This window comes from Humulus lupulus, chromosome X (assembly GCF_963169125.1).
Source record: "Humulus lupulus chromosome X, drHumLupu1.1, whole genome shotgun sequence".
Taxonomy (NCBI): Eukaryota; Viridiplantae; Streptophyta; class Magnoliopsida; order Rosales; family Cannabaceae; genus Humulus; species Humulus lupulus.
Genome location: NC_084802.1, coordinates 204,267,120 through 204,411,298, shown reverse-complemented (window position 1 = coordinate 204,411,298; position 144,179 = coordinate 204,267,120). Strand labels below are relative to the sequence as shown.

Sequence of the window (144,179 nt, the reverse complement as noted above, 5' to 3'; positions counted from 1 at the left end):
ATAGTGGAAAATATTTTTCAAGCTTGCATAAAGTTTCAACTATTTCATCATGCAATGCATTCAACTTCTTCATTTCCAATTCTATTCTACATAGTTGATTGAAGAAGATGCACACACTTGTCACACTATCTCGAACTCGTTTTGGTAAAACTGACCGAATGGCAATTGGAAGTAATTGTTGCATTAATATATGACAATCATGTGATTTCATTCCAATTAACTTCAAATCTTCCATAAACACCAAGTTTCGAACATTCGATGAATAACCATCAGGCACTTTCATCCCTGCCAATGATTGAATACGGCTTGCTTCTCTTCTTTAGACAATGTAAAACAAGCAGGAGGCAAATATGTGCGAGCCCCTTTTTCTTCAGGTGCCAAGCGGTGTCTTATACCCATCTCAACAAGATCTAAATGACTAGACAAACCATCTTTGGTTTTACCTAGGATATCAAGTAATGTACCGATTATACTTTCACATACATTTTTTTCTATGTGCATGACATCAAAGCAATGTCTAACGAGTAAATCTTTCCAGTAAGGAAGTTGAAAGAAAATTGATTTTCTTTGAAAACATCCATTGACTTTTTTGTTTTTATTCTTCTTCCCATACCTAAAGTCAACTTTTTCTACTTCCTTAAGAATTTGCTCACCTGACAATGGCAAAGGAGCAATGTCTCGTTCCACAGTACCGTCAAATGATTTTTCTTTATTTCTGTCAGGATGACTTAAATGCAAATATCGTCTATGACCCATATAACACATTTTGCGTCCTTTTGACAAGCGACGGGCCCTTGTGTTGGTGCAACAAATTGGACAAGCTTGGTAACCTTTTGTGCTCAACCCTGATAGGTTACCAAATGCTGGAAAATCATTAACAGTCCATAACAACACCGCTTTCAAATTAAACACTTCTTTTTTAAAACCATCATATGCCTCAACACCATTTTCATACAACTCTTTCAAATCATCAATTAATGGTGCCAAATAAACATCGATATCATGTCCTGGTTGTTTTGGGCCTGAAATCATTAATGAAAGCATCATGAACTTCCTTTTCATGACCAACCAAGGAGGAAGATTGTACATAACCAGGAACACATGCCATGAACTATGCCTACTACTAAGAGATCTATGCGGGTTTACTCCATCAGCAGCTAAACCGAGACGAAGATGTCTTGGTTCATTTTTGAATTCTGGATTGATATAATCTACCTTCTTCCAGGCTTGTGAATCTGCAGGATGCCAGAGTTTACCATCTTTCACTCGTCCAGTCTCGTGCCATATTAAGTTCTTAGAGTGTTCTGCACTTCGATATAATCGCTTCAGCCGCGAAATCAAAGGTAAGTACCATAGCACTTTCTGAGGAATAAGTTTCCTAATCTCCTTACTTTTGTTAGGTTTGTACCGTGATAAACCACATTCTGGGCAAGCGTCCATGTCTGCATACTCCTTACGATATAAAATACAATCATTCGGACATGCATGAATCTTCTCATACTTCAACCCTATCAAACTTAATGTTTTCTTTACTTCATATGTAGACTCCGGAAAACAATTTTCTAGTGGCAAAATCTCCTTGAAAGAAGCTAAAAATTGACTGAAACACTTATCACTAACTCCATTTTCTGCTTTTATGTTATAAAATTTAACCATTGTGGGCAATCTTAGTTTATTGCAACCACTGAACAATTGTCTGTCTGCATCTCTAACCATACTATCAAAATTTTCTGAATTATGAAAAAACTCTTCTTGTGCTTCATCAAGCAATTCTATAGGACGATCATCAAAATCATTACTCTCAAAACCATCTACACCTCGCCTACCTAATGGATATGGGTCATCATTTAATAATTCTCCATGTCAATACCATTTACTATAACACATATCAAATCCCCGACAAAATACATGATTCTTTATCATGGTAATATTCCCCTTTACTCCATTACCACAATCGATACAAGGACAACGAATTTTTTGTGGATCACTACAATTCTTTAGGCAAAACTCTAAAAATTTGTTGAATCCATCTTGAAATTGTGATGTTTCTCTCCTCTCAAGCATCCATGATTTATCCATACTAATAACAATATTAAATTCCTAATAAGTTAGAAAAAAACTTATATTAGGTTCTAGTCTTACAGCATATCGTAATTTCATAATTACCTATAAAACCAATACAAACAAACACAATAATCAAGCATAGATGAATCCATCATTATTAGTGTTATCCCAAAAAATGGAGATTGATGACGTGGCAATAGAGGTGACAAATGGCAGTACATGGTCCGTAAAAGACACATTAAATAGTCAATAAATACATTGACTCCTCAGAGTTGTGATAAAGTGACCCGGTATACGGATGAAGAGTTTTGACTGCTTTAGAGTGTCACGTCCAAGCCAAGTACATCCGAGGAGCAGTCCAAGTGCCTAGTCGGACCTTGGTCCGAGGAGAACTCAAGAGAGTGGTCCTAGGAGACCCCAAGGATGTGGTCCTAGGAGACCCCAAGAGAGTGTCCTAGGAGACCCCAAGGATGAGGTCCGAGGAGGAGACCCCAAGGATATGATCCTAGGAGAGCTAAGGAGAGTGCATCCTAGGAGAGCTAAGGAGAGTGGTCCTAGGAGACCCCAAGGATGATGTCCGAGGAGGAGACCCCAAGGATGTGATCCTAGGAGAGCTAAGGAGAGTGCATCCTAGGAGAGCTAAAGGGTGTGATCCGAGGAGAGACATGGCATGCTAGAGGAGAGTGCCATGTTAGAGGAGAGAAGTGCATGTCCTACCACCATGCACGTCCGACCAACAAATGTTTGTCCTACCAACAAGTATATGTCCGACCAGCACTTGCATGGGTGGTCAGTAGGAGGTGGATCAACTAGCTAGAGGAGGACTAAGTCAAGATTCACAGAAACAGCTTCAACAAGATACGCGGGAATCTCTCATTCCTCACTCAAATTGAGGAATTTGTTGTATTTTAAATATTTCTTGTAATTTAAATATAATATGAATAATAAAATATCCCTATCTGAAGGGGATATTAGTTGAGGATCCCAGGCCTATAAATAGAGGGCTTATGGGATCAGAAAGGGGGTTCTTCTGCTTCTTCTTTCTAGAGAGAGAAAATTTGGGTCTGAGTATTCTAGAGAGAGAAAGTGCTGGCATTTGAGAGAATTCTTGTATTTTTGCAATCTGTACTGAAGAAACTCAGTTGGCTCAGTCCATCTGATCTTGAGTACAGATCTATAAATCACAACTCTAAGTAGATTAGGCTATTACCGACAATTGGGGCTGAACCACTATAAAATCTTGTGTGTTCTTTATTTTCTTTAAAAATAAATTGTCTGTGTTATTTAAATTCTTTTGAAGGTTTGTCGTATTTGACGTTCTCACGTCGTTGGCTAAAAACACAGTCAACAATTAGGTTCTAGTCTTATAAATTTTTTTAAAAATTCGGCAGAGTATCCTTTGTATCTATAGCATACCGTAATTTCATAATTACCTATAAAACCAATCAAAACAAACACAATAATCAAGCATAGATGAATCCATCATTATTAGGTTCTAGTCTTATAAAATTTTTAAAAAATTCGGCAGAGTATCCTCTGTTTCTATAGCATACCGCAATTTCAAAATTTCCTATAACAACAACACAAACAAACACAATAATCAAGCATAAATCAATCCATCCTTATATCACCACAGGACGCAAATTTCTCAGAGCCTACTTCACTAATTTTCAAACATAACTTTCACTAAATCTAATATGCATGATTACATTAGTCTTATCTTTATACATAAATCTTGTAGTAATATAAATAAAAAAAATAACTAACCTTCAATATTAATCTTCAATGCACCCGAAATGAACAACAAAGTTCACCACTCAATCAACGACCCTACTAAAACATTACATAATTAGTAAACTACATAATTAATTATCAAACCAATAAATAAAAAAAATCAAACTAGTTAATGAAACTAATGAACAACACTTTGATCATCTTCAAGCTATTTATTTTTTTTCAAATATTTAAAAAACAAATTTATCTATTGTCACAATTTCTAAAATTCACTAATATACATATATATATATTTATAATAAACCTAATTTTTATCACATTATTTAACCTAACAAAATAAACAAATAATTATAAAAATTAACAAAATATTAATTATAAAATTCGGAATAATAAAAAAAAAATAAAAAACATAGAAAAATAAAAAATTATCATCAAAACCACATTTTAGTAATCTATACCTATTTTGAAGCTCAAAATTCTCTTGCAATGACAAAACTCCGGTCAAAATCCGGCAAGAAACACCAAGAACAATGGAGAAAATACCCACGGCCAAATGATTTTTTTTTTCTCTAAAAAACAAAAAAAAACAGATTTTTGGACTATATTTTGGTTTATAGTGTAGAAATGTAGCAAGAAATAAAGAAAAAAAAAGGGTTTGGAGAATGAAAATGGGTGTTGGCTCACGGTTGTTAATGGAGGTTTTGGGGGGTTTTTTGCACAGAGGAGAGAGGAGGGTTTGAGAGAGATGACCGTTTGGGTTCATGAAATGGGTTAAAAAACCCTTTTACTTCGATTTTTAGGTAAAAACCGAAGTAGAAAGTGGACTTTCCACTTCGGTTTTTACCTAAAAACCGAAGTTAAAGGTCCATAAGTGCATAATGGTTGTGCACATTTAACTTCGGTTTTTAGGTAAAAACCGAAGTTAAAGGTGCACAAGGGCCGCGTTTGGCTTGGCTATTTTTTTGTATTTTTATTATCTCTAAACATAATACACGGGCTTGTGCAACCAAACACGACCCTCTTCACTATGAATTTTTCACTTCATTTTTAAAAAAAAAGCGAAGTAGTATGTAATTTTTTTTCAGAGCGCCAATTTCAAAAGCGAAGTAAAAGAGTTTGAAAATATTTTTACTTCAGTTTTTTTGTATGCTCACTATAAAAACCGAAGTAAAAGCCTATATTTCTAGTAGTGTCTCCTCCACTTAGGTGTGGAAGTATGTAGGGAAAGACTAATAGTTAGCCAATAATAAATAATTAAAAAATATATAAATAATTTTTTAATATATTTAAAGAAATATAAATAATTAAATATTTTTAATCCATATTATATGTAATTGGATTAGATCGATTTTTAATTAAATTTTGACAGTGTTATCCGCCATCCGATCCAATCCAATCCAATATCCAATTTTTATAACTAGATTGGATTGGTTCGGTGTAATTAGATTGGTTCAGAAGTTGCATACCGCTATTAAAATATTAGTAAGAGTTACTATTATGTTACTTGTTTATTATTTAGTTGGTGTCATATTTTTGGTTTTTGCTAGTTTTGCTAGTTTAGCAACTGGTTACTAATATTTTTAGTTTTCAAGTGGTTATGAAATTAATTGAATTGTGGTAATTAGATTAGAAATCGTCTTAAAATTGGAACCATTAATAACCAGTTACTGTCTTATTATTGAAAACCTTTGTAATTGTTTACTATGATATTACTGAAAATATTATTAATTGGTTATGTCAATAGTTAATTAGTAATTTACACTTTTCTTTTAAAAGAAAGTGTTGCAGACTAGATTCTGGTTATCACTTTCAAATTGAGAAAATAATTTTAGATTCAAACCATAAATTAATTGTAAACATTGATTATTTTACTAGAATTACATATAGAAATTTTGTTTTTGAATAACACAAAATCGATCAAAATTGTGGACAAATCTGGCATATTCAAAGTTAAATCTTGCAGAATTTTATTCTTTGAATTGAGGAAGATGTGGATTGAGACCTTTGTCAAAGATATAGATGGAGCGAGTGAAGAGATTGACGAGGTCTGTCGTTGTCGTGTCTTCAATTTGAGTCGAGTTTCTGAATTTTTTTAATGTTTTTTTAATTTGTTATAGATTATTAGTTGATTACCATTTTGAATTTGAGAAAATTAGTAACTAAGTATATTGTGTCATGATTTTAAGATTTTGGAAAAATAATTTCATATTCATTACCCAACTTAGAAATTCATTATTCAACTTAGAACTCATTCTCCATACTCTAGGCGACAAAAAGAGGAAAGCCCAAGTATTCTATAATGTGGTGCCTTAATCAACTGATACGTCGGCACTAGAGATACATAGTAAATCAGGTGGTGGGGATGAGCCATACAAATATCCATTGTTGCAGCATAATGAAATACAAACCCTCTGCAACTCTCCTGATGTGTTGGAAAGATCTGAGTCTTTGACATCGAAGAGCAACAAGCAGAGAAGATGTAGGAGTAATCAATCTTCATATGGGAAAAAATCAAGATCAAGGGGAGATGTTGTAACAGTTGCTAAAGAATTGTTTGAGGTCAATGTCACTTTTAAACCAAATTTTGGAGAAGGCAACGAGGCGGCCCAATGCATGCCCCCACCTTCCTCTTGAGGTGCTTGGCGTGGAATTGTCAGGGTTTGGCAAGACCGTAGGCAGAGCAGCGGTCCAAGCCTTGCTGAAAAGGTTCGACCCTCAAGTTTTATTTCTTATGGAAACCAAAGTGAAGTTTGAACTAATGAAGAAGAAAGATAGAAGATTGGGTTTTGTTAATTTTGTTGTTGTGTCGGCTTCAGGATTAGTGGGAAGTCTGTGTGTTTTGTTGGAAGGAAGATTTTAAGTTACAAGTTATTCAAGTTGATAGAGATGTTATTCAGTTGCTTATTCAAAAGGGCCAAGGAAGTGAGGAATGAGTTCTTTTTTGTTCATACAATACGCCTTATATGAATGAAAAGGCTAGATTTTGGGATAGGTTACAAGATCGTATATTGAATTGTGGCCTACCATGGGTCATAATTGGCGACCTAAATGAGGCACTTCATGGAAATGAGAGAGTTTCAGCCAGAGCGCCATAGGAATAGTAACTTCCTTAAAACCTTCATCGATATGACTGGTGGTATTGAGGTCAAAAACTCAGGAGGAACTTTTACTGGGAGCAACAATAGGAAGTGGGAAGCACATGCCAAAAGTCATTTGGATAGAGCAGTTTGCTCAACAGATTGGTTTCTATCCTTTCCAAAATTCGGTGTTCAAACTCTCATAATCATCTCCTCATATCACACACCCATTTTGCATGACAACACTTTCGATATTGAAAGAAAGGACTCTCCTTTTCGATTCTTCAATGTTTGGGCAGAACACTTAGAGTGCTCAGCAGTGATTACTGAAGCTTGGAATACAGAGTTTGAGGGTCACAAAAGCTTCATGCTAGTGCAAAAACTTAACGAAGCTAAGAAAGCATTGAAAGCTTGGAGCAGGCACACGTTTGATGTTGATGATTCCAAACTGAAACATATGGAGGGCAGATTACTGGAGCTTCAAAATGGGAATATTTCTTAGGAAACAATTAACGAAGAAGATGGTCTTCACACTAAGATTGCCAAGTTATATGCTCACGAAGAGAAGATTTGGAGAAAAAAATCAAGAAAGATGTGGCTAAAGCATGGAGATCGTCTTCATACCACTTTTCTCTGCGGTCGAATCACTGCACTTTTCAATACTCTCGAAAACCGCAGTGTATTAAGTAAAGAAAATTGCAGAGAAAAGCCTTTTTTGTAGTAGTGACTCAAAGTTTTTTCATGCCTCCACAATTGTTCATAGGAAGAGAAACCTCATTTGGAACACTAAAGACTAGGATGACGGGTGGGTATCGTTTAGGGTGGAGATAGGAAAGTATTTCAATTTTAATTTTCATAATTCATTTTCCTCGACTAATCCCTCCATTCCAGAAGAACTTGATGACCTTTATGTAGATAAGGTGACGACAGAGAAGAATGATTTGTTGATGGAAGTCCCAACCTCAGACTATATAAAGGAGGTCGTGTGGAGCATGAATGAAAATAGTGCCTCGGGACCTGATGGGATGACTGGAGCTTTCCTTAAACATAATTGGATGGTGGTTGGCCCTACAATTATTGACTTTGTTCAAGAAGCCTTTCAGTTGGGCAGATTTGTTAATAGTTTGAATCATTATTTTATATGCTTGATTCCGAAGGTTTTTTATGCGTGTACTTTTGACAATTTTAGGCTAATCAGCTCGAGTAATTTTGCTTATTAGATTCTGGCAAAAATCCTGTCAGACAACTGTCAAACAAGTTGAGATTTATTATGGATAAAATTATTAGTTCGAATCAAGCTGCTTTCATTCCTAGTAGATGGATAGAGGAATGTTCTATTTTGGGTCAAGAAGTCATGTATTCTATCAAAAAGAAGAGAGGCATTGGTGGATTAATGGCTATAAAGACAAACATGAGCAAAGCGTATGATAGGATTGAATGGGAGTTTCTAAGAAGGGTCTTAACTGCAAATGGATTTCGAGACCAAGTAGTCAACCTTATAATGTTCTGTGTCACCTCGACTACTTATTTTGTCTTGCTTAATGGTTCCCCTCTCAAGAGTTTCAACCTCAATAGAGGACTGCGACAAGGAGACCCATTATCACCTTGTATTTTTCTCCTTTGTAGTGATGTTTTATCAAAACTGTTGCGGAAAACGAAGAGAGATGAACAAATTCATGGGGTTAAGAAACATGCCTTTGCTTGACATTCTCCCAAATGATGCCTCTTGCACTGAGTGCATTTTGGGTAGACTTTCCAATCCTCGTCCTTGTCCGATCCAATAAATGGAGGTATCACTATCTGAGCTCCGCGCTTTTCGGCACTATCCTTCTCAATCTCATTTCCTATGCTCTCAACAACAAGAGCTTTCCCTACCACCTGAGCGTAGGTAGATATTTCATGTACTGGGGCGACTCTAACACCCTGAGCTATTTTGGGATTCAATCCCTGGATAAACCGTTCTTTCCGAGGCACATCCATGGGTATCATATCAAAAACAAACTTGGCCAACCCATCGAATCTATTAACATACTCGGTTACTGTTGCATTTCCCTGAACCAGGTTTAGAAACTCATTTGTCTTAGCAGTCTTGACTGCATCATAGTAATATATTTCATTAAACAGCTGCCTAAATTCCTTCCAGTTCATCGCAACTATATCTCGTGTCTGGGATACCACTTCCTACCACGTCCGGGCATCTTCTCGTACAGATCACCCTATCGTGACCTACCACTCCCATACTTTCAAGGATGGAACTGATCCTGCCCATCCATTGCTCAGCTCTGAATGGATCTAGGCCTCCCTAAAAAACTGGAGGGTAATATTCCTGGAATCTTCCACAAAGAAATTCCCACCTATTCTCAACCCTAGGTTGAGCCAATACTGGTGCCACTCCTAGCATAGCAAAGGAAGAGGTGTTCCCTGACAGAACCTGTTGCAGTTTTAAACACTTGATCTCTTCCTCTTGCCTATGCAATCTTAATTGCATATCTGTAAACACCTGCTGCAAATTCTAAGGGGCAGGTGAAGGGATCATGCCCTGGCTGTGATTCCTAGCCTCGGTATAACCACCACCGGGTCCCATTAACTGCCTTGGGTACATAACCTCTGATTAGACTGCAGTCAATAACTTGATCCATCAAACATGATGAGCACATTCAAAAGCCTTCCCCCACGGGAACAATCACACTACACGACACCACACTCACATACCACTGCGATACCAAAATATATGTCCACAACATTCATGCATCAATCCATAACCCCTGGTCTACCAACATACATCCATGCTCTCAACTCTAGCATGCAAATAACACATTCATATAATCACTGAGTAGGTAATCACATAATCATATCAATAGTCAAGGGCTAAGCTCTAACAGAATCTCATGCTTCCTAATAAGGTATGCAGGTAAAGCATTTACATTCTATTTAAGCAATTACACACATAACCACATAAATAGTTACCATACCCTGAGTGAAGCTTGTCTCTAGTGACGAGTGTACATGCCCAACTTGTCTACAGGAACCCTTAACATTGGCTTGCTCTGATACCAAGTTGTAACGCCCTACTACCGAGGGACTGTTACACTTTGTATTTTAAATAGTGCTAAACTTGCAAAACGAGTCATTTGGCCATAATCGTGTAACTAAATGCGATTAATAGTTTAGGGTTAAAAATTTTGGTCAAAGATACAAACGTTTACTGTATACAAGGGATCCCAAAATACATTTGAAAGATTAATTACCATAAAAGAGTTACAACCTGCCGACCTAAGCGACAAAATAGGGTTTGACTATAGTTCCTCTTTAAACCCTTGGCCGTGGTGGTCGAGCAGCCGCATATGTACACATCGTCACCTAAGTGCTCCAGCTCAAGGATGATCCAACTTTCTTTTACCTTTACCTGCACCACATAGCACCCATGAGCTAAGGCTCAACAAGAAAACTTAAACATGCTCATAAGCAGTTAATAACATGTCACCAAATCATAATAAGAATGCCTAGAAGTAATAACCTTATTCATGCATGCAGGCAAGTACAAATAAATGATTATGGAATCATTGTGGGGCTCGCAGCCCTAATCAGATGACCATGGGGTCAACCTGGGGTCCTTTGCCCTAAATAGATGAATGTGGAGTCATCCTGAGGTCCTGCGCCCTAAATAGATGACCATGGAGTCAACCTGGGGTCCTTCGCCCTAATAGATGACCATGGATTCAACCTGGGGTCATGTGCCCTAAATAGATGACCATGGAGTCAACCTGGGGTCCCTCGCCCTAATAGATGACCATGGAGTCAACCTGGGCTCCTATGTCTTGAATAAATGACCATGGGGTCAACCTGGGGTCCTGTGACCTAAGCTATGTGACCATCAAGTCATCTGGGCCTTCTAGCACTGGCTCTGAGTAACTAGCCATAGACTAGCAAAGCATTTTAGTTTTCTTCGACCATAGGGTCGGACAAGCGTATAATGCTCTGTTGATTAGATCTAATCATATTGACCAGTGCTCGATGCGCTATTGCTGCTCTTGACTAATAAGCCAGTGCTTTACGACCAGCGCTCAGCGTTATTGCTGTCCTTGACTAATAAGTCAGTGCTTCCTCAATGAGGTAATGCAAACAGGCATATATCATATGTCAAATATCCAGATATAAGGCACTCAGCATGCTTAATCAACAATCACAAGCATAATCATAATCATGCACATTTACAGAGATTCAAGCTCTGATCTATTCCATATTCAACATTCATGCCATGCCATAATCACATGCATCACATATAGGGTGCAGTTTTCTTACCTTTGGTCCAAGCATAGGCTACCAATAAACAACCCTCGAGCACGATCCAAATTCTGAACTCCTAGCAATAACCTAGTCATAACCATAATATAGAATCTCATAAAAAATGAGTAAATAAAGGCTTACGAACCGAGTCCTAGCCTCCGGGACATCGAATCCTACCATAATGGGTAGTAGGATCGATCCCAAGCCCATAGGTTTAAGTTCCCACAACTAAAAACCCAACCTGGCCAAAACTGCACAGGCAGGTCAGCGCGCCTCCCAGACAGACAGCCCTCTGCCTGGGCTTCAGGGTGCAGGCCATGACTTGCCCCCTAGAGTCGCAGTGTGCCCCCCAGGCAGAACCTCTCCTGGTTCTGGGTTCACACAGGTCGCAACTTCCAAGAACAAGGTCGCGACCCAACCTCGAACCCAGCCATTTTCTACATTTTTTTTCCCATTTAAAATCCTCCAAACACCTATCCAAACATATTCAAATCCCAAAAACAAAGATCCCAAACATCCCAATGGCCCAAAACCATCAAAACCTAAGCTTTAAACAACTCAAAAACTCATCAAAGCATAAAATCCAATCAAAGCTTAAAAACTCAAAACTTAAAACTTGGATTACCTCTGATTGAGTCGTTTCCCAATTAAACTCTCCGACTAATAAACTTCTAATCTTCCCTAGAATCATTATGATTCTAACCTTGCTTGAATCCGAGTCCTAAAACTCGAGTTTCGTTCGAAAATGCTAACGGTGTCAAAAAGAGAACAGGAGAGAGAGAGGGAGAGAGAGAACATACTAAACGTTCTTTTTATGTTTCTGACAGGTTACTTCGAGCTTAAGTAATGTCAAGCAAATCCTAATGCTTGGGGTCCCAAAAACGCCCACTGGGATAAAATAGTCAAAATTCCCAGAATTCCCTCTTGATCTCACTAATTCCCAATATATCATCAAATAATCATTCCCATTACCCAATATCCCGGTAATGTGCTAAATATCCAATATACCCCTTGACTCACTCCGCGTCAAGTATGAGTCTCGTTGTGACTTTCCCATTAACTTGCTCCCTAGGATCATCTCGTGCCAAGTAACCCAAACATATCTACATAGAAATGTAGTACCACACACATACCACATATATGCCAATATACCCATAACGGGCCAAATTACAAAAATTTCCCTTTTAAACAGAAACGGACCCACATGCATATTTAATACACCTAAACATGCATATCAAGTCATATTATAATATAAATAACATAATCACATAATGATGCACATATATATATCACATAATTCAATAATTTGTCATCCTGCCCCCTAATCAAGGCCCTATGCCTTATTAGGAAATTTGGGACGTTACAAATGCACACATCTTATCGTCGTGGTCAAGTTCATTGAGAAACCTCTTTTGGTCATTCTGGGATGGTCCTCCCAGATGCGGGCCTCTAGATATGGTGGCTATGTGTCCATCTACTCGAGGTGGCACAGTTTCAAATGGATACAACATTCCGGGTCCAGGAGCCATAGGGCCTCCAGGAGGCCGCACTATTGGGGCCCCTGAGGGGCCTTTACTCCTGATCCTAGAGCATATTTTCCCTGAGGAGTTCTAAACTGTCCTGGTGCTCCCTGGACCAAAGGTTGTCCGGGAGCTATAGGTTGTCCTGGAACTCTAGCTGGCATCCTGATCCATTGGTGGAGGTGCCCCAACTTAATCAAATTCCCAATCTCGTCCTTCAACTGATGACATTCTTCAGTTGTATGGCCTATGTCCTTGTGATAGGCACGTCTTTTACTTGCGTCGCTTAGGTTCTTTCCCCCTTTAAACATGGGGCTTGATTTATGGTAATGAACTACGTTGCCTGTTGCGAGGTAGATATTTTCCCGGGTCTCCACCAAGCTAGTGTATTATGTGTATTGAGGCTCGTACCCCCTCTTTCCCTTCTTCACGGACTTAGTCTGGCTTTGATTCTTACCGGAACGTTTTCCCCGGGAATGATTTATGCTCGTTTCTACTGCTTCCGTCTGGGATGGTTGAATTGCTTCGGGAGCGACACTATATCCGGTTGGTGCCACTCTGTACCTAGAAAAAAGTTGAAGATGTTGGAGCATATCTTGATGAAGCGGGCACATAGACGATCGAGGTCATGAACTGCATCCCGGGAGTTCCAGCGGTTCTGGACATTTTGCTGGTGGTGTCGGATAAGTGTTTTTTGGGTATTGCATCACGTATCTAGGAATGGTCTGTGTTGTCGCCTGTGGTGCCAGAGGCCATCCAAAAGCTTGGATTCGAGCTTCTTCCCAATTGATGAAGCCTTGAGCTCTCCTTATAAACTCTTCTAGAGTGTCCGCCTTATTACGTTGCATGTCATCCTAGAGAGGGGATCAAGTTATGATTCCAGATATGAGGGCTACTAAACGTTGCCCATATCCACCTTAGTCTTTGAAGCTGTTGGAGGTTTTATTCCCTAATTAAAACCCAATTTCTTTGTAATATCATTTATTATCAATAGAGGAATATAAATCATTTTTTGACTTGGTCAATCACTTTGTTCACATGTTTTATTTTCACGATTATTTGTTTAATATAAACTTCTATTAAATCTCGAGCATATAGCTAATCGTATTTATAGTGACGTAATCATAGTGGAATATAAATATGATTATATGTTCAAAAATAAGTTCGTCTTAAGATTAGTCAGTGCACGAGATTTACACTGACTTGTCAATCTACGATATGATCTACTTACATATTGTAGTGTTATGTTCTTTCCAGAACATTAGCAAAGTAGATAAGATATGATGTATTTGTTACATCGTACTGGACCGATATTGACAGTTGATAGGATAAGTAAAGATATCATTATTATCTATTCTAGTCATATCATATAGTTGACCATAGGTCAATTCAATCTCAATTCTGAGTGGTTAGTATTCTAGCTAATTGTATTATTTGAGTTTTTTGACTTGTTCATTACCGGCTTACCCTACGGACTAGCCCATACTTACATATTGGGAACTCGGTAGTATAATTGAGTGGGAGTGTTAATCATAGATATGAACATCTATAGCTTCTGATGAAGAAGTGAAACGATGGTTTCCTTTTAGTTTGGTTCAAGGTGCTACATGATAGAGATCTCATTTCAGTAATTAATATTAGTTTACTAAAATATCTTTTACAAGGAACTAAGTGTTTTAAGAATAAAATACAATGAGGGGTAAAACGTTATTTTAGTCACATCTCATTATAGACCGTCTATAGAGGATTGAGTGACAATTATGGTTATAACAATGGATAATTAATAACGTACCTATATTTTTTTTATAGAGCGTTCTATGAATTCAAGAGTGCAATTTCAAGTCTTTAGTGGAGTCACGAGGAATTAATAAGTTAATAAATTTATTTGTTAGATTTATGATAACTTATTGGAGCTTGATTTCATAGGCCCGTGCTCCCCACTGTACCTTGGATAAAATCATCTAGATAATCTTAATTAATTGATTTAATTATCAATTAGAATTATCAAAGTTGACCAAGTCAATTTTGGATAGTTTCATAGAGTTATGTAATTTAGAGTAGAAAAGATAAATTGTAGCAGATTTAATAATTAAGATAAATTGGTATCTAAATTAATAAATAAGTTTAAATCAAGGTTCAAATTATAAATAATTAATTTGATAAAGGATTTAAATAATTATTTAATTAAATTAATCAATAGAAAATAATACAAGCATTGATTTTAAGTCCAATAATGGGCTTATAATTAAATGGGAAATTTCACGGGCCTAAAGCCCATGAGAATTTTGACCTAGGGTTGTTAATTGGCTATTATTTTATTGATTTTTTAATTAAAATAAATGGCCTAATTGAGTCTATAAACGGAATGCTTAGTGAGAGTTGAAAACAGATGACAGACACTGGTTTATGAGAGGATCAGAAGATCTAGTAGGTTTTAGACTCTCTCTACTGCATAAGTCCTTTTCTAAGCCTCAATTTTTCTCTTCTGTTCTTCTTTTCTCTGTATCTATATCATGTGTTGAGAATTACCCATCATAGTCTAGGTAATTCTAAGGATACTTTGGAAGGCTGTGAAGAAAATTGAAGACCAGTTCAGTTTCTTGGTAATACTCTGCAATAGAAAGAATACAAGGGTTAGAGAAACTGAAGGAATGACTCATTCATTCCGCTGCATATAATGTAAGTATTCTTATCATTATTTCTATTTGAATTCAATTTTAGAAACATGTTTTAGGTTTTCTTATATTAATTTGTTTAACATAAGATCTACATGAAAATAAACAAGATCTTGTATAAGTTTTCCCAACAAAAGCTTCCTCTGTGAAGCGTTGGATGTAAGTCCTAAGGGTCTTAGTAGGATGTTGCTTGATGTTGGTCAGTGCACTGACCTCCATGTCAATTTTCCTAACAGCCACGAATTGCTTACGGAAGGCCAAATGCAAACTAGACCAAGACTGGATTGATCCTATCTTGAGCCTTTTCCACCATTCTTCAGAGGATTTGGCCAAGGTGGTAAAAAAGCACAAGAATTTTTCGTTGTTGTAGACATGAGCTACAGTCATCAGGAAATTGTTGCGGGATAGATGATCTCTGGGGTCGGTGCTCCTGATGTAGGCAGGTATATTCGCATCTTGAACCCCTTGGGTAATACGACGTCCAGGATGTGTTTTGCATACGGTTCCTTTTCTTCATCTTCTGAATCGGAACCTCTGCCTTCTTGTTTCCAGACTAGGCGGTCTGTGACCTTTTTGAGATCGGCCAGTTGCTCCATGAATTGCCTGGCCATTCTATCATCGATGGGAACTTTCTCGTTTTTTCTATCATTAATGTTATTCCTCAAGTCGCCTCCCCGAGGGAGAATCTTTTCTCTACGGGCCTACTCTTTTCGGGCGTTGAGGTCATCTCGCAAATCTACCCGGGATGTGCATCTCTTGAACTAACCGCTTCCGACTCCTCCCTGTGCTTATGTCCCCCATGATCCTTATTCACGGATGCATTGGGATAAAATTGTCTTCCTTGGGCATCGTGTCCCAGAGCATTCCGGGGCATGGTACCCTGCGGGAGTTTCCCCTGCAGATTGTCCAAGTGAATCCGTCCTGCGACAGGATTCACCCGTTCTTTCCTAGGGACACGCTTGGGGTCCACCCTAGTTTTTGGAGCAGGAGTAGCTGGAGGAGTCTTCTTTTGGGGGTTTTCTTTTTCTACGGGATCGGCCGCTTTAGCCTTCCCTTTGTATTGAATTGGGTTAGAAGGACTGACTCCGGGATGATTGGATCGTCCCGAAGGAAAAATAGGGGTTGTATTGTTGGAGCGCCAGTAGGTGGGACAACTGGTTGAGTTCCTTTGGGAGGAATTTCTGCGGGATCAACTGTAAAGCCCTAAGCAGCAATAAATGCTTGAAGAGCCAGAAGGGATTCTTGCATCTGGCGAGTGGTCTCTTGTTGTTCCACTATCTTTGCCTCTTGATCGAGGACCTATCGTCTTAAACAAACCACTTCTGGGTCCTCTGGTTCAAGTTCCACCTCATTCTCGTCGGGGTCGATGGGATTTTTGGCCTCATGATCTTCGTACCCTTCTCCGTCTTCTTCGTAATACTCTTCTTCGTATTCACCCCTTCTTCGAAGTTCTGGGAGTCATCAGGTAGGGGCCCGTTATAAGGTATATTCCTCTGGTTGGTCTTGAAGAAGTTGTTGGTCTTGCAATGGTTCTCCGTTGTCTTGTTGTTGCTGCTGTTGAGCGAGATCAAACACAGTGTGTCTGGTATTCACCATCTTCGTAGATGACAAAGACTGGTTCAAGCTTTCTTCTAGCTCTCAATGAAAGCACCAAAATGTTTACTGAGTTTTTCAAAAACTATAAATATATTATGAAATTAGAGTTAATAAGAAAGGAAATAAATAAACAAAGCCAAAGTTTTTACGTGGTTGGGGCGTTAATGAGCCTTAGTCCACGAGTCAATTGTATTGAGCTTTAGAGAGTTTAACAATGGAGGTTTTCAGCAAGTTCAACATCGTTTTTGCATGCATGAAAAAGTCGGATCCTTGCTACAGTGCACTGATGGCCCTATTTGTAGGTGGCCATGTAGTTTGGGCCGAACTAAATCGAGCCCAATAAAGATATAAGCATAATTACCCTCTAATGGAGCTATAATACAAGTGGAGAATGTGATTACAAAGTGTTTAATCTAGGCCCACTGGGCCGGCTTAAGCGTGTTTGAGCACTACTGTTGTCCCTTGTACGCTGATACAGACTGGTGCGCGTGAGCCATTGGGGGGATTCTGGGGATAGATCTGGCAGAGTAGTAGTAGTATCGATCCCTAGGAACATTGTATATTCCATGTGTATTCCTTTTGCAAGTTAGTTGAGGAGACCAACCGCCGGACTTCTCGGGGACACATCAGCTGGATGACATATTGGTCTTGTTCTACTAAGGCATATGGTCCGGGTTCATTTACCAAGGCGACATCAACTGGTTATGATGGATCGAATAGTATATCCTGGTAGCGAGTTGAATTGTGAGGATGGACTCGGAAACTCCATCCGGATCCCACATAGTGGGATCCGTCCCTTGGACTGGACTATCCACCATAATGATCTACATCCCGGAGGATGGAGATTGTATGCACTCACGAAGTTGGTCCGGGCCTTCATCTCAGGTCCAAGTTCTCATTATACTTGGGTTATTCGCCAATTATTGGACCTAGAATGGGTATGGGCCTTCATGACTTTGGTTGCTCATTGTTCGTTGGGCCCTAGTTGGGCCCGGGCCTCTCCTAAGAGTTTATAAAGCCCATTTGACAATGTCATGTGTTCTTGGTGGAAAATATAGTTAACAATCACCATAATAATAATAATAATAATAATAATAATAATATGAGAGGTGACAACAAAAAATGCTAGCTGACATAAAAAATTATGAGAGGTGCTTCAAGTGATATTTCTTGCCCTTAATAGAACATTATAACGGTAGTACTAGAGTAAAAGAATCAAAGGTCAAGTTCATATAAATATATATATATATATATATATACAAATTTATAAATAAATAGACTTTCGCCCATCAATTAACAGTAAGTTAAAGCCAAAAAAAACGAAAAAGAAAAGGGGTGAGTAGCTTTTACGGAGTGGACAGGTATCACATTTCACTTGCCGTTTGGCACAACAATGGCATAGATGTCGGCCCATTCTCCCTTCTATAAATTCTACCATCGATCTTAACCTCACCTCACCTCACACCCCCTTAGTTATTCGATATTAGCTCTCTTGTCTCTTACAAGTTACAATAATTTCTATGGCTTCAGAGATCGACAACAGCAACAACAGCCTACTAAGAGATCAGAGAAAGGGAAAGGCAGCTATGGAAGCTGATTATTATGACCATGATCATGATGATCGTCATTGTGATCACTACTTCTATGATCATCATGATTATCTGGGCAATGAACTCGACGAAACATCAATTCTTCAGGCTCAATTAGCTTTGAGTTATAATAATCTTGACATAACTCTTTCTCAACTACCCTCAACCAGCAGCCAACCCAGTCATCTTCATACTGATTATTTTAATAAGAACAGGTTTATTATTTTTCGAAATTTTAATTGTCTTATATCTTATTAGCTTGATGATTTTGTATTAATACTATTTAAGAAAACAAAGATTACTTGCATGCATGCGTTTAATTATTATATATGTGTGTGTTTATATTGTTGCTTGTACAGTAAATTTGTTAGTATTTTTTATAATTATTAGAACATAATTAATGTTTTATTTTGGGTGAATTTTTTTCTTTATGCAAAACGTTAAACTTGTATATTATTACTTGACATGCAGATGTAGTAACACAAATGATGATGACGTACTAGAGGTGATAACTCTTTCTCCATACGTTTTTATATATAAATATATATATATATATAATGCTTTCCTTAATCATTTGTATATAAGAAAAATATAATATTTTCTTTTCTAGGAGTTATTAAAAGAAAACCTCTGGCTTTATATTTTTCTTTGCAGAAAGTGAAGAAGAAACTCACTACTCTATATGCTGGCCAGGAAAAAGATGACGTCATACTCGAATGGTAGAACTGTCTCTACCATCATTCTTCTCCTCCCCATTTAACTTAAAATAGATTATATACATATATATATAAATAGTTAAGAAAAATATATATAATTGATTTATAATGACTAACTATGTATGCTTTTTCTGTCTCTGTAATCTGCATGACTACTCCCACTTGTGAAATAAATGGCTTTGGACTGCAGGATGGAGGTAATTATTTATTTAAAGACCAAGTTTTGTGTCACATATATATAATCATGTATATTATGATGAGATGATATGTTTATTTCATTTATGGGCAGTATCCTAAATAATAACAAAGATTATAATAAAAACGCTTATGAATTATGATGATCTTAATGAATTCAGGAGATCATGAAAGGGCTCAAGGAAGTGCGGGAGGAGCTGACCACCTTGAAGAAAGATATTGGGTTCGTTTTTGCAGCCCCAATTAACTCTATAAATATATATACATACCTGATCATCATGGTCATGATTTCCATTATTTAATGTTAAATTTTCACCTTATTTCTCCAGACACATGAACATACACACACACATATATATATATATATATATATAAATATATATATTTATATCATTACAATGTTGGACATGCGTGGTGACTAATTTTTCTCTTTACAAATAATTTCTTGAACACAGTTGCAGGCCCAACACAGCTGCCTGAGGCAGATCATGGGGGAAGAGGAAATGTGAAGAGGGATGGTGAGAACAGACTGAACAGTTATAGCTAGACATAAATTTATATAGCTGTTTTTTTCTACCGTTACTGATCACTGCTTGGTTATGTATGTACTAGTCGTCGTCGAGTTTAACAAAGTGTCGTTTGGTATTGGTAATTAGCATGTTGTTTGTGTAAATTTTATGTCGTTTGCAAGATGGTGGTGGTACAATCCTAATTAGGACAACGTTTCAATACGTTTGAATAAAATGAACAAATTATCAGACCTCGAGTTGTGGTCTTCTCTTAGCTGTCATAGACGTTATTGTTCTGGTTTTGTCGTTTGTAGCCAATGAAATGGTCTATAATATCAATGCATCACCCGGCCATATTCTTTTTCGTGACCTTTAACTGTTCTTTCATTCCTTAAGATTTGCATACGAGATGATAAAATGGTAACAAGTACATAAACCATACTACATTTAGATGGAACTCTACCATAAGAAGTATATGTATTATATAGGTAAGATATCTCAATAATTGTATAACAGAACACAAGGCATACAAATCAGAGAACTATATTATAACTGTGGGTGCTCCCCTAATGTTGCAAACATATTCTGATATGTTAAAGCATACGCATTATTGAGACTAATTTGTGTCCGCTAAACAGATCGCCCCAAGGTACTAATTGAGTTTTCAATTACCTCTTTCACTTCTCGGTGTTAAATTTACTCCAACTGACCCTTTTCTTTGCCTGTCACATGTAATAAAACAGAAGTTGGTATGTCTACATATTCAAATCAGAAACACCATAACTCGCAGCCTTTCTCATAAAAGATAATCCACTCCTCTTAAAAGCTCTATATTCATCAAAATACGCGCATACTTATTTAACTCCTATTCATATAGCTCGGACCAACAGCACTAAGTCTAATAATTGAATTCAATAGAAGCCCCTTTAGTTTTGTGAGACATAAAATAGAGAGAGTCCTGCAGGAATAGAATGCCAACTTAATTTACAAATACATTAACCTGGACCTTTTTGTCACGGAAATGAGAGGATGATATCACAATTATCTCTTGAGAAAGCTTTAGTATCACATATATATGAAGACAAGCAATCCTCTTTCAGAAAGAAATTAGAATCATGCAACATGACATTGGACCAACCCATTAAAAGAGAGCTCTTATAGAACAGGAACACTTGCATTACTTCGTTTCTCTGATTAAGTGGAGCCTTATGGGGATAGCTTTATGTCTTAATCCACCAATTGCTCACTGCTATACTATATGAGAATACATAAGACAACTATCCTAAGAAGGAAGACTATAAGTAACAAGGGGAATTGCGTATGAAGCCTCCAGCATGAAAAGCAAAGAATGAGTCCATTGTGGCTTTAAAAATTACATTTTGGGATACTTAAATCATCTGACAAAGACAAATAAAAATCTATGGACAAGTGAGATATATCAAAAACCAAACCTTCATCAATTTGACATTAAAGTTGATTAGATTGTATGTCTAGTGCTTGGAAAAGTTGGTATCAAAAAGAATTATTATAGGAATAAAGAATAAAATAAGTTTGAAAAGCAGTGGTATTATCTTAATTTTATTCTCATTGACCAAATTTCAAAACAAGGGCATAGCATGTGAATGAATCTAAATACTTTGTCTGAGCATGGTATTATTTTTTTTCTTTCTAATTAATCTTTCAACAGAATAAGGAACAAAAACATTGAGACATATACATATTGTTAAGAAAAAGTTACCTCAATAACGAGAGTTGTCAAAAACCCAAGGTTCATGAGTGAAAAGCTCCCGGCCATTCATTTCCACAGTCCCTGCAGCTATATCTTCCTCTCGTTTTCTTGCTTCTTCAGCTTTCCTAGCCACTGCATCAGCCTCCTGTGAAAAACCCGAATTCTTAAAAAAAAATTCTTTACAAACTCAATGACATCTCTTCTCTCTATTAAAAAAAATGAATACTTTTCAACTGACTACTGGTGGGAGCAACAAACAATTTACTAAGCTAATTAATGAAATTGGAAGTCTTTGGTGTTGGCAGGAATTTTTCTTAGTGTCTCAACATGGTTCAATCACTCGTTTTGTTCAGAAATACTTTACAAAAGAATCATTCTCAATTGGGTTACTTCATAATTGCCCTAACGAATATTTGATAGATTTATTGGCGACATCAAACCCAATTGGCATATCAAAGAAACTCTGACTGTTATCCTCCAATCAAAGTCAATCCCAAATTCCTCTCCAAGAAAAATGATATTATAGTCAATACCATTCGAATTTGGGACATTTTACAGTTGAAATATACAAATCCGTCTCAGGAGAAAAACCCAAAAAGGACAACATGTACGAACAGATAATTGCGTGAAAATCAATCAAATAATACACAGCAGAATTAATTCAAAAGTTGTTAATCGAAAAGGGGAGAAAGTAAAACCTAAAAAAAAAAAAAAAAAAAAACCTTGCGGCGTTTCCAGGAGAGGAACTGGGATTGTGTGATGGCATTGGGGTTATTAGGGGGGCTGGGCTTGTTCTCTGCTTCTTTAACGTCTTGTGCTTCTGCACCCATTTTTAGTTTCGCTTTCTCTGCCTATTCAGAGTCGCAACCGCTACGATGCCAAGCAAGTTTCGTAAATTGTAATCTGTATTGGCAACAAACTTAAAATGACGTCGTTTTAAAAATAAATAATAGTATTTCCACCAAAATAATAATTATTTGTTGGAACACCTATGCATCTCTAATCTTCAATATCTCGCTAAATTTTAGATGCAATGTTATAAAAAAAAATACTTTTTTAATATGCTAAAAATTATATCAAGTATTAAAAGTTGTGTTTAATTTAAGACAAATTTTTACTTACATGGCTACAACATTGAATAATTTGTGCATTATATATAAATTTAAGACATATATGCACAAGAATATACAAAGTTCTAGAAAGCCGACGAGATCGTTATCCTAGCGGACATGAGTTGCTAAACAGTCCGACAAAACTATATCTTTATATTATGGCCTGGGCCCATTGTATGTCAGCTTATTTGTACGCCTCTGAGATATTATGGTAAGTAAATATACTAACTAGGTTTAAATTGACAATGGATTATAATAAGTAATTGTACCGGTTAGGTTCGGATTGGCAATGTGTTATGATAAGTAATTGTACTAGCTAGGTCCGAATGGTTGTTGGGTATGCCAAGGGTGTACATGGTTTGGTTTTGTGCGGTTTAGAAGAATTCTGAAACCAAACTACTCGTACGGTTTTTTTCAAAATGAATGATCAAATCAAATTATTAAAAATAAAAAATCAAATCAAACCATAAATAAACAATTTTGTGCAATTTGATTATAACCATTTAACCAAATTATTAAAATTTTAAACTTTTTTAATTATAAAGTAATTAATTAAATAATTGTATTTAAAAAATAATAACAATTTTAACTTTACTTTGAAGACCATAAAAAGTCCACAAGAAGCTTTAGTGTCTTTATTGTAAAAAGTGTATGCATTTTGAATCATTTTATAGTAGAAGGAAAAATAAATATTTACTTTCTAAACAATATGAGACTTTACAATTCTCTTTTCTTAGTTTTGAAAATTTGTGAATGTATTAAATATTAATAAAATATTTTCTTAACAATTAAATTGCTTAGTTTGAATAATTGGATAGACTTTATATTAACTCAAATGAAAATGTTCAAGCCACTGCATCCTCATTTCTAAAAGATATCAATATCTGAAAGAGGTCATTTGTTCAAATTTAGTTACGTTTTTATTAAAAAAAATCATACTGGAAGATGGTCTTCGAATTATTCAAGATACATGGGGAAAAAAATTAATTAAAAGAGTACTTCATCTAATTTTTTATTTTATAAATTTTTATATATTACTGTGGTGTATTTTCCAAATTGGGGATTTTTAAAAAATATGACTTTTTAGCCACCATTGTGCAAAAATATGGGAGTTTAACTTTCTTTAATTTGTATGGGAAAATTTAATTAAGAAAACTTAGTTTATGGGAAAACTAATCTCATATTGGAAATCAAAATTAATCAAAACAAATTAGCAAAAGGAGGGGTACTATTTTTTTTTTTATTATTCATTTATCTATTTTTTTCTTTCATTTGTATTGTTTTTTCTTTTTTTCATATTTTTTCAGTTTTTTTTTTCATTTTATTTTTTCTTCATTTTTGTATTTATTATTCTCCTTTAATTTTTTTTTTCTTTTTTCACACATATGAGCTTTTTTTTCTTCTTCCATTTTTTTTTTCATTTTTTTCTACCAATTTTTTCATTCATATTTTTTTTCTTTTCATTTTCCATTATTTTTCTTCTTCTTCTTTTCATTCTTATTTATTCATCTATTTTTTTTTTCATTCATCATTTCTTTTGTTTTTTTTTCATTTTTGTACTTATTCTTTTCTCATTCTATTTCTTTTTTTTTCTTTTTTTTCACACATATTATTTAACATTACATAATTATTCTACTATTTTTTTTATTTATTATCTTTTATTATTGTAATTTTTTTTTTATAGTTTTTCCACTATATGTAAAAAAAAATCAAATCAATTTTTTCAGCATTTTCTTTTTACTGTAACACTTATAGGAATACCAAAATTTGGAAAGAAAACTAATAAAAATCTGAAAACGTGAATGAGTAACTGGTTACCGTCACATTCTTTGTGTGTATATTTATGAGGGTAACTGGTTACTTTCACGTTCTGGTATGTGTGTATTTATGGTTTCTTTATGGTAACTAGTTACTTATGTTACTAAAATCATAGTTACTTATTCTTCCTTTTTTTAATGAAGTGTTCTTTCATTTTTTTTCCTTCAAATTTGATGTTTATTTTCATATTTAATATAAGTAACTCGTCACATCTCTTAGGTAACTGGTTACCTCTCTTATGGCAGAAAGTTACCCATCTCAGAATAACTAGTTACCCCTCCTGGTGCATGTTATTTAACCTAGCTCTAAGATTTTTTTTTTAAGATAAATCAAGTAACTGGTTACCCTACCCAGAATTTGAAAAAAAAAATGTACAACCTAAAAAAAAGGAAAAAAAATATTTACAATAAATAAAAAATAATAATAAACACAATTCATATTACAAAAAAAAAAATTGCAAAACAACCATGAAAAAATGTAATATAAAAATAGTTATATAAAATTAATATAAAAAAATAATCAAATAAGCTAAAAAAAAATAATCAAATTACAAACATACCCTTCCAAATTCATAAAACTTGATTAAGAGTGAAAATATGGCATAAACTAACTTTTATTACAAAAATATGGGAAACTAAACCCATAAAAGTAAAATTAAAACAAAAAAGCCACAGATTAACTTTTCTTGAAAAAAAGCCATATTTTTGCACAATCTATTAAAATTCCCATATAATATGTAATTTTCACTTCCAAATTTATAGCATGTTTATCTATAAGCACGGCAGTCTCTGGGCTGGCCCCAAACTATTAGAGACAAAACAAACATTTTTTATATTATACAGACTTCTGGAAAATATCACTTTTGAATATACCAAAATAATAAATATATATTTTGAGGCATGAGCCACCCCGTTAGCCTCTCTGGAACAAAAGCTAAAATTGCATAAAAAAACTCATTACAAATTACTATGATATCATTCACCCCATACAAGCCATGGAAGCATATGGGATTCTATTTTTAAGGAGATTGATTGCCCCACAAGCAGTCTGATTCAACGATCACTTTTGTGCACCCCAACCTCCAGCCCACTTTTACACCAAAATATTGTTCCAATACAAAATAAGGTAAAAATATAAAATAAAATGTGATATGGTATAAGATCTCATTGTTTATAAAATACAAAACATAAACTTTAATTGTTTAATTACTAAATGCGAAAATACATCAAAACATAATTTAAAAGACTTTAAACGATATCTTCTTCGATCTTCACACAGTCCATTCAATTCATTCATCCTCAGTACACATGCCAAGCTGTCATGAATCCTTCCCGCCATCCATATTCATTTTCCTGCATCATGCTAAAAAAAATAAAAGAATGAGCCTAATGCCCAGCAAAAAAAATCTACTAACAACATACATCATAAACATAAAACTATAACATAAACATATACTATAAAACATATGACTATAAAAACGTATATCATATAGGACTACAATATTAATGGTCATTAACTCATTAACATGGCATGTGATAAAACTATCTAGGTCCTCTGTCTACTAATCGAGGTAGGTTAGATCACAAAGTAGTATATGATAACCCATCTAGGTCATCTGTCTACTAATCGAGGTAGGGTAAAACATAACTCTAAACCATAAAAATGATAAAAATTCTTGGGGCTTGCTGTCTAAGCAACTCATATGCCCAAGCGACTACAAAACATATTCTTGGGGTTTGCTATCTAAGCAAGTCATATGCCCAAGGACTACAACATATTTATACATATACATATTATAGCATAAAACATATATAAACATGTACGTCCTAATTATCCATGGGTTATTAGCGAGCTGAGAGATGACATAATTATATCAGCCACGTGGATGCCATGTACGCGGAGCTGTTGTTACAAGGTCCTACCTCTTTAGCTCGAGGTAACCTAAGGTTTAATGGAGATTACCAAGGAATCGAGTCAGAAGTATGAACACCAGGGGCTGAGACTACATCAAGCTTGAGATATGAGCTTGAGTTGGCACCTCTGACCCCTTATAAAGTCAACCACGCAATGTAAACGTGCATATATCAGACATCATGTGTTTGATCCATCCCTGAATTCTCGGACACGCAGCATAAACGTGCGTGTTCAGGCACCCACGACTGGGTTGGGTCGTGTGGCTCATTATCCCCCTTTCCTATTGATTAGACCACACTTCATTGTCAGGTTTTAGGAATTAATCATGAATGTCACAGAAGTGACACGATGGGTAAGAAAGTCATGGGATGACCTCCCTTGCCAACCCCCAGGTGCCCTCTCCCTATAAATATGGAGGCCCTGAGAGTTGCAAGGGGTTGGATTCTATTTTGTAAAGATTTACCCTGTAAAGAATATCAGAAAGATAGCAATAATATTGGCTGGTGGACTAGAAGGATTTTAACCTTTGAACCACCTAAAAAAGTATTCGTGTTATCATTTTACTTTGAGATCATTCATCTATTATGGTTCATTATTTAGCACTAATCCCACTCTTTATTCTATTAATTATCTGTTGCCGAAGAACCACGTCAACATTTTGGTGATTTCATTGAGAGGCTGTTAGATTGGTGCTATCGCAAATACCCAACCATGGTAGTCACTCGCTCAAGACATGGTAACGAGGCGGACCAACGTGATGGGCAGGAGGCCCATCATGCCGCCATGTCCGATGATCAGAACCCTGAGGTTCAGCAGCGGCCGGGCAAGCAACCAATAGGCCGAGACGACACTGGAAGTTCGGCTCCCCGGCCGCCCAATCCGAACCCAAATTTCTACACTGCGGTAGAAATGGAAAATGCTCAGTTGAGGAGTCAGCTGGCGAAAGCTAACCAGCAGATTCAAGAGGTTTTGGCCTGACTACCCCCTCTTACAACCGGCGCTAACGTCGGAAAGAAGCAAGGCGAGACTCATAAGCCCCGCTGGGGTAATCGGTCCCGGCCCAGTCAGTCGGTCAGACCCCCAACATCAAATTCCACTCCCACATTGCACCACCGGGAAACCACTTTTGAGGAACTACCTAGGGCCGAGCAGCAGTACAGCCGATCGGTCCGGACCTCAACTCCCAGCTCACTTTTGCCCTCGAGCGCACCCAGGAGGGCCCAAGGGAGCTCGCGAAGGAGATTCGGGGAGGGCTCGCAACGACAGCCCGCCCTGACCAGCCGTCCTACGCCCCGCTCAGACCGCCGATCATAGGACACGGAGGATGGTACAGCGGAGCGGCCGCGACCTAACTTGATCCGCCCTGACGGGACTAGGATCGCATCCCCGGTCAAGCATCCTCCTTCACCAATAAGATACCCATCTCCTCCCCGCTCAGTCCGAGACATTCCGGCTCATGGGAGCAGCAGGAGAAATCCTCCTTCAAATGGAAGCTATTGGACCGGAAGTCGTCGAAGTGATCTATCCGGCGGAGACCTGCGCCAGCGCTTGAGCTCAGTGCAAAGTCCTCAGGCCGCCCCTAGGGACGACCTCTGAGATCGCCTAAACTCTCAAAGAGGAGACCCAGTTGGAAACAACAGTCGCGGTTGCCAAAGGGAAGACCTGTCCGAAGTACGAGACAACGGGAACGCCCCATATAACCTATCTCAAGATAGGAGGGACAATAACCCGCCAAACGTGTACAATGGATCCGGAGCTGTTGAACAGCCCTGGAACAACCAAGGAAGTCAGGACAAAACCCTTGAGCGTTTGGCTTAGATGGAGGAGCTGATGACGAAGCTCCTATCAGAAAAAGAAAAAGATGAATACGATTCAGGGGACGAACTTGAGCTCTTCGACCCCAGCATAGCAGCAACGGCGTATCCACCTGGTTTCCGTATGCCTCACTTGTCCAAGTTCAACGGAGACGGAGACCCGTCAGATCATCTGTGTATGTTCAATACCCTAATGATGGCCCACAACATTGGTCCCGAGCTGAGGTGTCTAATATTTCCTTCCACCTTGACTGGGTCGGCCAGACAATGGTTCAAACAGGGTAAGAAGCAATCAATCAGCTCGTGGAAAACTTTCTCTGCTGACTTCAAGAGAGCATTCCTAGCTTCCCAGGCTGCCCGCGTCAAGGCCGATACCCTGGCAAACGTAAGGCAGCAACCCGACGAGCCTCTAAAGGCTTACCTGAGCAGATTCGCGAACGTCGCTGCTCGGGCCAGAGACGCAAATGACAGCTCCAAGCTCATGGTTTTGAGGACCGGGATCCTCATCGGAGGAGGACTCTGGGAGGAGATACAAAGGAAGGAAGTCAGCGCTGTAAATGAATTCCTAAATAGGGCCCAGGGATGGATAAACCTGGAGGAGGCACGGGCATCAGCCGCGGGAACCAACCAGGCCCCTTAACAGCCAGCTGGAGTGGGAACAGACGTTGTGGCAGTGACCTAAACTGTTACACAGAATAACCAGTTTGGTGGAGGCAAGAGAAAGGGGAGCAGTGAGGGGAACCATCACGACCCAAAGAAGAACAAGTCCGTAGAAAAATTTAAGCCGGTCTACGCGTCTTATACCGAGCTCACTCACTCTAGGGAAAACATCTTCCTAGCAAATTCTGCTCGCCTCCCCTGGAAGAAGCCGTAACCGTTGAAGCACCAGAAGGGTAAGCGAGACCCTTCCAAGTTTTGTCGGTTCCACAACGACATTGGCCACAATACCGATGATTGTAGGAACCTGAAGGATGAGATCGAGACTCTCATCAGAGCTGGACCCTTAGCTCAGTATGCGCGAAATAGAGTTCCCGCAGGCCATCCAGCTCCGGAAGTCCCGATCAGTCAGCCCGGGTCTCGGGTAGATCAGGACGTCCTTCCTCCAGTGATAGGAGGGGAGATCTCCACGATCTCTGGAGGTCCCCATTTGGCTGGCACGAGCAGAGGTTCCCAAAAGAGATACGTCAACGAACTTAAGGCTCATAATGGAGTGGAGTTCATCCCTGAGCAGCATTTACCAAAGCAGCAACGATTGGAGAGGCAACCAATCATATTTACTGAAGAATATGCCAGCCACGTCCAGTTCCCTCATAACGACCCTCTGGTCATAGTCGTTCAGCTTGCTAATCGAAGGGTTAGGAGAGTGCTGGTCGATAATGGGAGCTTGGTAAACCTACTGTTCCGGTCTACGCCGGAGAAGATGGGTTTGTCTGTCACCGAGCTGAAAGCCACCTCCATGATGCTTTACAGATTCTCTGGAGAAGGATCGGTGACAATAGGAACGGTCGAGCTGGTGATCACCTTGGGAAAGGGACCTCAGACAGTCTCAAAACTCCTCGAGTTTGTGGTCATCGATTGTCTCGCTGCGTACAATGCCATTTTGGGTCGACCTACACTAATAGCGTTTGAAGCCGTTACCTCCATCCGCCACCTCGCGCTAAAATTCCCCTCTTCCACGGGGATATGCGCGGTCTGTGGCGATCAACTTGCTGCCAGGGAATACTTTAGCATTTCTATGAAGGGAAAATTAAAACCCGGGCAGTTAACAATGACCGTCCAGGGTGGAAATGAGGAATCTCAGGAACTTGTACCTAATCTTGAGATTGAAAAACCTCAGAATGCCGAAGGGGAAAATATCATCTTAGGTGATGATATCGACCCCAGAATAGGTGAGGATAAATCCGAGCTCCAAGCTATCGAAGAGCTCGAGGAGGTAAATATCGATCCACAGAATCCCTCGCGGATGGTAAAGTTCGGGAAAAATCTATGTGACGAAAGGAAGGCGGAGCTGATTAAGTTCCTGCAGGAGAACCTGGACGTGTTCGCATGGTCTCATGAGGACATGGTGGGGATTAGTCCGAGCGAACCTGCACTTGGATAAGAGTGTGCCTACGAAATCCCAGAAACAAAGGCGCCTGGAAACAACCCGAGCTGAAGCCCTAGAAGAGGAAGTAGCCCGGCTATTAAAGTGCAGCTTTATCCGTGAGGCTAAATTCTTGATCTAGGTCACCAATCCTGTGTTGGTCCCGAAGCCCAACGGGAAATGGCGGACCTGCATCGACTTCTCCGATCTGAACAAAGCTTGCCCCAAAGACTGCTTCCCCTTGTCGAGGATCGACCAATTGGTGGACACCACGGCGGGGCACGAGCTCATGTCTTTTATGGACGCATATTCGGGCTATAATCAGATCTCCATGAACCCAGCGGACCAGGAGCACACGAGCTTCATGACACCAACTAACGTTTATTGTGACAAGGTCATGCCCTTCGGGCTAAAGAACGCCGGAGCTACATACCAGAGGTTGGTAAATAAGATGTTTGCCAGCCAGATCGGGAAAAACATGGAAGTGTGTTATATTATTTTATAATATAATGTAAAATTATAATATATTATAACATAATGTTTTAGATTAAATAAATGTGACAAAGTGTGGTACATATTGTAACATATAATAGAGAGTTACAATATTTAGATATATGAGATATATCCAAATAATGTAACATATTTGGTGTTACAAATTTGTAACCTCCAAATATTACCCTTTATTGTGTAAATTGTTGTTACACAATATTGAGATGAATTTCATAAAGTCATATGTGATATGGCTGTTAGAGATATGATTTTAACCTCAATAATGTGTTTTGGGAGTTACAAAATCATTTGGGAGGGTTTGGAATCGTTTGGAAAAACAACACATTTTTGTGTTGAATTTGGTCAGTGGCCGCGGCCTGTGGGTCAGAGACCAGTGGCCGCGGCCACAGGCCAAAAAACTGACCAATTTTCAGTTTTGTCAATATTTGTTGAACGGCTCAAAAAACCCAAATAACTCCAAAATATATTTTTAATTCCATATTAATTCAATTAAACATTGGTAACAGCCATGGGGGTTGGTGGAATTTGAAATTCCAAGGGTGTCTCTAAACTCTATAAATAGGAGCCTATAGCTCACTTGTAAGACACAACATTTTCTATACACTAGAGCACTTGGCTAGAAACACCTTGAGGCTTGATAATTCCAGAAAGCTTTTCCAATATCTGAGAGAGATCCCTTAGTGCTTGAGTTAGGGGGAAATAAGCTTTTGGACAAAGGTTTTAAACCTTGTTCAAGTTGGTGATCCCCAATTTTCTTCACTTAGGTTGTGTAAGTGAGAGTTTGATTGTGTTTCTATTCTTCTTTTTATTCTATTGCTTTTCTTCTTATTCTCTTGTTCTATTTACTTGTATATTTTTGTTTAAGAGTTGTAATCTTTTCATTTGGTCTAAACACTTTATTTTACTTGTAATCTTTTGCTTAGAGTTGTATTCTCACTATTCTCTTCTTCATCATTATCTTCTTCCTTTCTTTAGTTTATTTGTATTTTCAGTTATAGAGTTGTAACCTTATTTAATCAATCTATATTTACTTGTAATATTATTGCATAGAGTTGTAATATTATAATCATTTCCATTGAGGCAAAACAATTTTTTCTTAACACTTTCTCCCTGGCTTTCGGGAGTGAGGCAGTCCTTCCCGTCGAAGTAAAGGTAGCCTCGCATAGAGTCCAGGCATTTGACCAAGACCACAATCACGAATTTCTCTGCATGTCCCTCGACCTGATTGATGAAAGACGAGAAGGTTCACAGCTACAGCTCGCACATTATCAACAAAAGATCACTCGTTATTTCAACTCAAAGGTCAGAAAACGCGCCTTTGGCGTTGGCGACCTGGTCCTCAGAAGAGTCTTCTTAGCCAGTAAGGATCCCAAATACGGAGTATTGAGATCGAACTGGGAAGGGCCCTACCAAATAACCGAGGTCGTAAAAAAAGGAACCTACAAGTTAGCTCGGCTTAACAGAGAAACAGTCCCACGAACTTGGAACGCTATCCATTTGAAGAAATATTATCAATGGTACCTTTGTAAGGCTTAATCGGAAAAGCAGTCTTTTGTTTACTAAGTAATGAGAATTAAATCTTTTTACATTATGGTGTATATTTGTGGATGTAATGTCAAGTAACCACGAAAGACCCTTTCCTAATTACTTGAGGGGCATATGTATCCTGGATATAACCAGGTCGTCCTAAAAAACTTAGAAGTTAATTCAAATCGATTGATCGATGTTTTTCTTAAAAAGCACGAGATATTGATAAAGTATTGACGCGAACTAAGTTTTCAAATTAATGTCCTAGGTTCAACTAGGTCCTAAAAAACTTAGAAGTTAATTCAAATCGATTGATCGATGTTTTTCTTAAAAAGCATGAGATATTGATAAAGGATTGACGCGAACTAAGTTTTCAAATTAATGTCCTGGGTTCAACCAGGTCCTAAAAAACTTAGAAGTTAATTCAAATCGATTGATCGATGTTTTTCTTAAAAAGCACGAGATATTGATAAAGGATTGACGTGAACTAAGTTTTCAAATTAATGTCCTGGGTTCAACCAGGTCCTAAAAAACTTAGAAGTTAATTCAAATCGATTGATCGATGTTTTTCTTAAAAAGCACGAGATATTGATAAAGTATTGACGCGAACTAAGTTTTCAAATTAATGTCCTAGGTTCAACCAGGTCCTAAAAAACTTAGAAGTTAATTCAAATTGATTCATTGATGTTTTTCTTAAAAAGCACGAGATATTGATAAAGGATTGACGCGATCTAAGTTTTCAAAATTAATGTCCTGGATACAACCAGGACTTGTCTTAGAAGTTGGTTCGAGTTGATTAGCATGTTTTTTCCCAGAAGAACATAAGATGCCAATCACAACACCAACAAAAACTAAGATTATTACCAAATGCATAAAAGAGAAACAAGATAGAGGAAAAAAAATATGTAAATCAATTAAAATAAAGTTGAAAAAGTCAATTGTCTCGAGGTTGAAAAACCTCATAATATAAAGTTACAAAAAAAAAGTGATAAAAGAAAAGGAGAAAAGTCCTACGCCCCGCCAGGCCGCTCTGATGAGGTCGCCCCCTCGCCATCTTGCTCGGTGGCAGTGGAAGTCTCCCTGGTCTCGGAGGGCACCTCTTGTTGAAGGTGAGCCTTGAACTTCTCCAAGAAGGACTCCCATGCGTCCGGCCCCAGAAAGGAGAAGTCACCTTCTGGGTTGAAGACCCAGTAGTGGTACAGCATAGCCTCCATGGAGGAGCTGGAAGTTGCCCTCTCCACCGCCAAGGCAGCCTTGGCCTCTTCGGCCTCAGCCTTCGTAGCATCCAGTGCAGCCCGGGCAGCCTTGGCCTCCTCGAGCTCGATCTTCGCAGCGGCTAGGGTGGCCTTGGTGGCATCGGCCTCCTGCAGCTTGGCCCGGGATGCCTCCAGCTCGGTTTGCGTAGCGACCGTGGCGGCCTGCGCGACCCTCTCGTTTTCCCGGGCGGTTGCCAGGGCCGCCTTGGCGTCCCTTTCCTGTTGTTGAGCAGTCGCAAGGGCGACCTGAGCAGCTTGGTGCTCGCCCCTGATCTCCTCGATCCTAGCCCTAGACCGAGATATGCTCCGGTGGAGGGCCAGATCCGGTGGAGGGCCAGAGCCGCCTGCAAAACCAAAAGATAATAAGACAAGTGCCTTAGGAAAAAATATATGACACAAACAAACAAGGAGTACCAGTGGCGAAGCCAACTTACCGTGAGAGTCATCCCTAACGAAGACTCCATCATGTTCTCAGGACTCCTTGTCTTGATCTCCCGCAGATCCCTTGAGGTGGCATTGTAGCAATGATCCACCATGTAGGTCGCGGTCTCGTAGACCGTCCCCCTGAAGACCTCGGGGACCTTCTCCAGGGCCTGGGGGTTGACGGGATGCGAACTCCGGGGGTCGAAGCAGCCAAGGTCCCAGTGGATGCCTCCAGTTCCCGAATAGAGACAGGAGGTCGTGGGGGAGGTGGATCCATCATCTTCTCCGTTGCAGGAGGGGGTGGAGGCACCTTCTCCAGAGCAGCAGGGGCTTGGTTTTTCCCCTTTGCAGGAGACTTGGAGGTACTCCCGATGGCTTTCTTTGCCATCCGAAGCCTCTTCACCATGGGCCCGAAAGACCCGGAGGAAGGGTTTCCTCCAGGGAACATAGCTCGCAAATCATTGTTCCCGGGCTGCGACATATCCTCTGTTGAAACAAAGACAGAAAAGCATTAATATACATGTAAAAATATTCATGCAAAAAAAAAAAAAGCAGAGCTTAAGTATGTATTGAAAGGGGTCCTACCCTCCGAGCTAGAGGAGGAATCTATGGTCACGACCTCCGGCCCCAGAGCTTCAGCGGGGGAGTCTAAGATAACGACTTCACGGGCTAGAAGAGGAACTGGGTCCGGATCCACCTCGGGACTGGACTCTTCTACGTACTGCCTAAGACCCAGAGCTACTGCACCCTCCAGGAGAGAGGGCCACGACCTAAGATTGGTCCTGTACTCCTAGAAGAAGGCCGACCTAAAGGCCAAGGTATTATCTACAACTATAGTACCCCTAGGACGACTCATGTCATAACACAGCACGAGCTGGTCGACGCATTGGAGTAGGGTGACGTCGCGGTCCGGGTCATTTTGGTGGCGATGAACGGGTTGGCTGGGGTTAAACCTAGCAAGCTGTAGGTCGACAGTGGCCCTATCTAAATCCTTAAACAAATAAGGATTACCTTGGCCGGAGGGGCCGACTGCTGCCCCGAACTGGGCCCTCTCCGCATTCACTTCTTGGGCGACCTCTAGAGCCCGCTTCCACTGCACGAGGGGGATCTCGTCCTCCTCGTCCTCATCCTCGCCTGCGGCCTCCTCCTCGGGGATGGGCGCCATCTCGCTAGCAGGGGGAAGATTCTGCGGTCTCCTCAAGGCCAAAGTCTGGCCTGGAGAGATTAACTTGCACGCCAGGATCGTCTCGTCGAACACGAGCTGGCGATAATCCTTTTCACTTGGGGGGAGCCCCGCCAAGGTCTCATATTGACCCCCAAGGGTCACTGACTTGGCCATCCTCTCGAAAATAGCTACATGATAGTTTCTAAGTCAGGAATGAATAAAAAGAGGCAAATCAGCAATAAACTCATGAGCTGAGAGTAGAAGGCACTTACGAGGACGGTTGAAATAATTGTGTTCGCAATTGCGGAACCCCGTTGACATAAAGAACTGCTCCTTAAAGTCGTTGGGGTGGTTGGGCAGCTCGATGACCGCAACCGAATTTGGAAAACGGATCAGACAGTAGAACCCGTTGCCTCGCCCCTGCTGCTTCGGGCTGGCTTTGAGGCAGAAGAAGTAGAGGATGTCCGCCGGCGTGGGGACCTCCCATTCTTGCTTCAGAAATAGTTACCTCAACCCTGCTAACAGGCGATATGAGTTGGGGGGGAGCTGGAAGGGAGCCAGTTTCACGAAATTTAAAAAATCTGCGAAGTACTGGTCCAATGGAAGGAAGGCCCCAGTCTTGAGATGCTCGTCGCTCCTGGCGGCGTATTCCTCGTCGAGCGGCGTGCAGCTCCGCTCACCTTCAAGGGGAGGTCGGGCGTCCAGGGCGCCCCTCCCTATCTCGATGTTATGGGAAAGCACGATTTTGTTGACTTTCCCTTGGGTGGTGACCTTCGAAGCGATCCTCTCGGCCTCAAAAAAGGCGTCGGGCCCCACCTCGACCTTCTTCTCCACGATTGGTCCGAAGTTGGGAATCGGAGAGTCCATGGCCACCTCCTTTCCTTTGTTGGTTTGCTGGGAAGACGAGCTGCCAGCACTCTTTTTGGGTGCGCTCTTCTTAGGTCCCATTTGGTCGCCTAACGAACAAAGAAGAAAATTTAGAAAAGGCGACCTAAGCATAAGAAAGAATCTAGTGCGAAGTGTTTCCTTTACACGGGCTGAGGTAATCTCAGCCCGTGGCAAGTGAGACCACGCGGTTCTATGAACACGCGCCTGTGCTCCCAACGGATCCTCGATTACTCGGAATCCGTGTGTTAGGAGGGTCAGAGTAAAAGTTTGCCTTGGACGGAAAGTTTCAGTAGGCAACAGTAGGCAAAACCGCCGGTGAAGTGTGTCTCCTAAGCTACTCGGGTTTTGCACCCTAAGAACTGGTTATTCCAAACAGGCCTAAAAAATTTTACCCAGAAAATCACCCTAGAAAGTGTATCCTATGAGTCGTGCTCCTAAAGGGTTTTCCCTACAGTCGATACCCCTAGGATAAAAAACCTACGCATAAAATACCAGCAAAGAACAAGCAACCTACTGCATGCGATTAAAGAGAAAGTTTACCCAAGTAACAGTGAAGGAAAACATTTAAAACATGCACAAACGGAGGACTTACAGAAATGTTTTGTTGTGAAGAGATTGAAAGGGTTGTCAGGGTTGAAATCCTGTTGGGATCGCTGGTACCGGAGTCTCGAAGGAGCTCTCGTGTCTGAACTTCTGGAACGCTGGGAACAATGACCGGAAGAAAGAAAGGGTTTTGAGACTGGGAAGAAAGAAGAAGATGAGAAAATTTTCAAATGAACAGGTAGCCCATGCGAAAGGTGGCCAGCCTTTTTATATACCTAAAACGCCAAAGGATGAGGGTCGTTCGATCGCCTTGATGTAGGATGCGAGGATCACTACTCGAAAGATGAAACGATGGCCGAAGATAGGCTAGGCCATTTAATGCGGTTCTCGGAAGACAGACCGTCACCAACCACGATGCTCCACGTATTCGATACCAGCGTAATGGACGGAATGTGAAGAGCCCACAAAGAAGCCTAAAAGCCCCAATTGTGGCCCCAGGTGACGTTGTGTGCCACGAGCAGGGGCTTGGGGGGCAAATGTATGCCCTAATTATCCATGGGCTATTAGCGAGCTGAGAGAGGGCATAATTATATCAGCCACGTGGATGCCATGTACATGGAGCTGTTGTTACAAGGTCCTACCTCTTTAGCTCAAGGTAACCTAAAGTTTAATGGAGATTACCAAGGAATCGAGTCAGAAGTATGAACACCAGGGGCTGAGACTACATCAAGCTCGAGATACGAGCTTGAGTTGGCACCTCTGACCCCTTATAAAGTCAACCACGCAATGTAAACGTGCATATATCAGACATCACGTGTCTGATCCATCCCTGAATTCTCAAACACGCAGCATAAACGTTTGTGTTCAGGCACCCACGACTGGGTTGGGTCGTGCGGCCCATTATCCCCCTTTCCTATTGATTAGACCACACTTCATTGTTAGGTTTTAGGAATTAATCATGAATGTCACAGAAGTGACATGATGGGTAAGAAAGTCACGGGATGACCTCCCTTGCCAACCCCCAGGTGCCCTCTCCCTATAAATATGGAGGCCTTGGGAGTTGCAAGGGGTTGGATTCTATTTTGTAAAGAAATACCCTGTAAAGAATATCAGAAAGATAACAATAATATTGGCTGGTAGACTAGAAGGATTTTAACCTTTGAACCACCTAAAAAATTATTCGTGTTATCATTTTACTTTGAGATCATTCATTTATTACGGTTCATTATTTAGCACTAATCCCACTCTTTATTCTATTAATTATCTGTTGCCGAAGAACCGCGTCAACAAAACATATAAACACATATAATCTACCCTATTTTTCTTACCACAACCGGGATATTTGGAAACAAGAACGGGATTTGGAACACTCCTAAAACCAACTGTAAGAATGGTGAGTTTCTAAAGAAAAAGAGATGAAAATAAAACTAAACCATCCAAGAAGAAACTTACTGAAAAGAATCTTAAGTTTCAAGAAACTTAAACACCTTATCAAGAATCATAAACAAGAGTTAGGATCTGAAAGAAAACTAAAGAACCATGAAGAACTGAATTTAAGGATAAGAATACCTTGATTGATCTTATGACTTGATCTATACCTTGATACTGAAATAACTCTATATCTTACTTCCCAAGTGTTTAGAAAAGCTTAGATCAGAAAAAATTTTATCCCAAAACCCAAGTGTTTCTCTCTATAGTAACCTTAGCAACTTGAAATCTCTGAAGAATGCTTGAAGAATGAAGAAAATTGTTGATTACTAGGTCCTATTTATAGAGTTCAAGGAGTGAAACTAACCCCTTTTAATTTGAATAAATAAATGAATATAAAATGAAAAAGTTTTAAATTTTCATTCAACAGATGCCTAGAACTTAGTCAAAATTGTTCAAAGGCAGGTTTAAGTGGTTAATGTTATTTTTAAAATTAAAATCCCAAACTTTCAAAAATAATGCACCAGGGGCGATATATCGCCTACCCTGGGCGATATATCGCCTAGACCATTTTCCCGAGCCCCGTTCGTTCGTTTGTGCGAAGTCGACGTGTTTTCCGTATCTTCCGTAGGCGATATATCAGCCCCTATAGTTGCGATATATTATGTTGATATATTAAACACGTATTTGCACTTTTTCAGCATTTTTTGAATTGATTAAACAGCTTTGATTGAGTCAAAACGAAATCCTAACAGCTGCTGGAAGGTTCTAGAACTTCTAGATCTTTCTTTTATTTAAACTATTCATCAAAAATACTTAAATCATTAATAACATGATTATGACAAGTGTCATATTCTTAATAATTCTATCTAAACCTTAGGTTATAATAAATAATATTTCTAGGACCAGCAATATCAATCAAACCTTATATTATAATTAATATTTCTAAATTATAGGGTAAACTTATAAAATCCATAACTGTTGTTATGAGTTTCCAACTAAGTCCCGGCTTGAACCCAAAATCCACGGAAACTAACATGCTACAAGCTATACTAACTACTACTACTATCTAGCTAAGTAACAATTTTGGAACACTACAGAGACCAAGCCTGACGTTGTCCCTGAGATGGCCCCCTGTGGGTAATTGGTTGATGCGCTACCTGGTATCTTTGGTTCGCCATCTGGTATTTAACAAGATAATCAATGGTACAATCCACCACTAACTCGCTCGAGATGGTAATAGAATCATGGAAAAATTTATTTCGACGATACCAGAAGCGACAATTGAGCACTAATAAAAGTTCAATATCAACTTTAGGTAGCATGTCCATATTCACAAGAAAAAATTCCAACCAATTAGAAGTTGGTGGCCATGTTCTCATGATATTAGGGAGACCATCTTCTCTAAGATGCTTGAGTGTAGGACATCCCCAAAGAGCATGGAAAGTGGATTCACCAGCTGAGTTACAAAGTGTACATACTCTATCAATTTTCATGCCATGGGTAGCTAGACTCTGGCAGCAAGGTAGCCAGTCCCACGAAGCTTTCCATGCAAAGTGCTTGATCTTGGAGGGTACATTGAGTTTCCATAAGGAATGCCACCATTTAGATTGGCTTGATGAAGATGAGGGTTGTCCAAGGCTTGCTTTCCTCTTAGAAAACCAATATCCACTCTTCACGGAAGACCAACTAGAGTTGTTGTGATGTCATATCAATTTATCTGTCAGAGCATTTTCTGAGATAGGTATAGCATTGGCTTCTTCTGATTAGAAGGATTGATGGATTAGAGGCAAATTCAAATTCCCATTTGCCAATATAAGAGTGTCAACAAATGAGTGGGGAGGTAGAACCTGGGTTGAAGAAGCACATAAACCATCCCCATGCGGGATCCATTTATCAAAATAAACAGAAATGGATTCCCCACTACCTACTTGACATCTGGCCTCATCAAGCATAAGTTCTCATCCCCGCAATAAGCTTTGCCATAAAAAGGAAGAACGAGCATTTACCTTTGCTTGTAGAAAGGACTCGCAAATTAGAGACCACGAAGGACGAGTGCTGCCAATGAATTGGGGTAGTTATAGATTCTCCAAGCTTGCTTGGATAACATCAATTGATTAAACAAGGATATGTTCCTGAAACCCAATCCCTCATCATTTTTATGCCAGCAAAGTTTCTCCCAAGGACACTAGTGCATCTTCTGTTTTTCATCACACCCCCACCAGAACTGAGCACTTAGCTTATGGATCTCAGAGATCAGGGAGCTCAAGAGTTTAAACAAGTTCATAAAATAAGTGGGTATTGCTTGTATGAAAATTTTGAGCAACACTTCCCTACCACCCATAGAAAATATTGTAGCCTTCCAACTAAACAACTTCTTCCATACATAGTCTCGGATCCCTTGAAATAACCCTTTGCGATCCTTACCCACAAAGCAAGGCAGACTTAGGTACTTCTCATGACAAGGTACGATACCCACACCCAAAGAAGCGGCCATACACTCCTTAGAGGACGAACTCACATTTTGACTAAAGAAAACAACAGATTTTGAGAAGTTAACTTTTTGTCTTGAAACTAGTTCGTACCAATTCAGAACTTTCTTGAAACAAGCTACTGCCTCATGTATAGCTTCCAAAAAGAACAGACTGTCATCTGCAAAGAAAAGGTGAGAAATAATAGGGCCCATGCACCCACAGGCAAGCCCCTTAAGTGGTCCTTCAACACTCTCTTCACGAATAAGAGAGGACAATCCTTCAACACAAATGAGGAATAAGAATGGGGACATAGGGTTTCCCTGACGGAGACCTCGAGAGGGACTGATAGAGCCCCGCACTTTGCCATTAATGAGAAAAGAGTATTTCACCGAAGAGGTGAAACAAAATACCTTTCAAACCCAATCATCATGAAAGCCTAGTTTTGACATCATGCAGCATATAAAGGACCACTCCACTCTATCATCGGCTTTGGCCATATCTAGTTTAATAGCCAAATTGCCCGATGTTCCTCTTATGTGCCTTTTAAGAGTATTCATACACTAAAATTTGATCTAGGCATTATCAATAATTAGGCGGCCTGAAAGGAAACCACTCTCTGCACTTCAGAGATCACATCACCTAGCATCTTTTTCATTTGATTCGGCATAGCCTTTGTAATAATATTGTAAATAACATTACAAAGGCTTATGGGATAAAATCTGTAGGTCTCGAAGGAGAGTCCGTCTTTGGGATCAAAACTATGATAGTATCATTGATTTGATCCAAAGCACAATCGATATTCAAGAACTCCAAGCAAGTCGTGGTGACATCCTTATTACCAACTATCTCCCAATACTTTTGATAAAAACCAGTTGGCATACCATCGCTACCCAGACTCTTATTTGGATGCATTTGGAAGAGTGCCACATTAATGTCTTCTTCCTCAAAGGCGGGTATAAGTCTAACGTTCATGGCTGGGCTAACTCTGCGAGGGACCGCTTCCAACACCATGTTAATGTCCAAGTTAGAAGGTGTATCCAAGGTAAATAAATGAGCAAAATAATTAATGAACACACTCCCAATATCATCTATGTACTCCACCCGCTCCCCAATGTCATTTACCAAACCAAAAATGGCATTTTCCCTCTTCCTTGAAGAATTAAAACGATGGAAGTAAGCTGAGTTGCGATCACCAAACCGAAGCCAATTGGTTTTTGAGCAAGAAGCCCAATATTTCTTCTCCTTATAATGCAAAGTATCTAACTCATCTTCCAAACGACGAAATTGTAACCAAGAATAACTAGAGAGGTTTGTCTCCAACTGTGCCATTTCTTTCTTCTTTTTAGTAGTTTCTCATCTGTGTCGTCTGTAGCAAGTACAACTCCAGCCAGATAAATGAGTGGCTGTGTTCTTAAAATTATTAACCACTCTATTCAGCCCACTACCTGAGCCAACTTCCCAGGAATCTTTGATGATAGTTCCACAATCATTCTCAATCGCCCAAGCTTCCTCAAAGTGAAAACGATGTTGTCGGCCTCGATTCAGACTTTGGATACCATCAGAATGAGGAGTGAATAAAACTAACAGAGGTCAGTGATTCAAACCCCAATAGCTAAGATGGTTCACGTGTGCATGGGGAAATAAGTCAGCCTGGTCTTTGTTACACATCATTCGATCAAGACGTTCTTCACCAAATGTGTTATCGGGGTGCTGATTACACCACGTATAGGACGGGCCATAAGAACCCAAGCCAAGAAGATTACTCTTGGTAATAGCTTCTATAAATTTATTCATTAATTAACGGGGACGATTAACACCCCCACTCTTCTCATTACTGTCAATTATCTCATTTAGCCCCCCCCCCCCCCCCCCCCCCCCCCCCAACCCCAACCCCAACCCCAACCCCAACAAATCCACGACCCAACTATAGTAGAGGACAGAATTTTAAGAAATTTCCAAAAATGAACTCTTTGAGAGGCATCGGGGTTACCATATAAACAAGTGAACCTCCATTTAGGAGAATTAAAAGGCCGAACATAAACATCAATAAAGTTCATTGAATAATTAATAAGATAAACAAGTACACTAGAAGACCAAAACAAGCAAAGGCCACCACTATGACCATTTCTTTCCACAACAAGTTTACTACTAAAGCCAAACTTCACTCTAAGAAACTCCAAATGATGACGAAAGCTTAGCGTTTTGGAAAGGAACGCCAAATCTGGATTGTGTTCCTGTATGTGGGAGTACAAAGCTTGGAATGTCCTGTCGTTGCCCACCCCATGGACATTCCATACCAAGATACTCATGGTGTCTGATGGTCATGCGCCACAGGCACCACTGTTCTCTTCAGAAGGACCATCATTTCCAACCACAATAGGTAAAGAATTAGATAAGGTAGTTTCAGTTTCATCCGCCGCTAGTGGTAGAGGTTCTAGACCGATAGTTTATGAGGGATTGGGCTTTGCATAAGGCATGGATAGGTGAGATCCATGCTGCTTCTCCTTCCTTGGGCGAACACCCTTGGCACTCGGGTTTTTCATGCTTCCGCCAGTCATCCAAGATGGAAGCACATGTCGCTGGGCAGTAGTATCAGATCCTATGCACGCTAACATGCATGGCGGGGGTGACTTGGTTGTAGTTGGAATCACGAGAGAAGGGAGAGAGAAAGATAACTCCCAAGCTTGAGTCACGTGAGGGAGACCCTCTTCATTAAATAACGTGGTGGGTGAAGTTGCTCCCTCAACAAACTTTTGTCTTAGCTTAGATGGCACTGAAATGCTAGCTATGTTATTCTTAGTTGGCAAATATGTGAATCCCATGCAATTAAGTTTTGGAAAATCTCCCCCAAAAACCTTCTCCTTAGAATCTCCTATTTTTTTTTTTTGTATATGATGTGCATTAAAGATCCCATGCTCATTTACAAGAGTAAATGAGATCATAGGTGCACCAAAAAAGGAATGGGATCATCAGCTTCCTCATCACAAGGTGCCCAAGATAGTGATGGCTCAATCAAAGGAACCCATTTTAACAAGTTATATCCGAGAAACTTGCTCTTTCTTTAACGGAAAATTTGTCATTAATGACTGGAAAAATGGCCTTGCCTTCATTATCTCTATTAGCTCTGGCATCCGCCGCCGTCTTCAGTTTCATCCCCCATTTAATGATACGAACACCACCTCTCTTTCCAACATCCGGAATTGATGGTATAGAACTAATGTTAGCTCCATGACGGCTCCGCTTGTTAGTCGTAGGATTAGATTTCACAATTATGTTTGCACAGATTCATTCCCCATATCAAAGCTTTTCACCTGCCTTTATCTAACCGTTCCGAGATGGTCACACCCGAAGCAAATGGCCAATCATGCCACAATTGAAACATATCTCCGGTAGCCTTTCATATTTGAGGGGGAGTAGTTTCTTCTCTTCTCAATCTAACAACTGAGCCTTGATAGCCCGAGACAAAGGTTTCGACATATTGATGATAACTCGGACGCCTAAAAACTTACCAAGACAATCCCCCGACGAGTTAATGTCCACCTCTTCCACTGGCCTAATTAACCCTCCAAGATACAGGCACTAACTCTTGGTCATGAAAAAGATGGGTATGCCATGGATTTGGACCCAAAAAGAGGCCTCAATAAAACACATCTTCTGATAGTCCCCTATCCCTTCCAAGGGCTTAAGCACCAGTAGATGATTTTCGAACAACCAAGGACCACTCACAAGAACATTCTGACGATCGCTTTCGATTTCAAAGCAGAATAGGAAGATATTCTGTCCCAGCGACTCAACTTCAAAAAAACCATATAGCTTCCAAAACATTTTTGCCCAGGAAATCACAGGTTCCCTCGGAACTGCTTTTGTTATTAAGACACAACCAACCACCATCTCTGCCACACTCTCTAACCCTTCTTTGAGCAATTTCTGGTCAGATTCAACATCCGATATATCATCATCGTCCTCGTCTAAGGCAAGGGCATCATACAATCCTGCAAACTCATCTTCGTTCATGGTTTTCACAGAAAAGGAATCCAACATAAAACAGGGATATACACCTCCGTAGTTTTCATGCGCACTAGGCTAAGCTAGAGAGAAAATAGAGAAACTGTAAGGAATGTTTATTTTTATTGCAATTGAATAAGTTATATCTCTCACAATTCTTATCTCTTCATCTCTTTTCTATCCTCATTATGTTATATTTGAAATGAATAAAAAAAAATTATAATATTTAAATTATATAAAGAGAAAATAAATCAGCTCATGTATGATTTAATGTAAAAGTTAGATATAAAATAAAATAAAATTGAGATTTTAGTGATATTTTTTAAAGAATATAATAAAGTAGGGATACACGCAGGTAAAATTTCACATTCGTTGGGTTTGGGTTACAATAATATGGTATCAAAACACGCTGGAAGTAATTCAGATTTGTACAGGTCAAATCAAGTTTATATGTTCGGGTTTCAGATGTTTATGGGTCTGGATTCATGCTTTAGCTCTGCATTGGGCCTTTGAAATTGTTTCTAAAAAATACCATTTTTCAGAAGAAATTAGAGTTTTACCACTTTTTAAGTATAAAATGTTTTTTTTTTTTTAAAAAGAAGAAACTTTTGGCCTCATTTGATTAGAATTTCAAAATAGAGGGGTTGTGTATGTAACGCCCCACGTCACTATGGCTGCTTCCTGGAATGACGACTGACCCTACAACTAACACGAGTCTTTCCAGCATGCTTTGTCCTCACTCGCATGCTTCTTGGGAAAACTTCCCAGGAGGTCACCCATCATCATATTACTCCAGGTGAAGAACGCTTAACTTTGGAGTTCTCAAGTGATGGACTACTGAAAAGAAGACGCATCTTGTTGGTATATGTAGTACCCATCAATCCATTTAAGCCATCTTCAACTGTGTAGTCCCATAGCTACACAGTCTTAGAATCATCACACTTGACCTTCCCCAGGCGATGTGGGATTGCACATCTTTTACCTGGTCTTTCCCCTTACGGATCACAGGATTCTGATTGTCACAGTGGAATGTCCCCAATTACCTAATAAGGCTTAGATCCATGATTAGGGGGACATGATGGAAAATTATGGAAATTATGTGTTTATGTGATATTTATGTGTAGCAATGTATGATTATGTGAGTGATATTCTAATATGACTTGATATGCATGTTTAGGTGTATTAAATATGCATGTGGGCTTGTATCTTATCAAAATGGAAATTTTCATAATTTGGCCATTATTGGTATATTTGGCATATATATGATATATGTGTGAGACCACATTATTATGTGGATATATTTGGGTTACTTGACATGAGGTGATCCTAGGGAGCAAGTTAGCAGAAAAGTCACAACGGGACCAATACTTGACTCGGGGTGAGTCAGGGGGTATTTTGGATATTTAGTACATTACCGAGATATTGGGTAATGGGAATGAATATTCAAGGATATATTTGGAGTTAGCGAGACTAGGAGGGAATTATGAGGATTTAGACTATTTTTCCCTCGGGGGCATTTTTGGGTACTCTGGGCCTTGGGATTTTCTTAAGGTTACATGAACCATAAGTGATCTGTCATAAACAGAAATACGTTCAACACTCTCGTTTTCTCACTCCCGTTCTCTCATTCGACGTTGTTGGCATTTTCGAAGGAAACTAGAGTCTTAGGGCTCGGATTCAAGCAAGGTTAGAGTCATAACAATTCTAGGGAAGATTAGAAGCTTGATACCAAGAGAGTTTACCTAGAAAACAATGTAATCAGAGGTAATTTAAGCATTGAAATTCTGAGTTTCCATTTTCTTAAGTTTCTTAAGTTTTGAATTGGATTTCACGGTTTAGTGAGATTTTGATCCATCAGAAATGCGGGTTTTGTTGCTTGGGAGATTCTAGGGATGTTGTGAGGTTGAAAGGTGAGTTTGGTATGGATTTCGGGTGATTTTTCAGAGGATTTTGGACTGAGAAAGCTGAGTTTGCGGGGTTGCGCTGTGGTCCTCATGAACTCAAAGTGACAGGCGGTTTCCTGAAGTTAGGTTGCGTCGTGGCCCGTGTCCAGTGTTTTTTGGGGTTGGGCTCTCTAGTTGTGAGAGTTGCGGCTATAAATGGTGAGACGTCATGGCTCTAATTGGGTGCGCCGCGGTGCAAATGGAGGTTTTTGGCCAATGAGTGTTTTGAGTGTGGGAACTCAAACCTTAGGGCTCGGGATCGATCCTACAACTCGATTTAGTAGGGTTCGATGTCCCAGAGGCTAGGACTTGGTCCAGAAGCATGTGTTTACTCGTTATTGACTGGATTCTGTACTTGGTTGTGACTAGGTTATCGTTAGGGGCTCGGGATCAGGATCGTGCTCAAGGGTTGTTCTTATTATATATTACACTCGAACCTGGGGTAAGAAAACTGCACCCAATACGTGATGTACATGATTAGAGATTGGCTCGAATGTTGAATATAGTCTTGATTGGGCGTGGGCCCCTATAAATGTGCATAATTATGATTGTGCATGTGAATGACTGATTAAGCATGTTGAATACTCTATATCTGGATATTTTTTATATGATGAATGTTTGTTAGTATTATATAATTGAGAAATGCTTGACTAATGAGTCAAGAACGGTAATAGCGCTGAGCACTGATCGAAAAATATTGACTTATGAGTCAAGGACGGCAATAGCGCTGGTCGTTTTGGTTAGGTCTAATTAAGAGCGCATCATACGCTTGTCCAACCCAATGGTCGTGGAAAACTAAAGCGCCAAGTACGCTGGGCCAACTCCAAGGCTGGTTATTCAGAGGATAGGGCAATGGGCCCCGGGTGACTTATTAGGCCCATATCCTAGGGCTGGGCCCCAGTGTGGTTTATTAATCATGTAACTTAGGCAACTATAACGACCTAAAATTACTAGTAAGGCTTAAGGGTCTTGATTTGTGTGTCGGGTGGGCATAATTGGTTTATGCGTGATTTTATGATTAAATGCATGATTTATACCCGGCTCGGGGGAGCCTGGGGGTATTTTCAGGAATTTAGAAAATATATCGGGGATTATTAGACATTAGGTAAATAATTGGTGATTAATTGGATGATGGGATTTAAGTGGTAAATGTTGACCCTCGTTTTGGTCAACGACACGGAGTCTAGAAAACGACAGAAAAATAATACAGAGCTTCAAAAAACAATCTAATGGGAAATAAATAACACAATGAACTACAGTGGTTCGGCCCCAGTGATTGGTAATGACCTACGTCACTTGATACTATTATTAATATTGAGCTTCAAAGGTGTGATCAAAGAACTAGAGTTCCTGAGTTTCACAGACCTTAGAAGGAGAAAACAATACAAACGATGGATAATAGTAATGTAATTCGGAAAGAGAAAAAAGATCCCTCTTTGAGCTATTTCTTGTGTATTTATAGGCTCAAGAAGGGTTACATGAGTCAAGTAATAATATCTTCCCTTAATAAACGGATCTTCAGGTCATAATGAAGAGATATTCTCAGATATCATTACAACTGTACATATTTATTCATAAATAAACGGAGTATAGGACCAGGCTGGTCGTATATAAAACTTGAACTTCTCATACGAAAATATCTCTGGTCGATAGGCGAGCAGTATCTCTGCCACGTGTCGAAAATTCTTGCCACGTCATCAACAGCTGTTTTTTGGATAAACAGTAAAGATTAGGAACATTCGAGGAATTAGCGGGAATTGGGAACAAAAGACTATTATATCCTTAGATTGAGTAGAGGATTAGTTTTATTTGGGAGGGCAAAATAATCTTTTCCTAAGTCTAAGGATATACTCAACATTTTCTTAGAACAAAGCAGAAAATTGTAGAAGTAACTCAAGGAAAGAAACAGAAAAGGTTATCTCTCTCACCTCTCACGTTTCCCTCTCTATCCCACTCTCCCTTGTGGGAATTTGAAGCTAAGAATCAAGAAGGGGCCTAGGCTTGTCTTTGGGGTTGGTGATCTTTGAGGATTTGGAGGGGAATTAAGCTGGAATTGGAGCTGGAAAGCAGAGGAAAAATTCAGGGAGTTGAGCTGAGTTGGTGTGAACGTTTCTGCTGGAAGTTGGGTCACAATTTGAGGTAAGAATGTTCTTTAATTTTTGTGTTTAGCTGAGTAGTTTAGGTTGAATTTTGAGCTCTTGAACTTGAATTGGATGATGGAATTAGACTACGTTTTTTGGATGTTAACAGCTGATGAATTTGGTTAGTGACTTTAGTTTTGCTGCTAAGGTTTTGAGGATTAAAATAGGTGATTTATTCTTGAGATCGTAGCTTTTTTGGTGTTGAATTAAGGGTTTGTGTTTGGAAACTTCTTGGTTGATTTCTTAGTGTTCTTGGCTAGCAAGAAGAAGAGAAAGTTTTCTCTGGGTTCGAAGGGGCGTGCCGCGACCCAGCCTAGGGGGCTCGCGGCGCGTGTGGCCCTTCTGGCCTAGGTTGCTCTCTGACTTGGGGGCGCGCCGTGACTCACTAGGCCAAGTCGCGGCTCGCCTCCCCTTTTGGATGGGGTGCTTGCTCTTTGACTTGGGGGCAAGTCATGACCCACTAAGCCAAGTTGTAACCCGCCTGTGGTTTTTAGCCTTATAATTGTTTCAAGAATTGTTAGGGCTCGGGGGTTTTAACTAAGCGCTAGAGACAATTTCTACTACCCGGTTTAGTAGAAACAGAGGCCCCAAAGGTTAGTTTCTGTCTCCTAGGTATTTATATTGATTGGAAGTTTATAAACACCATTGGGCCTTGTGACTAGGTTTATCGCGAAGGCTTGAGGCTAAGGAGCGTGCTCGTAACCATTTCATCTTCTCCACTCGAAATTAAAGGTAAGAAAACTGCACCATTTTGTGTAGCTGTCTTGGGACTAGGGTTCCCTATATTTGAATAGAAATGATGTATGATTATGGTATGCCATGTGAGCATGAAATAAATGGCCTAAGAGTGTCGGGACTGATATTTGCGCACAGGACGTGGCTCGGCCATTGAGAACTAAGGTTAGCTAAATAATCACTGAGCTCAGCCTAAGCGAGCCAGAGTCAGTGGGTTAAGTAAAGGATACCCTGAGTATTGTATGATGAGTATGATATGTTTATTATTGTTAATATGATGTTATAGTTTATTGAATTGTAGAGTCCAAGAACTTTACTTAGATAATTATTTAGTAGTATTATAGTATGTATAGTATTATCTTTATGACTATGGATTTTTGGTTCAGACCGGGAATTATTTGGACACTCATAGTAGTACTTGTAGATTTTCTAAGTTTAACCTATAGTTTAAGAATATTAATGTTAACCTAAGGTTTGATTATATGACTGATATTAAGGATAATATTTATTATACTATAAGGTTTAGATAAGGACTAATAGGATTTTAAACACATGTTATGAATGGGTGATTAAGGATTAAGTATTTTGAGGATTAAATTTAATAAGGAGTAAAGTTTGAATGCTATAAGGTCAGTCAGCAGCTTTGAATACGTTGAGGGCTTAGTCAAGGCTGTTTACTCCATTCAAACTTAGCTAAAAATGTGTAATTTCATGTTTAATTAATCAGCGTGTGCCGATATATCGCAGCACGTAGATACGGAAAACACGAGACGATGCACGACAGCCTCGGGCATACTGGCCCAGGCGATATATCGCCTCCTTCAGCATATTTTGAAACATTTTGAATTTGTTTTCCATTCAGCCATTCAACCTCTTGATAAGTTCAGCACCTTTTTGAATGAGTCTTCAGCCTCTGCTGAACGATTATTCAAATTATTTTCACCTAAAAAGCTATTATTTTTATTTAAGTAAAATTAAGATACTTTCATTCCTAAACTCTATAAATAGGACCTAGTACCCAGCCATTATTCACCTTTTACTCTAAGTTCAGAGGCTGCAAGTGCTAAGTGAGTGCGAGAGTGTAAACACCTGGGTTGGGGAAATCATAAGCTTGATCATCATAAGCTTATCAAACACTTTGGGAAGTAAGGTTTTATAGTATTTCAGTTTGAGGTTTAGATTGGTTTACAAGTCTTCAAGGTATTTCCACACTCTAGTTCATTGGTTTTATGTTATTTTCTTTCTCATAGTCTTCTACTCAGTCTTCTAACCTCATTCTTGTTTTGGTTAGGAAATCTAAGAACTTGCTCATAAGTTTTGGTAAGTAGGTTTCTCAAAGGTTTAGTCATTCCATTCCTTCCATTATTTTCATTACTTTTTCTTCAATCTACTCACCCTGTTATACATGGTTTTAGGAGTGTTCCAAAAGTCCCAACGCTGTCCTCTTATCCCGGTAACTTTGGTAAGGAAAATAGGATAGAAATGCATATGTTATATGTTCTATATGTTATCTTATGTTTCTTATGTTATGATAAGTGTTATGATATGTATGTTTGTAGGCTTGGGCATATGACCCATATGACTAACAAGACCCCAAAAATATTATGGGCATATGACCTACTTAGCTAGTAGGACCCCACTAATCTCATGGGCATATGACTTGTTTAGTCTATGGGACCCCAAGTAATAATGGCCATTATAGTATGTGTATGTATTAAGTGTTATGTTATGTCTTTATGATTATTATGAAATTTATGTACATGATGTATGTGTTAGATTTTCCTTCCTGGGCATTAGGCTCATTCCTTTTTGTTTTATGTGCAGGAAAATAGCTTTAGTGGAGGTAAGGTTCGTGGATGCTTGGGATTGTGTATCGGTGGTGAATGGATTCAAGGAGTCGAGAGTTCGATTTTCGAGGATGTAGTCTCATTTTTTTTATGATCTTTACATGTATTTTCCGCACTATTTATGTAATTTCTTTTCATTTCAATTAAGATATGTTTTCTTTTTAAAACAATAGGATCCCATATCCTAACTTAAATTTATGTAAGTTTTAACATTGGTTTTTACAAGTTTTCAATAAAGATATGGTATTTTCGCAAATGTAAGTTTTATTAAGGATTTGTATGTATAGTTTCGTTAATGGTCCAAAAGTCTAGAGTAGTGGGTCATTACATGAATACCGAGATGAATGGCTTGTGATTCGTTGATTTCCATCACTGATTATGTGTCTGTTATAACATGTTGAATACTTGGTTAACTGTCTGATGGATCATTTGATTGTCTATATTGTTTGTGCTATGTTATATGGTTTTCTTGTTGGGCCTTAGCTCACGGGTGCTATGTGGTGCAGGTAAAGGCAAGGGTAAGGTGGACCAATCCTGAGTTGGAGAGCTCTGGGGGCGGGATGTACATAGTCAGCTGCTCGTCCGCCACGGTCGAGGGATAGTACAGGGACATGAAAACCTAAAATGTGTATTTTTCCATTATAGTGGCTTGTGATTGTATATGACTTTTGAAATTTTGTAATTTGTCCTTTAAACCCTGTTTGTTTTTGGGATCACATGTACCAAACGTTTATTTAAATGAAATTTATCTATTTGTGACCAAAATCTTTTAACCCTAACTCGATTATGGTTCTAGTGTCATATTTTTAATTAAACGAATTGATTAGTAAGTCTTGCACCTTTATAAACACACAGTGTAACGGTCTTGGTTATCCAGGGCATTACAACTTAGTATCAGAGCGGTATAGGTTTAAGGGTTCTTGAAGACTGGCTGGACATGTACACTCGCCGCTAAAGACAAGCTTGACTCAGGGTTTGGTAATTATATATTCGTGTTTATATGCTTAAGTGTTTGGAAAGGAATATGAATGGTTTTATTTGTTTGAGTCACTACTACAAAAAATGTTTTATAGGACTAGCATTGCGAGTCCTTAAAAAGTTTTCAGGACTCGCGGGGCACGAGTCCTCTATTTGAGAGCCTTAAAAACTAAGGTTTTTAGGACTCGCAATGCTAAAAGATCTTGTGAGTCCTAAAAGAATGTCCGCGAGTCCTAAAAGATCTTGTTGAGTGCCTTTAAGTAAGGTTTTTAGGACTTGCGTTGCGAGTCCTAAAACGCGAGTCCTAAAAGAATGTCCGCGAGTCCTAAAAGATCTTGCTGAGTGCCTTTAAGTAAGGTTTTTAGGACTCTTTGGGCGCCCTTAAAAGTTATATTTTTAATTTTTTAGAAAGTTATTTATTGTTATTTTAAATTAAAAATTATGATTTAAATGAAACATTTATATACAAATTAATCTAAAAATTTATAGATTAAAATAAAACTTATTAAAATTATAATCGTCTTGACCTTAAAAAAGATATAACTAGATTTACAAAGTAAATAATTAACCATTCAAATAAGAATCATTTACTCTAATAAAAATTACAAATATAATAAAACACTAAATTCATTATCAAACAACATATATTTTTTCTTCTTGTCCTTTTACTCACCCTCGTCACTGCCTTTCCAAAGTAAGGATTGGTTGCCATGAATTTCTTTCTAAAATCATCCTTGAAACATGAAAATCACATTATAATACACCGAACATGAAAAATTATAACTAGATTTTTATTGTAGTGTACATAAATAAGTTTATTCGCAATTGTTACAATTTTCATTTTGATTTAAAAAATATATCCCTTTGAGTGTCCAAAATGTATTAAAATAAATTTGAAAAGAAAATACTAAAAAAACACCAAAAAAAATTTTGGACCCTATACTTCCATATTAAATACAGAATAAGAAAAGAATAATATAGGTAAATAACATACATATATATATTTATATAAGATAAAGTATTTATTTATCAAAGAAATGAAAAAACATAGTGTAATTAAGTGATATTTTTATTTCACCCTTTTGAATCCCAAGAATAATACTTCATACTGAAATAATAATAGAAAGAAAGAAATGGTGGAGCACTATATATATGAAGAACAATCTATGGTTTCCATTCCCAATTATTCTAATAATAGTTGTTTCTTAATATTTAAGTAATCAAAAGAATGCATAACAAGCAAAATACTCAAGATAATTCCTTTATCATTACAGCTCATTATGTGGTCTTCATCTAACACATTTATGGGGCAACACTAAGCAAGAAAAGCACCAAAAATCTAAAAGTGCATCAAATAATGCAGCACAACAAATTTTAATAAATAAGCCAACATGATACATCAAATTGATATTCATGAGAGTAATGCAAATTGATGCAAGTAAGAACAAATAACAATAAAAGAAATAAGAGTCACTTAATACCTTTTTAAAGATTACCGTATTTTGTCTTAAGTTCAAGATTAAATAAAAGTGTTGGGCTTGACATGGAAAACCTCTACAGTCATTCACAAATTTAGAGAAAGGATAGATACAGATATCCAAGAATATTTTCACAATGAAATGGAACCATGACAAATATACTAGCCTATTAGTTATTCAACAACACTCTCTTGTGTAAATTTATCTTCAAAAGTAAAAGAAAGACAAATAAAATAGAGAATCAATTTCCATCAGTAAAGATGTCATTCTTTATTGTACAAAGTTCACATGTGCCGCATTGGCAACACAAACATTGGAAACTTTGAATACATTTTCAGATTTGTTAAGAAGCTTGAAAATGAGCATATAAGGTTGTATACTAAACAGAAGCTCAATAAAATCAAACAAAAAACAATGAATTGTGATAAAAAAAAAAAGTTAAAAGAAACTATCCAGTCATATAAGTAGAAGACATTATTTATGACATTACCATTTTGTTATGATACATTTCAGGCATGACAGTTAAAGCAATCAGGATGTTGTTTTTGAAACCAAACAATTAGATCCAATGGCACAAAACAAAACTAAAGAAACGAGTTTCTTTTGATACTACATAATAGATTATTTCATGATAAAGTTTTCCCAGTCATAATAAAAAAAATTGCATAAGCAATTAAATAATTGAAAGCCCATACATGTAAAAGATCACCAAATCACATAGATTGGAGAAAAGATAATTTACTTACATGAAAAAAAAACTTGCTTCTAGTTCTATATTGTAATTAGCACGAAACACAAATTGAAGAAGACCTAATACATTGAGGTCAATTATATATTTATATATAATATTTTCTACAAAAGAATTAATTTTTAAATTAATATATATGTACGTATAAAGCTCATTAGTGCACAAGAGAAAAGCAAAGAAAAGATAAAAAAAAGTTAGTTCTCATTAGTGCACAAGAGACTATATAAAGCTCAAGAAACCAAAACGGAAATAACAACCCATCACATGGCTGGGTTTATAATAATGGTTTGTGTTTATATGCATTGATTTCAACAATACTAGAAAGATGAATAAATGTAAGACACAAGTTACATTAGCTTCATCATTATTCCACTTAAACTAAACAAAGCAAACACTTAAAGAAATTTTCTTGATGTGATCAAATATAGATCCTTGATCTCTCTTCTCTTGGTATATATACTAATAATGAATGATCTCATAATATTACCTAATCAAATCCAAATCCAATTTTTTTTATTATGTTTTTATAATGCAATGCATGAAATCATCCAAATTTTCATAAATAGGATCCAAATCACAATGGGTGATTTGGATTTTAAGATCCAATCAATCACATATGTACCAACTAGAATGTGATTACCAAATTTAATGTAATAGTAAAATCATAAAATAATTCTAATTTTTTAATAGGACAAAGATATAAATTTTTGGTATCATATAATTTCACTCACATATATACTTAGTATCTTATTATCAAATTTTGTGCAAAAATTAAAACAATAATTAATATATAAGTATGCAAACATATGTAATCAATCCATAAAAAATAATATATACTAAATTGTAAATTAATATAGGAAACCAAACCGTAGCTTATCTAAAATAATAAACCAAATAGTATCCAAGCACTCACACCACTCACATCACTAACTCTTTTGGGAGAGAAAAGATGAGGATTTTGATTTAAATTCTAGAAAGACCTATCCTGCACTTATAATCTCGAAAGCACAAATTTGTGATCACATAGTTACTCTAAATCGACTCTTTTGAGGCTCGGATTAAGCAAATTTTGAGATTAGTAGCAAAATTGAAATTCAACTTAATTATTAATTAGACGGTCAAATGTTAAATATCCAGATCACAAATTTATCATTGTGGCAGTTATCATTTTCATATTTCCACACAAAACTAAGTACAAAAAAATCTATAAAAAATCGGGCAGCATATCCCCTAATTTACTAGTCTAGCCATCTGTCACAATCAACAACATGTCAAACAAATCAAACAGCACACATGTTTTCATCCATATATCACCACAGGACACAAAATTATCAGAACCTACTTCACTAAGACATGCAAGTTCTCAATCTTCTGTTATCACCGCAACACACTGAATTCCCATAACCTACTTCACTACGGATGAATATCTAAGATATTCAAACTCCACTAAAGTAATACAATTATCATTCAAAATTGTAAAATAACAATTAGTATCAATATTAGCTTATATTATTCATTATTTATTCACTAAATAGTTTGAATAGTTATGAGGAATAACCTAAATAATCACCTGCTATGAGGAATAACCTAAATAATCACATTCACTAATAGGATCAGATCATACTGTCATATTAAACATGATAAAGAATTAGAACGAGATGTATAAATATGACTAATCACCTGCTGATTGGACACTTATGCCAGTAGGAATATGCTGAATGCAGACTAAAGGTCTAGTTCCACTCTGCTCTTCTTCAAGCATGGAGGAGGATGTGATATTCAAATCCTTATCATCAATTTGAAGGTTGTAAGTGTTTTCAAGGAACAGGGGAACAATTCTATGCTTGCTGAGCTACTCTGCATGATTTCCACAAATGTGTCAAGCTGTGAAAATTTTAATCAAGATGAATAGAATCTTCTACTTAGTAGTCAATACTTTCAGAATAGAGCTATGAGACATGACATAGCATTGGAGCATTGTCTTGACTCTTACAGTTATATTATTTAGAATGTTGAAGGAAAAACCAGACTGCATTGTTCTATATTAGAATAAGGTGCAACATTAAATTGGAGTAACAGTGAAATTACTCTTCACACAACACATCATATAAAAATCTCTATGCACTCACATAGTCTGGACTAAGTTCGTTCCTTAAATCAACAAAGAACACAAGAATCTCATCTTAGTGAAGAGAGTAAATAAACAGAAGAAACAATACACATCTGTATCGTAAGGGGAGGAAAATAACTAAAGGCTCCTGCAAAGTCTTAATGTTTCAGAACTGGAGAAAGTATAAGCATATATGTATGTATTGGCTGAAGAACTACACTAGATATGGTATAGCAAAAAAAAGAAAATTATCAAGTAAAACATGGAAAGTAGCTAGGATTCAGAAAACTTTATAAATAAGCAACTGATATAAAAATATTTGGCCAGAGATTAATAGCAAAAACAGAAGCTGTACCTCAAACAGCGCAGATTCAACATTAGGACCTCTAATCATGAAGTGGACACCCCTTTCTCCTGAAAGATATCCATACACATACTTAAATTCAAATTCTATAGTCGCTGACTTAATGCCGCCACCATTCGTCGAAAGGCGCTTCTCAACCACTCTCCCTTTTTGTCCTTGTTTTCTCCCCCATTTTGTATACATTCTCAACAGTTTACTTGCCCATATCTGGACATGGAATATATAAACAAAGTCAGAGAACAAAAGAGATTGAAAACATAGGAGAGACAATAATCAGCTTGTTGAGCTTTTTCAGAAAAATGCCAAATTTCTGTTAGACGTTGCTTCATTTAATTACATACCAAGTTGGACCATGAAATTCCAAACATGTATGTTTTATCTCCAAAAGATCATACATAAAAGGTTAAATATATGAGATAAACAAGGTAAACAAGATTATCAAACCTCAGAGACCTTCAGATCCAGCTTTAATAACTACACATGCTCCCTCAATGTCATATGGCCCCTTTAGAAGCTTGGCCATCTCATAATGATCCAAAACCTTGCTTACGTCTAAAGAAGCACTATATGCTTGTTTGAAAAGCCCATAATTGATAGCATCTATCTCGGCCAACTGCGTTATTAACTTTGCCTCTTCAACCTGCAGACATAAATTAAATAAGAATAACAAAATAATCATTCCAACTAAAAGAGGAAAAATGGTAAAGATGTTTGGAGCAAACTCATATAGATAAGTTCTAAAGAATGTTGAGGAAAAATCAACAAAATGCACCAATGCACATGAGTCATGACTGCCAAAATATTGTTTTTAAAAATGTAGTTTTGAATGCTCAAACGTTCACTTAGAGGAAGGATAATGTGTAGTTTAAGTCATTAATTTAAAACAAAGAGCTCCCTATGCCAGTCTATTATATAATGAATACAATATGATTATTTCCAAGAAGAGGTAGACAATGACATACTCCAATGGTGCACGCATCTAAAAATAGTTAATTATCCATTATGTATTAATTCATAATAAATATGAAAAATCCTATGCATAGATTATCACCTTATATGTTAAATCCTTAAGGGCATCAACCACTTTTGCACTATCAGCTAACTTGGCAAGAATCACATCGGATTTAGCAGGGTCGTCCCAGAGGTCATAAGCCCGCATCATTTCTTCCTGTTTATTTCGTTTTGCCTCTTCATATTCGAGTGCCGCAGGGGCCAGCATTTCAGCTCGCAAAACTGCCTCTTCAATCTTCCTTTTCAATGCAAATAAACCTACACAATTACCAAAAGCTACATTAAATCCCATGAGATAAGTAAATAAACAACACAACCAAATATAACCAAAGAACTTTCTATTTTGTTCTCTGGAAAAGAACGAATATTAACTGAGAAATAATCTCAAACAGATGATAAGTACCCATGTATGCAAAACTGAAAAACTACTCCATATAGCCATAGCAAGCACCACATAAAGAAAAGCCACCATTCTAACATCAAAACACTTGGTTCCAAATTGGTGCAAACCCCATTTGCTCACTAAACAGCTAGACACCAAGAAGACACATATAAAGCAAGCTAAGAGTGAAGGAGAAACAGAGAAAGTAGAGCTGACCCAGTTGTTTGTAGAACTTGTTCTTGTCTTCATCCATGGAATATGAAGCTTGGGCAGCAAAATAAAGAGGGAGTTGAATATAAGAGCAAGTCTTGCATTTGGAAACTTTTCCTTTTGATGTCAGCAATATCGTTGAAGCACTTTGATTTTCTTACGAAAGCGGGTCCCGCGGCCATGCTTAACATAAAGAGAAAGAAATTAAGAAGAAGAAGAAGAAGAAGAAAGAGAGAAGCTTCATGAGTAAAGGGGTCGAGAACGCTGGAACTGAGAACCCAGCTGCCGTCGACGCCGTTCACCATCGTCACTGCCGTCGTTCACCTGCTGCTGTTCATCTCTTTCAGCTGTTTAGCCTTGGTGTGGTTGATTTACCAGCCGTCGTTCACCTGCTGTGGTTTTGAGTAATAAAATCCCCAAATGTGTAGTTTTTTAAGTGTAACCCTATAATTTCAAAATATATGGTTGTTTTTTAAGTGTTTTCCATAAAACATTGAAGGACTTTATTTGGGAGTCCTTAATACACTTTTAGGACACGCAAGCGAGTCCTAAAAAAGTATTAAGGACTCCCAAAGCAAGTCCTTAAAATTATTAAGTAAAACACTTATTTTTATAGCCCATATTATTTTAGGACTCGCATTTTCTTTTAGGACACTCATTGCGAGTCTTAAATTGCATTTTTTCAAGACTCTCAATGAGTGTCCTAAAAACTCCATAAATATTTTTAAGGACTTGCATTTAGGTGCGTGTCCTAAAAAAGTGTCCCGTAAAGGGTATTTTGTAGTAGTGAGTAATAGGGAGCATGGGATACTGATAGGGCCTGGCCTTTGACTGATGTGTGATGATATTGAGGCATGCGTATTAGCATTGCCGTTGCATGTGAATGAATATTTGGATAATTGTTATATCTTGTTTGCTTGTGATTGGTTGTGCTCCAATGGTGGATTATGGAAAGATTGTTACCCTTTCATCATAGTTTGACCGCCGAGTCATTGATTGCAGATTAACTTGGATAACTATGTGTCCAAGGTGATCTATACGACTAGCCGACACTGGGTCCGAGGCTAGAGAGGATGACCAGGGCTAGAATCCTCCACTAGTCCTTGAGAACTGGCAACAGATTATGGCAGACATGCAAGCCCGGATTCAGATCCAGGAAGAGCAGATCCGCCTACTGAGACAGCATGCTCCATCAGGGAGTACTACATCCATTGTGCCACCTGCTGTGGCACTAGTTTTGCAGACACCGAAAATTGGGAATAGGTGGGAGCCACTGTATGAGCGGTTTAGGAGATAGCACCCTCCAACCTTCGAGGGAGGACCAGATCCACTGAAGGTCAAATAGTGGATGAGTATGATTACCGCTATTCTATATTTCATGAGGGTAGAGGGTAATGATCGGGTGGCTTGTGCCACATATATGCTGAGAGAGGATGCCCGCATTTGGTGGGAAGTGGCATCATAAGCTAAAGATGTTACTACTCTGGGTTGGGATGGATTTAAGGATTTTTTTCAGTCAGAAGTATTATAACATTGCCGCCAGAGCAGCAAAAGTGAATGAATTTGTGGGGTTAGTTTAGGGAAACATGACAGTTATAGAATATGCCCTGAAGTTTGACAGGCTTGTGAAGTTCGCACCAGACCTTGTGCCTACTGATGCGGCTAGGCAGGATAGATTCATTAGAGGGTTAATGCTATGGTAGCCTGAGATGTTAGAATTACAACAATACCTGGGGGACGACTTATGCCCATGCTATTGAGAAGGCTCTTATTGCTGAGGAAGCGGAGAATAAGATTTGGAGGGAGAACGCTGCAAGTCGGGAGGTTCGCAGGGCGGTGCTTCCATATTTTGGGCCTGGTAGGGGCGGGGGCCCTAGGGATTTGAAGACGAAGATCCATGACACTTCAACCGCTGCCGATCCTGATATGAGGGGTCAGGGTGTTCAGGGTGGTCGTCAGGGAGGCAGTGACACATGGAGGACTTACCCAGAGTGCACGAGGTGCAAAAGACATCATCCGGGTGAATGTCGGGCCAAGGCCTATTATATGTGCAGGGTGGTGGGACACCTCAAGAAGGATTTCCCAACAGTGAAGAAAGGGGAAGCAGGGAAGGTGGATAGCTTGACTCCAGCTCGAGTGTTTACCTTGATGCAGGCAGAGGCCGAGGCTAGTCCCTCGGTGGTGACAGGTCAACTTTCTAGCGCTGGCTCTCCTTTTATTGTATTGATTGACTATGGTGCTACACATTCATTTGTTTCTAGTAAGGTGATTGATAGATTGTGTAGACATAGTGAGTACTGTACTGCGGGGTTCAAGACTATTTTGCCTACATGAGAACTGATAGTTTTTAGGAGATGGAATAGAGCACTGCCAGTGATGGTTAATGGTAGGGAGCTATCAGTAGACTTGATTGAGTTAGTTATGGAGGACTTTGACATGATTCTAGGAATGGATTGGCTGGTCAGATATGGGGCTACTATTGATTGCAGGAAGAAGATGGTGACCTTTCAGCCTGAGGGGGAAGATCCCTTTATGTGTGTGGGTGCGGTATGTGGACCCCGCATACGCATGATATCAGCCCTAAGAGCTAGGGACCTATTACAGGGAGGATGTATAGGTTTCCTGGCTAGTGTGGTGGATACTACCAGAGTTTTGCCAACAGGGTCGGGGGAAACCAGGTTAGTTCGTGAGTTCTTGGATGTGTTCCCTGAGGATTTATCGGGGTTGCCGCCGCATAGGGAGATTCAGTTTGTTATTGAGTTAGCGCTGGGGATAAAGCCAATGTTGAGGGCACTGTATAGAATGGCACCGACAGAACTGAAGGAATTGAAGATACAACTGCTAGAGCTTCTGGACTTAGGGTTTATCAGGCCTAGCTACTCGCCATGGGGTGCTCCGGTTTTGTTTGTGAATAAGAAGGATGGGACTCTAAGAATGTTAATAGACTATAGAGAGTTGAATAAGTTTACCATCAAGAATAAGTACCCTCTACCAAGGATCAACGACTTGTTTAATCAGTTGCAGGGAAAGACGGTATTCTCAAAGATTGATCTTCGATCTAGTTATCACCAGCTGAGAATCAAGGACAAGGATATACCGAAGACGACCTCCCGAATGAGGTATGGGCACTATGAGTTTCTGGTCATGTCGTTTGGTTTGACCAATGCCCCAGCAGCCTTCATGGACCTAATGAACAGGGTCTTCAAGGACTTCTTGGACCAGTTTGTGATTGTCTTCATCAAAGATATCCTAGTGTACTCCAGTTCAGAGGCAGAGCATAGGCAACATCTTCGACAGGTCTTGCAGAGGTTGAGAGAGCGCTGGTTGTATGCCAAGTTTAAGAAGTGTAAGTTTTGGGTATTAGAAGTGACATTCCTTGGACATATTGTTGGTGAGGATGGGATTAAGGTGGATCCATCTAAGGTGAAGGCAGTTAGAGATTGGCCGAGGCCAAGGAATGCCTCAGAGGTTAGGAGTTTTCTTGGACTAGCGGGTTATTACAAACGATTTGTGGAAGGGTTCTCGAACCGATGACAGAATTGACAAGGAAGAATTTGAAGTTCGTTTGGTCAGACAAGTGTGAGAACAGTTTCCAAGAATTGAAGCGACGACTTATTACAACACCTGTGCTAAGTCTTCCTTTGGAGGAAGGAAAGTTTGTGGTATATTGTGACGCATCGAGGTTGGGTTTGAGCTGTGTGTTGATGCAGAATGAGAAAGTTATAGCTTATGCATCACAGTAGCTGAAGGAGTATGAGCAACGATACCCTACCCATGATTTAGAATTGGCAGTGGTGGTATTCGCACTGAAGGTGTGGTGACATTATTTGTATGGAGAGAAGTGTGAGATATACACCGATCATAAGAGTTTGAAGTACTTCTTCACCCAGAAGGACCTAAACATGAGGCAAAGGTGTTGGCTGGAATTGGTAAAGGACTATGACTGTGATATTCTTTACCACCCAGGGAAAGCCAATGTAGTGGTAGATGCATTGAGCCGGAGAGGCCCGGGATAGTTTTTTCGTTCCTATCAGATATCGAGAGAGTTGGCAGAAGAGATGTCCGAAGCAAAGATAGAGTTAGTGGTGGGCCGGTTGGCCAATATTACTTTGCAGTCGACCCTGCTGGAGCAAATTAAGGAGGGTCAGTTGGTAGATGCGCAATTACAGGAAGTTAGAGGGAATGTCTTAGCCTGAGCGGCTAAGGACTATTCTATTTCTGAGGTTGATTTGATATGGTATCAGGGTCAAATCTGTGTTCCAACTGATATGGGGATTAGACGTGAGATACCGGATGAATCCCATACTACGTCATACTCACTTCATCCAGGCACCACGGAGATGTATCAGGATCTACGGACGTTGTATTGGTGGCCTGGGATGAAGAAGGATGTGGTTGAGTACGTAGCCAGGTGTTTGACCTGTCAGCAAGTGAAGGCGGAACTTCTGCGACCAGCGGGGCAGCTACAACCTTTGGGTATTCCCGAGTGGAAATGGGAGGCTATTACGATGAATTTTGTGGGAGGTTTACCCAGGTAAGTGGGGCTACATGACTCGGTGTGGGTGATAGTAGACAGATACACCAAGTCAGCTCATTTTCTGCCAGTGAAAATGACTTATACTGTGGATCAGTATGCAGAGCTGTATGTGAGGGAGATTGTGCGTCTACATGGGGTTCCCAAGTCTATAGTGTCAGACCGGGATCCTATCTTTACTTCCAAGTTTTGGGGTAGATTGCAGAAGGCTATGGGAACTCAGTTGAAGTTCAGCACGACATTTCATCCTCAGACTGATGGATAGTCTGAGAGGATGATTCAGGTGTTGGAAGATATGCTTAGACCATGCGTGATAGATTTTGAGGGGTCTTTAAGTAAGTATCTTTCGCTGATTGAGTTTTCATACAACAACAATTATCAATCAACGATTGGAGTAGCTCCATATGAGATGTTATATGGGAGAAAATGTAGATCGCCCATTCATTGGGATGAGATGGGTGAGAGAAGGTATTTAGGACCGAACGTGGTTCAGAAAACTAATGAGGCCATTGAGAATATCCGAGCTCGAATGCTCGCTTCGCAGAGTAGACAGAAAAGCTACGTTGATCCTAAGTGTAGGGACGTGGAGTTCCAGGTAGGGGACCACGTGTTTCTGCTAGTTTCACCACTGCGAGGGGTGAGAAGGTTTGGAAAGAAGGGCAAGATGAGCCCTAGATTCATTGGATCCTTTGAAATCCTAGAGAGGATCGGGCAGGTGGCTTACAGATTAGCGTTGCCATCATCGTTGTCAGGAGTTCATGACGTATTCCATGTTTCCATGCTTCAGAAGTACGTCTCAGATACAACACATGTGTTGAAGTATGCACACTTGAAATTGCAGATAGATTTGTCTTATGAGGAGTGATAGGTTCAGGTCTTAGATAGGAAAGATAAGATTCTAAGGAAAAAGACGATTCCTTTAGTTAAAGTGTTATGGAGGAATAGCAAGGTCGAGGAAGTGACCTGGGAGCTTGAGTCAGCGATGCGGGATCAGTATCTCGAGTTATTCAGGTAAATTTCAAGGATGAAATTCTTAGTAGGAGGGGATAGTTGTAACGACCCAAAATTACTAGTAAGACTTAAGGGCCTTGATTAGTGTGCTGGGAGGGTATAATTGGTTTATGCGTGATTTTATGATTAAATGCATGATTATATGATTATGTGGATAATTGAAATGCATGTTTATGAGTATTAAATATGCATGTGGGCCCTGTTTAGTTTATAAGGGCATATTTGTAATTTTGGCCCGTTGAGGGCATAAATGTGATTATTTGTGGTAAATTGTTGAGACCACATTATTATGTGGATATATTTGCAGTATATGGCTCCAGACGGTCCTAGTGAGAGGATTGGCGAAATAGTCACGACAGAGATTTATACCCGGCTTGGGGGAGCCTAGGGGTATTTTCGGGAATTTAGAAAATATATCGGGGATTATTAGACATTGGGTAAATAATTGGTGATTAATTGGATGCTGGGATTTAAGTGGTAAAGATTAGGAACACTTGAGGAATTAGCGGGAATTGGGAACAAAAGACTATTATATCCTTAGAATGAGTAGAGGATTAGTTTTATTTGGGAGGGAAAAATAGTCTTTTCCTAAGTCTAAGGATATGCTCAACATTTTCTTAGAACAAAGTAGAAAGTTGTAGAAGTAACTTAAGGAAAGAAACAGAAAAGGCTGTCTCTCTCATCTCTCACGTTTCCCTCTCTATCTCACTCTCCCTTGTGGGAATTTGAAGCAAAAAATCAAGAAGGGGCCTAGGCTTGTCTTTGGGGTTGGTGATCTTTGAGGATTTGGAGGGGAATTAAGATGGAATTGGAGCTGGAAAGAAAAGGAAAAATTCAGGAAGTTGAGTTGAGTTGGTGTGAACGTTTCTGCTGGAAGTTGGGTCACAATTTGTGGTAAGAATGTTGCTTTAATTTCTGTGTTTAGCTGAGTAGTTTAGGTTGAATTTTGAGCTCATGAACTAGAATTGGATGATGGAATTAGGCTAAGTTTGTAGGATGTTAACAGTTGATGAATTTGGTTAGTGACTTTAGTTTTGTTGCTAAGGTTTTGAGGATTAAAATAGGTAATTTATTCTTGAGATCCTAGCTTGTTTGGTGTTGAATTGAGGGTTTGTGTTTTGAAAATTTTGGGTTGATTTCTTAGTGTTCTTGGCTAGCACGAAGAAGAGAAAACCCAGGTTTTCTCTGGGTTTGAAGGGGCGCGGCACGGTGCGTGTGGCCTTTTTGGCCTGGGTTGCTCTTTAACATAGGGGCGCGCTGCGAGTCACTAGGCCAAGTCGCGACCCGCCTCCCTCTTTTGCTGGGGCGCTTGCTCTCTGACTTGGGGGCAAGTCGCGATACACTAAGCCAAGTCGCGACCCGCCTATGGTTTTTAGCCTTAGAATTGTTTCAAGAATTTTTAGGGCTTGGGGGTTCGAACCTAAGCGCTCGGGACAGTTTCTACTACCCGGTTTAGTAGAAATGGAGGCCCTGGAGGTTAGTTTCTGTCTCCTAGGTATTTATATTGATTGGAAGTTGATAAATACCATTGGGCCTTGTGACTAGGTTTATTTCCAAGGCTTGAGGCTAAGGATCGTGCTCAGAACCATTTCACGTTCTCCACTCGGAATTAAAGGTAAGAAAACTACACCCTTTTGTGTGGCTGTGTTGGGACTAGGGTTCCCTATATTTGAATACAAATGATGTATGATTATGATATGCCATGTGAGCATGAATTAAATGGCCTAAGAGTGTCGAGGCTGATATTTGCGCATAAGACGCGGCTCGACCATTGAGAGCAGAGGTTAGCTAAATAATCACCGAGCTTGGCCTAAGCGAGCCGGAGTCAGTGGGTTAATTAGAGGGAACCCTGAGTATTGTATGATGAGTATGATATGTTTATTATTGTTAAGCTGATGTTATGGTTTATTGAATACTGAGATTAATGGCTTGTGATTCATTGATTTCCATCACTGATTATGTGTCTGTTATAACATGTTGAATACTTGGTTAACTGTCTGATGGATCATTTGATTGTCTGTATTGTTTGTGCTATGTTATATGGTTTTCTTGTTGGGCCTTGATTCACGGGTGCTATGTGGTGCAGGTAAAGGCAAGGGTAAGGTGGACCAATCCTGAGTTGGAGAGCTCTGGGGGCGGGATGTACATAGTCAGCTGCTTGTTCACCACAGTCGAGGGATAGTACAGGGACAGGAAAACCTAAAATGTGTATTTTTTCCATTAGAGAGGCTTGTGATTGTATATGACTTTTGAAATTTTGTAACCTGTCTTTTAAACCCTGTATTTTTTTTTGGGATCCCACGTACCAAACGTTTGTTAAAATGAAGTTTATCTATTTGTGACCAAAATATTTTAACCCAAACTCGATTATGGTTCTAGTGTCACATTTTTAATTAAACAACTTGATTAGCAAGTCTCGTACCTTTATAAACACACAGTGTAACGGTCTTGGTTATCCAGGGCATTACAGCAGTGGGCCCCGATATGATTCAGTTAATCATTTAATTAGGACATCTGGCTCCATATGACACTGTAGTCATTTATATGAATGGTATGCGTGCATGACTAGAGTTATTACTGCTAGGCATGCTTATTATGGTTCAATAATGTATTATTAACTGTTTATGAGCATGTTTAAGTTTTCTTGTTTGGCTTTGGCTCACGGGTGCTATGTGGTGCTAGTAAGGGGAAAGGAAAGCTGGATCAACTATGAGTTTGAGAGCTTAGGTGGCGACGTGTACATATGCGACCGCTTGACCACCACGACCAAGGTTTCTTAGAGGAACTAGGGTTAAACCTTATTTTTGTTGCTTAGGTCGGCGGGTTGTAACTTTTGAGTTGTAATTATCCTTTTGGAACTGTAAACAACTTGTAAATGTTTATTATTAGATCTCATGCACAACTTAACATTTTAATGAAATATCCATTCCTTTTAATCGGAATTTTTATCCTTAGACCGTTAATCATATTTAGTTCCACGTTTATGGCCAAATGACTCGTTTAGCGAGTTTAGCACTATTTAAAATATACAGTGTAGCAGTCTTGGCTAACCAGCACGTTACAAGAAGGCCCTAATTTGTTCAAAATTTCAAATTAAAGAAGTTGGATATCTTAATATTGTAAGACTTCAATTTTTTTTTTGGCAATAAGACTTCATATTTTAAATATATAATATAATTATTTTCCAAAATATATTAGTATAGTTCAAGAATATATACCAATTACCAACAAAACAAACTAATAATCCATCAATTTCATCGTCCATTATCACAACAAAAAATCATAGTTTGTTATATTAATTAAAAATAATATTTTAATTAATGAAAACTAAAAAAAATTAATTTTTTAATAAAGGTTAAATTCAACTAAAAGCTTAAACTAAATATAATCAAAATAAATTAAAAATATAAACTATGATCCCTAATTTTTTAATTTCTTCTTCTTCCTCCTAACCCACTACTAAAATATTGTGCTATTTCATCATACCAATCTCGGCGGGCCCGTGTGTGTTCGCTGAGATAAAGAACAGTCTCGACGGACATCAAATGGGTCTACCGAGATTGGTTGCCTTTTAAAAAAAAAATTGCTCTTTCTCAACGGGTATAATGGGCCCACCAAGATTGGTGATTTTTAATACACTGTCTCGACGGGCCTAATGGGCCTGCCGAGATAGAGTCCCTCATTTTGCCATAAATTTTCCCAGCCCTTGTCTTCTTCCTCATTTCCCCATTTTTTCTTCTTTTTTTTTTTCCATCTTCTTCCTCTTCCCCATTTTCGGCTCCCCCTCTCATTACACCACCAAAAACTCCATTTTTAGGGTGTAAACTCAAAGTTTTTAGCTCTAACACTACTTGATTGAAAGATATGTTATCACAAACTTTACTAGATATTGTTATATTAATGATGTGAAACTTTAATAAATTGTAGAGAAGAATTAAGACTTGTGGAATTGTGTGGAGAAATAAAGATGAAATTTATTATGTCATCGATATTGTTTGATTGTTTTGTTGTGATATATTAAATTTTGGATAGTGTGTTGAAATATAGGAAAATTTACCCATTTTCTTTTTTAACTATGTATATGATTTTCACATACTTATTACTAAAACTAATTAATTAGTTTAAAAGTTAGTTAGTATGACCATATATATTTACTAACCTATAATAGTATTGCATTTTCTTAGGTAGTTTTAGTTTGAGATGGATAGAGATTAGATGAAAAAAAAAATTGATTGTCTAAAGAATATGGAGAGGAGTTGAATATTTCATAAAGTTTGCAATAGAGAATGGAGATGACTCTAATATGATATATTGCTTAGTTTATAGGTTAAATACTAGCTATAGTTGTTAAACTTATTTTCATTTAATCCACAACTTAAATACACTTTCTATGAACTTTTGGCTAATATTTAGGTAGCATAATATTATAAGATATATACTTTATAATTTGTTAATCTGTTGTAAATTGTTTGGGTTTTCTGTATATATAGAATACAATCAATGAAATATAACAGGGGAAATAGAAAAAAAAAAAATGCTCATATTCAATCTCAACGGGCTAGGCCCATCGAGATTGAAGCCTATCTCGGCAGGCTCCAACAGGTCCGTCGAGATTGCCTCTATCTCGACACTCCACAGATGGTCAGAAAATGATCATTCTTGGCGGGCTTTGATAAGCCTGCCGAGATTGGGTTCGGGTACCCAATCTTGGCAGACTAAAACCATTGAGATATACTCTCGTTATCAATCTTGGCACTCAAATTTACGACGGGCCCAACCCGTCGAGAAATGACATTTTTTTAGTGGTGTCCATTAACCCTAGTTTTTTTTCTTCTTTTCCCTCATAACTCTACCCCCAAGGAGTGCTTCCACAACATTTGTAAGGATCATGCTAAAGAGGATTTCATAAGAACCAAAGAGGATTTTATAATATTTTTCCAGAATTTGGATGAGGCAACCATGACAGTCCTTTTATAGTTGTTGATGGAATGCAGAAATGAGTTTTAGGAACAAAATAAAAACTGGGTTTTATTGAACTGCATTGGTAGATCACTACAAAAATATAAATGTTTTATGATTTTATTTGGGAGACATTAAAAGTATACAATGTCTCCCGCTGAGGGAGACATCATAGGTGGAGACATTGTAAGTACACATCCCACGTCTCCCAGTGGGAGAGGTTGAAAGGTGTCAAAAAACGTGGACTTTTAATGTCTCTCACTGGGAGACATTGAAAGTCCCTGAGAGACTATTCAATGTCTCCCCCACTGGGAGACGTGGGAAGTCTCTCACCTCTTCTAGTGGGAGACATTGAAAGTCCCTGGAAGACTTTTCAATGTCTGCCACTGGGAGACGTGAGAGACATCCCACGTCTCCCAGTGGGAGGCATTGAAAAATCTCCCATTTTTTAAAAAATAAATTAAATTATAATTATAATTAATATTATTTTAATTTGATTTGATAATCAATTAAAATAAATTTGATTTAATAATTAATATAAATTTAAATTGATTTAATAATTAATTAAATTTAAATTGATATAATTAATAAATTTAAATTGATATAATTAATAAAATGAAATTGCAAATCTTCATTAATGAAAATTTATATTATTTTACAAGATAAGCAATATTTGTTAGACATATGCAAAATTAACAAATATTGCACTATATATGAAGAAAGCGGTAAAAAGTAAGAAAATTTAACAACGAGGTCGGTAACTTTGGTTTATCGATTACACATCTACCGCTCATTCTCGTAGCAACTCATCAATTTGTGACTCTGTATATGATGTACTTGTTAGTTGCAAAAAATATAAAGTAAAATATATTAATTAATTATTTGATTACATTTATATATATGGTTTCAAAAATAATTTGTAAATTTTAATTAATAATATTGTTCTCAAGTAATGTCCTGGACTCGCATGTTCATTCAAATCCTTCAACATCCTTATTATGTAGTATCCACATGCCACATCATCCGGTTGGTGTGGACACTAATTATTTAAAAGTATGAGTAATTCATTATTAAATTGACACTTTGTAAAAAATGCATACATATTATTCTACTTAATAATTATAAAAGTTCAAAAATTTAAGTTGCAATTACTTAGGTGGGGTTTCTTAATGCGTAGATTATCAGGGATCTCAACATTAGGTTGATTCATAGAGAAAAAAAGATTGAAACTACTATTAATGATTATTGATACAATCTCCTCACGGTCATTCAGATTTGAGTTCACCAGATCACAATAATAAGCATGATATACATATGGTGCCAATATAAGCAACATCCAATGTTCACTGCATAAGAAAAACAAACAAATTATAACTCAAATGTCAAACAAAGAAAGTATTGATATGGGTCGGACAAATGACATGGACAATAAGTAAAATTTGGGTCTTTCATATTTTCTGAACAAAACCTTAAGAGCAAATCGACCTCGTTCCTATATTCTGCAGATAACCTATTCCCTGACATCCACTTTCTATCCATATCTTCTCCTATGTCTGAAAAATAAAAGAAACGACACTAAATAAGCAGGTGATAAAGTTGAATGTCTATATAAAGCTAATTGTTTGTAATCCTAGATAAAATCGGGTAACATTTCCCCTATAATAGTGACATAACTATCTGCATGTGAATAGCAAAACAAACAATTCAAACAACATTCAATAAGTTTCTTCCTTATAGCTTCGCAGCACAGAACCAAATTTCCCAAAACCTACCTCACTAAAACACAAAAGTTATCAACCTTTCGTTATCATCGCAACACACAATTTTAATCTCAAAACCTACTTTATTATGGATGAATATTTAAGATATTCAAACTCCTCTAACATTTGTTTAATAATATTAAAAGTAGAAGTAAGAGAATGTATATGTACCTCTTGCAATTAATAATCCAAAAGCTAGCAAAATTACTTCACGTAACAATCGAATTTTCTATTAAATCCACAACCAATAAAATAAAATTAATAATTAATAAATAAAATATCACTAAATATCTAGCAATATATAACTTATTCTTGTAATTTTATAAACTTAATTACTTCAAATGTGTGCTTGAAATAGAAATTTTTATGCAAAAAATACCCTAAAATCTCACTAATAAAATCACAACCTACAAAATTAAATTAATTAATATATAAAAGATTACTAAAAAAAATATCACTAAATATCTAATAAATAAATGATTGCTAAACAAATAAAAAAAATTCCAATGAGCCACTAATTAACCTAAACAAAAAATCAATAAAACTTTTCATAACTTAAAAACTCAATAATCAACAAAAACATAAAACCTTTCATATATCTATATTATTTTTAAAATTATTTAATAAATTTAGTTTAACATAACTATATATAATCAAAATAGCTAGAATTTTAATAATTTTTTTAATATATATATACAAATATACCTAAATTTTCAAATAAATAATAATAAAATTAAAAAAAATCATAAACATATATACTTAATGAAATCTATACATATGATATGTAAAATTAAAACAAATTCTACATTGTCAACAAAGTAAAAAATTTCTTAAAAACCCAATATGGAAAATCCAAGAAAATCCTACAATCTATGAAAAAAAGCTCATAATAACGTAAAACTAACACAAAATCGCATTTACTATTCATCTTTATGCATAACCTATGATTTTAAAAAAAAAATTAACTAAAACTATGAAAATTGAGAGAAACCATACCTCTTTGAGCCCTAGAAAGCGTTGAAAAACCCAAAATTCGCAGATGAATGCCTCTGTAATGTGCGTCTGAGGAGAAGGAAGAGGAAAGCGTTACATTATATTAGTGGGGACATCCAACGTCTCCCACTGAGAGTCGTAGGACATGTGACACGTCTCCTATTGAGAGACGTTGGATTGGGAGACGTACCCCACGTCTTCCAATGGGAGACATTGGATATCACCCCGAACATATGTTTAACCCCAAATTTTCAACGTCTTCTTGTATTTTTATGACCTACAATTTTAACAATTAATAAAAAATTTCAATGTCTCTCAACATAAGACATTTAAAATATCTCTTATCTCTTAATTTTAAATGTCATATTATAATGGTGTAAGACATTGTAAGAGTCATTAAATGTCAAAATTATATTTGTTCAAATTTAGAAAGAAAAAAAAGTAGGATAAAAATCTAAAATTGATAATACAATTTGGGTACCTCGTTTTGTTCAAAGTTAGTGATGAATATATATTTTTCTTTTTGAATAGTTTACTGACACAAAAACAGAAAGTACTTGCACGTATAAGTGTGCAACGTAAGATGCATGATTTTTACTTAAAACATAATATCGGTTCTCCTTTTATTATTGTCATCTAAATATAATAAGCACTTATATGTCACTTATCGTCTAAACAAGGTGTTTTTATAACTTAACAAAATATCAACTTAGACGTTGACTCCTTTGAAAATTTGACAGTAAATTTTGTTTTGCATAATATAAAATGTAATTAGCTACAAAAATCACACAAGTATAATTAATAAAAATAAAGACTGTACTCTTTCTAGTTCCATTAATATAGTCTAAATATAAAATATAACTCTAACAACTTTTATCACATTTGTATATTTTTTACTTTCTATATATAATAAAAGTAAATATATATTTATTTTCTATCATTCTTATTTTCTTTTGTTAAATTAAAAAAATATTATGTTGTTTATATACAGGGGCGGACACACATTGGAACGAGTGGGGTCAACTGATCCCAGTGAATTTTTAGAAATTACATGTACATATGTTAATATTTTTGTAATATTTTAAGTATTTTAATAATTAAATGTATTGACCCCACTAAAATATTTACATTTTCTTTTTTCTTTTTTAAGATTTTATGATTCTGTTTGTTTATTTCAAACTTTACCACATGTACTTTGTTTTTAATTCATGAGAATATTATTCATATGTATTTTTGTTAATGGATGTTTTTTTTTTTGAATTTTTTTTTTACCCCAGTAAAAATATATTCTAAGTCCACCCCTGTTTATATATATTTTTTGTTCTTTGATTAATGTAACTAATAATATAAAAATATGCAATATTAGATTATATCAATCTATATATATATATAAATGAGAGCACTAAAGAGGTGATGTGGCTTTCTAAAAACTATTCAAATCACTCTATTTATTTTCTTTTTTAATCTAATTTTTTTATTCATTTTATTAATTATAATAATAAAGTCTATATATCTATATATATACTAGATACAAGTAACATGTAATGCACGATTCTTTAGTTTTATTTATAGAATTTATTAATTATTTTTATTAAATTTATATTAATGCCATATAATTTCAAATAAATATAATGTTTTAATTAAATAATTTATTTATTTTTGTTTAAGTTTATATTTGTTCTATTTTTTTAATTTGGGAGTGATAATAATACATTATATATTATATGTTTAATGTAATATTAAATATTATATGTGGATTTTAAATTTAAGTTTCTTGCTAGTTAAAGAATAAAAAAGAAAATAACACAAATTAACCAATCTTAAAATTTTATAAATATTTTTCTTAATTAGTTAAATTTTGTCTAATACCTCTAAATGGATTTAGACCATGATCCCATTGGTCATAAAATGTTAAATTGATGTAAAAGTTGCATTATTACAATCATTACTACAAAAATTCCTTTTGGTGTCTTTGGCGACTGACGTTTTTTAATGACGAAGATTATAGGCGTACACCCAAAACTAATGCCACATTTTGGAAAGCAGAGGCAACATTGGTACGTATGTACACACATGTTATATTATTTTATAAATAATATAGTATTTTTATTAAATATAAGTGTTACATATTATTTGTGATAATATGTGACAGATAATTAAGTGTGACAAATATCATTTTGTCAATATAACATATGATGTAGAGTTATAAAATGGATAAATAAAATTGTGTAACTCTCACTAATATTCACTCTTAAATGGTAAAAGGAGTTACCATGTATTTTGAATTTAATATTTATTGTCTGTGATTTCATCATTGGACATGTGGCAGTCATTATAGAAATAATTAGGCTCTTCAGGAGGATAATGAAGCTATATAACGCTCGCCCAGAGCTCCTCAGAGTGTAGTATCCTCCCAGTAAGCCGAGTCCCTTGTTTTAGGCGTGGATGACTTCAAGTGAGGCCACCCTCCGAGGACCACCCTCGGGATCCCCCGTCTTCTTGATCCGATAGTCCTCCAAGTCTAGGAGCTTTGTCCTCGGACTTGGAGAGTGCGTCAGGTGTCCATCTCTGTAGCCTTGGACCACCACAAGATTTTCTGACAGATTTTTGGACGCCTCGAGTTGTGGCACCAAGTTTGTATACTTGACAATTGATATTTCCCACAACGTCGCCTGACACGGGAAAACGTGCAGCCACACCTTGATAGTGACAGAGGTGTGTCTCCCGTAAAGTTGGTAGGCTGCAACTTACGAATTAGGCCCTGTGCGATACGCACAGGCCCACAGTCTTTATTATAACATTAAAGTGGATTGAATAATAATTAAATCCACAAATAATTAAGGAATATTTGTAATAAATGAGATTAATGACCCTCAAGCCTAGTGTCATGAGTGGAGCAGGCCTAGTGTCACAACCTAGGGAATAAACCCTGGCACTGAAAAAATCCAAGTAACATGAGAGTGAATTCGAGGTAATCAACCAAGGACCATGTGCTGGAGGAGCCCTAACCAATATCTAAATCTCGAAAAGTGAACGGAAGCTTGAGGCCTTGGTACTCGGGCGTAAGCTTCAAGTTACCAAAATCTTGACCACCCGTACTCGTCGAGCAGGACCTAGGAAACTAAGCTTTTCATGAGCAGAGTAAGCCTAGCGTCGAGGCTGGCAAGAACAGAGCGACCTAGTAAGATCTAGTGTTAGTAAAACCTAAAAAATCCGCTTAATGGGTGAACTGGAGTTACCTCAGCCATAATGGGTGAACTGGTGCACCTGAGGAGTAGTAATCGGTTCTCAAGCCCCGAGTCCCACGTGCTCGGGTGCAAGCATTAAGTTGTCGAAAACTTGATCGCAAGGCCTGGCAAAGGGCTGAAACTCGACCCATGTCCTGGGGACTATGAGCCTGAGGACTGGATACGGGTTCCCGATTTCCAAAAATCAAGTAATCTTTACTCGGGGGCGGAGCCGTAAAAAAGACCTAGTGTACCTTCCCAAGGACTATGCGCTTAAGGAGTAACACTTCGTATTCGAAACCTAAGAAATATTGACCTCTAAAGACCTGAGTTGGAACTCGTGGGTAAAAGGACACGTTGAGTGCTTCTACTCAACAAGGCACTAAAGTTACTCCCAAGGATAGTGGGCCTGGGGAACAACACTAAGTGCCTAAAATCGTCATAATACTAGGTGAGTCGATGAGACTCGAGTCGCCAACACTTGAACACAAGTCCCTATTTAAACCAACTAGGGCAGTAAAGTCCTAAATCTCGAAGGCTAAGGCCCACGAGTAGTGGATGTATAAAGGTATAAAATTCTCGTGGTGTTAAGTTACATTGAGTTAGATAAACCTTGCCAAATTTGTAAGAGCAAATTGCACAATTACTAAACGCTAAAAATGTGTCGAGTGATAAAGCAATGAAGGCACAAGAATAGTGCAAGCAAAAATCATTCACAAAGAAATAAAGGCAAATTATTTACAATTGTGCTCGGGGGCTCGAGCGATAAATTTGTTTGTACCCCAAAAGTGAATGGCACGCATGCCTATCAAAAGAAAATAAAAAATTACAAGGGCCTAATTGCCCGAAGGAACCTCTATCACGAGTTCAATCACGGGATCAGTTTTAGGAGTCTTGCTTGCTAACATGGCCTTTCACGCCTTGGCCTCCCTGGCCTCGTTTTCCCAAAGATGCTCCTCGAACAATATCCTTATGTTGGACTCCCACGTGAATGTTAGTTCCATCTCCATGTTTCTATACCATGCAACGTAGACAGTGTCCTCATCCATAATGTCGAGTTCCTTGGTCAGCTCCTCATTTTGATGCTTCAGATCATCAATTTGATGCTTCAGATCATCAATTTGATGCTTCAGATCCTCAGCTTGAAGTTTCAGGCCTTCGATGTCCTTGGAAGCTACCTTGGCTCGCAAATCCGCTAACGCAGCCTCTTCTTGGGCCTTGGTGGCCTCCGCCAATTGCTTGGAGGACTCCTTGCGGGTGATGCAAATTTCTTCTTAAGCGGCTGGTAGATCTTCTGCAATCTTATGGGCGGCCTTCTCCATGGCTTTGGTGCGACCTGCCACATCCTCCAGCAACTTCGAGGAGGTATCCTTGAGTGTCTGCAACTTGGATCACTCCATGGATAGTTTGGTCTCTAACTCGGAGGCATGGATCTTTTCGTCCCCCATGGCCTTTTGAAGCTGGGAGTGCTCCTCCAGGGGAACTGAGTTTTCCCTGAGCTCCTAGAGCTCGAAGGACCTTGTCGTGACAACGTCTTTGAGTTTCTGAAAGAATGTCGCGGTCTGCACGACTAAAGGAAGTTAGTTATAAGGGAAGACACAGATAAAAAAGAGAACTTGGAAAAATTGAAGGTAGCTTACTTGCAGAGTGGCGAAACGGCATGTGGCGAGGAGTGAGATTTCATTATAACTACCATAGCGGGTGAAGCTGTGAAATGGAATCTCACAGAGGGACCCCACCAGTCCTTGGAAAAGCTCCGCCTTCAGCGGGGCCGTCCAATCACCAACCCTCCCCGCTAAGAGGGGCTCCAACTTCTCGCGACTAAGAGGAGGTAGTGAAGTCTGTGGCCTATCTTCGCGCAGGTACTCCGCCACAACTTTGAAGTCCTCGTTCCCTTTGTCAACCACCTGCTTGTGCTTCTCCAACTCTTCCCCTTCGAAGTGTTCGGGGAAGATAATGAGGTGAGGTGTTCTAGCTAGAGGACCACCAAACACCTCGGAAGAAAGGATTTTTGTTCCCTTCCGAGAAAGCCTTGGTCTTGAGGGGTGGACTAGTGGAGCAACCACCGGGGCAGTAGGGGCAACCAGGGGCGTGGAGGCTGCTGGGGCAGCATGGGTTGCCAGGGCTGGAGGATCAGTCATCGAGCGTGGGGATCAACTCGTGGTGTGTTCGAGACATCAATTTGAGAGGGCACCGATGCCCTCTAGCATTTTTCCCGAATGAAGTCGGACATGCCCATGCTGTCTGAAATAGAAAGGATATTGTTAGTACTCGGAGGCAAGATAGACAACTAATAAAGCATAAAATGACATGCATGCAAGTGTGCAGAATATCCTCGGGAGCACCACCGCTATAAGGCTCCCGTAGGTGAAGAACGGAGTGGGAAAACTAACGAATTAGTCGGTCCATCTTCTGCGTAGTGTTGGTCTTGTATTGGAAAAATCACTCGGCGTGCATGGACGTCACCTCGTCCAGAGGCATGAATTCTCGGGGGGGGGGGGGGGGGGGAGTTTTCTCTTCAGGTGGTGAAGGAAAATGTCAATCAGGTCTTGGTAATCCTGGAATTCCTCCTCTGTCCATTGGTGCTCCGAGACCTACGCGTACTCGAGGAGTGATGGAGAAACCCATGTGTGGTCGGGACTAACTCCCTCCCCTACATGCTTAGCATGATAAAAGAGTTATGGGGGATTTACCTTGAGGCATGGAAGATGACTCTATCCCAACCTCGAGCTCTGCCTCAAGCTCCTCATCCTCTTGAGCCTCTGTAGTGGCCTGGACGGTGAACATGTCTCCACGTGCTCCTCGTGCATCCTCAAGTTGTACCGAAGGAGCGCTTGCCCTACCACGTACTCCGTATGAAGCCTGGCATCGTCCAGTGATTTCTTTAAGTCACAAAAGCTGGATTGGCTCACTGAGCTTATGCGTTGACCCTTCTGCAGAAGCTCGTACTGGTGTAGGTGAGACTCTGTGATGAGGAAGGCGAAGCTCATATCCTCACTGGGGAGGGTTTGCATATTTTGGAACCTCTCGTTGTAAGCATCCACGTGAGGAGTGCGGCGGAAATGACCTGCAAAAATCTCAACTCCTCAGGACTAGCCACAAGGGGAGGACAACTTATCGAACTTCGAGGTGAAACTTACCAAACATGGAAAAGTTCAGAAGTATGGTGGGATTGGTTCTACTGGGGAAGAAAATTGTCCAAAAGAAGTGGTCTTTGTAGTCCCGCGCGTGGCTCTCGTTGCCACTTGGAGCCTTGTAGGAAAAACCTGGGTACATATACTTCATTAAAGTATAGTACCCATCACGATTATCCCTCTTTGTTAAAGCTTGGATACTGTAGATGTAGAGGACCTCTGTCAGAGAAGGGTCCTGTACAGAGCGAACAACCCTGATAGAACCCGATTTCCATTCGGGGATAGCTGAAGGGGAGCTATGCCAGCAAACTTCAAAAAGTTGGCATAGTATTGGTGGAGCGATAGCATGGCTCCCATCTGGAAGTGAGAGGTGCTCCATGCGTCAAGCCCATGGATGCTCTCGTGAGCCCTCTCTCTCTCATGGGACAAATGCACCAGCATGTCCCGTGTATCCACTCTGTGGTGGGAGAGGATCTTGTTAAGAGCTCCCTGGTCCCTCAACTTGCATGGGAGATCCTCTGCCTCGAAGCCATCAATAGTATAGGTATCGTCCCTCTATAGAGGACCCATGTTGGTATTTTCCTCTGAGATGCCAACTCGGACGGGCCTCTATGCCACCAGAGCATTGTCTTCTCTCAGTACGAGGGCCCTGCTCTACTCCACAGCCTTCGGCTTCCTCTTCTCAGGAAGTCATCCTGCATCCCGAGACATCTCCAAGATCTCGTGGTCAAAGTAGTAAAATCCTTGTTGGTGGAGGTGATGTAGCTCCTCAGAGAACTGAAACAAAACCAAGCAGTTAGCGCCTTGACCAGAAGGAAAACAGGTCAAAATGAGAGACCCTAAGACTACTACTCGGGGAATGGAAGAGAAAGAATGCTAAGGGGCTGGGTGTCCTCGGAACCAATAGATTGGTACCAAAGAACACCACCAGAGTTCATGAAACTCGCCAAAATCTTGAAATTTTCCAGATTTCAGTCGAATGCTCAGAGGCACGAAAAAAGAACGTATAAAGCGAGGAACAGGCCATTGTAACCATTTTAAACGTCAAAGTGGGCCTAAAACGACTAAAAAAAAGGTCAAAAAGACCTCTAAATGCCCAAAATATCAACGCCATAAGCTTGCAATCACACATTTGACAAACCAGAACATAAAAACGAGAACATGTCAAAGTTACTTACTCGATATGAAGTGCCTGTAAGTGCTATGTTGCGTACGAACCCGGAAGTGTTTCTTGTTGTTCAACCAGAAGAATGAGGATTCTCTCCAACCATCCAATTTTTCAGAGATAGATGCTGGTGAGGTTTTCAGGTTCTGGAAGTGGTAAAACTTTGGGATGAGTTTGAGAGCTCTGATACTTTTCGAATTTCAAATAATCAAGGTGATTATGTGAGGGTCGGTTCTCGAGTTTTATACTTGAAGAACTTGGGGTGGAAGCAACTCTACCCCAATCGTTGATCACCTACGAGGTAGGCACTCGAGGGTGATCCAACAGTCACAATTATCAAGGCACAGATTGTGATTATTATCATGGGAAAAGGTAGCCTCGAATAAAGGGAGAAATGATGCTTCTGTTATGGATTAGATGTCTTGGGAGTGGAACAGACTCCTCATTAATTACATCGATTGATGATGGGCCCAACAATGGGGATCCAACATGTGGTTCCGTGTTACTCAAATATGACATCATGTAGAGCTCAAGAGCCACCTCTCGAGGACCCTTGAAATTACTCATCTCAGATTAAGTCTCCATTGTCCGAAGACAAGTGAAGACTTGGGAGGGGGGGAATTTTGTCCGTGATTTCATCATTGGACACATGGAAGTCATTAGAGAAGTAATTAGGCTCATCAGGAGGATAACGAAGCTCTATAACGCTCGCTTAGAGCTCCTCGGAGTGTAGTATACTCCCAACAAGCCAAGTCCCCTATTTTAGGTGTGGATTTCTCCAAGTGAGGCCATGCTCCAAGGACCACCCTAGGGGTCCCCCCGTCTTCTTGATCCGATAGTTCTTTATGTCTAGGAGCTTTTTCCTCGGACCTGGAAAGGATGCCAGGTGTTCATCACTGTAGTCTTGGGCCACCACAAGATTGTCTGACAACTTTTTGGGTGTCTCGAGTAGTGGTACCGAGTTCGTACACTCAACAATTGGTATTTCCCACAACGCCGCTAGAAATGGGAAAATGTGCATCCGCACCCTGACAGTGTCAGAGGCGTGTCTCCCATAAAGTTGGTAGGATGCAACCGACGAATTAGGCACCACGCAATACGCACGGGCCCACAGTCTTTATTAGAACATTCAGAGGGATCGAATTAACTCCCCAAATAATTGGGAAATATTTGTAATAAATGAGATTAATGACTGTCAACCTTTATAAAAAGGGCCAGGGTACCATTGTAAAAGGGTTCACCACTTTTGTACTCAGAGCAATATATACGCTGCCTGAGAAAACCTCCATTGAAGCTTTCCATCTCAAGCTTCAAGAAATCTAATACTAAAGACTCATGGACTATGATTGTTTTATAACCTGAACAATGTAAAACATTAGTGTTTATCTTCATTATTTTCTTTAAGGTTCTTTTATTAAGTTAATAGCGAAGGCCATGAAGGACGATAAGAGCACTTGTCAATTCCCTGGAGGAGCACTCGTGACTCTAGAAAGCCATGGAGGATGAGAAAAATCGCGCCTCCGAGCTAGAAACCCAACTGCCCATAGAGCTGGAGGATGCGACGGGTTGTGTGGCGTGCTGCCCCTTTGGTACACCCACATGGGGCCATTTTGTAAGTGAGCATGCCTTGGTGCTTGATCATTAGTCAAGTCTTGCACCAAGAAACCTCATGGGATAGGGTAGTGGCAGTTTTGTAATTATGCATATGTCTTCCAGACAAAAATCATATATGTTACTGGGAAGACCTTGTATCCCTAGAAGGCTCCTTAGGGGGAGGTGACCTGGTGACTTAGGGAAGCACCATGGCCATCAGCAGATAGGGGCCAAAGTTGTGTACTCCATTGCCCTATCAAGGCTATATATTAATAAAACGATGTTTATCCATACTTGCCCTTGTGTGCTCCCTTGTTGCTTATGTGTTACTTCTTTATTATCATCTTTGGGCCACTACGTGCCACTTGCCTTGTTGTGTGCTTTGTGTTGTGTGGACGTTCTCAGAAATGACTTGCTTTGTGCTTACTCATACTTCGTTATTGCCCATTGCATCTCCGCGATGTGTATGTGGCAAACCACTGAGTTTGTTTGCCTACAGGTGTGTGTTGTAGGCTGACTTGATAGCTTGAAGTGTCTGCAAGTGCCGCACATTCCGTCTAGTTGGAGTAACCAAATAGCTGGCCCATGACAGTTGGAATCAGAGCTAGGTTAGAAAGTGCTTGGAAAAACACACTAATGGTGAGCAACACTCAGAGGATTGAAGCACTTGAGAAGCGTGTGGGGGAATTAGATGGCCTGGACGAAAGGGTCAGGGATCTTTCCTCTGCAAGTCATAACTCTGGATCGTCAGATGCAAGCAATCGCATAGCTGCGCTAGAGAAGGAAAATGATGTTCTCTTATCCAGAATAATCGTGTTGGAGCAAAGAAACACTCCAACAAGTCCTTTTGTTTCCCCTTGGTGGGAAGAGCGCATTGCGGCAGTGGAGCGCATGCTGAAGGAACTACGGAAGACTGCAAGGAGGCAGTTAGGGTGCTCAGAGAAGAAATGGCTGAGCTAACTGCCAAGGTAAACCTAACCATGCGAGCGGTTGGGAATGCCCTTGCAACAAGGCTGATAGGTATGGAATATGGCCGAGTAAAAGTGCTCGAGCCAAGGCCCTATAACGAGGCCAGAGACGCAAAGAACTTAGAAAATTTCCTCTTCGACATGGAACACTATTTTTGAGCCGTGCGGGCTGATTCAAAAGAATGAAAGGTTGCCATGGCTACCATGTACTTTTCTGGGGATGCCAAGGTGTGGTGGAGGACCAAGTATGATGACATAGAGAATGGTAGGTGCACCATCACATCTTGGGTAGACCTGAAGAGAGAATTAAAGACACAATTTCTGCCAGAAAATGTCGCATACATGGCTCGACGCCAATTGAGAGAGCTTAAACAAGTCGAGACAGTCCGAGAATATGTGAAGAAGTTTTCGGGACAAATGCTCGACATAAAGGACATGTCTGAAGTAGACAGGCTCTTCTGCTTCCTTGAGGGATTGAAACCGTGGGCCAAGCAAGAACTTCAAAGACAGCGTGTATTTGACCTAGCCACTGCTCAAGTTGCTGCTGAACGCTTAACAGACTACACTTTGGAGAGCAGCCTGCCGAAAAGGGCTACCCCTCAAACCATCTCAAGTAGCACTGGGAGTAAGAATTCTGGGAAGTCATGGTAGGGCAAGAGTGGGGGAGAGAAGAGGACAACAGAGTCCAGTTATGTCAGCAGTACAAATGCTGCTGCAGGGAGGAAGCCGCTAGCTTGTTGGCTCTGCAAAGGTCCACATAAGTTGGCAGTTTGCCCTTACAGGGGAAAGTTGAATGCCCTCATTGGCCAAGAAGAACAGGGAGAAGGAGAAGAGGAGGATGAAGAGTACGCGCACATGGGTGCTGTCCGCCTGTTGAATGCTCTCAAGAAACATGTCGAAAAAGGGAAGAAGGCCTTGTGGAAGGGGCTAATGTTCATGGATGCCACCATCAATGATAAGCCCTCCAAAAGCGTGATGATCGACACAAGCGCCACCCATAACTTCATCTCAGAACTCGAAGCAAAGCGACTGGGACTAAAACTGGAGAAAGATGCAGGTCGTATGAAAGCGGTCAACTCCAAGGCCTTGGCCACAACTGGCGTGGCTAAAGGCATAAAAGTTAAAATCGATACGTGGGAGGGACAGACTAACTTAGTGGTGGTCCATATGGACGACTTCGATGTAGTTTTGAGGATGGACTTTCTAACTGAGAAAGGTGCCATCCCAATTCCTACCACTGGGAGTTTGCTCATAATGGGAGAGACTTCTTCAATGGTGCCTGCAAAGGTGAAAGTACCCCCTGGTGTGAAGCTTCTATCAGCTTTAAAGTTCAAGAAGGGTGTGAAGAAGCAGGAGCCCACTTATGTAGCAGTACTCACCGTGTTCGAAGAATCAGTGGAAGAGATTGTTCCACTAGAAATTACAAGGGTCTTGAAGATGTTTGGGGATGTGATGCCAGATAAACTCCCCAAAGCCTTGCCACCAAAGAGGGGGATTGATCACCAGATAGAGCTGGGGCGAAACCTCCAACAAAAGCGCCTTACAGAATGGCACCCCTTGAGCTAGAAGAGTTGAGGAAATAACTAAAAGAGTTATTGGAGGCAGGCTTCATCAGACTGTCGAAGGTGCCATTTGGTGCACCTGTGCTATTCCAGAAGAAGCACGATGGGAGCTTGAGACTGTGCATTGATTATAAGGCTCTCAACAAGGTGAAAACTCGCAACACCTACCCCATCCCTCTGATCGTTGATTTGTTTGACCAGCTAAGTGGAGCCAAATACTTCACAAAGTTGGACTTGAGATCGGGATATTATCAGGTGAGGATCACAGATGGGGATGAACCAAAGAAAACATGCGTTACTCGATATGGAGCATTTAAGTTTCGAGTAATGCCGTTTAGGTTGACAAATGCACCTGCCACTTTCTGCACACTGATGAACCAAGTTTTCCACGAGTATCTAGATAAGTTCGTGGTGGTGTACTTGGATGATATCGTAGTTTATAGCGCCACGATTGAAGAGCATCAAGAATACTTGGCTCAAGTGTTTCAGAAGTTGAGAGAGAACCAGCTATATGTGAAGTGCGATAAATGCTCATTTGCACAGGAGAGCATCAAGTTCCTAGGCCACGTTGTGGAGTGTGGCATAATTCGTATGGATCTGGAGAAGGTGAGGGCAATCCAAGAATGGAAAGCCCCCACAAACGTGAAAGAACTTTGCTCTTTCTTGGGCTTAGCCAAATACTATAGACTATTTGTGGACAGCTACTCAAGAAGAGCGACACCCTTGACCGAGCTGCTGAAAAAGGGTGTGACTTGGGCGTGGACTGAAAAGTGTGCTGAAGCATTCAGGAGTTTGAAGGAAGCCATGATGAAGGATCTTGTTCTTGCCTTGCCAGATGTTAGCAAGCCCTTCGAAGTATAGACAGATGCCTCAGATTATGCTTTGGGTGGGGTACTAGTACAAGAAGACCACCCGGTAGCATATGAGAGTCACAAGCTGTCTGAAGCTGAGAGGCGGTATACTGCCTAGGAGAAGGAACTCCTCGCAGTTATCCATTGCTTGTGAGTGTGGAGACATTACTTGCTAGGGTCTAAGTTTGTGGTGTAGACGGATAATGCAGCGGTTGTTCATTTCCTTACTCAGCCGAAACTGACCCCTAAGCAGGCTCAATGGCAGGAGTTCGTGGTGGAATTCGACTTTCATTTTGAGCACAGGGCAGGACACTTGAACCAGGCAGCTGACACCTTGAGTCGCAAAGAAGAATTGGCGACTCTAAAGAACTTGGCTAGTTTGTCGGCTAGCATGGTGAACACTCCACTAAAGGAGCGCATCAAAGAAAACCTAGAGAAAGACCGGTTGTCAGAACCATCCTGAAGCTCGTAAAAGAAGACAAGACTCGCCAGTTCTTGGTGGAGAATGATCTTTTGTGGGCCAAAGGGGGTCGCTTGTATGTTCCGAAAGCTGGAGATTTGCAGAGGACATTACTAAGCGAGTGTCATGACACCTTGTGGGCAGGTCATCCAGGTTGGCAAAGAACACATGCCCTTTTGAAGCAGGGATACTACTTGCCACAAATGCGAGATGATGTAGTGGAGTACACCAAAACCTGTCTCGTATGTCATCAAGACAAGGTCGATAGTAACAAGACACCTGGGTTGTTGGAGCCGTTGCGAGTCCCAAGCCGACCATGGGAGAGTGTGTCGCTTGACTTTATAACCAGTCTATCGAAGACAGGGGATTTAAGTGCGATCTTGGTGGTCGTGGACAGATTCTCAAAGTATGCAACATTCATCTCGGTGTCGAAGTACTGTTCGATAGAGAAGACAGCCCGAGAATTCTTCAAGCATATTGTCAAATATTGGGGAGTGCCCCAGAACATTGTTAGTGACCGAGATGGAAGATTCACTGGGACCTTTTGGTCTGAACTATTTAGTCTCTTGGGGTCACAACTGAACATATCCTCGAGCTACCATCCACAGACAGATGGGCAGACATAAAGATTCAACAGGATGTTGGAGGAGTATTTGCGGTACTTTGTCAATGCCAATCAGAAGAATTGGCCGCAACTTCTCGATGTAGCTCAATTTTGCTTCAACTCTCAAAAGAGTTCTTCATCGAATAAGAGCCATTTTGAAGTTGTTAATGGACAGCAGCCACTGTTGCCCCACACAGTGGACAAATACTGCGGTTGGAACCTGTGAGCCTTTCACTTCACAAAAGACAGGAAGAAAATGACAGATATTGCCCAAGCTTATTTAGAAAAAGCATCAAGAAGAATGACGAAGTGGGCAGATCAGAAGCGCAGACCACTGGAGTTCAAAGCAGGTGACTTAGTGTTAATCAAGATGATGCCCGAACAACTGAGATTCTCAGGGGACAAAGACATCAGACTTGTTCGCAAGTACGAGGGTCCGGTCTCAATCATCTCAAAAGTTGGCCTAAGTTCCTACAAAGTCGACCTACCAACATGGATGAAGATACACCCGGTCCTTCACGTCAACAACTTGAAGTCATATCATGAAGATCCATCAAATCCAAAGCGCAACCAGTCAACTAGAGGAGGAGTCATCATTCAGCCAAGGAGTAAGCGTCAACCTGAAGAAATCCTGGCAGAAAGGATGGTCACCATTGACCGTAAAAAGCATAAAGAGTATCTTGTAAAATGGAAGGGGCTCGCAGATGACGAGATCAACCGGGAGAGGGTGGAAGACTTGAAGAAGCTCACGCAGAAGATTGAAGATCTACAAGCTACTTCGTCGAGGACGCTGAAGAATTGAGTGGGGGAGAGTATGGCGTGCTACCCCTTTGGCACACCCACATGGGGCCATTTTGTAAGTGAGCATGCATTGGTGCTTGATCATTAGTCAAGTCTTGCACCAAGCAACCTCATGGGATAGGGTAGTGGCAGTTTTGTAATTATGCATATGTCTCCCAGACAAAAATCATATATGTTACTGGGAAGACCCTGTATCCCTAGAAGGCTCCTTAGGGGGAGGTGACCTGGTGACTTAGGGAGGATAGGGGCCAAAGCTGTGTACTCCCTTGCCCTATCAAGGCTATATATTAATAAAACGATGTTCATCCATACTTGCCCCTGTGTGCTCCCTTGTTGCTTATGTGTTACTTGTTTATTATCTTCGTTGGGCCACTGCTTGCCACTTGCCTTGTTGTGTGGACGTTCTCAGAAATGACTTGCTTTGTGCTTGCTCATACTTCGTTATTGCCCGTTGCATGTACGCGATGTGTATGTGGCTAACCACTGAGTTTGTTTGCCTGAAGGTGTGTGTTGTAGGCTGACTTGCTAGCTTGAAGTGTCTGCAAATGCCGCACGTTCCATCTAGTTGGATTATCCAAATAGCCGGTCCGTGACAGGCCGCACCCAAGCCATGGATGATGCCACCTGCAAGATTGCAGAAGATCTCGCAACCACTAGAGAGGAAATTTGAATCACCTGTGAGGAGTTCTCCAAGCAGTTGGCGGAGGCCACCAAGGCCCGAGAAGAGGTTGCGTAAGTAGCTTCGCGAGCCGAGGCGGCTGCCAAGGACATCGAGTGCCTAAAACTTCAAGTTGAGGATCTGAAGCATCAAATTGATGATATGGAGCATCAAAATGAGGAGCTGACCAAGGAACTTGACATTATGGTCGAGGACACCATCTATGTTATGTGGCAAAGCAACGTGGAGATGGACCTGACCTTCACGAGGGAGCCCAGCATAAGGATGCTGCTCGAGGAGCATCTTTGGGCAGATGAGGCTAGGGAGGATACGGCGCGAGAGGCCGCGACAGCAGGGTCTCCTAGATTCCCCCTCTCTTTCTCACCATAACGTCTTCCACTCACCCTTTTATGTTTCTCTCACCCTCTTTTCTTTCTCTTTCTATAGATCAACGATGACATATGTGGCCATAGTTGTGGCAGGGTCTCTCAGTGGTGCATGTATGTGGTTCATGCAGGTACAAGGCTTGTGGGCAATCTCTTTGGTGGCGTGACTTTCTTTGATCGCAGTATGAGGCTCGCGGGTCATTGGCAACATGGGTTTGTGCGTAGTAGTGCCAGAGCTCTCTCAGCTACGTGTGTTGTCATCCATGCGAGGATGACCATGGGCTCTCTTTGGCGATGTAGGTTCATGGTTAAACGGGGCTCAATTTGGTGTTCTCCCTCTCCTTTCTCATCATATTTGTTTTTTTTGGTTCTGTGATTAAATTTGATATTTTTAGATTTTGTTTTGTGTTTAAGTTTCATATTGTGCTTAGATTTAGTTTTATATTTTAGATATGGATTTTTATTTTGATTTGTTATTTTGTATTGTTAAATCTGATTTTAATTTGTATTTGAAATGTGTTTTGTATAAGAAATTTGTGAAAGAAATCTAATGTTGTCAATGTTAAATGGGGCTTAGGACAAAACACTTCAAAGATAAAGATTTTTGTAATTTTTATGTTAGTTTATATATATTTATCTATAATTTTAAATATAATTAGTGTCAACTATAAATTGGTGTATATAATTGTAGGTATCAATTTCTAACTGATGTCAATAGCTTTAGGCGTCAATTAAGAATTGAAACCTAAAGTCTTAGTTGCGGTGTCAAGTCTTTTGTTGTCTCTTTTTAAACTAACGTCAAATATGTTTTTGCTTCAATTAAAAATTTATACAAAATACTTTTTTTATTAGTGGATGTTAAAATTTGACCCCTTTGAATTTTATTTTGAGTAAGATATGATTTATGTAGATAAAAAAATGCTTAAAAATATCTAGTTGACTATAATACATTGAAATTATATTGTAATCACCTTCTTTTATTTTACTTTTATTATTCATTATTATTTTTACAATATTTTTCTGACAAAACTCAAAGCTACCATATCATAATTATATATCCCCCACAAAATGCTAGACATATATGTAGCTTTGGAAACTATTATAAGTACTCATAGAGTGACGGACTACAGGTCATGCATCTAAATCTAATTAACAGTTAATAATTTCAGAATTAGCCACTAATTTAGATCCAAGACATCCCTCTACAGCTTCACCTACCGTCAAGAAAATCCTCTCTTTTCCAATTTTGTCAACAAACTTGGCCAATTTTAGCTTGTGAATCACTTGCCATTTTGGATTTGCCACTGCTAACTGCAAAGATTAAACAAAAAATTACAACATTAATTAATTAGTTTTTTTTTACATTGGAGGAGCGGAATTCGAATTTGTCACCTTTTCTTTATGAGAAGATATACATTATTATTAGACTATGCCTAAGACCACAATATTAATTAATTACTATTAGCTAGTAGGCATATATATATATATATGTACACTATATTAGTGATTGTTTTTAATCACTAACTATAAATATTTTTAGTATTTTCGATATATTGACAAATTGTAACTTTATTTTTTTTACATGACAATATATAATGTTTTTAAAGGGGGCCTTGCACAAATTTTCAAGAAATTCCAAATAATTTAAGATGTCAAAATTATGATTCGAATAGCTTGTTGCACATGCGTATAAATATTGAAACAAGCACGTGTGCAATAAATTGTTTAAATACAAATTTCGATATCTTAAACTATTTAAAATTTCTTGAAAGTTTGTGGGATGTTCCGTGTAACTATATTATACAACATCATGTAAAAAAACTAGAGTTGCAACTTATTTATATACTAAAAATACTAAAAAGTATCTATAAGTAGTCACTACCTAATAATTTTTCTCATATATATTGTAATATCCGCTTCTACTAGAAAGGGTATTATGGTAATCTGGCTTGGGTCAGGGTATTATGGTAAATTGTATGTTCTTATGTGTTTATTTATATGAATTATAATATGCATGAATTATGGTGTACATTATTTTATATATTCCGTCAGACAATCCACACATATGTTTCTTCAAGTATTATGGGCCAAAGTGTGATAGAAGTGGAGTTACGAGGGTCAAAGTAGAATTATAAGTTTTATGGTAGAAAGTGTAATTATGAGAAGTTAAAACTATTAGTTTTGATGGAAATTACAACAGTGGGCTTAAGTAATTATTAAGGAAAAATTAGAGGTTAGGGATACTATGGTAAATTAGTTTTATGAGATTAATTACCAATAAAACTAATAATGGAAATTTAGCTTAGAGTTTCATACGATAGTCAGACGCTTTAGAGTAACAGTACACGATAGAGTATCAGGCTAAGAAGATTCTTCTTTATTTGAATTTTGAGGCTTGGAGATTCAAAGGAGAGCGGGGGTTTTATGGACTAAGGATTGTACAAGGGCAGCAATACTTTGAAGATTTAATCTAAGAACTTGAAAGGTAACTCTTTGAACTGTGATTGTTCAAGTTATGGTAGATCTAGAATTTTGATAATGTTAGAGGAATTTAAATGTATTTGGGTTAATGAATGTGGATTAAATGTTTATGATTGACTATAACTGGATTCCAAGGGTTAGAAACATGTTAGGATACCTGATTTAATGATTTGGGGTCGAAGTTTTGCGATTGGCGTCGATTCCTAAGTTTAAAAAGCGCATCTGCGATTTCTAGAAAAAGAGCCTAGCTCGACCGTGCCCAGCTCTGGCGCGACCGCACTACTTGGCTGGTTAGCCCTAGCGCTTTGTGAGTGCAACCGCACCCAAGCACTGGCGCGATTGCGTCAGTTGCCTAGAAACATGAAATTTGGAGATTTTAATGCACCCTTTAGATATAAGTTTGTACCTTTTGGAGCTTTATGCAGTAGAGTTTTAAGACTTTCTTAAGGATATTGATGGGATGACTTAACCTTAAAAATAATATGAGTGTATCTTAATATGGTTTGGTTCAGTTTGAGGTTTTAAACTTTGAAGTTATGTGTCATGTTTAGGCTCGCTAAGGATACTTGAAGAGACGCGTTAGGGTGTGTGGATCGTTGTTGCTTTTGAGGTATGAAGTGTGGAAACTTGCACACAGGGTGTACGCTTGACGTACTTTTATGATAGAATTTGTTGTATATGATATGTTAATGTTAATGAATGAATATGCTAGAGTATGATTATGTTTAATACCTTACATGTAATTATGGTTTATGTGTTTTGTATGTATATGTGATAACTGTGTGACAAGCTTACATTTTAAAATGCATGTCTATGTTACGAAATTTCATGCTTATGATACGTTGAAATTTCATGCTTACGTTACAATGTGCTCACTGCACTTGTCCAAATGAACTTGGGCTACGATATTTCATTTTATGTTATGTTTGTCTTTATTGTTATTGATTAAATTCCTAGTTAAGGTTATGAGGTTGTGTCCTACACAGCTTTTCTTGCTGGGCATTGGCTCATGGGTACTCTGTACTACAGGTAATGACAAAGATGTGGTTACAACACCATAAGTTGGAGACCTTTAGCGGAGGGTGTACATGTCAAGGATGTAACGACCATAAGGGATCAGACCTACCAAGGAAATTTATTAAGTATTTTGGAATGATGTTTTAGTTTTATTGATTGGAATAAAAGTTTTTTTTATTTTACTTTATTTATGATAACTACGAAACTCTAGAGTTTCATTCTTTTAAACGTTTGGTTTTTTATTTACAATGGATTTTATATAAAAGGGTGTTGTTATTTAAAAAATAATTATTGTAATAGTCAGTTAACACTTCAAGAAATTGGGGTGTTATAGTTGGTATCAGAGAAATGATTTTGTTTCCTGCAGACTATCCTTACATGTACTTTCGCCGCTGAAGACAAGCTCGACTTATTACATTGTATGCTTTATTTGAGTTTTTTTTTTGGTGATGTGATTGTTTGCCTTATGTGTTTTAGTGCCTTATCTGCATGTAAAAAGTAGCTAGTATGGCTTGTGTGCTTAGAGTCCCTAAGGTTCGATTGAACAAGACTCAACGGAGCAAGAAGGACAAGGAAGGTAAGAATGCAACGTTTTGTGGAATGGAGCATCCAAAAGTTAGTGGACCATTTTTTCACGGTCAATCAACGCATTCAAGACGTGGTCTGGGAATGAGGACTTTTAAGTTGTAAGAAGAAGTACAAAGTATTTAGAGATACGATTTCCTTAAGAAGGATGCAGGAAGAACTTCAAGCAGTATGGAAGCGCATACAAGAAAGAGCTTTGGAAGGTGTTAAGTACAAGTGTACACTTATGGCTTTCGTAAGATAACAAGGGTTTGCAATGGCTAACAAATCATTTTGTAACATCCCGAAAATGTTAATATGACTTAGTGCCTTGATTAGTGTGCTGGGAGGGAATACTTGGATATATATATATATATATGTGTGTGTGTGTGTAAAATTGATTGATTAAATTTTTGACTACGTGACATACATGATTTATATGATAATATGGATATATGTATGCATGTTTATGGGTATTAAATATGCATGTGGGCTCGTTCTTGTTAATAATGACATATTTGTAATTTTGGCCCGTTGAGGGGAAGAAATGTGATTATATGTGTTAAATGATTGAGACCACATTATTATGTGGATATATTTGCAATATTCGACTCAGCGATCCTAGTGAGTGGATTAGCGAAATAGTCACAACCGGTTCTAATACCCGGCTCAGGGTGAGCCTAGGGGTATTTCGAGGACTTAGTGTGAATTTAGGATTTATTGGTTAACAGAAAAATGTTTGGTGATTAGTTGGGCACGTCGGGATTAATTGGAAATTTATAGGACCACTTGTGGATTAGTGGGAATTGTGGTAAATGACGGGTTTGCCCTTAAAAGAAATAAAGGGGTGAGATAACATTAGGGGCATTTTGGTGTTTATGTTAGGGGATATACTTAGAAACACCTTAGGAAATAACCAGAACATCTCTCAACAGTTCTCTCTCTCTCTCCTTTGGGGTGCATTGGAAGTTTAGTGGAATTCTTGGAGAATTGGTTCAGCAACTGTGGATTTGAAGCTTGAGGACTGGGGATTGAAGCTGTGATTAAATAGAGCAATTCATTGGGGGATCGAAATCTTAATTGAGGTAAGCTTAAATTTGTTTCTTGATGAATTCCAGCCATGGTTTACGTGTTTTCTAGGTTTAAAACTCTAGTGTTGATTTTGTGTTTGAGGGCGTTTAAAGGGGTTTTGATGACTACTTTGTGATGGTTTTATGTTGCTGATGAAATTATGTTGCTTTGTGATGGTTTTATGTTGCTGATGAAATTATGTGGTCAAAATGGACTAGAAATCAAGTTTAGGTTTTGATTTGGAGGGATTTTGAGTAATTGGTTCGAGAAAAACGTTGGGAATTTCTGGGCTTTGGCCTCGAGCCGCGACCTGTATGAACTAGGAGGCTCAAGAGCCTTTGAAATTGTCCAGGCCCCGCAACTCAACTAGGGCGCGCCGCGGCCCGTGTTCCCCTAAAAAGATCCCTAAGGCTCTCTAACTTGTAGCGCATTGCCACCCTTAGGGGCTGGCTTGCGGCTCAAATAGGGGTTAAGGTCTAGAACAGGGTTTTAAGCTTGGGAAACCAAGTTTAAGGGTTCGGAAAGGATCCTACTATCTAGTTTGGTAGAATTCTAAGTCCTGGAGGCTAGTATGTTATTCTAAAGCTTTTAATTGGTTTAGGTTTTAATGGTCGTTCATTATCGCTTTGTGAATAGGGTTATTGTTAAGGCTCAGGATTGACGATCGTGCTCAGGACCGTCTCACACCTTCAGCTCGAGACTCGAGGTAAGAAAAATGCACTCGAGTTGTGAATGGGGCTTAGACCCCTGGTAACGAGTATGTTATGATTGTAAATATATCTGTATATGAGAATGTATGGATAGGCATGCTTGTATAGGTTGCCTTTGATTGCTTGATGTGCAATTCATATTTGTGATTATATCTATTTTGAAGGCCAGCCTAAGGGTGCCGGGGGCCGATAGCAAGCGTGCAGAATGCAGCTCGGCCTAAGCGTGTCGGGATTGGCTATCAGACCAGAGGACTCGGCCTAAGGGCATCGAGCCTGGACATTATACAATAACAGAAGTGTTGTTTGCAATTAACTAATTGTATTGATTGATGTGATTGGTTTATGTGTTTGTTGAGCTGAATATTACTGTTAAGCTTATTTTTTTTTATCTTGCTATTCATTGAACTTATTGATCTAAGTTTACTGTGCATATACTGTGGCTTATTTGTGCTTATTGAATTAAATTTTCTTGCTGAGCCTTGGCTCATGGGTGCTATGTGGTGCAGGTAAGGGAAAGGGAAAGCTAGACCAGCCGTGAGTTGGAGAGCTTTAGGGGCAGTGTGTACATCAGCAGCTACTCAACTGCCATGACCGAGGGATTGACAGGGACTAGAGCCAAATTGTATTTTCCACTTAGGTTGGCTTCAGTTGTAATTATTTTGAGGATTGTAATTGCCTTGCAAACACCTTTTTGGGATCCCGTGTACAAACTCCTACATTTTAATGAAACACAACTACTTTATGATCAAAATATTTTAACCCTAATCTGTTAATTACATTAGTAACACATTTATGTCCAAGCGACTTGATTAGCAAGTCCTGCACTATTTAAAATACACAATGTAATGGTCTTGGTTAACCAGGGCATTACACATTTGATCAAGGAATTTCTGTAAAGTTGTTAAATAAGCTCAAAAGTTCTTTTCCTGTGCATAAAATGTGGTTGTAGATGTTTTGCTATATGCGGATGGGTTTTAGTTGATTTATTTCTTTACTTTGGTTTGTGAGCTTTGTGAATGATGGATGTATCATGATATTTTGGCTTTATGAATAAATGGGGATTAGTTGTTTGGTGGATTAAAAGTATGTTTTAGTTCCTGATTTGGAAAAGTTGCACTAAGATACGCTGTTGGTTTCAGGAACGAACTGAAATCATGCCTCCAAGAAGATCACTACGAAGGAATGCTGAGGTTAATTGCAACCTCGAAAATCCACATGTTGTGAGACCTAATACGCGAGCTAACCACAATGGCAACCCTCCACCAGTTGAAGGGGGAAATTGGCGCAAAGAAGATCTCCATACTGCCTACCGAAGGTTGGAAGTGCAGTTTATGGTCATGCAAGAAGACATGAGAAAACATGCTAAAGAATTAAGGGAACTGAGACAGCTGAGGTAGCAACAAGCTCAGCCAACACCATTAATGAGAGTCATTCAACAACCCATAACACCGATTGTAGATATTCCTGAAGTTGGCAATCATTTTGAGCCATTGAATGAAAGGTTTAGGAAGAAACACCCTCTAGTGTTTGAAGGGAGTGCTGATCCCTGGAAGGGTGAACAATGGATGAGTATGATGGGGTCAATTTTGGAATTCATGCGAGTTGAGGGAAACGAGAGGGTAGCGTGTGCAACTTACATGCTGAGAGATGATGTAAGGATTTGGTGGGAAGTGATCTCCTAAGCAAGAGATGTTACTACAATGACCTGGGCAGAGTTTCAACAAGCATTTAATGAAAAGTACTACAATCAGAGTAGATCAGTTTGTTCGAGGCTTAAAGCCTATGATAGACAGAGACGTAGAGATTGTGTCAGTAGGGGGCAACACTACAAATTCTCAAGTTTTGGAAAGAGCCCTCACTTCTAAGAGAATGGAATAAATTTTTTGGAAAGAAGATGTTGCTAAGAGAGAGGTGAGAAAGAATGTGTGACAGTCAGTATCCCGTGATCCGCAGGGGGAAAGACCGGGTAAAAGCTGTGCAATCCCACATCGCCTGGGGAAGGTCAAGTGTGATGATTCTAAGATTGTGCAGGTATGGGACTACACAGTTGAAGAAGGCTTAAATGGATTGACGGGTACTACCTATGCCAACAAGATGCATCTTCTTTTTGGTAGCCCATCACTTGAGAACTCCAAAGTTAAGCGTGCTTGACCTGGAGTAGTCTCATGATGAGTGACCTCCTGGGAAGTTTTCCCAGGAAGCGTGCGAGTGAGGACAAAGCACGTTGGAAAGACTTGTGTTGGTTTACAGGGCTAGTCGTTATTCTGGGAAGTAGCGATAGTGACGTGGGGCATTACAGAATGCCTCCTAGAATAATAACTCCAATGACCAGAAGAGGAAAGGAAATGATCATGCGGGGCAGTCAAGCTAGGATAAAAGGGCCAGAGATAATAAAGGAAAGAATCGCTCTGGGAACAAGGAATGGGTACAGTACCCAGAGTGTGAGAAGTGTAAGAAGTACCACCATGGTGAATGTAGGGCAAACGTGTGTTACAATTGTGGTAAGGAAGGACACATTAAGAGGAACCGCCCACAGAAGAGTCAGGAATGGGTCAAATAGCAGCATAAGAAGGACGATAATTTGGTTCCAGAACGTGTGTTCGCTCTCACCAACACGTTCGCTCTCACCAAGCCTCAGGTAGAAGCAAGCACTTCCCTGGTATCAGGTAAGGTTTTTATCACTGGAATTGATTGTCATGTTTTAATTGATTATGGTGCCACTCATTCATTTTTTGCTAAGAGAATACTAGATAGATTTAATATACCTTATGAGATGCATGCTAAGGGGTTTGGGACTATATTACCAACCGGGGAGGTGATAATATCTAGGAAGTGGATTAGTGCCTTGCCTTTGATGGTAGATGGTAGGGAGCTATTTGTACATTTGATTGAGCTGAGTATGACTTATTTCAATGTAATCCTCGGGATGGATTGGCTGGAGAAGTAAAACACTACCATCAATTGTAAGAATAAAATGGTGGTGTTTAAGCTCAACAGAGAGGAGCCTTTTTCATTCATGGGGACAACAACGAGACTACGAATTCCAATCATTTCAACATTGGAAGCTGGGAAGATGTTACAACATGGATGCATGGGATTTTTGGCTAGTGTGTTCAACACAGTAGAAACTAGAATGCATAGACCAAAAGACACGAGGATTGTACGTGATTACTTGAATGTTTTTCTGGAAGAGTTACCAGGATTGCCACCACAACGAGAAATTTATTTCACGATTGAACTAGAACCGAAAACATCACCAATCTCGAAAGCACCTTATAGAATGGCGCTAGCAAAACTGAAGGAGTTAAAGGTTTGATTGCAAGAACTACTTGACCTAGGTTTTATTGGACCTAGTTACTCATTATGGGGAGCATCGGTGTTATTCATACAGAAGAAGGACAGATCAATGCGAATGTGCATTAATTATAGGGAACTTAACAAGGCCACCATCAAGAAAAAAATACCCTTTTTCCAAGGATAGACGATCTTTCTAATCAACTTCAAGGAAAGGAAGTGTTCTCAAAGATAGACTTGAGATCGGGATTCCACCAGTTAAGGGTGAAGGAGAAGGATATTCTGAAGACAACATTCTGTACTAGGTATGGCCATTATGAATTTTTGGTGATGTCTTTTGGACTTACCAATGTCCCTGCGACATTTATGGAACTCATGAACAAAGTCTTCAAGGACTACTTGGATAAGTTCATGATAGTGTTTATAGATGATATTCTAATCTATTCAAGAACCAAAGAAGAACACAAAGAACATCTACAGTTGACACTTCAAAGGTGGAGGGAACACTAGTTATACACAAAATTCAATAAGTGTGAATTTTGGCTAACACAAGTGACATTCTTAGGACACATCATTAGCAAGGATGGTATAAAGGTCGACACAGTAAAGATTAAAGCTGTAAAAGATTGACCACAACCAAAGAATGCTTTAGAGGTCAGAAGCTTACTTGGGTTGGCAAGATATTATTGGAAGTTCGTAGAGGTATTTTCAAAGATTTCCACGCAATTGAGAGAATTGAATAGAAAGCGCATAAAGTTTGTATGGACTAAGGAATGTGAGCAGAGCTTTCAGAAATTGAAGAATATACTTATTACGACAGCTATATTAAGTCTACCTACTGATAACGAGAAGTTTGTAATGTATTGTGACTCGTCGAAACAAGGACTGGGTTGTGTTTTGATGCAAGCAGAGAAAGTGATCGCATATGCATCTAGACAGCTGAAGGAGTATGAGCAACGTTACTCGACACATGACATAGAATTGGCAGCTGTAGTGTTTGCACTAAAGATATGGCGACACTATCTTTATGGGGAGAAATGTGAGATTTATACAGACCATAAGAGCTTTAAATACTTCTTTACTCAAAAGGAGTTAAATATGAGCAACGATGGTGGTTGGAATTAGTCTTAGACTACGACTGTGAAATTTTGTATCATCCGGGGAAGGCGAATGTGGTATCCGACACCCTAAGTCGTAGAAGCCAAGAGCAAGTAGTGGCTATAAGAAATATATCTGCCAAGTTGATGGAAGAAATAGAGCACGTATAGAGTTGATTGTGGGGGGATTAGCAAACTTAACTCTACATTTGAGTTTGTTAGACAGAATTAAAGAAGGATAGAAGAAGGATCCACAAATAAAAAGTATAAACAAGGAATCCCATACGAGAATAGGAAAGATTTTACTCTCAGTAGTTGTGGAACGGTGAGATATAAGGAACAAATATGTGTGCCAGGTTATTTAGAAGTTAAGAAAGAGTTTCTTGACGAGGCACATACTGATCCCTATTCTTTACACCCGGGGACTACGCAGATGTATCAAGACTTGAAGATGTTATATTGGTGGCCTGGAATAAAAAATGACGTAGTGGAGTGTAGCGTCTCAGAATTTTACTTAGCTAGATAGTTGTAGTAGTAGCTTAGTATTTAAGTTTTTGTGGTTATTGGTTCAAGCCAGGATTTAGTTGGAAACTCATAGAGATAGTTATGGATTTTATAAGTTTAGCCTATAGTTTAGAAATATTAATTTTAATATAAAGTATGATTAATATAGTTGGTCCTAGAAATAATATTTATTATAACCTAAGGTTTAGATAGAATAAATAAGAATGTGACACTTGTCACATACATGTTTATTAAGGATTTAAGGAATTTAGATTAATAATTAATTAAGGATAAACCTAGGAAGTCTAGACCTTCCCTCAGCTGTTACGATCACGTTTTACTTAGTCAAAGTGGTTTAAACAAATTCAAGTGTGCTGAAAGTGTGTAAAAATGTGTTTGATATATCAGCTTATGCCGATATATCATAGTTATAGGGGCCAATATATCGCCCATGATTGATACGGAAAACACGTTGACTTCGCATAAATGAAACGACGGAGGCTCTGGATAATGGGGCAGGTGATATATCGCCAATAGGGGGTGATATATCGGCTCCCATTGGCATTTTTGAAAATCTGTGGATTCCGAGATAGAAATAACCCTCAGCAACTTGGACTTGCTCTTGAATGTTTTTGACCGAGTTTTGGGCATCTGTTGAGCAGAAAATTCAATTATTTATTCATTTTAAAAGAAGTTAGTTTCACTCCTTGAACTCTATAAATAGGACCTTTCACTCAGCCATTTGCATCATCATTCAAGTATTCTTTAGAGCCTTCAAGCTGCTAAGTTCATTATAGAGAGAAACACTAGGGCTTTGGGGTTAAAAGCTTTCTAATCTAAGCTTTTCTAAACACTTGGGAAGTAAGCTAGAGTGTGATTTTGGTATTGAGGTGTAGATCGAAGTTCTAAGCTATCTAATGTACTTTTATCCTTCGGTTTAGTTCATTATAGTTCCTCTTATTCTTTTAATTTTCTTCCAAATCCTAACTTGTTATGATGGCTTTTGGTTAGGTGTTTGATTTTCTTGAAACTTAAGGTTTTCGGTAAGTTCTTATCTTGATGGGTTAGATCTTCTCTTCATTTTTTTTGTTAGGAAACTTATAATTTTTACTATTTGGTTTTAGGAGTTTCTAATCCCGCACTTGTCTCTAATACCCCAATTTTTGGTAAGGAAAATAGGTTAGATTTTATGTGTTATGATTATGTTTATGTGTCATATGTGTATGTAAGTATATATATATATATGTTTTATGTTGTAGTCGCTTAGGAAATGTAGTTGCTTAGATAGCAAATAAGCAAATCCCAAGATTTTTATCATTATTGTAGACTATAGTTATGATTTAACCTACCTCGAATAGTAGCAAGATGACCTAGATGGTTTATCATATACTATATTGTGTTTAAACCTACCTCGAATAGTAGCAAGATGACCTAGTTGGTTTCTATCACATACTACGGTAATGAGTTAATGGCCATTAATTAATATTGTAGTCTTATGTTTGATGATTTACGTTTTTACGTCGTACGTTTTATGATTTATGATATGTTTTAGTAGTTTTTCCTTATTGGGCATTAAGCTCATTCCTTTTTTTTTAGATGGTTTAGGAAAATAAGCTTGGAAGGTGGGGTGGATTCATGGTAGCTTTGGCATGTGTATTGGGCGAGGACTAAATGAATGGATTGATGGGAACAATCGAGGATGACGTTTATGTTTTGAGTCTTTTTAATTATGTATTTATGTTTTCTCGCATTTGGTGTTTGAACAATTAATTAAAGGTTTTTGTTTTTCTTATGATTTTATGTAATAACAATGGGATCCCGTATTTTGGATTTTAATAATAAAGTCCTATTATTTTATGCATGTATTTGAAAATAGTAGTTATTAATGGTCTGATGTCTTTAAGTTAGTCAGGTCATTACAGTTGGTATCAGAGCCAGGTTCATATGCATGAAGTTCTTCTTGATACACACACAAAAGCTCCGAATCTAATCGACAATGTAAGTGTTTGTGTTATGAATATTATATTTATGTTAATAGCTAATGTTTTAGTCATTATGTTTTCAGTCAAAATGAATGGAGCTTTGACTTATCAAGATATCCAAGACATTAAGGCCTTGAAAAGGGTTAGAGTGCCAAGGGATAAAATATGAGTGCTCGAAAGAATCACTAAAAGATTTGGTCATATTTCACAAGGAGATAGTTCACCTTCAAATAGCTAGGCAAATTATGATGAGAGCCGTGGAACAATATGTCCTAGTAATTAGGCTTAAGGATTTTCCTTCCGTAGTTTCAAAATTGGAAGAATTATGGGAGACTATGGATGATGAAGATGATTTACCGGTAGCCATGAGATATTATTTTCTTATACTTAGGTTTACCTATAGGTTTGAGTTTTAATTCACCAATGAACAAAAGCATAATATCCTAATGAATATTTCCCGTGGTAGTTTCAAGGCTTATGATACTTATGATTGTGAGGAAATAACTGATGATATGCTAGATGAAGGGTCAGATGTAGAAGATCCTGATTTTTAGAAATTTTACCCTAATTATTATTAGTATAGTTTCTTTATTTATTTTGAATTTATTATTGTAATAAGTGAAAATCTTTTTCCAAATGAATAAAGTTGTTATTTTTGAATGGCATGTATGAGTTTGATTTTTTTTTTTACAATCATAGTTAATTTAGAATAAATTCAATAAATAATGACTGAGTTCAGTGAGGGTGGATACAAATCAGTGAATTGGGTTCTGTATTGAGAGTTTAGGTGACCATAGTAGTGGGAACGGTTTTACTGATCCTATCCCTCCCACAATATGGTTAACTTTGGAACAACGACAAGTTTTGAGCCTGAGAATTAAGTCATATAGGGTGGTTAGAAACAGACTTAGAAGATAATAAAGATGGCCTAATGGTCTAAGTATAGAAACACAACCTAATTTTTAAAGAAGGCCTACGTAATATTTCATAAGAAATCATAACTGATAGGTCAAAGTTATGTTTGCTTAGACTAAGTTTTGCCTTAGAAACTATTAGGGTAAGTTCTAACGTGTTTTCTCAACTATTAGAACTTTGCTGAAGATGTCGCTCCGAAGGTCTGCACACACAAACGTCAATTCCCTCAGCACCGCCAACGAGACTCATGAGACCCCTCCAGTCCGAAGAAGAAGAACGCGCTGACAACAATGCTGACAATAGAAATGCACCACCTACAGTTGACAACAATGCTGAAATTAACCGGTTACCGCAATAAGTAGAATAACTACTACAACAACAACGACAACAACCTCAACCACAACCTCAGCTAACAACTCAACCACAGCCTCAGCCAACGACTCAAGCACCCCAGCAAGGGCAGAATGTAGGATATCCATATGGCGGATGACCGATGGTGAACTACGTGCCTATCCAGCTCAGTACATAGAGCCACTCTACGAGCGTTTCCATAAGCAACACGCTCCAAATTTTGAAGGGACAACCGACCCCTTTGAGGTTGAAGAACACATGAAACTCGGCAACATGGATCTCATATCCTGCGTTTCCTTTCTACTGAAAAAGGATGGTAGAATCTGATGGGATTTGGTACAACAGACTCATGATATCACCACCATGACTTGGGCCAAATTTGTGGAGCTGTTTGACAAAAAGTACTACAGCTCGGTAGTCATCTCTACCAGGGTGGAAGAGTTTGCTAGTTTGAAGTAGGGAAATTTAACAGTAGTCGAGTATGCTCGACAATTTGATCATCTAGCCAAGTTTGCACCAGAGTTAGTCCCAACCGACTACTTGAGGGTTATCAAGTTCACCAGGGGACTCAGAGCCAAGATTGAGTTAGGAGTCAAGCTTGCAAATCCTGGAACTACTTCTTACGCCGATGTTCTGGAAACGACTATAGAGGTGGAAAGGCTCCAAACAAATGTTATTAAGGAGGCGGCAAGCAAGTCTGAACCCAAGCAGTAGAATTAGACTCAGAATGGTCAAAACCACAACAACAACCAGCATAACAATAATGGGCAGAAAAGAAAGCATCCTGATAATAAGCAGACCGACGCTGACAAAAGAGCATAGACTAATAACAGCAATAATAGGTCAGGTTATGTGGAATAATCTCAGTGCTCCAAGTGCCAAAAAATACATCCTGGCGAGTGTCATGCAAACACCAAGGGTTGTTACAATTGTGGCCAGGAAGGTCATCGGAAAAGAGATTGTCCACAACTTAAAACAGAAGAAAAGAAGGACAATAAGATGGTTCCAGCCAGAGTCTTTGCCTTGACCCAGGGAGAAGCCGAAGCTAGTAACAAGGTGGTCACATGTCAACTTCCTATCCTCGATAATATATGTTCAATATTGTTTTATTCAGGAGCAACACACTCGTATATCTCGTTAGGAATGATAGAGAAATTAGACAAACCTTGTGAAAGATTTAGAACTAGGTTTGTTACGAAACTGCCTTCGGGCGAAGTATCATCATGAATCGTACGAGGAATACTAATCAAAGTCGAGGGAATGGAGCTATAAGGAGACCTAATAGAGCTAGAGATGAAGGACTTTGATGTGATACTGGGCAAGGACTAGCTAGCAAGACATGGCGCAACCATTGACTGTAGACGGAAGCAAGTGCTGTTCAATACTCCTGAGGGTCAGAAAGTATGTTTTATGGGAAAGGTTTTAGGACTACGGACACCATTTATCTCATCTCTCAAAGCTCAGAAGATGATAGAGAAAGGATGTCAAGCATTCTTAGCAAGCGTCACGGATGTGGCACAGGAAACACCATTAAAGGTTGGAGACGTTCGCATTATAAAGGAATTTCCATAGATATTTCCTGAAAACTTACCAGGGTTACCCCTACAAGGGAAATTGACTTCACAATTGAACTAGTACTGGGAACCGAGCCTATCTCAAAGGCACCATACCGAATGACACCTACCGAACTCAAGGAGTTGAAAATGCAGTTACAAGAGTTCTTAGACTTGGGTTTCATCAGACCAAGCCATTCACCATGGGGGGAACTAGTTCTATTTGTAAGGAAGAGGGATGGAAGCATGCGGATGTGTATCGATTACTACGAGCTAAACAAGGTGACAATTAAGAACAAGTACTCGCTACCCCGGATCGACAACTTATTTGATCAACTCCGAGGAGCGACTGTATTTTCAAATATTGATCTACGATCAGGTTATCACCAGGCTATACCAAAGACAACTTTTAGAACTCGATACGGACATTACGAGTTTCTAGTTATGTCTTTTGGTATTAATAATGCTCCAGCCACATTTATGGACTTAATGAATTGAGTCTTCAAGGATTACTTGGACAAATTCGTCATGGTAATCATTGACGATATATTAGTGTACTCCAAGGACGAAGTCGAGCATGAGGAACATTTAAGACTGACCATGCTGCGACTAAAGAAGCATCAAATTTACGTCAAATTCAAGAAATGCGAATTTTGGCTATCACAATAGCGTTTCTCGGCCACATAGTATCCAAAGATGGAGTCGCAGTTGACCCAACTAAGGTAGAGGTTGTGAAGGATTGGCCAAGACCTAAGAATGCGTCAGAATTTAGAAGTTTTCTCGGGCTAGCAGGCTATTATCAGAGATTTGTAGAAGGCTTTTCTAAGATAGCCACTCCGCTTACCTACTTGACCAGGAATCAGCAAAAGTTCAACTGGATAGATAAATGTCAAGAAAGCTTCCAGTTGCTCAAAGAAAAATTGTGCTCAACACCAATAATTTGCGTACCGACACCCAACGATAAGTTTGTAGTATACTGTGATGCATCTAAGCAAGGTTTAGGCTATGTGCTGATGAAAAATGACAAGGTGGTAGCCTACGCCTCAAGGAAGCTGAAGGAATACAAGTAAAGCTATCCAACACACGATATGGAGTTGGCAGTGGTGGTCTGCGCATTGAAAATATAGCGCCATTATCTTTATGGAGAACGGTGTGAGATTTATACGGACCACAAGAGCTTAAAATATTTCTTCACGCAGAAGAAACTCAATATGAGGCAGCGAAGGTGGTTGGAACTAGTAAAGGACTATGACTGCGAAATCCTATACCACCCAGGAAAAGCGAATGTAGTTGCAGATGCATTAAGCCAAAAGAGTTACGAAAATCTGGCAGCATTATTCGGAATTGAAAAGCCACTATAGCAAGAGCTGAATAATGCCGAGATAGAACTAGTCATGGTTCAACTAGCTAACTTGTCCATCCAGTCGAGTTTACTAGATGATATACGGATCAGGCAAGGACATGATGACACATTAGTATCACATATGGCTGCAGTCAAAGAAGGCAAGACTACATATTTCTCTATACCAGGACAGGGGTTCTTAAGATATAAGGGTCAGGCATGCGTGCCGAATGACCACGGAATTAAGATGAAGATTTTAGAAGAGGCACACACTACCCTAAACTCTATTCACCCAGGATCGACCAAGATAACTCACGACCTTAAGGCACTATATTGGTGGTCGGGAATGAAGAAATACGTAGCAGAATATGTGTCCAAATGCCTATTATGCCATCAAGTAAATGCAGAACATCAACGACCTACAAGCTTATTGCAATTGCTTAGTCTTCCAGAATGGAAGTGGAAAGACATAGCCATGGACTTTGTGACAGGATTACCACAAACAAATAAGCAACACGACTCGGCTTAGGTTGTGGTAGATAGACTCACCAAGTCAGCTCACTTCCTACCTGTCAAGACTACGTACACTGCAAACCAGTACGCAGACATTTATGTTCGAGAAATTGTACGACTGCATGGAATCCCTAAGACCATAGCATCCGATAGAGGATCAGTGTTTGCATCGAGATTTTGGGGAAGCTTGCAGCAAGCCATGGGTACCAAGTTAAGTCTTAGTACGGCATTTCATCCTCAGACCGAAGGTCAGTCTGAGCGTACCATACAAAATTTAGAAGATATGTTGCGCGCTTGTGTACTAGACTTCGGAGGATCATGTAGTAAGTATTTTCCACTTATATAATTCTCCTACAATAATAGCTACCAGGCAACGATCGGTATGGCACCCTATGAGTTACTTGATGGAAGGAAGTGACGATCATCGTTACATTGGGTCGAGGTAGGAGAAAGACAACTTCTTGGACCCGAAGCTGTTAGAGAGGCTCAAGACGCAGTGGAACTGATAAGAAAACGTATGCTCGCTACTTAAAGTCGACAAAGAGTTATGCAGATGCCAAGCGACAAGATATGGAATTCAAAGTCGGAGATCAAGTCTTCGTAAGATTATCTCCAATGAAAGAAGTGAAGCGGTTTGGGAAGAAAGGCAAACTTAGTCCTCGGTTTATAGTTCTTTTTGAGATATTGGACACAGTGGGACCAGTAGCATATAGATTATCCCTACCGCTAGCTCTAGCAGATAGCCACAATGTGTTTCACATCTCGATGCTGCGTAGATATGTGTCAGACCCATCCCACGTTCTCAAGTATGATACATTAGCACTTCATATTGACTTGAGTTACGAGGAACGACCGGTTAGCATCCTAGAGAAGGGGATGAAGGAATTATGGTCTAAGAGTATTTTGATAGTCAATGTCTTATGGAGTAATAGTACAGAACGGGAGGCAACGTGAGAGTTGGAGGAAGACATCTGAGCATGGTATCCAAAATTGTTTGGTATGTAAATTTTGGAGACAAAATTCTTTTAAGTAGGGGAGAATTGTAGCGTCTCGGGATTTTACTTAGCTAGATAGTAGTAGTAGTAGCTTAATATTTTAGTTTTCTTGGTTATTGGTTCAAGCCGGAATTTAGTTGGAAACTCATAGAGATAGTTATGGATTTTATAAGTTTAGCCTATAGTTTAGAAATATTAATTTTAATATAAGGTTTGATTAATATAGTTGGTTCTAGAAATGATATTTAATATAACTTGAGGTTTAGATAGAATAATTAAGAACGTGACACTTGTCACATGCGTGTTTATTAAGGATTTAAGGATTTTAGATGAATAAATCAATTAAGGATAAACCTAGGAAGTCTAGACCTTCCCTCAGTGTTAACGACCACATTTTACTTAGTCAAAGTGGTTTAAACAAATTCAAGTGTGCTGAAAGTGTGCAAAAACGTTTTTGATATATTAGCGTATGCTGATATATCGCATCTATAGGGGTTAATATATCGTCTATGATTGATACAGAAAATACGTTGACTTCGCACGAACAAAACCATGGAGGCTTGGGATTATGAGGCATGCGATAAATTGCCTATAGGGGGCGATATATCGGATCCCTTTGGCATTTTTGAAAATCTGTTGATTCAGAGCTAGAAACAGCCCTTAACAACTTGGACTTGCTCTTGAATTTTTTTGACCGTGTTCTGGGCATTTGTTGAGCAGAAAATTCAATTTTTATTCAATTGTTTATTCATTTTAAAAGGAGTTAGGTTCACTCCTTCAACTCTATAAATAGGACCTTTCACTCAATCATTTGCATCATCATTCAAGTATTCTTCAGAGCCTCCAAGCTGCTAAGTCATTATAGAGAGAAACACTAGGGTTTTGGGGTTAAAAGCTTTCCAATCTAAGTTTTTCTAAACACTTGGGAAGTAAGCTAGAGTGTGATTTTGGTATTGAGGTGTAGATCGAAGTTCTAAGCTATCTAAGGTACTTTTATCCTCGGGTTTAGTTCATTATAGTTCCTTTTATTCTTTTAATTTTCTTCCAAATCCTAACTTGTTATAATGACTTTTGGTTAGGTGTTTGATTTTCTTGAAACTTAAGGTTTTCAGTAAGTTCTTATCTTGGCGGTTTAGATCTTCTCTTCATTTTGTTTTTCATTAGGAAACTTTTGATTTTTACTGTTTGGTTTTAGGATTTTCTAATCCCGCACTTGTCTCCAATACCCAAGTTTTTGGTAAGGAAAATAAGTTAAATTTTATGTGTTATGATTATGTTTATGTGCCATATGTGTATGTAAGTGTGCATGTATATGTTTTATGTTGTAGTCGCTTGGGAAATGTAGTTGCTTAGATAGAAAATAAGCAAATCCCAAGATTTTTATCATTATTGTAGACTATAGTTGTGATTTAACCTACCTCGAATAGTAGCAAGAGGACCTAGATGGTTTATCATATACTATATTGTGTTTAACCTACCTCGAATAGTAGAAAGATGACCTAGATGGTTTCTATCACATACTACGGTAATGAGTTAATGGCCATTAATATTGTAGTCTTATGTTTTATGATTTACATTTTTACGTTGTACGTTTTATGATTTATGACATGTTTTAGTAGTTTTTTCTTAGTGGGTATTATGCTCATTCCTTTTTATTTTAGATGGTGCAGAAAAATAAGCTTGGAAGGCGGGATGGATTCATGGCATCTTTGACATGTGTATTGGGCGAGGACTAAATGAATGGACTGATGGGAACAATCGAGGATGACGTTTATGTTTTGAGTCTTTTTAATTATGTATTTATGTTTTTCAACATTTAGTGTTTGAAAAATTAATTACAGGTTTTGTTTTTCTTATGATTTTATGTAATAACAATGAGATCCCGTATTTTGGATTTTTATAATAAATTTCTATTATTTTATGCATGTATTTGGAAATAGTAGTTATTTCTTAATAGTTTTTAATGGTCTGAGATCTTTAAGTTAGTCAGGTCATTACATGGAGTATGTCTCAAGGTGTCTCACATGCCAACAAGTAAAAGCGGAACACCAAAGACTGTCTGGTTTGTTATAAAAGTTAAACATTCCATAATGGAGGTGGGAAACGATTGCTATGGACTTTGTGGTGGGGTTAACTAAGACTACAAAGTAACACGATTCAGTTTGAGTGATTATTGATAGATTCACAAAGGCAGCACACTTTGTACCTGTCAGAGCAGTGTACATAGTAGAACAATTTGTAGAGATTTATGTGCAGGAAATTGTGAGACTTCATGGAGTTCCGAAGTCGATCATTCGGTCAGAGACCCAAAATTCACGTGTAAATTATGGGAAGGATTACAGAAAGCGATGGGTACTAAGTTGAAATTTAGTGCAACATTCCACCTCCAGACAGATGGGCAAACAGAACAGACAATACAAATTGTGGAAGACATTCTTAGAGCGTGTGTATTGGACTTCGGTGGATCATGGAGCAAGTACCTTCCATTGATGGAGTTCTTGTATAATAATAGTTATTAGTCAACTATTGGGATAACAGCATACGAGAAGCTCTATGGAAGGAAATGTAGATCACCGATTCATTGGGATGAGATGGGCGAAAGTAAGTATTTAGGTCTGGAGGCGGTACGAGAAGCAAATGAAGTTGTTAATAAGATAAGGGCTTGCATGATTGCCTCACATGATCGACAAAAGAGTTATGCTTATCCTAAGCGTAGGCACGTTGATTTCCAAGTGAGAAATCATGTATTCCTCCGTGTTTCTCCTATGAAAGGAATTAAGAGATTTGGCAAGAAGGAAAGTTAAGTCCTCGATTTGTTGGGCCATTCGAGATCTTAGAGAGAATTGGGGAAGTAGCTTACAAATTAGCCATGCCTCCAGCGTTAGCAGGAGTGCATAATGTCTTCCATGTGTCCATCCAACGAAAGTATATCTCGGATCCGTCCCACATTCTTAGTTATGAGGCGTAAGATATGCATCCAGATCTATCATATGAAGAGAAGCCAATAAAGATTCTTGATAAGAAGGAAAAAGTAATATGGAATAAGACGATTGGGTTAGTCAAGGTTCTTTGGAAAAATGGCTCTACAGAAGATGCAACGTGGGAGTTGGAATCAGATACGATGGAGATATACCTAGAGTTGTTCAGGAAAATTTCGAGGATGAAATTTCTTTTTAGGAGGGGATAGTTGTTATATTTGCTTATACTAGTAAGGGTATTATAGTAATCTGCCTTGGGTCAGGGTATTATGGTAAATTGTATGTTCTTTTGTGTTTAATTATATGAGCTATAATATGAATGAATTATGGTGTATGTTATTTTATGTATTCCGTCAGGCAATCCACACATATGTTTCTTCAAGTATTAGAAAGTGTGATAGAAGTTGAGCTATGAGGGTCAAAGTAGAATTATGAGTTTTATGGTAGAAAGTGTAATTATGAGAAGTTGAAACTATTAGTTTTGACGGAAATTAAAACAAGGGGCTTAAGTAATTATTAAGGAAGAGTTAGAGGTTGGGGATAGTATGGTAAATTATTTTTATGAGATTAATTAACAATAAAATTAATAGTGGGAATTTTGCTTAGAGTTTCATACGATAGTCAGACGCTTTGGAGTAATAGTACGCGCGCGATAGAGTATCAGGTTAACAAAATCCTTCTTGATTTGAATTTTAAGGCTTGTAGATTCAAAGGAGAGCGTGAATCTTATGTTGGTTGACTAAGGATCATACAAGGGAAGTAATACTTTGAAGATTTAATATGAGAACATGAAAATTAACTCTTTGAACTATGATTGTTCAAGTTGTGGTAGATCTAGATTTTTGATAATGTTAGAGGAATTTAAATGTATTTGGGTTGATGAATGTGTATTAAAGGTTTATGATTGACTATATTAAGGTTCCAAGGGTTAGAAAAATGTAAGGATAGCTCATTTGATGATTTGGGATCAAAGTTTTGCGATTGGGGTCAATTGTTAGGTTTAATAATTGCATCTGCGATTTCCAGAAAAAGAGCTTAGTGCGACCACGCTACTAGGCTGGTTAGCCCTAGCGCTCTGTGAGCGCGTCCGCGCCCAAGCACTGGTGCAATCATGCCAGTTACCTTGAAACACAAAATTTGGAGATTTTAATGCACCCATTAGATCTAAGTTTGTACCTTTTTGGAGCTTTATGTAGTAGAGTTTTAAGACTTTCTTAAGGATATTGAGGGGATGACTTAGCCTTAAAAAGAATTTGAGTGTATCTTAATATGATTTGGTTTGGTTTGAGGTTTTAGACTTTGATATTATGTGTTATGTTTAGGCTCGCTAAGGATACTATAAGAGACATGTTAGGGTGTGTGGATCGTTGCTGCTTTTGAGATAAGAAGAGTGGACACCTGCACACATGGTGTACGCTTGACATACTTTTATGGTAGAATTTGTCTTATATGCTATGTTAATGTCAATGAATGTATATGCTAGAGTATGATTATGTTTAATAGCTTACATGTAATTGTGGTTTATGTGTTTTGTATGTATATGTGATAACTGTGTGAGATGCTTACATTTTTAAATGCATGTCTACGTTACGAAACTGCATGCTTATGATATGTTGAAATTGCATCCTTACGTTATAATGTGCTCACTGCACTTGTCCAACTCAACTTGAGCAACGATATTTCATTTTATGTTATGTTTGTCTGTATTGTTATTGATTAAATTCCTGGTTAAGCTTATGTGGTTGTGTTCTACACAATTCTTCTTGTTGGGCTTTGGCTCATAGGTACTCTGTGCTGCAGGTTAAGGCAAAAATGTGGTTACAACGCAATAAGTTGTAGAGCTTTAGCGGAGGGCGTACATGTCAAGGATGAAAGGACCATAAGAGATTGGGCCTACTAAGGAAATTTATTAAGTATTTTGGAATGATGTCTTAATTTTATTGACTGGATTAAAAGTTTGTATTATTTTACTATATTTACGATAACTACAAAACTTCAGAGTTTCATTCTTTTAAACATTTGATTTGTTGTTCACAATGGATTTTCTATAAAAAAAATGGGGTTGTTATTTCAAAACTAATTATTGTAATAGTCAGTTAACGCTTCATGAAATTGGGGCGTTACATATATGAACATTTTCTAGTAGTATAAACTACATACACTACTAGATAAAATTAAGATGGATTGCTTATGCATTATATTAATAAATAATATATATTGATATGATATTAGTATCATAAGATGTATAGCCTTACTCCTATTCCATGCAAAAGCAAATTTTTGTGAAGTTCTTCTAGTGCGGAAATTCCCGAAGTGTCAATATTCATCACGACTTGTGTACAAATAAACAAGAAAATAAAAAATTGGTATTAGTCATGTATACATTATGCAATAAATATTATGATGGTTCTATATACATTAGTGGACCATAAATTTTACTTTATCCCGTCCTTAATGAAAATTTAATAATTGAATTCAATGTATTAAATATATATAATATATAAATAAAGGTTAACATTTCTTAAAAAAAAACATAAAAATTTGTGGTAAAAGTAATCTGGACAAAAGTTGTTATAACTATCCTAACTGGTTAGAAAGTTAGTTAAAAATTCTGTTTCACAACTATCATTTTGTTCAGCTATGTTTTTAAACCTTTTCTTGAGTTGTAATCGGTACTGATTTTGATTTCATTTAGACTAACTAAGAGTTTGGTTTAGAGAGAAATCAATTGAGAGAGAGAGTAATATTGAGAGACATTGTAAGGGAGAAATGTATTATCTCATGGGAGTGAGTCTTTTGGGCCTGAGAAGATTAAGAGTGCAGAGAGAAATTTTCTTGTAGATTGCTTGAAGAACATATCATGCTTGTAATAGAGTTGATACATGACAATAATTGTAAAATCCTTTATTGGCATTTTTGATAATTATGACAAAATTAATTAAAAGGATATTTTCGAAATTAGTAGTTTCCTCTTTTGTAATATTTTGTGGTGAATTTCGAAAATGGGTAGTTACTTGTTTTGTAATATTCAGATTTTTATTTATGTGTTAATAAAATAAATATATATTTTCCTATAAAAGAATATCTTTTTCTTGAATTGGAAAATTATTATTTATTTTTATTTATCTGAATTGGTTACCCAGAAAACGTGTACAGCTTGCAATAATAAAGGATATATTGTTTCCTTATTTATTTAAGGAAGCTGGGTTGAAAATCTGTCCAGGTTCAATGAATCTGTTTGAACGGATTGCCAGTCTGTTTGAACAGATTCTGACTTTCCTGATTTGGAAGATTTTCCATTTATGGGCTGTTTGATTTCTGATTTGTTTTCCACAACCTAAAGGGATTCAAAACAGTATATAATCATCCTTAGGTCGTTGGTTTTTGATCATCTCTCTTGGTGTATTATTTTCCAAATATTTTTCAAGTTTTAGAGAGACTTTTTGTTATGTGAAGAACTTGAGTCCAGCAAGTTCTTAGTGGTTTATTACAGTGTACTTCTGTATTGTTTTCTTTGTGTTAATTGTGCAGGTTGAACACACTTGGACATTGGTCATCAAGCTTCGGGAGAAGTCTTGTTCGTGAGTCACTTTTCGGGAGGAAAAGTGCAAGTGTTATGATTTGAAGGGAATTCAAGATCTTAGCACTTCAGAAATTTGATTAGGAGTTTAGATTACAACAGTTGCGACAAATTCAAGAGGGAATCTTTATTTGTATAAGTCAATTTGGTTTTGTAATCGTTTAGATATTCTTCTAATAAATTTAATTCTTTGGGCGTGGCCTCGTGGACTAGTAGCAATCTGCAAAGATTGCTGATACCACGTAAAAATTCGTGTGTTCTTTATTTTATGTTCGTTTTTATCTTCTGGTCACAAATTGTTTAAACATATCTGGTTTCTGTTCAAACAGTCTTTGTATCTGTTTAAACATTTCTGTAACAGTTCAACAATTAATTATTTAATTTGAATAATTAAGTTGGTAATCATAAAAAACGGAATTTCAATAATGAACCTCAAGGGGAACTAGATGTAGGCCTTCAAGTTAGTTGAACCAGTATAAAAACTGGTGTTGCTCTTCCTTTACTGCATTTTATTTTTCTTTTTGATTAGTTTGTGTTTCCTGTATTGCCATTAATTGTTTTGTTGTTTTAAGTTTTGATTCTTGATTAATTTCTTTGAGTTGTGTTGTTAATTTACAAAAGCAGTACCAGAGATTAGGTTTGGAACGAAGAAGGAACTCAAAGTTTTGAAGAAAAGTTCAAGAATCTTGGAAAGAAAACAATATGGGTTCAACATATGCAAGATTTGATCTTAAGAAATTTGATGGCATGGGTGATTTCAGTTTGTGGAAGGAAAATATGATGGCCATCTTGATGTATTAGAAACTTGATGGTGCATTGATCAGTGAGGCAAAAGATGCAAAGGAAGGAGATCCAGATAAGGAGGAGGAGAATGAATTGACAACAAAACAAGCAAGATCTGCCATAGTAATGAATCTTTCTGCCAATGTCCTAAGGCAGGTTGTAGGAGAAAAATCAGATTCGGGGTTATGGACTAAGCTTGAACAACTTTTCACGGCTAAGCCAACACCATAAAAAATCTTCTTGAAAGGAAAACTCTATGGGTTCAAGGTGAATGAAAGTACATCACTTGAGCATAATTTTGATGAGATGAACAAGATTGTTCTTGTAACTGCCAACATGGGAGAGAACATTAAAGAAGAGGATCAAGCTGTAATTTTACTCAACAACCTGCATGATCAGTTCAAAGAAACGAGGACAATGATCATGTATAGCCGAGACACCTTAGTTATTGAAGATGTGTTGAGCACTCTTTGGTCCAGAGATGCAGAAATGACTTGGGAAAAAGGAGTCAAACAATAAAGAAATAATGAGAGTCTCATAGTTAGAGGTAGACAACCAAAAAGACATCTCTCTAAAGGTCATTCGAAGGATAGAAGCCATTCAAGATTCAATCATAGATCAAGTTCAAGACCGAAAGAGACTAGAAAATGTCATCATTCTGGGAAAGTTGGGCATCTAATAAGAAATTGCTGGGAATTAAAGAAAATGAAAAAGAAAGATGAAAGCAAGACATCTCAAGATGATGAAACTACTGGGGATAAATACTACAGCTCTGATGGAGGCCTTTTAACTGTAGCTCTTAATAGAAATATTGATGAATGGATTCTAGAGAGTGTTTGTACATACCACATGTGTCCTATAAGGAATGTTTCATGGAACTACAAGAAACTCAAGGAGGAAGTTGATGGGAAATGATCAACAGTGCAAAGTTATAGGAATCGGTTGAGTAGCTATTAAGGGCTCATATGGTACAGTAAAAGCTCTTAATAAAATAAGGTATATTCTAGATTTGAAGAGGATTTTGATCTCATTGGGAGCACTTGATGATGAAGGCTATGACTACAAAATCAGCTATGGAATGATGAGGATTACAAAAGGCTCATTAGTGGTTTTTAAAGGTACCAAGAAACATGGATTGTATGTTCTAGATGACACCATTGTCCCACCACCACAAGCAGCGTTTGTCAAGCATAATAGTGTAGATTCTAAACTGTGGCATCTTAGAATGGGACACATGAGTGAAGCAGGCCTAATGGATCTTTCAAAACAAGGTTTATTGTCAAATTATAAACATGGTAACTTACCTTTTAGTGAAGTTTGTGTTCAGGGCAGGCAACATAGACTCAAATTTAGTCATAGCAACTATAAAGCTAAGAGGATTCTGGGATATGTCCATTCAGATCTGTGGGGTGCAGGTAGAACAACCACTCAAGGAGGTAACCAATATTTTCTGTCAATTGAGGATGACTACAATAGAAAGTTTGGGTTTATTTACTCAAACATAAAAGTGAGTGTCTAGAAAAATTTTAAATTTGGAAAACACTTGTTGAAAATCAAACTGGTTGTAAAATCAAAACTTTTAAGCAAATAATGGACTTGAGTTTATAAACCAAGAATTTGATAATTTATGCATGACTTTTGGTTTACAAAGGCATAGAACAGTGATTAATACACCACAACAAAATGACATTGCAGAAAGAATGAATAGGACATTATTAAACAAAGTGAGATGTCTATTAATTAAATATGGATTAAAGAAAGCCTACTGGGGTAAGGCTTTATATATTGCCTGTTATCTTATAAATCGAAGTCCAAATAGAGTTATTGAAAATAAAACCGCTGAAGAACGGTGGACTGGGAAGCCACCATCTCTGTCCCGCTGAAGGGTTTTCAGATATGCAACATATGTGCATCAGGTTGATGATAAGCTTGGTAAAAGATCCATTAAATATGTTTTTCTAGGCTATCCAACAGTTGTTAAATGATATAGGTTGTTATCTATTGAAACACTTAAGACAATTACTAGTAGAGATGTCACCTTTAATGAATTAATTTTTCATTTTAAAAAAAATGAGGAAGGTACTTCTTGTGATGATGCAGGTCAGCAGGTTACACATAAAGATACAACTCATTTTGAGGTGGAAATAACTCAAGATGAAATTTCAAGTGAAGATCGAAGCGTTGGAGAAACCAGAGCACTAGAAAGTTTTCAAGATGAAGATTTAGATGACTACCAACTAGCCAGAGATAGAACTAGAAGAGAAATAGGGCCACCAACAAGATATGGAGAAGCTGATATCATGGCTATGAAAAATCTGCCAGGAACTGAACCAGGATGTTCCAAAGAAGCTATTAAGAGCAAAGGTGCACATAAATGGAAGCTAGCCATGGAAGAGGAAATAAAGTCTCTAAGAATTAAAAACACTTGGATTCTAGTGAAAAAACCAAAAAGGCAAAAAGTAATCGACTGTAGGTGTATTTACAACCTCAAAGATGGGGTTGATGCATCAAATCCGAAGAAGTATAAAGCTAGGCTAGTAGCAAAAGGATTTACTCACATAGAAGGCATTTACTACTCATAAATTTTCTCACTAGTTATTAAGATGAAGACAGTGAGGATGATGTTAGCATTGGATGTGCAATTTGACTAGGAAGTTGAGCAAATGGATGTAAAAATGACTTTCTTAAATGGAAGACTAGAAGAAGTGACATACATGGAGCAACCTGAAGGTTATGAGGTAAAATCTCAAGCCCTAGATCTTGTATGCTTACTTAAAATATCTTTATATGGGCTGAAACAATCGCCTAGACAATGGTATAAAAGGTTCAACTCTATGGTTACAGAAGTGGGGTACAATAGATCAGCATATCACACATGTTTGTACTATACAGATTTAGATTCAGCTGCACAAACATACATTCCTATTAATCTAAGTAGATGACATGTTAGTTAAGGGCAAGGACTACAATAAGATCTGAAAACTTAACAATGTTCTAAAGAGTGAATTCAAAATTAAGGACATAGGAGCAGCTAGAAAGATACTTGGTATTGGCATACTAAGGGATCAAACAGGACAAAAGCTTGTTCTATCTCAGAAGCAATATTTCAGATCAGTTGTGAACAAGTTCAAAATGATAGAAGCTAAATATGTAAGTGTTCCTCTAGGTAGACACTTTGATTTGTCTGCTGATCACTCACCCACAACGGAGGCTGAGAAGAAGGAAGTGTCAAAAGTAGCATACGCAGAAGCTATTAAGAGTGTTATGTATGCGATGATTAGTACCAGAACAGATATTGCACACTCAGTAAGTATTTTGAGTCGGTTCATGTCCAATCCAGGAAAGGAACATTGGAAAGGAGTTAAGTGGGCTTCTCGGGTATTTAAAAGCAACTTTGGTTTAGTGTTTAAAAAGGCAGGAACAAAAGTGCATCTTGAAGGGTATGTGGATGTTGATTATGCCTCAAACAAAGACACAATAAGATCGCTGACTTCCTGTAGTTTTCTTCTAAACAACTGCTACATTTCCTGAAAGTCTCACCTCCAACCAATAGTATCATTGTCTGCTACTGAATCAAAATTTATAGCCACCACCGAGACATTCAAAGAAGCAACATGGTTGAGACTATTTTGGATACGAGACAAGAGTGGAGCAGGTGAAGTTGAGCCAAAAAAGTGCCAAGCGAAGATAATGCAGCAAATGTTGACATTAAAGTTTTGCCTATTCATAAGTTTCAACATTGTTTGAAACTTATGACCATTGGAATAAGTTAAAACTTAAGACTCCCTTAAGGTATCATCAACAATTATGTTTGGATTAAGGTAGAATTTGTGGTGAAAATAATCCAAACAAAATTCGCTATAACTATCCTAACTAGTGAGAAAGTTAGTTAAAAATTCTATTTCACAACTGTCATTCTTTTAAGCTATGTATTTAAACATTTTCTTAAGTTGTAATCGGTACTGATTTTTATTTCAATTAGAGTAACTAAGAGTTTAGTTTAGAGAGAAATCAATTAAGAGAGAAAGAGTGATCTTGAGAGACATTGTAAGAGAGAAGTGTATTCTCTCATGGGAATGAGTCTATTGGGTCTTAGAAGAACAAGAGTGCATAGAGAAATTTTCTTGTGGATTGCTTGAAGAACATATCAAGCTTGTAACAGAGTTGATACACTGCAATAATGAACCTTAAGGAAAACAGGATGTTGGCCAACATTCAAGTTGGTTGAACTAGTATAAGAACTGGTGTTGCTCTTCCTTTACTGCATTTTATTTTTGTGTTTGATTAGTTTGTGTTTGTTGTACTGCGATTAATTGTTTTGTTGTTTCAAGTTTGATTATTGATTAATTGCTTTGAGTTGTGTTATTAATTTACAACAAAATTACATGTAAATTTAAACTAAAAAAATATCAGCAAGAGCATAATAAGAAATATTTTCATATAAATGACTAGAATGTAAGAACAATAATTTTTCTTCTCGAAAAAATTATATACCTTTTTGGGTCTGTCAATAGTTTTATATACCTTTTTTTTTCGCCTTTCACATTTTCTTTATAAACATATAAATAATTTAAAATTTAATAATTTTTTATTTATTTCATGTAGAATCAAAATCATGAATAAAATCATTATATTCTTCAATATTAAGATGTATAGTTTTTTTCTTAAGAATAATAACCTAATTAATACACAACTAATATATATACGCTGGGAAAGGTGGGCTAAAAAGTATTTTTTTTCTTCAAGATTTAATAAAATATTTATGTCAATAATATATTTGGTAACAATATTAATGTAGTTAGTATTAATACTAAGACTTACTGGACAAATCAAGGATAACTACTTGAACTCTTTCCTTTACACGAGTCGACTCTTCTGTACCATTATTTTCCTCTTCTTCTTTCACCCATCTCATTATCCTAATAAACCAATCCATACATAATCAATGTCTACGAGGCAATTAATAGTATTATTGACAAAATGTATTAATGGTAAATTATAATCTAAAAAAAAAATAAAAAAAAAATGTGTAGATAACAAAAATGATCAATTTTAACAGTTTTTTAACTTTAATAAAATATTACAAATATTTAACGAAATATAATTTTGTTAAAAATAAATATTTATTAATTATATTAATATAAATTTAAATATTATAAAATATCATTATTATAATTATATATAGTACATAGTCTTAATTTTTATTAAATAAAGAAAACATTTGTTTATTACTTAATGTAACTACATAAGAAATTGGAATAAAATTTATCTTTCATGAAAAATAAATAAATTTATTCTCCAATCATAAATGTGTGATTTAAATAATATTGTAAATGTCTTAACATTAAATAATATAGTTTATGATCTAGAATGTTATTATATATATATATATATTTTTTAAAAATCATAAACAATGATTAGATTTAATATTTTTTTTGATATATTTATGTCATTTTTATATATATATATATAATATTTTTATTTATTTAAAATTTAATGGACAAACATCAAAATTTAATAAATATATTTAATAATCTTTTTAAATAAAGCCAATCAAATGCGATTTCACCTGCTATATAACGTACAACACGTACCTTTGTCTTACGAAATTAGCATTAGCAAAACAAAGTAAGGCAGTGTTGACGCTGATGGTCAAGATGCCCGGTGGAGCTTTTGTAGCCATTGGATATTGGGTGATTTCACAGAACATATCTGTTCTTGGAATTCTCCCAATCAACTCCACCCCTGGTCGAATTGCATGTAATAATATCTTTCCAAAAGATATGCTTATCTGCATATATAAACCAATTAACATCAATTACTAACACTTAATCACACTATTCGAATAACTTAAATTTACTGCTCTTCTTATCTATAAAAGTTATTCCCATGGTAAAAGTGCAAATGCTACTGGACAAGTGATATGGGACCCAGATCATATTGCGCTTATGGTGATGCTGATGCTCATGCATCTGTATACAAAAACTTTTTTTTTATTTATTTTTCTTTTGGGAAATTTCAAAGTAGACCCATGATATATCAGAATATATATAGGGGCAATAGAGCTAAGAAGTAAGTGGTGGATATAACGTCTGTACAGAGAGAATGGGATGGGTTGGCCTGACCAGTCCCTCTACTTTTGGAAGGTAATAGGCCTATGAACTTTTATACATACATACATACATATATAAATTTATCTAAAAAGCTAAGAATCCACTAAAGAGAAATTGATCAGGACTGGACCAAAATAATTTCAATGCTCAATTATGAGATGCGGAGCCCATCTCCACCACTCACATACCAAATATAACACATTAAACATAAATATACATCAGAAACATAATAATATATCAATCATCAATTTAAATAAGCCTACCCACATTATAATTTTATACGTAACAACAATATATATATATATATATATATATAATTGATTTTATATGTAATGTGTCCAAACCCTAAATTTGTCGCTTTACTTGAGATCATAACAAGTTGCGTAATGGGGTTCTATGATCATGTCACTATTTTATTTTTCCAATAATTAGTAAGATATAATAAATAAATAATTATAATACCGCAATTAGTAGACCGATCTCAACTGAGGCGAACAAAACACCAAAGAAAGCACCAATGCAAGCGAGGAAATCTAGTTTGTCAACTTTCCAGATATGAAGGGCTTCGTTAATGTCAATGAGACCAGGAAGAGCTGAGAGAATGATAGAAGCCAGGATCGCCGTGGGAGTGTAGTACAAGAGCTTTGTTAGCAATTCTAGTGACAAAATCACAGTTATGGCCATTACTATATTGGACACCACTGTTTGACACCCTGCGCTGAAGTTCACTGCTGTTCTTGAGAACGAGCCTGTATATTAATATATATCTGTATCAGAGTTTATTAACAAACATCTCAGTCTTAGAAACTCATTAATTAATCAGTAAAATTTTTTTTTTATTATTTTTTTTCTTTAATGGGTTAAAAATTATATAGCTATAATAACAAAAAGCTTATAAGTGTGGGTGTTATATATATATATATATATATATATACTTACCAGTAGCCACATAGCATGAAGTAAGAGATCCTGCAACGTTCATAAAACCCATGGCTACCATTTCTGTGTTACCATCGAGATGGTATCCTTTAATGGAAGCAAAAGATCGACCCACAGCGATTGCCTCCTGATAGTTCACATGTTCAATAATTGATATATATATTTATATATATATATATATATAAAAATTATAATAAGAGAATAATTAATTCATTCATTAATTCATTAACTCACGGTGAGAGCAATGATAGCACAAATGAGTCCTGTTTTGGCAGCTTGTGCCACATGTGGACCCGTGAGCTGTAGTTTTGTAGCAGAGATTGGATTAATGCCTGCATCGATGTGTTTTACTATATTCACTCCATGCTTATCAGCTTTTGTTAAGTACACTATTAGAGTGGATAATACAACTGATATTAAAGGTCCTATTGCTGGCAACCAGAAGAGTTTTTTATTTCTTCTACCCTGCACATAAATATTAATCATTAAGCTTATTAATTAAAAATAAATAAATAATAAGATATTAATAAGGTATTGTTATGATGATCAATTTATTATAATCACTTACAACATGTCTGGCAATTAGGAGAAAAATCAGGAATGAACAACCGAGGACAAAGTTCAAAGGGTGCCACTGTAGTTTTAAGAAAAAAGGAAAAGGAAAATAAAAAACTCAATTTATCAGAGTAAGATCGAGTAACCAGTTAATGTTTGCTTCCCTCATATATAAATATATATGTACGTAATATATACATAGTAAATGAGAGAGAGTAGTACTTACTGGCTCGTGCAATAGTGATCTGAAAACGGATTTCAACACAGAGACCACATCAGTTTTGGTAGTAAAGTGAGTAATCCCAAGTAGACCCTTAAGTTGTTGAAGACCAATAACGATGGCTGCTCCGGCCATGAATCCCACAATTGCAGCATGAGAAAGAAAGTCCACCAGAAAACCCAATCTGTGTAAAAGTAGTAAACATGTATAATTATTAGACATTATTAATATAATATACTATTTAAGATCAGAATTATTAATTAATACCTAAAGAATCCAAAGGAAGCTTGGAAAACCCCTGTAAAGAAGGTGACAGTGAAAACAAGCTTGGTGTAGGCTACAGGGTCAGTTGCAGGGTCTTGAATCTCCGGAACCAAAGAGGATATTAGTAATGAAACCACAGCTACTGGTCCTATGGCTAGATCTCTTGAGCTCCCCATTAGTGCATAAATTAGAGGTGGGACAACGCTTGTGTCTGTATCATAATACCATTATATATAATATATTAACAGGAATATATATATATATATATCAACAAAATTGATTGTTATGAAGTGAAAATGCAGAGGCCATTATAAAACTTACAGAGGCCGTACTGTGGATCAAGCTTTGCTAGATTTGCATATCCTATGCTCTACAAAAGAAGATGTACACATAAATTAATATGTTATATACATACACATATTATACATACATATATAATATGTGTAGGAATTTGAGTATAGTAGCACCTGAGGAATGCTAAGACTAGCCAGAGTTAAACCAGACATGAAGTCATTTTTGAACATAGACAACTTGTAATGCCTTCCCCATCGGAGGATGGGAAAAAGAGTCAGAAGGAACGAAGAACAATGGTTAATATTTTTGGTATGAATATTTTCTTTTTTCTTGGAACACAGAGGCTCTTTGATTGTTGAAAGAAGCTCATGCCAGAAGGTTGGAGGATCAGGAGTGTTGAGGACCATCTGATCAGATGATGTTTTGATCTGATGATGATGATGATCAGTTGTACGATTACTAAGAGCAGCGTCGTCATTGGCTATATCGAGCTGCTGAAGCTCCATTATTACGCCAAATGTATTATTAGTCTCGCTTTGAAGTGAACCCATATGGCTGCAAAAGTTTTGAAATGTTTGGGAGACTACTTGTGACTGAACTTTTGCTGTTTATATATGCGTTAAGAATTTGATGGAGCTAGTTAATCTATCTCTCTCTCTCTCTCTCTATATATATATATATAAATTGTACATCAAACTAATGGGATTATCCATATGTATTAGAGTCCCACATGGAATATAATACTAGAAATACAATATCCTTGATAGGTTTTAAGTTGGGAAACAATCTTTTATTATTACTGTTTAACAAGTTTAGTCTAAAGATATCTATTAATGAAATGAATTTTTGGATATATCCGAAAAAAATTCAAATTTTGAGAGAGAAACATTTGTTATAGTGAGGATGGCAATTGTATTGTTATAATTAAAATTTTCATCTATTTAAAACTGAAATGTATTTTTCCAAAAATATAAAAAAAAAAAAAAAAAGCGTTTGATTTAAAAATTAAAATGCATCATTCATAGTATATATATAAATTACAACATAAAAATGTCAAACTATATCCTAATGTTAAAAGAAAAGAATTATAGCACATGCACCCGCCACTAGTATATATATAAATGCAGGAAATAATGTTTTATTATTATTATAGAATGGAAACCAAGCTCTATAATATATTTAGTTTTTATATTTAGCTAAATATAGGCTGGTTTATTTCTTATTAGAATTTCTGTAATTATGTTAGGATATTTTCTATTCATTACTAAAATTCTTCGTATAGAAGTCTAATTTCCACATGGTATCAGTGCCATCCCTCTAAACCCAAAAATTTCAAAAAAATTTCAGCCTTCTTTACCTCATGGCTTCTCTACCTGATGCTACCCTTCCAAAACAAACCACCCCCACTGTTTCCATCACCTCTGATGATACTTCAGTCGATTCTTCTATCATCAAAGCTCCCTCTGATGCCTCTCCCACAACATTTGATCATCAAAACTCCCTCCAAATCACTATCCATAAACTGAATGGCCAAAATTTTCTGCAATTGTCCCAATCTGTGAAGATGTATCTCTGTGGTCGTGGTCGCTTGGGGTATCTCATTGGTGATATCGTTACTCCTACTGCTACCGATCCTTCCTATGCCAAATGAGAATCTGAAAACTCTCTCATCATGGCTTGGTTCATCAACTCCATGGAGGTTGATATTGGTAAGACCTATTTATTCCTTTCTACTGCTCATGAGGTGTGGGAAACAGTTCAGGAGGCCTTCTCGGATTTGGACAATTCAACTCAAGTCTTTGAACTCAAATCAAGGCTTCGGGACCAGCGACAAAATTCCCTTACGGTAACTCAATATTATGGTATCTTTTATAATCTTTTGCAAGAGATAGACCTTTTTTATGTTCCTGAATGGAAATATTTTGCTGATGCTTCTTTTTATAAAAAAAAAGGCTTGATCGAGAGATACTTTTTTATTTTATCGATGGCCTGAACCGGGACCTTGATGAGGTGTGTGGTCGTCTCTTGGGAAAAAAAATCCTCTTCCCATCATCTGAGAGGCTTTTGTTGAGGTTCGAAGGGAGGAGAGCAGGAAAAGAGTCATGTTGGGACCTCCAATCGCTGCTGAAAATGACCAATCTGCTCTTGCTGCCCGGCGATAGCCTCGTTCCTTAACTCGTTCCAATTCCGATAACCAAGCCTTGACTGCTGCACCACCCAAGCCCTTTCCATTTACTCCAGCTCAGATTACTCAACTCCATCAGCTTTTGAACACTGCTTCCGCATCTGATCCTTCATCCTCCTCCAATCCATGTACTTCTGCTTTCTTCAATGTTCAAAATTTTGCTTGGATTGTGGATTCGGGGGCCTCAGATCACATGACTGGTCAATCCGATCAGATCACCACTTACACACCTTGCCCAGGTACTCAAAAATTAAATTTGTTGATGGTTTCCTCTCTTCTGTGGCTGGTAAATGGTCTATTAAGTTATCACCTTCTATTGTCCTTCGTGATGTTCTTCATGTTCCCAACTTATTTTGTAATCTTCATTCTGTCAGTAAAATTACCCATGATCTGCAGTGTTTTGCCTCTTTCTCATCACTTTACTGTTCTTTTCAAGATATGTCCTTGAGGAGGACAATTGGAAATGCGAAGGCATGTAGTGGCCAGTATTACTTTGATTCATTTCCTCCTGCTCAAGTGAATAACGCTTCTGTTTCTGATTGTATTTCTTCTAGTGACAATGATATTATGTGGTGGCATTATAGGCTAGGCCACCCTAGTTTTTCATATTTAAAATATTTATTTCCTAAGTTGTTTTGAAATAAAAACTTGAGCTTATTTAAATGTGAAATTTGTCAATTTGCTAAGTATACACATGTTGTTTTTCTCGCTATACCCTACAAATAAACACAACATTTTACTCTTATTCATAGTGATATATGGGGACCTTCTAGAATAACTAATACAAGACGGTTTATCACTTTTATTGATGATCACACACGTGTTAGTTGGGTGTTTCTCCTTAAAAATAAATCTGATGTTGCCATGACATTTAAAAAATTTCACTCAATGATTAAAACCCAATTCAAGGCAAATCTTAAGATCTTCACTACAAGAAATATAAGCTTCTACTTCGTTTTTTACACAAACAATAATTAAAAACGAAGTAAAAGCTTCTAAATAGATTTTTACTTCACTTGAGGGAATGAGTACGCTTAAAAAAATTAGTTATTACTTCGCTTTTATAAAAAAAAACGAAGTAAAAACCATGAAAGACTTTTCACTTCGGTTTTATGAAAAAACCGAAATAAAAAACTATATACCGCGAAAGGTTTTCCACTTCGGTTTTTATGAAAAAACCGCAGTAAAAAAACATTATATAACAAACAAGAGTCTTTCTTTTTTGGAGACCCTTTTACTTCGGTTGTTATATATAAACCGAAGTAAAAACTAAATTGCTGAATATTTAATTGAGCAAAAGGTCCAGCCCGTTTATTTATCTCCCCAAGTTGTATATATAATCAAATTAATTAAGAAACCCTACAGTAGTCCTTCATGTTCATGTGTTCCCAGCCGCCACTCTTATAGCAAACGCATTTTATCAAATTTTTTTTTTCAATTTCTCATCTAAATCTCTCTGCTCTTCTAGTCACAGATCCATGCTCCGCCACATGCCGCTGCTGCCATCATGCGAGATGCATCCCCGTCGCCTCCTTGCCAAGTTCCTTCGTCGGGAGAGTCACGACGCCAAGCTTCGTCACGAGAGTCGCATCCCTACTGCTTCCCTCGTCTGAGTCTCTTTCAGACCAAAAAGAAATAGAAAAGAAGATGGGGTCTCAAGCAATAAAGTGTTTTCTCAGAATGTGAGCTATTTGATTCTAGCTGAATCAAGTTTCTTTGTCTTTTCTATGTAATCTTTCCGAGAACTTCATGGGTTCTCTTTGTCTTTTCTATGTAATCTTTTTATGTGCCAGCCACATTAATGATAATAACTTTATTTTCTTGATCATGTTGACATGAAAGAACTTTGAAGTATGAATTATAAGATTGAGCTAGAAAAAAAAATACAGATTATTATTTTATTTCACAATAAGATAACAATGTTTAAAAATCTGTAATGTTTTGAGATCTTGAACGTATTGTAATGTTTTTTTTAAAAGAATTATATGTGGATGAAAGAAATATATCTGGATTGAGTAATTTATATGTAAATTTTTTTTTTGTTTATACAGATATTACTTCGGTTATTTACAAAGAACCGAAGTAGTAAGTGTTCTTAAAATAATAAGCGACATTTATTTATACTTTTAACTTCGGTTTTTACGTAAAAACCGAAGTAGAAAGTCTATTTTTCACTTCGGTTATTACGTAAGAACCGAAGTTAAAAGTTAATTTACTACTTCGCTTTTTTCAGACATTTAACTTCGCTCGGATACACTACGGTTTTTATTTGGTGCGAGAACCGAAGTGTATATGGAAAAAGAACCGAAGTAAAAGCCTATTCTCCTAGTAGTGCTTACACACAGATAATGGAACTGAATATTTTAACTAAATCTTGGGTGATTACCTTGTCTCTCATGGCATAGTTCAAAAAAGCTCATGTGCAAGCACACCCCAACAAAATGGGATTGCTGAACTCAAAAATAGGCATCTATTGGAAATTGCTAGGACCCTCATGTTTACAAATTCTGTCCCAAAACAATTATGGGGTGAGGCTATCCTTAGTGCTGTCTATCTCATCAATAGAATGTCATCTCGAGTGTTAACATATAACACTCCACTCTATATGCTTCTTAAAACATATCCACATACACCACTTGTTTCTAATCTTCCCTTAAAAATGTTTGGATGTATCTCTTATGTTCATTTCTTTGGTCTAAATCATTCTAAGTTTGATCCCCGAGCCCTCAGGTGTGTTTTTTTAGGCTACTCTTCTACCAAAAAAGGGTACAAGTGCTACCATCCCTCTGCTCGTCGTATGCACGTCTCCTTAGATGTTACATTCAATGAAGAGCAACCGTTTTATTCCAACTTTTCACTTTAGGGAGGACGGTGAGTGACATTTCTAGTTGGGATACGTGTCTGCCTATGGCTACTTCTGAAATTGCTATTCATGAAATTGCAGAATTTACAAGCTCTTTTGAGTAACAATCTTAGCCACCCAAAATTAAGGAACTCTTAGTTTATTCTCGGCGACAAAAATATCATCAAGTAATATAGTTGACTACTGCTCCAACGTCTCATGAGTCTGACTCATAGACTACTCCTGATATAAGTAATCCTTCTTCTAACCCTATTTTACCTACTGATGTTCCTAATATTAAGTCTTCTAGTATGGTGGAACCCGAATCCGAGTTACCAATTGCCAAAAGAAAGGGAGTTCGAAGTTGCACTCAACATCCAATTTCGAGATATGTCTGCTATAGTAGAATAACTCTACACTATAAAACTTTTCTAGCAAAAGTCGAGAAAGTGGTGGTTCCCAAGAATATTACTGAGGCTCTCTCATAGAAGGAATGGAAGAAGGCAGTGTATGCATGAATTGAGGCACTGGAAGCCAACATTACATGGAAAATAATCAATAGGCCTAGAAATAAACTTGTGGTGGGCAGTAAGTGGGTGTTTACAGTCAACCACAAGGCTGATGGAAAAATAGACCGATACAAAGCAAGACTAGTTACAAAAGGGTTCACTCAGACATATGGTGTAGACTACAATGAGACATTTGCTCCTGTCACCAAATTAAACACAGTAAGGGTTCTCCTATCGATTCCTGCCAATCTTGATGGGCCCTTACATCAACTAGACATAAAAAATGCTTTCCTTAATGGACATTTGGAAGAAGAAGTGTTCATGAAAATTTCTCCAGGGTTTGAACGAAGATATGGAACAGAGAGTGTTTGTCATCTAAAAAAATCTCTTTATGGCCTAAAGCAATCCTCAAGGGCGTGGTTTGAAAGATTTAATCAGGTGTAAAGAAAGCATGGATATAAACAGGCTCAGTCGGATCACACCTTGTTCTTCAAACACTCATAAGAGGGTAAGGTTACTATCCTCATCGTCTATGTTGATGACATGATAATAACAAGCGATGATTGTAGCGAACAAGAAAGACTGAAAGGTGTGCTAGCCCAAGAGTTTGAAGTAAAAGATCTTGGACCGATGAAGTACTTTCTTGGAATGGATGTTGCAAGAACGAAACAAGGTATTTCAGTATCTCAGAGAAAATATATTCTGGATCTTCTCAAAGAAACTGGAATGAGTGGCTGTAAACCAGTGGCGACACCGATTGAATCGAAAGGCAAGTACAAACAAGTGACAAAAGAAAACATAGTTGACAAAGGGATGTATCAACAATTAGTAGGCAAACTGATCTATCTATCTCACACGAGACCTGGCATTGCGTTTGCTGTGATCTCAGTCAGTCAATATATGCACAATCCTTTAGAAGAATACTTGGAAGCTGTGTACAAAATCCTGCTGTAATGCCCCAAAATCCCTAATAAGGTTTAGGGCCTTGAATAGGAGGCCAGGAGGGCCATAATTGATTTACTATGCCATTAAATAATTATATGCATGTTTATGTTAATTATATTATTATATGATGATAAATGAATGCATATGGGTCCACATTTTATTATAAGGGCATTTTGGTAATTTGGCCTGTTGAGGGCATAATTGTGTATTTTCATGCATGTTGGTGAATTTTGAATAAGACCACATTATAATGTGGATTTGTTCGAGCCATTCGGCATGAGAGGATCTGTGAATGCAAGTTATCAGTCTGGTCATAACGGGATAAATTTCGAGGCTCAGGGTGAGTCTCGGGGTAATTTGAGGATTAGAACATTACTGGGAATTAAAGGGTAATGGGATGTAATTTATTAGCATTTGATAATATTGAGAATAACGAGAATTGGAGGGTGTTAATTATGATTAACGAAATAGGCAGGAAAGGACGATTTTGCCCTTGGTGGCCTTAAGAGGATTTTAAATAACCTAGGCGCATTTTAGTCTTTTGACCCTAAAGGATATATATCAGCCATTAAAGCTTAGAAGGCTGTAGAAAACAGATTACTCCTTCACCTTCTCCCGTTCATCATTTCTTCTTCTTTTCTTCTTGATTTTTGAAGCTCTTTTTGAGGAACCAAGCCTTGAGGGTTTTGGGTTATGCTCTACCATTGAAGAGGGTGTGTTACTGAGATTGAGGTGAGTTTTTAGCCATTAAAACTCTTGTTCTTGCTCTATTTTTTTATTTGAGTTTTAGCTGGATTTTGAGTTGGATAATGGGAATTGATGGGAGTTTTTGGCTAGGGTTACTTGGGTTGTGATGCCTAGGTCATGTGTGGTTGGTTTTTGGGTTCATTTGGGGGTTTGGATGGAGTTTGGAAGCTTTTTTTGAAGGTTGGAAATGGAGGAATCGTAGGAGGGAAAAGCCATGGCTGATCAGCCTGGTTGTAGCGCTACAACGCCCATCATTGGGCCCTACAGCGCTAGCCAGGGGACTTTCAGCCCTGCCAATAGCGCTGGGGCGCTAGGGGGGTAGTGCTACAACACTACCCTACTTTTCCGGATTCCTGTTTTAGGCACTTTTGAGGGTTTTTGGCTCGGGGTTTCAATTCCTAAGGCTCGGGATCGAATCTACTCACTGTTTGGGTACAATTCGGGGTCCTGGGAGTGAGGCTTAGGTCAAGAACCTTTTATGGTGGATTTTCATTAATGGAGGTTATATTTGGTTATGACTAGGTGACTGCTAAGGGATCAAAGGTTCGATCGTTCTCAAGGGTCGTTCATTTGTTATTTCTCGCTCGAACGAGAGGTAAGAAAACTGTACCCCATATGTGACATGCATGGTTATTATTGACGCATGTTGAGTGTTTAAATGTGGACATTGATTGCATATCAAATTCTTAGCAAATCTTGCTCACTTGTGAATGGCACTGACTTATTAGTCAGAATTGGCAATGGTGTCGGTATTAACTGTGAAGCTGTGACTTACTAGTCAAGTTCGGCAGTAGTACCAAGCACTGGCCGTATGGCATTGACTTATGAGTCAAGGACGGTTTTAGCGTGTTTAACGCAAGCCGATAAAGATTAGATCTAATCGAAATTTGCATTGAATGACTCATCATGAGCATTAATGTCAGATCGACCTCAAGTTCGATGAAAACTAAAAGCGCTTGTCTAGTCTAAATGCTAGTTATTTAGAGCCAGAGCCAAAATGGCTAAGGTGACCTACACATCACATGGCTAGGAGGGTATGAGACCTCCGAGATAGACTTATTAGTCATCTGACCAAGATAGACTTATTAGTCATCTAATCGAGATAGACTTATCATTCATCTGACCGAGATAGACTTATCAGTCATATGACCGAGATGGACTTATCAATCATCTGACTGAGATAGACTTATCAGTCAACTATTTAGAGAGTGACTTATTAGTCAACTGTTCAAAGAATGACTTATTAGTCATCTACCTCCGAGCGAGAGACTTATTAGTCATTTACTCAGAGCGCAGGACTTCACGCAGTACCTACTTGCATGCATGAGTAGGGTTATTACTGCTAGGCATGCCTATTATGACTTAGTAACATGTTATTACTTTTTCATGAGCATATTGAGTTTTCTTGCTGGGCTTCGGCTCATAGGTGCTATGTGGTGCAGGTAAAGGCAAAAGAAAGCTGGACCATCCTTGAGTTGGAGAGCTTAGGTGGCGATGTGTACATATGCAGCTGCTCGACCACCACGGCCGAGGGTTTAAAGAGGAACTAGGGTTAAACCCTATTTTGCTACTTAGGTCGACTGGTTGTAAATATTTTGTTGTAATAAACCCTTAAATTATATTTTTGGGATCCTAATGTATACAGTAAACGTTTTAGTGAAACGTTATATCTTAACCAAATTTTTTTTAACCCTAAACTGCTAATCATACTTAGTTACATGATTATGGCCAAATGACTCAATTAGCGAGTTTAGCACTGTTTAAAATGCACACTGTAACGGTCTCTGGAGTTTAGGGCGTTACACCTACGCTATTTGAAGAAAACACCAGGGACTAGATTATTGTTCAAGAAGAACGAAGAAAAAGGTGTTGAGGCCTTCACAAATGCAGATTGGGCAGGATCAACTGAGGATAGAAGGTCAACTACTGGGTATTGTACTAATGTTTGGGGGAACTTAGTGACTTGGAGAAGTAAGAAGCAACCGGTAGTAGCTCGAAGTAGTGCCGAAGCAGAACTTAGAACTCTCGCTCAGGGAGTATGTAAACTGATCTGGATCAAGTGCATACTTGAAGAGTTAAAACTCCAAAGAACTGAGCCTCTGAAGCTGTATAGTGACAACAAATCAGCAATCAACATAGCACATAATCCAGTGCATCACGACGCAACCAATCATGTAGAAGTGGACAGACACTTCATTAAAGAAAAAATTGATGGAAGTGATTTATGTGTTATTTACATTCCCAACAAGCAACAACAGGCAGATATACTGACTAAGGGTTTATCTAAAGAAAATTTGAATGAGTTAGTTTGCAAGCTTGACATGTGGAATCTCTATGCACCAGCTTGAGGTAGAATGTATGAAATAATGTTTTATTATTATTATTATTATTATTATTATTATTATACTGTATCCCTTTTAGAATGGGAAACCAAGCTGCATAAAATATTTAGGTTCTATTTAGCTAATTATAGGCTGATTTAATTCTCACTATAATTTCTGTAATTATGTTAGGATATTTTGTATTCATTACCAAAAATCCTCATTCTTTGTACAATGCCTATTTAAAGGCATAACTCTCATTCAATAAAATAGAAGTCTAATTTCCACAATAAATATAGGGTTTATACTTTTTTTGGACCTTGTGCTTTAAAAAATTTATTTTTGGACCCTATATTTTGTAAAATGGTTCAAATAGACCCCTAAACTCAATTTTCATAAAGAAAAAAAATTGAATATAACAACACAATTTTTAAGCAAAATGATTTTAATTTTGTTCTGAATTGTTAGTTTGGTGAATTATTTGTGCTTTCAGTTGAGAAAACTTTGATCAAAATCGGATTTAGGATTCTATTTAAACCATTTTACAAATCTATGGTCCAAAAAGTAATTTGTCAAAACACATGGTTCAAATAGGTAATGTGATAAAACACAAATTCCAAAAATGTATAAATACATAAATATATATTATACAACCATAACAGCATTACTATTTGATAAATAAAATTTAGAAAGTTTGATAGCATAACGTTATTTTTGTACATTTTTATATACGTGTATCTAAATGTTTTGAATCATATTTTCACATTGTAAATTATTTCGAATTGCTTAATATTAGTGGCATGCCTACTATAACTATAATATATACTTACATATAAAAAAAAATTATAATTTTTCTACAAAAGGCACTCCTACCAACAAAGACAAAAGTGGTGTCCCCGTTGTAAAACTCCACAATAAAATTAATGAGTTGAGTTATATAATTAAGTGTGCCGCGTCACTATGGGGAAGACTTGTGGACAGTACTCATCGAGACATGATGTCACTGGCCGGTTTAGGTTTAGTCTGATGTTCATAATTATATAATGGCTATTATTTTATTTTATGTGCAATATTTTATGACCAGCTGCTATAAGAAAAACTAGTAACACAATTTACTTATTAGTTAGATTACTCAAAAAAGAAAATATTACCTTTTACCTTTTTGTGATCCACTAAATAGTTTTATATATAGTTTTTTCTTATGGAACGATTTAGTTCATTAGATTAGCAAAAGTCGATGGGAATCACAGGGAGAATTCCCTCCCTATGCTATATCCAGCATTATGGCTAGAGTCTCTAACCTATCTTGCCAGACCATCGGTTACCACATTGTACTTGCGATTAACATAAATAAAGTCACAAATAATGAAAGAGTTAAGTAAAATTAAAAGATTTGCAAAAGTGCTCCAAGCCTTCCATTCCGGGGGATAAGTCCTGTTTGTAACTGCTTTAACCACCGTTTGAGAGTCAGATAAAATGACAATGTTGTCCCAGTTTTGTTCCTTTGTGCCCAATTTAAAGCAAGTATCACCGCCTCCATAGGTAATATAACTCTAGTGTGGAGAAACTCTATAGGTTGAAGATTAGGCTTAATCAACCTTGTTTTGTATTGCAACTCAAAGAATAAAACAATAAGTAATATAACTCTATAGGTAGAGAAAGTCACAAATTACATAAACACAAAGAATCAAAGTATAGAGTGGGCCTTTCTTGAAGAACAACCTTAAAAAACAAAATCACAAATCTATGATTTTATATGAAACACAAAAGTGACAAGGCTTGACACAAATGTAGATTTGTTGTCCAAAAATCTCTATTCCTAGCCTTCTCCTTGGAATTGCTTGAAGCTACTACAATAGAATGAGATTGAGATTCACAAGCCTTGATCATTCATACAAGTCAAGCTTTCTTGATGAAGATCTTGGATAAAACTAGTAATCTTGAGAGAGAGGTGACTGATCAAGTCACCAATTAACTCAAATGAACCATTTAAATAGTATAGAAACCTCATTAGACTCAACCAATGAGATTAGAGCATTTTAATTTGAGCTTTGGAGCCAGAAACATGTCATTGTATCCGCACGGACAACCCAGCTGATGCATCGCCTATCACTAGGTGACATGTGTCTCCTGGTCTATTAATTTTTGGTTGTGCGATGCGTTGCCATGCATCGCCGACGCCTCTGTTTTGACGCTCCAAAATTTGTCTCAAAACATCCCCAAATGCTCCCAAAATTTTTGGGTACTCTCATATACTCCAAAGAAACACTTTGGACCCAAATTAAAAGATGATTTATAAATGGCTATATTGAAAGTCAACTCTCACATGTTGACTTTTGTGTAATTGTTATGGTTTTTGCACATCTTCGTGCCTAACCAATTTTACCATGTATTTAACCAATCACAACATTCCCCCACTTGGTTAAATACATCCTCAATTCTCTAGCCAAATGATATTAGTGCAAAAAGTAAAGTACATTTTGGGTTTGAACTTTACCTTAGTGAAAACACTACAATTCTTCTATCGAAATGCTAAGGTATTCTTAAAAGATTGAACCCGACATTCCTAGTGATAAAAATTGATAATGTCGTACACACCTCTATCTAATTACTCATGTATTTCCCACTATTTGCGCTTAGCACTTTTAATGGCCTTTAACGGCCTTGTGCTTGAACCATTCATGAACCATCCAGAGAGAAAACTTCTACTCTCTTGAGAATGGCTCCACCTCTAGGTTCACATAGCTGAAATTCTTACATCATATTTCTACCTTTAGAGATGTTTGTTGCTCTTCAACTGAATTTCATTAAAAGCTTATGGCTAAACCCTCATTCTCGGTAGCAACCAACATTAACTCACTCTTGACGAGACTTCTAAGTTGTCAATGTTGAAATTATTCCCTTATCAATGACTTGTTCTTACCCATTGAACTCTACACTTGATGTATACAAGATTTGAGTTGGGTTGCCATCATTGGGGAATCTATTTATCAAGGAGTTTTAGTCTCATCCCTCTATTTATGGAACTAACCAAGTCTCTCCCAAGAGGTTTGGTAAATAGGTCCGCTAAGTTCTCACAAGATTTCACATATGAAATTGACATGATACTCTTATCAATCAATTCCCCACATAATCACGTCTTAGACTTATGTTTCTAGACTTCCCATTATATATCTTATTGTAAACTCTAATCAAAGTGGCTTGATTATCACAATGTATCAAAATCGTCGATACATCAACTACAAATTTTGGTAACTCCAACATGAGATTTCTTAGCCACTCGACCTCTTAGCTGGTTGCCGCTAGAGTTACAAACTCTGACTCCATGGTTGAGAGAAATATACATGTTTGTTTCTTAGACCCCTAAGAAACTGCACCCCCGCCAAGGGTGACCACCCAACCGGTTGTGGAGAGATTATCTCCTACACCAGATATCCAACTCGCATCGGAATATCCCTCAAGTATCTTAGGACACTTAGTATATTGGAGGCATAACTCTTTGATCCTTTTAAGGTATCCAAATACTCTTTCCACTACCGTCCAATGTAAGATACTTGGGTTGCTAGTAAACCTATTTAGTTTACTAACCGCAAATGCAGTGTCCGCTCTAGTACACTGATAACTCTAGGATATAGAGTTATTTTACCATTGTTAAACTAATATTTTGAGAAAAAATTGTGTTTCTTGAGTGATTTACAACTATTTTAAATGTATTTTTTGTTAATTTGCTAATTAGAGCTATTAAATATTAATGCTTGTAAATTGATGAAAAGAGGCTCATAAATGCTATGTTTGTTTTTGAAGTTGGGCAAGAGATCTAGTGGAAACTGTAGAGAAGATTTGGAGTTTGAATGGAGAAGTAAATGATCAGATTTCTGCAGCATTTTCACAGAATTTCGATCAGGCAGCATTAAGGATTTTCACATGTTTCAGTCTGCCACTTCATAAGTTATTGAGGCCTTTATATTTCATTAATATATATTTTGGGCTGAAGGTTGGGCTTTTATTGATTGGTGGTCCAAAAAGCTGGAGAAAGAGACAAAATGAGGGCTTGCACATGAGAAGAGGAGCCCTAGCTCATGTGACTCAAGAGATGATCATCATCTTCCTTTTTTGGGAGGAGTGAATAGATAGAAAAAAATAGACCAGCCGCCAGGTGCAATATGAAGGGACCCATTCTTTTTGGTAGCCATTAATGTGAAGAAAAAAATGAAGGAGAGGGGATTCTAAGGAGGAAGACAAAAAGAGAAGGGCTATTTGGGGGACACTCCACAATATTCTTGGCTTGCTTTCTTCCCCTTCTCTTAGATCTTAATTCTCTCTTGCATTTTATTTTGAGTTATGGATGATTATAAGTTGGGTTATTTTGTGTTTGAAGCTATGAACTAATTCTTTTAAAGTTATGATAATTAAGAAACTTTATTATGCAATTGTGGAACTTTGCTATTGATGCTTAATGCTAATTGAGGCTTATTCATCCAAGTAATTTTCATGCTTAATATTTACTATTGCTTGATCACCTTTAGTAAATGATTGAAATAGTTGAGATTGCTGAAAATGATTATAATTATTGGACAAAAGACTTGAATGGTGCAAGATTAATTTCTTTGATTTTAATTTTGTAAGGGTATAGACATATATCTTTGCCTTGCATAATCTAATAGAATTGGTGCTTGATATGAAATTCGTGAAATTAAATTGACTTAGTCATAAGTAATTTAATTAGAGAATTAAACCCATTTGATTTCGACGGAAACTTATGGTTTGATTAAAATTCTTGATTAGTAAACTGTTAGTGTGCCACAACATTTTCATAGTATTGTTTCTAGTAATTGCATAATAGGGGGAATTAATTATCCTTAAGCCTCAAACACTATTGTCCTTATAAACCCTATAGCTGAAACACTAAACCCTATCAAGGCAATATATAGCCGAAATCTACTAAAGTATTAAAGCTCTTGGTGTCGTTGTTGGAGAAAGGCATTAGAGTGAAGGCACGAGATTTCATCTTTTGTTCTAGGGTGAAGGTATGACTTTATGAGGTTTAGAATTATTTGAGGTATAGTTTTATTATAAGTCTTTAATTTAAATCGTTTATGTCATATATAAGATTTTGGGCAAGATCTTCTAGCACAAGCAATCTCTTTTCTTCTCTTTTTCCACACTCAAGGTAAGGAAAAGTAGGTAGTTTAGTTTATGACCTATTAAGTAATTTGTATGACCCTAACATTTCAGGTACAAAAAAATATAAGTGTTGTTGGACCTAAGGTGTTCATAATTGTATGATGGACCTAAGTTGATGCCCGTGGCTTAATTTTCCGCCCCCTTTATAAGCACTTATCTTTTTCTTATACCTGTTTTGTTATTATGACCTATGTTATGACCTAGAATATATTATGATCTTGTATGATTAGTATAAATTAGCATTGTTATGAACACTTGTATGAACTTATGGTATGTTGGTTATGACTATGTGGTTATATGATTGCTTGTTTGTATTTTCCTTTCAGGGATTAGAAGCTCATTCTTTATGATGTTATTGTGCAGATAATTGAGGTTAGAATGGTTGGTGGCGAGTGGGACCTAAGAGCTTAGTGATATTTTCGTGGGGACCATATAGTCGAGGAATGATCAACGAGCCTATGAATTTATTTACAAAGAATTTTCTTTTAAGTTTTTTTTATTCAAATGTTGCTTAGTTCATTTTGTTAAAAACCTTATTTTATTTTTGTAAAGACATGGGATCCCTTTGCTTATTATAATTTTCTTAAATAAAGAAGCAGCATTTATGTTTACGATTCAACATTGTGTTCTCGATAATATTATGAGAAATTGGGGGCTTACATTATGTTCCTAAGGATCTTCAGGAGAAGATTTCATGAAGTCTCACTCCGGGAGGAAATAACACTCACTGTTCTTTGGAAGGAGTTCAAGAAATTCAGTGTTTTATCAAAACCAAATTCGTAACGAAGAGTACAACAAGATTGCGGCAATAGTTTAAGAGGGAGTCTTATGTTGTTTAAGTCAGTGATTTTGTACAACTGTGTTCTTTACTAATTGGTATATTCTCTGGGCATGGCCCCATGGATGTAGGTTATCTTAAAGGATTTCTGAACCACGTAAAAATTATCTTGTGTTAATTTTTCTTGCTTCCGTTTATGTTTTAACATTCATCAAAGTTATGGTAACAACACATAAATTTGTTTAAACATATTAATCTATATTCTGCATTTAAACAAGTTATTTAGATCTGATCACCTAGTAAGTACAGAATACAAAATTTTAATTAGTATCAGAGAAGGTCACTAATCTCTTAGTGTGATCATGTGGTATTCTGTTTGTTTGTTCTTTGTGAAATGTCTTTCTTTGCGGAAGGTGGCTCCATAACATATCCTCTTTTGTTGAATGGTTCTAACTATCCCTACTGGAAAGTGAGAATGAAAGACTTTATCATATCACAAGATGAAAAGGCTTGGAGATCGATCTTAACTTGTTGGACACCACCTGTTGAAACTGACGACTTAACAAAGGTAAAATCTAAACTGAATTGGATTGATGTTGAAGATAAGTTGTCCAGTTTCAATAATAAAGCCTTGCATGCTATTTTCAATGGAATTGGTGAAGGTTATATTAATGTAATTTCATCTTGTGAGTCTACAAAAGAGGCTTGGCAAATTCTTCAAACACAATTTGAAGGAACTGCTGATGTCAAGTGCTCTAGGCTTGTAATGTTGACAATAAGGTTTGAAAATCTTTGGATGATAGAAATTGAAACTCTCACTGAATTCTATGAAACATTATCCGATGAAACTGAAACATTGTTAGAGTTCTTCCTGATAGGTTTCAAACTAAACTTACATCAATTGAGGAAGCAAAACATCTTGACACAATGAAAGTATATTATTTGATGGGTTCACTTCAAACTTTTGAACTAAATCAACAAATTCATCAAAAGGAGTAACCAAGTGTTTCTAAAGAGAAATCAATTGCTCTAAAAACTTCATAGGAGAAAAACTTAGATAAAGATGACGGTGAAGATGAGTGGCCTTGTTAACCAAGAATTTTAAAAAAAAAATACTTGAAAAAGATTGGTAATAAGAAACCAATGTTCAAGTCGTCCAAAGATAACAACTTCTCTAAATCTTTTGATACTAGCAATAAAGTGCGCAATGCAGTGAGTGTGAAAGATTTGGCCATATTCAATCTGAATGTGCCAATATGCTTAAGAAAAATAAGAAAGTGATGGCAGCTACTTGGAGTGATCAGAATTCTAAAAGTAGTGATGAAGATGATAACTCAAATATTGCCTTGACTTCTATCTTTTTTGGATTAACAAAAAAATGTAGGTTAATAAAAATCTTGTTTGGTTGAACAACACAGTTTAGGAAGGGGATAATCTGAATGCGAATTCGATTTGGATGAGGATTCTTTGAAAGAGTCTTACAAAAACATGTATGATCAGTGGTTCAAGGCATGTTCGTATAATCGCTTAAAGACAAGTGATAACAAATCTTTAAGGAAAAAGAATGAAGAACTTGAATGCACTATGAAAAATCTTGATAATGATATTCTTGCCAAAGATTGTAAAATTAAGCGATTCTCTAAAGAAATTAATCACATGGTTAATGGTGTGAAATTGCTTAATTCAAATTCTATGATCTTGGATGATGTAATTTGTGCAGGACAAAAAGGTGGTAACTTTTATAGATTAGGATCAGATGGATCCAAATACAAAAGCAAACCCACTTTTGTAAAATCTGGAATTTTTGCTACTCTTTCAACTAGGGCTGTGCAAAAATTTTGCAACCCGCCCAAACCAACCCAAAAAAACCGAAAAAAATGTAACCCGAAAAACTTGAGTTAAATTTAACTTGCCCAATCTGTTAATAGGGCGGGTTGAAAAATAGGTCTAACCCGCCCAATTAAACTTTTATTTTTTAAAAATATATTTTTTAATATTTTCTTGGACTTTAAGCCTTAATATATTTTTTTATTTTAAGAATAAATGTTTGTTTAACACTTTAATGTTGATTCAATTAATATTTTAAAAGCTACAAAATTTTTTGAAATTTTGAAGCTTGATATATAACAATTACACTAACAACATATTGTAAAAAAATATATAACGGTTTGGGAGGGTTAACCCGACCAACTCGCCCAAACCGTTGAACGGATTAAAAAAAATTATTATTTGGGCATAATATAAATTAGGTCACCCAAATTGATTATGAGATAAACCAATTTAAGATTCTTATAACTTGCCCAATGCTCTGCCCTAGTTTCAACAAATGACGCTTCTGCAGGTACATCTTGGGTAATTGCAACACAATTTCTCAAATACACACTTGTCACTCGGTCTTAGGTAATCCTACTGACTTATGGCACAAAAAACTTGGTCACATAAATTACAAAAAATTGAAGAAAATTACAAATCAGGTCTTGTTCGTTGTTTACCCAAATTGGGTAAACAATCTACTAGTAAGTGTGAAACTTGTATGTTGGGGAAACAATTAAAAAATTCTAACAAAGGTCTTACAGGAATTAATACTTCAAAATTTCTTCAACTATTGCATATGGATCTCATGGGTCCTATACAGGTTGAAAGTATTAATGACAAAAGATATATTTTTGTATGTGTCGATGATTTTTCTCAATTTACTTAGGCCGATTTCTTAAAAGAAAAATCAGATACTGTTGCTGCTTTTAAATCTCTTTCCATAAAATTAAGAGTTGAAAAAGATTGCAACATAGGAAAGATTGTAAGAATCATAAGTGATCACGGTAAGGAATTTGAGAATACTGCTTATGATTATTTTTGTAAATCTTTGGGTATTTCTCATGAGTTTTCAACATCCAAGACTCTTGAACAAAATGAAGTATTTGAATGGAAAAATTGGACCCTACAAGAAATGGTTAGGGTAATGCTTAACAGCAAAAAGCTTTCAAAAAGACTCTGGGCTGAGGCAATTAACATTGTCTATTACATAATCAACTGTGTACTCTTACGACCAGGTACTACCAAAACTCCATATGAGATTTGGAAATGTAAAAGGCCTAACATAAGTTATTTTCATGTGGTTGGTTGTGTGTGTTACATTCTTAGGGATAAAGAAAATGTTAGCAAATTTGATGCCAAAAGTGATGTGGGTGTTTTTCATGGTTACTCTACTAATAGTAGAGCCTATGGTGTTTATAACATGAGAACTCAATTTGTTATGGAGTCTGCTAGCATTGTTGTTGATGATTTGAAAGATTTTTCTGAATATTCCAGTGAAGAAGAAATTGACAGGTTAATCAATGAAAACACTAAAAAAGAATCATCTGATGTGACTGGAAGTGATTATGTTGTAACGACCCAGATTTTCAAGACTCGATAATGCGGAAATATAAATGTTTTCATTTAACAAAATGTCTCAAAAACCCGTATAAAAAAAACTTTTTAAAAAGTCGTATGGCCATACTTAACATTTAGTTACAAACATGTTTTATAAAGATTAGAGTGAGCCTAGTTTAGTAAAATTACACGACATTTCCAAAAATAAAATGGCTTCCCAAAAGGTCGGTCCACATGTACATTTGCAAGGAAGACTCCAGCGCTCACTGCTCTGCCTTGCCCTTGCTCTTACCTACAACATGAAACAACTAGGTAAGCGAAAACGCTTAGTAAGATCAACTTTCAAACAAAGCATGTAGAGAATTAGGGATTCAGACCCATCCAGACCCTACACAATCAATTTCAAGAACGCTAAAGCGTCCTGGCAAACTTATGGTCATGCCTGATAACCAAGGATAAATTAATTCATATCTAGATAAAAATCTTGCACTCAGAAAATCCCAAAACAAGCAGATATATTATATCGCAACTAATTCTTATCAACAATTATATCCCTGCACTCAGAAAATCCCAGAGCAAGCAGATATATTATATCACAACTATATTTTACCAACAATTATATCCCTGCACTCAGAAAATCCCAGAGCAAGCAAATATATTATATCACCATACAATTCGAGACCAACGCTCGACAATTTCCAACAATTCAGGCATAACGCGCCCTCCAACATAATTGCTAATCTGTAAAAGAGAACCGAGTCTCCACACTAAGATCTAGCCAATAAATATTCTCATCAAGGGTAACTATCATGTTACCTAGGGCATCGCTACTTAACCAAGAGTGTAATCCAATTTACACGGTTTTACGGAGACTTCTATGGTAATCAGTGGTGCTGGTGAGCAGTTGCCCCTAGGGTGTTCAGCCTCACTCAATCTTGGCAACCCCTAGTATCTCTAGGCACTCTCACTGAATGGCCAATATTCACGGCTGCTATCCGGGAATAACTTATCAGAGCACTTGCTTGGATTCTAACCGTTCAATGATTAAGTAAGCATGAGGGCCCCTAGGTCCCATTTATCTTGGCACCCCTAGGTTTAACCAGCTTATCCTCATCTCATGGCCACTCATCGCGGTAATGAACCAGACATAAATAAAATCAAGCAGTGTGACGGGGATCAACCGTCTAGGATATGACGGACTTCTACCGTTCATATTTTCTAAATCAGCACTCACTAGACTAACCTCTCTAAGCAACTTTCTATGACAGCCTATATATATATATGCATGTATCCCTATACTAACATACAAGACAATAATCATTTCATGTTGCAGCCATACAATATAAGTTGACTTACTTGGAGTCCTTAGCGCTCAGCAAGTTTTCACCCTCCAACGTTCAGTCCAGTTACGCTTAGCCAATACTGTAGTTATCCATACAGTATACTCGGATTAATTATGGCACTCATAATTCATTATTATTATTTTGGGCAGTTTGGTCTAATAAAAGTCATTTGTAAGGATTTATAATCCTTATTTGGTTTTAAACCTATTAAGGAAAGTCATACAAAATATTCGAGACTAAACCCTAAGTCTCGGGGAGACCTATCCTAAGGTCTCAATACCTAGGCTCGGGTATCACAATGGTATTTCCCACAATCCGCTAAAAATCTTATTCTTTTAAGGTATCGCTATTAATCCGCACTTTCGACTAGTCGGTTAAAATATGTAAGATTTTAGCCGGCATTATATCCAGAAAATACAAATAAATTCCTTAATTATTTTTAAAGAAAATAAACTCTTTAAATTTTCCTTTTATTTTTCTTAAGGTTTTAATATCTAAAAACTGTTTTAAGAAAATTGCCTAATTTGTCTTAATTAGGAAAACCGTTATAAATTTCTCATCTTGTCTAATTAACTTTCCAAAATCAATTAATCAATTTTACTTACTAGAAAAATAATTCATTTAATTATTTTCTCAAAATATAGGGTTTTAAACCCTCTTTTAATTTATTAACTATTAATAAATTAAATCTCTTATTTTTAGAAAGAATAAAAACTCTTTAATAAAAATAATTCATTTAAACTCAAAGGGGTAATTTTAGTGAAAATATGATTTCAAGACTTACCAAGTTATATCTTGAAATAAGCAAAATTTTACTTTTTACCTTATGTTCCAAAATCTCATTTTTACACTAAGTGTGAAAAGCCTATTTTTCACATTTTTAACTGCATACTTTGTTAGTTCATAACTTGAAATTTACTTACCCAATTGTTACCAAAATTTTCCAATTTCATTTTTGTTATGCCATTTAGGTCTTTGTAAAATCTTAGGTCAAAATGAGCATTTTTTATTGGTGAAATCATTTTCCAACAATGAGGTAAAAATGACTTTATTTTTTCCAAACTTTGATAGTTAATAACTTTCAAACCGTTCAATATTTTCTTACCAAATTTTACAATGGAATAATAGGTTATGCCAGAAATATCTCCACAAAATTTTAGAAAAAACTGGGTTCATTTTCCCTATACAGTGGCTGTCCAAACTGGGTTCCGAAAATAAGAATACGAAAAAATAGTTTTTTACCTAAACTTTGAAATAGCATAACTTACTCATTTCTAAACATTTTTTAGTGTTTCAAAAGCTCAATTTTATGTACTAAATCTCAACAACATCACAGTACAATTTAATTTTACAAAACCAATATACAGTGGCTGCTTGATCCCTTGGAAGTCACAGCTCAAAACATGTTTTGTTTTAGGGTATCCTACAAAACCCTTAGGGGTTTTGGTTCCCATTTTCAAAAATCAATACACATACATCATAAAAATTATTAAACAACTACCATAACCTTATTACATCACCAACAAGAAACTCTAAGCATTAGATATACAAAATAATGCTTAAAACTAAAAACCCTACAACAAAATCATCAAAAGTAAACTTTTGACCTCTTTGGTGTTCTTGCTTAAGGTTTGGACCTTCCTATTAGCTTTGGCTCCTCCAAAACCTTTCAAAAACCCTAACCAACTTCCCCCAACAACATAGTTAATTAGCTATTTGAAACTCTATGCTTAAAACTTTACAAAAGCCTAGATTAGTGAAGCTTTACCTTAGGGAAAATACTTCCTAGACCAAGACTTAGCCTCCAAGTTTTCCTTGGTGTTCTTGGGGTTGAAAAATGGAGAGAACACTTTGAGAGGACTTCAAAAATCAGATGAGTGAATGAGAGAGGGAGAGTGGTCGGTTCTTAGGCTTAGAATTGCTCACAAAACTCTTCAAAATATCACAAAGTACTTAAGTGCTTTTCTACCCACTTGCCCACTTGACTTCTTCATTAAATGAGATTTAATCTTTATAATATTGGGTTCACACCACTCTAAAATACCACTTGGCCGGCCACCCTCTTCATTTTATCTATTTTATATATAATTTTTTTTTATAAAGGATAATAAAGGTTTCATAAGAAGAAAAGTCCAAATTGGTTTTTGACACCTTTTTCACTCTTATTAAGTTTTAATCACCAAACTTAACATTAATTAATTAAATTAAATATCTCTCACATTTAATTTAATTAATCACATAATAAAATTTAACCTAAGGTCCATTCATGGAATAAAATTCCCCATTTCGGCAAAATTAGGCATTTACCACAAAATGCCTTAAAATTTCCATTTTCTTTTAGGTTTATTATTTTTTACCAAACTTTAACTTTTATGAATGTATTTTATGCCCAAAATATAATTGCCATGATTTTTTTTATTTTATTTTCCGAGATTTTTACCCGATTAGGGTTTTTGTGTCGGTCCAGGACCGAAAGTCTTATCTTGACTTTTAAAATCACAAAATTCATATTTTGGCTAGCAATAACTCATGGAATACTTACAAACAAAATATAATATTATTTAAAATAATATT

General features: G+C 37.5%; 2 protein-coding genes, 2 long non-coding RNA genes and 1 pseudogene across 8 annotated transcripts; 1 reads left to right on the top strand and 4 right to left on the bottom strand.

Moving 5' to 3' along the window:
* The first annotated feature begins 18,309 nt into the window (after nucleotides 1–18,309).
* LOC133803449 (uncharacterized) lies at nucleotides 18,310–20,213 on the top strand. The gene is made up of 5 exons (XR_009877962.1): nucleotides 18,310–18,757; nucleotides 19,014–19,047; nucleotides 19,197–19,455; nucleotides 19,615–19,676; nucleotides 19,909–20,213. It is a non-coding gene; the product is annotated as an uncharacterized LOC133803449 (long non-coding RNA).
* A 207-nt stretch (nucleotides 20,214–20,420) lies between these two features.
* Nucleotides 20,421–22,604, bottom strand: LOC133803448 (uncharacterized). 4 transcript variants are annotated; one of them, XM_062241497.1, is made up of 3 exons: nucleotides 22,414–22,601; nucleotides 21,701–21,836; nucleotides 20,421–20,684 (listed from the first exon to the last, which is right to left on the bottom strand). In XM_062241497.1, exons 1-2 carry the CDS (start codon nucleotides 22,519–22,521, stop codon nucleotides 21,702–21,704), a joined length of 243 nt encoding a protein of 80 aa, XP_062097481.1. In that variant the 5' UTR covers nucleotides 22,522–22,601; the 3' UTR covers nucleotides 20,421–20,684; nucleotide 21,701. The 4 variants fall into 4 exon arrangements, with proteins under 4 accessions (XP_062097481.1, XP_062097482.1, XP_062097483.1 ...); XM_062241498.1 differs by having other exon boundaries at nucleotides 20,583–20,920; nucleotides 22,414–22,604; XM_062241499.1 differs by lacking the exon at nucleotides 20,421–20,684 and adding an exon at nucleotides 20,953–21,359 and having other exon boundaries at nucleotides 22,414–22,604.
* Nucleotides 22,605–33,396: 10,792 nt separating this feature from the next.
* Nucleotides 33,397–58,903, bottom strand: LOC133806654 (peptide chain release factor PrfB3, chloroplastic-like; annotated as a pseudogene).
* An 11,239-nt stretch (nucleotides 58,904–70,142) lies between these two features.
* Nucleotides 70,143–72,125, bottom strand: LOC133804931 (uncharacterized). Its single transcript, XR_009878708.1, has 4 exons — nucleotides 71,859–72,125; nucleotides 71,034–71,091; nucleotides 70,571–70,655; nucleotides 70,143–70,448 (listed from the first exon to the last, which is right to left on the bottom strand). It is a non-coding gene; the product is annotated as an uncharacterized LOC133804931 (long non-coding RNA).
* Nucleotides 72,126–88,220: 16,095 nt separating this feature from the next.
* Nucleotides 88,221–122,013, bottom strand: LOC133805217 (low affinity sulfate transporter 3-like). Of its 2 annotated transcripts, XM_062243339.1 has the most exons (12): nucleotides 121,553–122,010; nucleotides 121,407–121,455; nucleotides 121,089–121,296; nucleotides 120,828–121,005; nucleotides 120,615–120,680; nucleotides 120,281–120,511; nucleotides 120,047–120,173; nucleotides 119,570–119,856; nucleotides 118,589–118,785; nucleotides 117,816–117,913; nucleotides 110,887–110,963; nucleotides 88,221–88,575 (listed from the first exon to the last, which is right to left on the bottom strand). In XM_062243339.1, exons 1-12 carry the CDS (start codon nucleotides 121,928–121,930, stop codon nucleotides 88,414–88,416), a joined length of 2,058 nt encoding a protein of 685 aa, XP_062099323.1. In that variant the 5' UTR covers nucleotides 121,931–122,010; the 3' UTR covers nucleotides 88,221–88,413. The 2 variants fall into 2 exon arrangements, with proteins under 2 accessions (XP_062099323.1, XP_062099325.1); XM_062243341.1 differs by lacking the exon at nucleotides 110,887–110,963 and having other exon boundaries at nucleotides 121,553–122,013.
* Nucleotides 122,014–144,179: the final 22,166 nt, after the last annotated feature.

Coding starts and splice junctions, on each gene's coding strand:
- LOC133803448 (XM_062241498.1), bottom strand. CDS start 22,521: ATGGGTGCAGAAGCACAAGACGTTAAAGAAGCAGAGAACAAGCCCAGC. Junction 21,837..22,413: donor TCTCCTGGAAACGCCGCAAG/GTTTTTTTTTTT, acceptor GGTTTTTCACAG/GAGGCTGATGCAGTGGCTAG.
- LOC133805217 (XM_062243339.1), bottom strand. CDS start 121,930: ATGGGTTCACTTCAAAGCGAGACTAATAATACATTTGGCGTAATAATG. Junction 121,297..121,406: donor TGATCCACAGTACGGCCTCT/GTAAGTTTTATA, acceptor ATTATGATACAG/ACACAAGCGTTGTCCCACCT. Junction 120,681..120,827: donor GATCACTATTGCACGAGCCA/GTAAGTACTACT, acceptor TTAAAACTACAG/TGGCACCCTTTGAACTTTGT.